The sequence below is a fragment of the Phascolarctos cinereus genome, unplaced genomic scaffold (genome assembly GCF_003287225.1).
Source record: "Phascolarctos cinereus isolate Bilbo 61053 unplaced genomic scaffold, phaCin_HiC Scaffold_726;HRSCAF=1367, whole genome shotgun sequence".
NCBI classification, from domain to species: Eukaryota; Metazoa; Chordata; class Mammalia; order Diprotodontia; family Phascolarctidae; genus Phascolarctos; species Phascolarctos cinereus.
Genome location: NW_027556098.1, coordinates 414,547,918 through 414,688,286, shown reverse-complemented (window position 1 = coordinate 414,688,286; position 140,369 = coordinate 414,547,918). Strand labels below are relative to the sequence as shown.

Genomic DNA, 140,369 nt, shown 5'->3' with positions numbered 1-140,369 from the left:
TTTTTGCTTTTCCTTCCCTAGTAACTGTTTAATCCCTCCTTCCACTTCTTATCTGATGGGGGACAAACAGCCATGTCAAATGTTGTAGCTATACCTGCAAAATATCTTTGTTCATCTCATATAGTTTTGCTCAGATTGAGTGTAAATAGCAATTGTTTCTGTTCTGGACAGAAATTCTGAGGATCTTCCCCTCTCAGACTGATTCTTTTGTGAAGGAAAACTAAGCCATCGTTTGCCTCCATTCTTGCCTGACCTTTAAATGCTGAACTGATGTTACCTCTGACAAACTGAGACCTGGGACACACTTAGCTGAAAAAAGCCAAGGTCTCCCACCGCATGCAGGGTCATCGCCAGTTGTCCTGACCTGTGTCTTGACACTGGACTCCAATGACTTTGAAGGAGAGAGTGAGGCTGATGACTTTGCACAGCTCTGACCCACTCAAATCCAATTCATTTGCAATTCAAGACATTATCACTCTTCTGATGTCATCGGTCCTCTTCAAGAATGAAAGACAAATGACAACAATATGGAAGGGACTGAAAAATCTTTCCCATTTCTGGACCTTTGACTGATTCAATGTGCAGGGATGAGTTAGAAGGACAGAGAACAAAATCCACCTATTTGAAGTCTAGAAAAACCATCTATGGTATCTACAACCCAACCCAACTGAACTTCCAGATAGAATGACAAGAAAGGCTATAAAACTTGTAGTTCTTCCAGAAATACATGATGAGAGAAATATCCTGAAGATGTTGAAGGAATCAGACCCAAAAACTCCACAGACATAGTAGAAATGAAATAGTGAGTCGTTAAGATTGACTGAATACAGAGGACACTGACGTGGGGAAGTCCAAAATTTAACTTACTAAGTAGTGTCATAATTCATATCAGACCTTCAGGTCCCTCAAGCAGATGTAGTATGTGTCCATAAAGAGGAGGAAACAGGTTTTGTTGGGTTTTTTTCATATGCTAAGGATAAAGAATGAAAATAGGCAAGGTTACTCTCAACAGAAATCAATTGAGATGATGTAAAATGGTTAGTTCACACTCCAAAATGACATAAACTACATTATTGAGTTTTCTCATGCCAAAACATAAGTTGATATTCAGCTTAAGCAAGAAAAGAAGAGAGGAAGAGGAACTAGATGTTCCTGAACTGTGTTCTAGCCATTCTTCAGCTCATGCAGAAGACTTGGTCTCAGGAAGTCTCCCTCTCCAATCACAGGCTTTTCTTTTAAGGGCCCCCTCTCACCTGAGGGGAGGGAGTCTCAGAGTCTCAAAAGTGCTTGGTCCCTTGGAGGAGTGCAGAAGATCACGTGGTGAGTGGAAGAGCTCATGTTGACTTTAGATACCCATCCCCTTTATCACAACAAACTAAGTCCTTTAGAGATCAAACTTCTGAGATTGAGGTTCCCCAAAAAAGATCTTTTCTCACAAAAGTACGCAAAAGAAGAAAAGCGAAACTTGCTCTCTCATTTCACTAAATGCTGAGGACCCCTCCCTTGTTTTCCAGAAGGCCCATTTTATAGGAGGAACATAGACCTAAGTCATGTGGGTGACTGGTTGGCTTTGTTCTCTGAGGTCCCAGAAGGTGGCACCAAGATCAATGGATAGCTGTGGCAAAGGAACATTTTGATGTGAGGAAAAGCTTCCGAAGAGTTACTGGTGCCCAAAGGGGAAGAGGTCACCTGCAGAGCCTGTGGGTTCCTCTTCTTGGAGCCTGGACAACCACCTGTTACACAAGGAAAAGTGGAACTTCCTTTGCAGGGGACTGCTGAGGCCCCTTCCACCTCTGCACTTCACATGATTCTCAGAAATTCTTCTTAGCCATGCCTTTCTTCTATCACACTCAGGAAATTAATTTTTGTCCCCAAGGCTGAGACTTTGCATTTCTCCCTCTTGGGGAACAGGTAAGAAAACAAGCATTTCTATAGTGCCCAGTAGGTGCCAGGCATTGTGCTAACCACTTTTAGAACTATGATGGCATTTGATCCTCAGAATGACCCTGAGAGGTCAGTGCTATTATTATTTCCTTTTTAAGAGACTGAGGTGGACAGAGGTGAAGTGACTTGCCCAGGATGATGCAGCCGGTGAGTGCCTGAGGATGGATTGGTACTCAACTCTCCCTGTCTTCAGGCTCAGGGCTCTATCCGCTGGGCCACGCAGTGGCCTCTGTGAAACGATCGCTTGTTAGATAAAGCCCAGAGCTGCAGGCTTTTAACATCATTTTTCACGGCACCTCGCCACTGTGGTGGCTGTTTCTGAGTCATCTCAAAATCTGAGCAGACCACCTATGCCTTCATCCAAGTCACTGGAGAAATGCTGAGCAGCACAGAGCCCAGGGCAGGCACCCACCTGGGCTAGTCTCCTGGAGACGTCCTGACTTGATGACATTGGACCATCAACATCTGCTCTTTAAGGACAGGCATCCAATTGGTTCTAATGGAACTGACCATATTGTTGTCTAAGCTGTTACCGTCCATCTGCTGCATAGAACACAATAACTCTTTGAACACTGTGTTCAAATTCAGGCCAACTAAGTCTGCAGCATCATTCTCTTCATCTACTAAGTGGTTGTGTCCAGAAAAGGAAGTGAAGGGACTCTGGCATGATCTTTGGTTGGGGAAGTCAAGCTGGTTTGTGACCATCACTACCTCCCTATCTAGCCATTACCCATGTATCTCTTTAATCCTTTATTCTACCATGTCTATGGGAATTGAAGTCAAGCTCATTGCTCTGCAGGGAGCAGACTGGGCTCTTCCCTCTTGTAAATGGAGACCACATTTGCCCTTCTCCATTCTTGTGGTGCCTTTCTCCTTTTTCACGGCCTTTTATAAACCATTTTTATTTATTTTGCTAAATATTTACCAATCATGTATAAAAAAAGCTTTAATAGTCATTTGTTAAACTTTTGAGTTCTAAATTCTCTCTCTCCCTCTTGCCTCTCCCCTCTTCTGGAGAAGGCAAGCACTTTGTGTTGAAGAGAGATGAGTGAAAGGAGAGAGAAGGAGACAGAGAGAGAGACAGAGACAGAGAAGTTAGAGACAGAGAGAGAGAGAAATCCAACAGCGGGCATCAAATCTCCGTATTTACATGTATATATTTTGTGTAGGAGCAGGGTTCCAGCCTCTTACCCATTAGTCAGAGGAGGCCCAGACCCTAGGAGGGAATCAATCAATCAGTCAATCAATACCCTAGCACAGCAGGGATTAATGGATTTCCTTCTAAATTCCCTATAATTCATGGACAAACCTTTAGTCAATTCGAAGGCATTCTAGGACATTTAGCCATTGGATGAAGGCATATGTTGGCCACAAGGGAGGCACCATGGGACAGAGGCACCACTGAGCTGGTGCACCAAGAGGACAGCCCAGGGCTGGAAGACACCAACCTTGGAGGGCCTTGAGGAGACCTACTTTGATATCAATAGCACAGGGTAGTAGGGGCAACAGAGGAAGAGGCCAGGTGCAGTGTTCCGTTTCTCTCAACCCACACACTAAATAGTCAGTATGATGAGTGAGAGCTGGAAGAGTGAACCCAGAAGAGCTTTTTACTAGGCTATGCATGAACTTATCCTCCCCCCGTCCTGAGTTGACAGTAAGCTCCCTGAGGGCAGGAATATCTCCGCACTGTCTCTGAATCAGCAGTGCCCTGCACAGTGTCTGCCACAGAGGAGTCCCTTCCTAAGTAATTGCATGGCTTGTAGCTGAAAGCTTAGAGAACAGTCAATAACCTGCATCAATGAGCCACCAAAGGTTTTTATTGAGACTGAATCCCAAGGAGACCAAAGACAAGACAGAAAGGTCCATAACCACCAGAACATCCATAGCAAAAATGATGGTGGCTCAGATACTGCCATGACCACAATAAAGGGACAGTGGGGATCCAAAGGAGAGGGGAGTCTCACTGAATTATGTGGGATGAAAATACTGGAAAATGGTGCTCGTGAAGATGTGGGCACACAGAGAAGATGAGTGAACTGATGAAGCGTGGGAAAGGTGAACGAGGGAAACACTGTGGGCAAACACCAAGGAATCCAAATAAGGAACCGGCAGCCAGTCAAGAGTCACCAAGCATTTATTAAGTGCTTGCAGTGTACTAGGCATTGTGCTAAGCACTGAGGATACCAAGAAAGGCAAACCAGCCCCCATCCAGCAGGAATATTCCTTCTAGTAGGATGACACCCTGTAAGTAACCAGGTACTTAGGAGAGTAGAAGATAAACGGGAAGTGGAAGCAAGAGATGGAATGGCAGGTGAGCCTTTATTCAAGCCACGAAAAAGGAAAGGAGGGGTGAAAGCCTTCCAGGCATGGGGCACAGCCAGGGCAAAAGCCTGGAGATGGAGATGGATGCCGTGCCTGAGGAGCAGGCAGTTGGCCAATGTTGCTGGCTTAGAGAAATCGTAGAGGAGAGTAAAGTAATAATAACTATCATCAGCATTTTGCTGTAGTGATTCAAGGTCTGCAAAACACTGGGCAAATATCATATTTGATCCTCACAACAAGGCTGAGAAGGAGATACTGTTATTATCCCCATCTTACAGATGGGAAAACTGAGGCTCACACAGGGGAAATGACTTGCAGAAATGTCTGAGGCAGGATTTCAGCTCAGGTGTTCCTGATGTCAGGTCACCTGGTACAGGACAGGGGCAGCAGTGTTTGATGGTCAGCCCCTGCTCTGGGCAGGCTCTGGTCACTGCACCCCTGTCACCCACAGAAACATGCTATTCCACACAACATCCACGGCCACAGCCTGAGCAGAAAATCGGTTATACCCCCTCCCGACACCAGCACCTGAGTCCTGACTGTCCCTGGAGCTGGCCCAAGGCAGGAGGCCCCGCCCCACTGACCTCAGCTAAGGAGGATGGGAGCCCACTGGGGGAGGAGGACAGGGGTTCCTCTTCTGAGGATGGTCCCCCCTCTCTCTTCACACACAGGCTTCCTGTTTCATCTTCCTCTTTGCCCTCAGCCTCACACATCTGGCCAGAGGGAGCCATGGTGTTCAGGGAGTGACACAGCGTCCCAGCAGAACCTGGCTCTCTCCTGTCTCATAAATGCTGCAGCTGCTACTGCTGCTGCTGCCCCTGCTGTGGGAGGGTGAGTGGGGCTGGGGCAGAGGGACACTGGTCTGAGGAGGGTGGGAAGAGTTGGAGATGCTGACCAGGCCTCTGTCTGCCCTCAGGGTCCCTGTCCCAGATACTGGAGCTGCAGCCCTCGGTGACGGTGCAGGCAGGGATGTGTGCCCATGTCCCTGCACCTTCCATCGCTCAGGAGGATTATTCTCTTACCACTACGGAGTTCATGGCTACTGGTTCAGAGAAGGGACTATGTTTTATATGGCAGACCCGTGGCTACCAATGACCCATCTCGGGAGGTGGAGGATGAAGCTGAGGGGAGATTCCATCTCCTTGGGGATCCCAGGATGAACAATTGTTCTCTAAGCATCACAGATGCCCGTTCTCAGACACAGGGAAATACTTCTTCCGATTTCACTCTGGATATGATAAATACAGTTACCTCAAGAATCTACTCTATGTGAATGTGACAGGTAGGATGCTCCTCTCTTGGGAGGTTCTCAGTGTATGAGGCAGGGAGGTCTGGGGAAAGGACTGGCCTTGGAGACCCTGAAGCTCCCTGTGGGAGGGGTGAGAGAACATGAGGGACATGTGGGGAACCCCCCAGGGAGAGGGGCAGCCTTAGGGAAGGGGGTGAAGACTCTGCCTAAAGCTCCAGAGCTGCAAAGTGGAGGGAATGTGGAGGGCTTCTCTGTGTGAGGAACCAGGACTCCAGGTAAGGCTGAGAGGGGCCATGGTTTGTGCTGGAAAAAACTCTGGGTCTGTTGTCAAAGGAAGTAGATTCAAATCCCAGATTTCTGACCAATTCTCTTTGGGGCATTTCTTCCTATCATTTCCCCCTCCCTCTCTGGGACTCAGTTTCTCCTTATGTAAAATGAAGAGCTTGTTCTCTATTGCCTTTAATGCAACTTCCACTTGACCTATAATCTATGAGTGATTAGGCTCCTGAGGATGACAGGGGAGGCCCTGAAAGCTGGTAAGGAACAGGGGCCTGAATGGGGTCACACTATGAGGGGAACACAGTAAAGCCCTGAGGGATGGGGGAGGTGCCAGCATCTGGAAAGAGACTTGAGGCTAATTCCCCTCCCCTGCCCATGGCTCACTGTCTCTCTCCTCTCCAGACTTGATCCAGAAACCAGACATCTCTATGCCAGAGATGCTAGAGTCGGGGAACCTAGTGACTGTGAACTGCACATTTCCTTGGGCCTGTGGGGAAAACAGGCCCTTCAAATTCTCCTGGAGTGGTGCCGCCCTCTCCTCCAAGACACAAAGCTCTTGGGCATCCCACTCCTCAGAGGCCTCCTTCATCCCTGAACCCCAGCATCATGGCACCAACCTCACCTGTCAGGTGACCCTTCCTGGAGGCCGTCTGAGCACAGAGAGAACCGTCCAACTCAACGTGTCCTGTGAGTGCTAGGTGCACTCACCTAGTGAGGGAGAGAGGGAGGGGTGCATTAAGAGTCCATGGCCCTGGCGAATTCCTGGGAAATCAGATGCCTTTTTCCTGGATCAGGGCAGGGAGAGCAGACAGTCTGGCATTTCCTATTTTTTCTCTCTCTCAGTCTCCATGGTTTCATGTGCCAGTGTCAGTCAGGTAGGGATTATCCTGGATGGTCTCTGAGCTCCCTTCACAGAACATCAGTTCTGTGATAATTGAACTTAATGTCTTCCCTGCCTGAGGCTGGGCTGGGCAGAGAGCCCATCCCCAGCCAGCCTAGTCCTTCTGTTGTAGATGCTGTGCAGAATGTGACCATCACCGTGGCCCAGGACAACAGGACAACAGGTATTAGCAGAGCCCCAGGGGGAGGGCAGGGAGGGGACCTGGTCTTTCAGCTCCTACTCTGAGGGTAGGCATGAATGTCAGGAAGGTGAGGGAGACAGGAGAGACTGGAAATCTCGCTCTGCAGACCCAGGTTCTCTTTGTCTTGGGCTTCCCCTCTTCTTGCAATTACATCAGCGCATGTTAACTCAGACTTTAGGGCAAGAAACCATTTTCCTCCTAACATTCTCATGAGATAAAGTCATGGAGAGTTCTTATCCCCATTTTGCAGATGAGAAAGCTGAGGCTCAGAGCTGTGAGGAGTCTAATAGAGTTCACAGAGTACCCAGCACCAGAGACATGCGAACTCTAAACGTAGAGTCTAAATGTAGTGACTTCTCCACTACACCAGGCTTAGGCTGAGAGGCACAAGTCCCACTTTGGGTCCCGTTCCCAGGCCAGTGCTTTGTCCACTGTACCTCTCAATGTTTCCCTGTTAGGAAAGCTGACCTGGCACTCTACAATCCAGGCCAAATGGGGAGGCTTTGCTACCTTGGTGCATTCATTTTGGTTTCAGGGCTGATCTGGAGAGTTGGAGGGGCTTATGTAGGAAGATGCTATGGAGGATGGGTCTAGGGGCTGCTGTCAATGGAGGACAGGATTCTGGCCATGCAGGCTGAGCCTTTAGCACTCAGTCATGGAAGGTGTAGCATTTGCCTTGAGGCCACAGGGCTGCTGGGTGTGGGAAACTGGAACCTAGTGGTGATCACATTGGACTCACATGATGTAAGATTTCTGCCATCACTCTGCAGACCTTTCCATCTCCTGAGAGCATATTTTGTTGTTTTTGTGTTTCACATTATTTTCCCTTTAACTGAGAGAGAGAAAGAGAGAGACAGAGAAAGCGAGACCAAGAAAAATATACACGCAGAAAGAGTGAAAGACAGAGAAGAGGGAGACAGAGAGACAGAGGGTGAACAGAGAGAGAAAATAAAACAAAGAGAGAGAGAAATAAAGAAGGAAGGGAAGAAGGAGATAGAAAGAGGCAAGCGATGAAGGAAAAGAAAGAAAAAGGAAGGAAGGAAGGAAGGAAGGAAGGAAGGAAGGAAGGAAGGAAGGAAGGAAGGAAGGAAGGAAGGGAGGGAGGGAGGGAGGAAGGAAGGAGTGAAGGAATGACAGAAGGAAACAGGAAAAGAAGGAAGGAAAAAGGCAGAAGGAAATAAGGATGGAAAAGGAAGGAAGGGAAAAAGAAAGGAAGAGTGAAAAGCAAGAATAATGAAAAAGGAAGGAAGGAAAGACATAAGAGAGAGAAAGAAAAATAAAAGGAAGGAAGGAAGAAAGAATATGGAGGGAAGGTACAAAAGAATAAAGGAAAGAAGGAAGAAGAAAAAGGGAAAAAGAAGATATGGAGGAAAGAAAAATGATAGAAAAAGATGGAAGGAAGGAAGGAAGGAAGAAAGAAGAAGGAGGAAGGAAGGAAGGAAGGAAGGAAGGAAGGAAGGAAGGAAGGAAGGAAGGAAGGAAGGAAGGAAGGAAGGAAGGAAGGAAGGAAAGGAAGATGAACAAAAACCCAATCTGAGGGAAAGGCAGGGAACATGAGCTACGCTGAGTGGGGGCTGGTAGCCGGAAGACAGACAGGTGGGGCCTCCATTGTCTGGTGCTGGGGAGCAGCCAGGTAATATGGAGTGGAGTTAGAAGGGGGCAGGAATCCAGGCTGGGCTGGGCCTGGGGGATTTCCTTACTGCATGGCCTCCTGGCCTCTTCCAGCTGGGTACAGTGAAGGTGGGGACTAGGGGATCTCTTAAGTCCCTCCAGGTTCTCACTCCTGGGACATCCTGATCTTTTTCAGTTTTCATCCCAGGAAACAGCTCAGATCTTGTGGTGCAGGAGGGACAGTCCCTTCGCCTGCTCTGTGCTGCCAACAGCAATCCCCCAGCCACACTGAGCTGGCTCCTGGGGGACCAAACCCTGGCCTCTTCCCAGCCTTCACAGAATGGAGTCCTGCACCTGGATCTGCCCCACCTAGGGCCAGCAGATGGAGGGAATTACACCTGCCTTGCTCAGCATCCTCTGGGCTCCAAGCAGGCCTCCCTAAATGTCTCTGTGCAGTGTGAGTGTAAGGGGGCTGGGCACCATGGGGTGCGTGGCTGCTGGTGGGATAAGGACAGTGTCACCCACTAAGAGGGGATCTCCTGTATCTTCCCACAGACCCCCCAAGGATACTCAGCCCTTCTTGCTCCTGGGTCAGGAAGGCTTGTTCTGTACCTGTTCTGTCCAAGCAGAGCCAGCCCCCTCTTTGAGCTGGTGGGTAGGGGGGAAGCCTGTGGAGGGCAGTGGTAGCAGTGATACCTTCCAGGTGATATCAAACAGATCTGGGCCCTGGGACAACAGCAGCCTGAGTGTGAAGGTGGACAGGGTCCCCAGCATCAATATCAGCTGTGAGGGGAAGAACCCACAGGGGACCCACACCTTCCTGTTCCAGCTGATGCCAGGTGAGGGATGGGGGAGGGAGGCAAGCTGGGGCCAAAAGTCCTGAGGACAGTGGGCCCAATATGGTGACCCCCCTGTGTTCATCCAGACTTCCTTTTTTCCAGATGGGTCCTCTCCTTCTCATGTATTCCAAAATGGTGTGATCCTGGGTGCCCTCTGCGGAGCTGGTACAGCAAGTCTGCTAGCCCTCTGCTTCCTCCTTCTGTGAGTGTGGGGGCTGGGATGGGGAGGAGATCTGGGGCTGGGGGTGATTATAGCCTGCTTTGATGTCTCAGAAATCCTCAGATATTGATGTCTCCCTGGGTTCGGGCACAGATCTAACAGAAATATAAGATGGACATTAGGAAGGGAAGTTTCAGTTCTCTTCCTTTTGCAGATTGAAAAACCAATCAGAGATTCATAGAGGAGATGTGACTTGCTCAGGGTTACACATATGGCCTGGTATGTAGTCAAGTCATGATTTAAAACAATCCAAGCCCCTGATTCCAGATCCAGTGGAGCTTCCAGAACCAAATGCGGAAAGTGGGGGCCCAGTGGATAGAGCAGTGGGCCAGGAGTCATGAAGATCTGAGTTCAAATCCTGCCTCAGACACTTAGAAGTCTGTGTGAGCCTGGGCAAGTCACTTAAATTGTTTGCCTCAGTTTCCTCACATGTATAATGGGTGTAATAAGAGTACCTAACTTGTAGGGCACTATTTAAATGTGAGCTATTATGATAATTAAATGGGATCTTCTCTGTAAAGTGCTTGGTACAGTGCCTAGCATGTAGTAAGTAATGTAGAAATGTTATTTATTATTATTATTGATTGAGGTCGTATCTTTAAGACCTTGGCACAGTGCCTGGCACATAGCAAGTGATATATGAATGTTAGCTGTTGTTATTATTATTAAATATCTGTAAGACCTTGGCACAGGGCCTGGCACATAGCAAGTGATATATGAATGTTAGCTGTTGTTATTATTATTAAATATCTGTTAAGTCCTTGGCACAGGGCCTGGCACACAGTAGGTAGTTAGTGCCTTCTTGTTTCCTTCCCTGGTCCACCCCCTTTCAATTCCCTGAGCTGAATGATGGGCTCAGTGGCACAGACAGGGAGTGGCACAGAGGGATTTGGCCCCTGCATCATCCAGTGCCCTTTCCCCAGAGCAATAAGATGAGGAGGAGATGGTTGGCCGATGGGCCTGATCATTCCTCAGAACAGGCATTTATATTATCCTGGACAGGAAGGGGAAGATTCAAGGGTAAGAGGCTAAAATTTCTACTCTTTGAAAAAGATTAGGACATTGCCCTCCTCCGTTTTGTGGAGCCTCTGCTCTCTTTAAAAATGTTGTTGGGTTTTTTTTAATTTTAGCATTTATTTTTTCTCCCTCCCAATGAGAAATCCTTGTACGAAATATACCCAGTCCAGCAAAACCCCAATTAAGCGGCCAAACTGAAATTCCCACATGGTTTCTCAGTCTCCATCGCTTTTGTTACATCCTTTTCTGTCTGATGGTTTTTCCCCTTGGTGGAGAAAACAGATCCGAGATGAGATTCTGCCTTCTCTTTGCAGGGCCTTGTCCTTTTCCCATCTACTCCAAGCAGTGGCCCTGTGCCTTTTCCTGCCTCTCCTCTCTGACCTTTCCATCATCCTTGGCTTCTCTCCCCAGCTTGGCTCCTTCCCAGCTTGAACGTCCCCATCACACCTTCCCTCAGCAGTGCTACATGTGCATTCAGCATCCTCTTGTTGTCTCTTTTTGTTAGAAGCCCAGCTGCATTGGTGAGCTCCTTCTGCATCCACATCAGTCTTTTTATTTTATTTTTTACTTTTCTTTTTTCTTTTGTAATTGAAATTCTTATTTGCAGTTCTGAATTCTTTCCCTCCCCCCATTTATTGACAAGAAAAGGGAATATAATACCCAGTATACATATGAAGTCACGCAAAATGTAATCCCCCCAAAAGCTAAGAAAGGAAAGAAAAAGAAAAGAAGTGAAAAAATGCTTCAATCCACATCAGAGTTCCTCAGTTTTCTCTTCGAAGTGCACAGCTTTTGCATCATGAGACCTTTGGAGTTTTTTTGGATCATTGTCTTGATTAGAGTAGCTAAATCTTTCATGGTTAATCATCCTCCCAATAATTGGGGGCTGTTACTGTGCACACGGTTCTCCTCCTTCTGCTCACTTCACTTTGCATCAGTTCACATAAGTCTTCCCAGGCTTTTCCAAACTCATTCACTTTTCATTTCTTACAGCACAATATTATTGCATCATAATCATGCACCACAGCTTGTTCAGCCATTCCCTGATTGATCCGTGTTCCCTCAATTTCCATTTTTGGCCCCTTCTAAAAGAGCTGCGATAAATAGTTTTTTGCACATCTAGGTCTTTTTCCTTTGTCTTTTATCTCTTTGGAGTACAGTCCTCCTAGCAGTATTGGGGGGGTCAAAGGTATACAGTTTTATAGCCCTTTGGGGGCGTTGCTCCAGATTGCTCTCCAGAGTGGTTGGACCAGTCCGTAGCTCCACCAAAAGTGCATCACTCTCCCTATTTTTCCACATCACCTCCAGTGTTTGACACTTTTCTTTTCTGTTACATATACTCAGTATAATGTGTATCAGATAGTACTTCAGAGTTGTTTTAATGTGCATTTCTCTAATGATCAATGACAGAGCATTTTTTCACAAGATTATTAAGGGCTTTGATTTCTTCTGAAAACTGCCTGTTCATGTGCTTTTATCATTTATTAATTGAAAAATGTCTCTTTTTTATATATATTTGCCTCAGTCCCCTATATATTTGAAAAATGAGACTTTTATCCAAGCAATGTGATTTTTTTTTGTTTACTGCTTTCCTTCTAATATTGGCTTCATTGGTTTTGTTTGTGGAAAACTTTTTCATTTCATGTGATCAAAAATATACATTTTGCCTCCTATGATCCTGTCTATCTCTTCCATAGACTCTTCCTTTATCAATAGATCTGATAAGTAATTTTTCCATGTTCCTCTAATATGCTTATGATATCATTCTTTGCATCTAAATCATGTATCCATTTTGAGCTGATCTTGCTATGTGGGGTGACATTTGGTCTATACCTCGTTTCTGCCCGACTGCTTTCCTTTTTCCCCAGTGGTGTTTGTAGAATAGTGAGTTCTTACCCTAATAGCTTGGATCTTTGAGTTTGTCTTTGAGTAACTCTAGGCACTGGGATCATTTCCTTCGGAATATTGTGTGCCTAATCCGTTAATCAAACCCCTCTGCTCCTATACAGGAGAACATTGTTTTGATGACGACTGCTTTGTAGAGATCTGGTATTGCTAGGCCTCCTCTGCCTCCTCCTTCCCTGTTGCTTAATATGAATTTCTAAACCTGACTCTGTGTGTGTGTGAGTGTGTGTGTGTGTGTGTGTGTGTCTGTATGCATGTGTGTGTAACTATGTGAGTGTGTGTATGCATATGTGTGTATTTGAATATGTGTGTATGCGTGTGTGTGTGTGTGTGTACATGTGTGAGTGTGTATACTGTTCGCTCTTTGAGCCAGTTCAGATGAGAGTAAGGTTCAAGTGATACCACTCCTTCCCTCCATTTCCCTCCTCCCCTTGTAAAAGCTCTTCCTTGCATGCATATTTTATGTGTGATAATTTTCCTTATTGTTTTCTCTCTTTCCCCTTCTCCCAGTGAATCCCCCTTTCTTACACTTCCATTCTTTCTTTTTAACATCATCCCAACATAACATATTTATACCTGGGCCCTCTGTCTATGTATAAGGCTTCTAACTGCCCCAATAATGATAAAGTTCTCAGAAGTTACATGTATCATCTTTGAATATAGGAATATAGAAGTTTAATCTTATGGAGTCTTCTTACGATTTCTCTTTCAGGTTTACCTTGTTATACTTCTCTTGAGTCCTGTGTGTGAACGTCAAATTTTCTATTCCACTCTTGTCTTTTCATCAGGAATGCTTGAAACTCTTCTCTCTCGTTGTGTACATTTTCCCCAGAAAGATTATAGTCTGTTTTGCCAGCTGGGTTATTATCCTTGGTTGTAATCCTAGCTACTTTGCCTTCTGAAGCATCATATTTCAAGCTGTCCACTTCCTTAAAGTTTTTGTTCAGTCATTTCATTTGGGTCTGACTCTTTGTGACCCCGTTTCAGGTTTTCTTGGCAAGGATAGTAGAATGGTTTGCCATTTCCTTCTCCAGCTCACTTTATAGATGAAGAAAAAGAGGTAAACAAGGTTAAGTGACTGGCCCAGGTTCACATAGCTAGAAAATGTCTGAGGCTGAATTTGAACTCAGGAAGATGAGTCTTTGTGACTTCAGGCCTGGCGCCCTGCCCACCCTGTCACCCAGCAGCCCTTTACAGTTACTAATTCTAAATCTCGTGTGATCCTGAATGCAGTTCCACAGTTTTTGAATTGTTTCTTTCTGGCTGTTTGCAATATTTTCTCATTGACCCCAGAGCTCTGGAATTTGGCTATCATATTCCTCAGTTTTCATTTTGGAATCTCTTTCAGGAGGTGATTGGTGATGTGCATTTCTCAAGGATGGAGGCAACATAGAAATGTTCATTGGTAGTGGGACAGGAGTCAGTAGATAGGCAAAGGGGACAGGAAGAGTTCTCAGCCAAAGGCCTCAATCTTTTGGGTGAAGTCTGAGGCACAGTACACAGCTAAGAGGGTAAGGGGTGAGGTGCCATGAGAGCCTGAGGACAGATGAGAAGGTTTGGAGTCCATGCTGTGGTTAGTGGGATAGGGAATTTATTACAAAGGAGTAGACGGCTTGACTTGCTCCAGTGAGGACCCATTTGGGAAGCATAGTGGATAACACCTTCAGGTCCTGATGATTGGAAGCAGTATCATCCCATGGGATCACAGGATGTAGAACTGAAAGAGCCCTTAGCAACAATTTTATCTAAACCTCTCATTTTACAGATGAGGAAACTGAGGCCTAGAGTGAGGAGGGGATTCACCCAAGATCTCAGAGCGAAAGTGTGCCAAGTGCAAGTCTCTTGATCCTTAGCCCAATGGTCTTTCTTAGACACTCCTGTGGCTCACATGTTTGTGGGATTTGGTGATTGAAGATCACAGAACAGGAGAATGTCACAGGGGAAGGGACCTCAGGGACCCACAATTACATTTTACAATTGAAGAAAGAGGAGGCCATTGAAGGAAAACGACATGCCCAAGGTCAGGCAGAGAGTGACAGGGCCCTCATTCTCTGGATCCAAGCCTCAGTTTCTCTCCCCTGCACCAACTCTGCCTTTCTACCTCCTCAGGTAAAGATGCTCAGGAAGAAGTCAGTGGCAGCAGCAGCAGCAGCAGCATCCAGGGGGGCAGCACAGGTAGAGCATGCCAGCCCCCAGCCCCCAATTGTCCACCCAACTCTCTCAGTCCCCAGCTCCCTCTGTGTCCCAAGGCCATCTCTCCCCACTTTCTTCTCCGTCTCTCGTGACATGGGGGACCTGCCCTGCCTCAACGTCCCCTTGCCCTGTCTCCAGGATCCCAAGACGCCGTCCTGGGTGGACCAGTCCCTGCATCCCATTTCACCAGGTCCAGACACAGCTCCAGCTCCAGTAGCCCCAGAGGATAGACCAGATGACTTACATTATGCCTGCCTCAACTTCCAAGGAGTGAAACCAAGAGAAGACTGTGGACCCACTGACGCCCTCACCGAGTACTCAGAGATTAAGTTCCAATGAGCAACTGTTGAGGCCTCAGCCTGGGTTCTACACTGGACGGTCTGCAAGGCAGTTCCACCCCTCCATAACATGAATTAAAAACCTGCTGCTGAGAGATGTGGATAAGATACATTCCTCATATTCATGGAACTTTCAGTCTAGTAAAGAGAGAAAGCATATTTTCACATTAGTCTGACTCTATATTTTTGTCTCAGTCTAGTAAAGCCCAGTGTAGCAGCCCCTCCTCAAACATACTCTTCTTCAATGATGGTGATCCTCAGAGGGTTATAGGGGTCACTTTCATGGGCCACCATATTTCTAACACTGTAGCTCCTGAGCTCCCCCCCCCAGTGTGCTTCCCTATAACATTCAAAAGTCGTAACAAGAATTGCAAAGCATCCCTTCCCAAAACCTGGGACCCGCTTTCCTGCCAATACGCACAGTGTATATCCGTAAGAGAGGAGAGAGTAAGCAGCAACTCTTAATGAATGATAAAGAAGCCACAGGTACAGGGAACACATGTGACCAAGGTAACTTACAACTCTGGAACTTCAGAGACTCAATGACTTTTGTCTTTCCTGAAATGTCTTTACAAAGTTTTCTACTGAGCATGTGTCTGCTCGATGGATGGCCTTACTGCTATGCAAGTCCAGTCCACTGCTAGGGCTGGCGCACTCTACTACTGAACAGTGTTAGCTCTTCACAGGGCATAGCATCTCAGGTATATGGGTCAGTGCCTTGGACTCACTTGGATAAGCTCCTTTAGTGTTCGTTTGCTAAAGTCTCCATGATTAGAGCCATAGTCTCCAGAATTTCCCATTTCAGACTATGCAGTGGGGGAGACACAGGATTTGGATAAGTCAAATTCCCTGCCCCCATGCAGCTTCCATTCTAGCAAGGAAATATGATGCAAAGACAAGGAATGCTAATATGTCATCACACATAAGAGCATTAGAGAGAAACAGATCAGAGTATTAGGTGAATCTCAGTAGTAAGTTTATTTATCAAACATTTCAGCTCAGTAGTTACTAAGTGCCAACTATCTACACCCTTGGCTTGGTGCTTGAGTATGTCCAACCTCATTTCACTCATGAGGAAACTAAGGCTCAGAAAGAAACATAGCATCATAGATTTAGACACATAATGGACCTTTGAGGTTACTGAGCCCAGAACCCTCATTCTATAAATAAGGAAATGGAAGCCAAGAGAGACTCAGTGATTTGCTCAAGGTATACACACACGTAGTAAATGTCTGGGGAGATATCAAACCATGGTGTTCCTGATTCTGAGTTGAGAACTTTATTCTCTATACAGCACTGCACAAAATGCACAACCAGGAAGGAATAAGGCTAGAACTCAAACTCCTGCTTACTAGTGTCTGTCTTTCTTTCTTTCTTTCTTTCTTTCTTTCTTTCTTTCTTTCTTTCTTTCTTTCTTTCTTTCTTTTCTGTTTTTTCTTTCTTTCTTTTCTTTGTTTTTTCTTTCTCCTTTTCCTTGCTTTTTTTCTCCTCATTTCTCCTCTTACTTTCTTCTTTTTTCTTTCCTTCTTTTCTCTTACTTTATCTCACTCTATATTTTTTGAAAATTATTTATTTTTAGTTTTCAACATTCACTACCATAAGATTTTGAGTTTCAATTTTTCTCCTCCTCCCTCTCCACCCCCTCCCCAAGACAGCATGTAATCTGATATAGGCTCTAGTTATACATTCATATTAAACATATTTTCACATTAGTCTGACTACATTTTTGTCTTTGTACATCTATCTGTTTCTCCTGTGATTTCACTGGCATAGGGAACTCCATGTAGCAATGCATCCTTAAAGAGTTAGTTACCTGAATTGCCTAAGGCGCTAACAGGTTAATGACATGCCCAGAATCACAAAGCTAGTTGACACAAGAGACAGGACAGCACTGGCTCTGGACTTATACGATCTGGGTTCAAATCTCACTTTTGTCACTTCTTACCCTTGTGATCTTGCACAAATCTCTTATCCAGCCTGGCATGAAATTTACTCACCTCTAAAATAAGGGAGTTGCCCTAGATCATCTTGAAGGTAGCTCATGGCTCCACATCTATGATCCCATGACTTGAACCTAAGTTTTCCCGGTGGGGAGGCCAATTCTACACCAGATTTACTTTGCAATGACTTAGCTGTGTACATATTGTATCTCCTCTCCCCCAGACCCTAGGGGAATGTAAGCTCCTTGGGGACAGGCCCTGCTCTCCTCCTTTAGTCTCCGCAATGCCTTTGCCACACTTCGTATTTAATAAATGTTTGATTGATTGAATTCTGCCTCCATGTTCAGCCTTCCTTCCACTCTTCCACATTGCCTCAGAGGTACCTAGGGAATGGCATGGGGGAATGGTGACCTGGGCTGAGGAGACGCATAGAAACTGTAAAGGTATACTCCGTGTTCTGTAGGGCACGCCCAGGTGGTGCCAGGGCACCAGACACACTGGTTGTGGAGGTGGGAGATGTGGTTTCCAAACCACATGTGTCTACACCTCGCTGGCTAAGTGTATAGACCTGAGTTTGAATCCCACCACCTAATCTCTGTCTGCCTCAGCTGTCTCTTCAGCTGTAACGTGAGGACGTTGGTTCCCAATGTTCCTTTTCAGGTCTAAATCTATAATCCGATGATCCAAGGGGAGCTATCTCCTGACAGTAGTCACTAGCATTTACATGGCCCTTTAAGGTTTCCCAAATGCTTTACAAATATTCTCTCATTTCATCCTTACAACAACCCTGGGAGGTAGGTGTTGATATTATCCTCATTTTACTGATGAGCAAACTGAGTCAAAGAGAGGTTAAGTGATTTGCCTAGGGTGACACATTGTGAAAGTGTCTAAGGCAGAATTTGAACTCAGGTCTTCCTGACTCCAGGTCCAGTGCTCTGTGCACTATGGCACCATTTGGCCTACACAAACCTAGAAATATTAGCTATTATTACCTGCAAAGCCTTGCTCATGTCCCTTCCTCAATTTCTCCATATTCATCTGTAAAGATCTAGATGGCATTGTGGTGGTGAAAAAGGCTCGAAACATAATTTCTGGTTAATTTAATGATTTTAATACTAATGCTAGCATTTTAGTAAAAGGTCAGTCATTTGCCTGGCTTTCTCTTCAACCAAAGTCCCCTCATAGAGGTGCGCTCACAGCTTATTTGCCCTTGGAAGAGCAGCTGTTGCTCAGGGTGGCAATCAACTCTGATTGCTTAACAATTACTGAGAAAATAAACATTACTATGAGAGGGTGGGCTACATTAAACTGAGTGTCTTGGGGTGCATGACTTGGGTCAATCAAATATTGGTCAAAGAGACTTATCCATTTCCATATCACCCATCTGACAAAAGACAGAATCAACGCTTTCTCAGACCTGTCTGAGCACACACAATAAGCAGGAATACACACATTAAGCCAAACTTGGAATTTCTCTTCCTCTCTGATTATGTCTTAGCCATTTTCTCTGGACAAATGCTTTAGAAAGATTTCTCACACTGGTTGGTTCCTGGGTGAGGAAGTAGGGAAGGGGGAAAAACCTTGTTCCCAATACAATAATTGGTTATTAAATACAAGAGAGAAATAATCACTTCTTCCAGCATGTAAGGTGATTTCCAATTCCAAATCCTTGGATTCCCTCATATCATCCCACCGTAGTCATTCCCTGAAGAAACAACAGATCAACCAAAGGCCAGGCCAGCTCTGGTTGTCCAACTGATGCCCTCTTTGGAAATCCTGCAGACAGCGCTTACAATGCATAGGATGCCTGCGTGTTCACATCAGCTTCTTCCTAGGTGCCTGCAGAATCTTTCAGAAGGCAGGCTGTGGACAGACAAACAGACAGAATGGGGTAATGGAGAGTGTGGGAGGGCCCTGGGACAGAGAACACCAAACTTGAATCTTTGCTCAGAAACTGACTTGCTGGGTGAGCTCACATGTGTTCCTATCTTTCTGTGGGATAATAACACTTTGACCACTTCTCTTACAGGGCTGTGGTGACAAGTCAATTATCTGGTACAAACAAATGGGGAAACAGAATAGCACAGGGGAAATGCAATTCCCTGAAATCATAGGGCTGGGAAGAGACAGAGACTAGTTTCAAACCCAGTTCCCCCATCTGCAAAGCCACATCTCTTTCTACTGCCTGATGCTGTGGCCATTCAAACCTGTAGAAGACTGTACCAGTGTGAGAATGCATTGAATTGAGATACAGATAGATGGGTAGAAAGATAAGTAGAAAAATAGACAGACAAACAGAACAGATAAAAGATAGTTATAGATAGATACAGAGAGGTAGATACAGATAGACAGACAGACAGTGACAGACTGTGATGGGTGAAACCTGAAACACCCAAGGAAACAAAGGTTTGAGCTTCTGAGAATATCAATTTGTTTATTTTTTACAATTAATTTTAATTTTTTCTCAATTACATATAAACAAAAGGTTTTAGCATTGATTTTTAAAAATATTTTGAGCTCCATATTCCTTTCCTTTCTCCTCCCTTCTCCCCTCCTTGAGAAGGCAAGCAATTTGATATCGGTTATGTATATGCAGTCATGCAAAACATTTTCATGTTAGCCATGTTGCAGAAGAAAATGCGGACCAAAAAGCAAGCAAACAAGAATAATAAAAATGTTTGAAAAGCATGTTTTGATCTGCATTCAAACTACAGTTCTTCCTCTGGAGGTGGATAGCATTTTTCATCATTAAGTCTTTTTCTTAGATCATTGCATTGTTGAGAATAGCTAAGTGATTCACAGCTTATCACCATACAAAACTGCTGTTTCTATATCCAGAGTTCTCCTGGCTCTACTTTCTTCATTCTGCATCAGTTCATGTAAGTCTCCGCAGGTTTTTCTAAAATCACTGAGCTCATCATTTCTTATAGCAAAGTAGTATTCCATCACATTCATATACCACAACTTGTTCAGCCATTGCCCAGTTGATGGGCATCCCCTCAAATTCCATTGCTTTTCCACCACAAAAAGAGATGCTATAAAAATTTTTGTAAATACAGAGCCTTTTCCTTTTCCTTTGATCTCTTTGGGGTACAGACCCAGTAGTGCCATTTCTAGGTCAGACGGTAGCCTATCTACACATGCCAAATGCACAACAAATTGGGAACAGGTCTCCTCAGATCCTCAATAGAGGAAGAGACAGATTTTTGGTCATTAAAAGATAACAATAACCTGGGAACAAAACAAGATGTATAATAAATAAGCTGATTTCTAATTGGAGGGAAGCTTAGAGGCTTTTCAAGTTGGGAGAGAGAGAGCAACCAGATGCAATTCTCTGAAATTGGAAAATATAAGTATCTGTATTCAATCACAGGAACAAGGATACAGTAACTGATGGACAAGTATGGGGCCAGTTTTCAGATAAGGCATATGTATGGGTTGATTGAGATGTATACTTGTGAGAAAACTACTTGCATCCGTCTTTGAACCTGATCAGATTTCCAGTCAGCATAAACTAGGGGCCTTAGTTAAAGTTCTCTAAGCAGTGGGTAGAGGTGGTCCAGCTTCCGAGCAACACAGGGATAGGTTCTAACAATTCAATATAATTTCCTCACAATTCACATAATTGAATAAAGTTTTCTCACAAGGAAGAAATTGGACTACATCTGTAATTGAAAAGAAAGGAAACTGAGCTAGATCCAAAATTGATCACAAGATGGAGTCAGTGTGTTTCCTTCAATTCCCACAATTCTCACATATGGAGTCAGAGAAAGAGAGAGGGATGGAGGGAGGGAGGGAGGGAGAGAGAGAGAGAGAAATGGATAGACAGACAATGTAGATAAATAGGTAGATAGATAGATAGATAGATAGAGATGGACATGTAGACAATAGAGATAGATAGATAGATACAGATATAGATTCACAGACAGATACATAGAGTTACCTAGAGAGAGACAGACAGATCCAGATAGCCAGATAGATATAATGAGTATCTACGCACATGCATATATACACATATATGATATATACATATATGTATGTGAACATACATATTTTTTCCTCAAAGGGTGGTTTGTATCTCCTCTTCTGGGCCTGCTATGATCACAATTGAATATCAAATTATTTCACAGAAACTTAATTAAATTATAAATATGGAGGCTGTGTCAGTGGAATAATCCATTCCTCTTGGAGTGGGGAGAGGAAGATTTTTCTCCTGAGCCTGCCACTGATTCTGAGTGGCTTTACGCAAGGATTCTCCCCTCTGTCCCCAGTCTCCTCCTTTATTGGAACAGAGAGCCAAGAGTGGGAGCAGCAGACAGGTAAGTAAGGGGGGGATATTACAACAGGAATGCAGTCTGGACACACGAGTCTCACCGGGGAAAGGGAAAACTCATCCTTCAAGGCATCTGTCAGCTTTTGATTCAATTTAATAAACACACTTTAAGGCAGAGTTTTTAAACTAAGGATCCCTGGAAAGATTTCAAGGGTTCATGAATTCAGATGAGGAAAATATTACATCTCCATGATCACTAATCTCTAGCCTAAATTTACATGTCCATCAATTATCTAAAAACGTAAGCCTAAGGAGCCAAAGGTATCTGAGACACAGCATAGGGTAGGAATCCATGCTCCTTGACTAAAGTCCTCCTCCAATGTCTCATCATGGTATGGAGGTCAGTCTAGACTTTCAAAGGTTCCACCGGCAGACCCCAAACTCTAGGAGGTCCTACCAAACAAAAAAGGTTTTTCCCCCATGCCTAGAAGTTCCCCCATTTCTCCATCCTTGGATTCACTGGCTTCCTTACAGACTCAATTCAAATCCTACCTTCTGCAGGAGACTTTCAGTGATGTTTCTTCCCCTCTGAGATTTCCTTCCACTTTCTCCTAGAAGTGCCATATTGTCTCCCCGATTTGATTCTGAACTCTTTGAGGGCAGGGACTGTGCTTTTGCCTCTCTTTGAGTCCCCAGTGCTTAGCCTAGTGCCTGGCACACAGTAGGCACTTAATAAATGCTTGTTGATTGACTGATCAGCTTACTGAAGCACAGACCTGGGAATGACTTGTCTGTCTATGTCTGAGGACATTTCCAGCTGAATGTCCTCTAGGCATCTCAAACTCAACGTGTCCAAAATTGAATTCTTTATCTCTCCCCCTCCCCCTCCTGCCCCAAGCAGTCCCCCACTTCCAAACTTTCCTGTTTCTGTCAAGGACACCAGTGTCTTCCCAGTGCCCCGAGCTTACCTTGGTATCATCCTCAACAACTCTCCTCTCCCTCACCTCACATATCCAATCCCTGCCAGGTCTTGTCATTTGGACCTTCACAAGATGTGTCACATCTCTCCCCCCAACCCCCAGTCCCCACGCGCTGAGCCGCCCCTCTCTGGACACTCTTGCCTATCCTCTGGAAAGCACAAGAGCCAGCAACATGATCTCCCTGCCATGTTTTCTCTCTTCTGAGCCATCCCTGACACTGCTGCCAAGGTGATTTTTCCTGAACTCCAAATCTGACTGCATCACTCCCTTACTTAGTAAATTCCAGTGCTTCCTATTACCTCGAAGATCAAATATGATCTCCTTTATTTCATATTAAAGCCTTTTACAGTTGACCTCCAACCTACCTTTCCAGCCATATTGAAAACTATTCTTTATGTAAAGTGCCATCTGGCCTTAAATGGCTTTCTTACTGTTCCACATACACAACACTTCATTTCCCACCTCTGTGTCTGTGTGGTGGTTGCCCCCCTCACTTGGAATGCACTCTCTCTTCACCTGTTTCTCAGAATCTCTAATTCACTTGTATAAAGGTGCTTGTAAGGGGTGGGAGGTGTAAGCTTCCCTTGCAGAGGGGCAGCTACTGAAGATGTGAATTCTTTGCCTGTGCAGGGGGCAGTGTGAGGTTCCCAGTGTCTACCAGGGCCATTTGAATCAGGACAGAACCTTGAAAAGAACTGGGGGAAAAACGTTTAACAGTTAACCAGTAGTAGGTAAATGGCTAAGTAGCTATCAACATAATGAACTGTTCCAATGACCTTGGTTAATGAACATGAGGAACATAAAGAAACTTGGAAGTACTCAAATGAAGTAATGGGAAAGGGGAAAAGGGGAACCCAAACAGTAAAAACCCTAATTGAACCACATGAGAAAAAAGTCTATTTGCAAATACAGAGACAAATGAAAACACAGTGAAAAGAAGTACAGAGGAAATAACTAGTCAGATTTACAGGCATGTTGTACATAGAAATTGACCTTTAAGTGCAAAAAGTTTGTTTCTTTAGTTTTGATTTTCTTAAGTGCATAATAAATTGCTAATTTCAAAAATTAATTCATGGAACAACTTAGGTGGACAACATACAGATGCATTATTGTTGTTGTTAAGTCATTTTTCAGTCATGTCTGACTCTCCATGACCCTATTTTGAGGTTTTTTTGGCAGAGATACTGGAGTTGTTTGCCATTTCCTGCTCCCGCTCATTTTAAAGATGAGGAAACGGAGACAAACAGGGTTAAGGGACTTGACCAGGGTCAAACAGCTAGGAAGTGTCTGAGGCAGATTTGAACTCAGCAACATGAATCTTCCTGACTCCAAGAACACGCGCTCTATTCACTATGGCGCCACAAGCTGCATAGCATTTGATAAACACAAAGACCTCAGTTGCTGGGGGAATAACTCACTACGTGACAAAAACCATCTGGGAAAATTGGACATCAGTGTGATAGAAATTAGGTTTAAGCCAACACCTTCCTTGATACATCTAGAGAAGCTCCTTAAGATTCTTAGTATCCTTGAGAAAAGAATACAGGACCTGCATACAAAAGGTCAGATCATACACAAAGCAGAGAAACAAGGAAGAAATTGCCTTTCACACCCATAGAGAGGGCAAGAGTTCAGGACCAAATAAGTGACAGGGAGAATCACACAAGGTAAAAGAGCTCATTGTGATTTTAGACAATTAAAAAGGTTTTACACAGACAAATATAGTAAAAATTAGAAGAGAAATAGGTAGATTTGGAAATACTCTCATGAATTTTCCCTGATAAAGATTTCATGTCCAACACATATATGGAACTGACTGAAATGTATGAACCTAAAAGCCAATCCCAAATAGATTGATGGTCAAGGCTGTGAACAGAGAGCTTTCAATGGAAGCACTCAAAACTATCAATAACCATAAGAAAAAGTGTTCCAAGTCCTTAATCCTTAGAGAAATGCAAGTTAAAGAAACTCTGAGGTTCCTCTTCCCGCTTATCAGATTGGCAAAGACAGCAAAACTTTGGAGGGGATATAGGTACATTAGTCAACAAGGCAAATCAAGAAGCATTTATTAATCACATCCTACATCCCAGAAAAAGTGGAAAGCAATGAGGATACAAATACAGGAAGAAAGGAACGCAATCCCTGCCTTCAATGAGCTTACATTCTAATGAGGGAAAACATCAGGTTAAAAAAAAATGGAAAAGGTATGGGGGAGGTAGAGAACAAGGGATATGATGGAGAACCTTTAAAGAGGGAGAAATGGGTCCAAGAGAGGAATGAAGACAAGGCTGGTGCATTGTTGGTGGATCTGTGATTTGGTCCAAGCATTCTGAAAAGCAATTGGAACCATTACCAAAGTCTGCATGCCCTTTGACCGGGCTGTGTCTCTAGTAGACATATATCCAAAGAAATGAAAAAAGGGAGGAAAAGCATCCATGGGTACAAAAATATTTATAGCAACTCTTTTCATGGTAGTCAAGAATTGGAAACCAAGGGGGTGTCATTTTATTGATGAATGGCTAAACAAATTGTGGCAAGTGAATACAATAGGATATTATTGTGCCATTAGAAAGAGTGAACTGGACAATTTCAGAGGAAACAGGGCACTGCTCCATGAGCTGATGCAGGGCAGCACTGAAAGAGTTTATGCAATGATAACCACATCACAAAGGACAACGATTTTGAAAGTCTTCAGAACACTGGTCAACACAATAACAAACCCCAAGTCCGAAAGAATGGAGGTGAATGCCTCCTGAGAGAGACAAGATGAACTTAAAATGCAGGAAGGACACACATTCTCAGGCATTACCAATATGGGAATTGGCTTTGCCACACTATCACTTTTGTTTTGAAGGCTTTATTTTTCAGAGAGAGAGACAGAAACAGAGAGAATGTGCATGTGTGTGTCTAAATTGCTCACTGGTTCAGGAAGGGAAGTGAGAGAGACAGAGAAATTAATTTTTAAAAACCTTAAAAAATAAATTGTACCTTTGTAGCATAGGGCAAGCATGTCTATATAATAGTTGTTCAAAAAATATCTACTACAAGGGGCAGCTAGGTAGCTCAGTGGATAGAGCACCAGCCCTGAAGTCAGGAGGAGCTGAGTTCAAATCTGGCCTCAGTCAAACACCTGACACTTACTAGCTGTGTGACTCTGGGCAAGCCACTTAACCCCAATTGCCTAAAAAAATCTACTACACTAAAAGGGCTATAAAACTGTGCATACCCTTTGACACAGCAGTACAGTTTCTAGCTCTGTATCCCAAAGAGAACAAAAAAAGTGGGGAAAAAAACCCATATGTGCAAAAATCTTTATAGCACCTCTTTTTGTGGTAGCCAAGAATTGGAAATTGTGGGGATGCCCATCAATTGGGGAATGGCTGAACAAGTTGTGGTACATGAATGTGATGGAATACTATTGTTCTACAAGAAATGATGAGCAGGTAGACTTCAGAAAAACCTGGAAAGATATACATGAACTGATACTGAGTGAAGTGAGAAGAACCAGGAGAACATTATACACAGTAACAGCAACATTGCATGACGACTAACTTTGATAGACTTGGTTCTTCTCAGCGAGGCAAAGATCTAAGACAAGACCAAAAAACTCACAATGGAAAATGCTATCCACATCCAGAAAATGAACTCTGCAGTCTGAATGTAGATAGAAGTATAATATTTAATCTCTTTTTTTGTTTGTTTGTTTCTTCTTTCTCGTATCTCCCATTGGTTCCAATTCTTCTTTAAAAAATGACAAATGTGAAAATATATTTAATATGTATATGTAGAGCCTATATCAGATTGCATGCCATCTTGGGGAGTGGGGAGTGGAAAACTGAAGGAGGTGAAGAAAATTTGGAACTCAAAATCTTATGGAAGTGAATGTCGAAAACTAAAAATTAGCTAATTAGTTTAAAAAAAAATCTAGAGGTTTGAGAGGTCAGCAAGTTCAGTATAAGACAGAAGTGTGATGCTGCAGTAGACAAACTCACACAACATGTTTTTCAGTTCCTGTTCTCCAGATGACTCTGGGTGCCCTTACTGCTTCCTGGACTTGGGGTGCTACTTTCAGTCAGGTTCAAGCATATTTGATTAGCATGGCTCAAAACCCTATCCAGTGAATTCCTTGAAAAATCAAGCAAGTCTGACATTTAATGATCAAGACAAAACATTTAAAGAAATTAGAGTAGGAGAGCAAATCAAGAATGCTACATGAAAGAGACATCTGTACCTACAGCTGTCTTTTGGGAAAGTGCTCCTCTCAACTCTCCAATAACCTGATTCTCTCCCTGACACAGGAGAAGAAGCATTCATCCTGTCACTCAGAACAGAGTGTTAACAATAAGTAGGGAGTGTTATGGTCTCTTACTGACAGGTAAACCCAAGATCCTTGAGAGTGGCAGTGCACCCTAGATCTTCCAACCCAGATCCTGCAGCCATCATTGCAGGAGAAATCACTATGGGAAAGGGTCTCACCTTCCTCACCACTACCAATGTCTGTCCAGTTGCTAAATTGGGTAGGCAAAACCAAGAACTTGGGGGGGTGACAGCACATCCCCCAGACCACCATCCATGATTCCAGCCTGATCTTCAGAGCCATAATCCCAGGCATTACTCTCTATAAAGATGTGACCTGAGAACTGTTTCTACAGAGACTGAAGTCATAGTTACAAGACCCAGAAAAGAAAATTCTCAACATCAAAATCCTTGGTACTGTCAAAGGAGTCAATATTTGAAATAAATATGGCTTTATTAAGGGAAGTGACAATGAAGAAGAGGCACTGCCATGAGCCTGGTTTCCCTATGCCAAGAACCATGGGACCTTTCCCTCTGGCTTATAGCCAGCTATGTTGCTTCTTCCAATAGAATGTGAGTTACCTGAGAGCAGGGAATGTCTCAATTTTTGTGTTTATACTCCCAGGGCTCAGCACAGTTTGATGAACACTGTAAGCACCTAATAAATGTTTTCATTCATTTCTTAAGATGGACCTCAGAATTGGGCCACAATGAAGGGAGCCTGGGTTCAGGGAGGTGTGAGGGAGGTTTTAACTTTTCCTCCCCTTTCCTTCTGCTTCCAATTCAGAGCTTGGAACTGGGGCATTTTAGGTCCTGGGTGGTTTTTATTTTCATTATTTATTTATTTATTTATTCATTCATTCATTAATTTATTTATATTTAGGTAATTGGGGTTAAGTGACTTGCCCAGGGTCACACAGCTAGTCAGTGTCAAGTGCTTGGTCTGAGGCCAGATTTGAACTCAGGTGCTCCTAACTTCAGGGCGGGTGCTGTATCCACTGCACCACCTAGCTGTCCCCTGCTTGAGTGGTTTTTAAAGAATTATTTAACAGGGTAATTACCAGATCGGCCTGACACCCCCTACAAAGTGTCCAATAAAGAAAAATTTTTAAAAAAAGATGGAAACCAAACCAGAGTTCAAAATACAGCTGCCATTTTTCTTCTTCTTGGCTCTGACTAGCCCCTCACTCCTCTAACCCCATTTCTTGCTTTTTGCAATATTTTCTTTAATACCTCACAAGCCACAAAGCCTTCTGGGAAATACAATGGAGAAAAAGAAAGTGAGATCCATGAAATGAATTTCATCTTCAACTACATTAAAGGACATGAAAGTGATAATAATCTCTAAAAACTGAGTCACAAAGATGGAAGGGGCTTCAGAGGCAAATCAACTCCAGTCAAATCCACAGCTGAAGAAACTTACTCTATTACATACCTAAGAAATGACCATCCTCACTTTACTTAAAGACCTCAGGGGAAGAAGGAAACGCTAATTTGTCCTGAGGTAATCTGTTTTGCTTTGGGAGAGTTCTAATTGTTGAGAAGTTTTTCCTTAGATTAATTCTAAATTTACATTTTTCAATTTCTGCCCATGACTTTTAGTTCTGCTTTCTGAAACCAGAAAGAATGAGGTTAGCCCCTCCTCCACATGGCAAGTTCAAATACTCAAAACATCCATCGGGGCTTCTCCCTATCCCCTACGCTGCCATGAGTCTGCTCTTTTCCAGGTTAAGCATCTTCTCTTCTTTCAACTAATCCTCATAAAATATAATTTTCTTGTTGACATCTTGATTCAACTTTCAACTAATCCTGATAGGAAATGCTTTGCTTGTTGATTTGATATTCAACTAATCCCCAAAGACATGATTTGTCTGTTGACTTGTCTTCTTGAAGACTTTCAATTAATCCTCATAGGGCATGATCTTAAGGTCATCCCTCAAGTTACCTGCCTTTTGGAGCTGTCCATGATATCACTCTCCTTACTAAACCAGGAGACCCAGAAAGGAACATGATATTTCATGTGCGGCTGGACCAAGGCAGAATACAGTAACATTGTCACCTCCCTTGTACTGGGTACCAAACTGTTCTAAAGTATTGAAACTTGGAGTAGTAAACACACTTAGGCCAGGCTTTTGATTCAAAGTATAGAGAGTATATTCAAAGAATTCTTCTAGGACTTGGTACACAAAAAAACAGGGTTACTTTAAATGATATTTAATAAGTCAAGAAATACAGACAAAGGTGGCAAATGGTACTTGTGGTCTTGGATAACTTGCTCTATTTGGATGGATGTGACACATGTTATTGTTATTTATTGCTCATTTATTTAGCTATCTTAATAAAGAAGTATGCTTCTGATTGGGGGGAGAAAAGACTTGTGACATTGGACAAATCATTTCCTTTCTCTGCATCTCAGTTTCCCCATCTACAAAATGAGGAGATTATGCTAGTAACCTCTAAGCTCTGTTCCATCTCTAACTTTCTGTGTCTTAGGTTCTAAAGGTACTTTGAGCTCCAGTGCTCTGAGCATTGGCACTGCAGTCAGGAAACCTGTATTTAAATCTGTTGGCAAGTCACAACTTCCCTAAGCCCCAGTTTTCTCATCTGTAGAATGATGGAACTTGGGCTTTATGGCTTCTGAGGTCTCTCCCACTTCTAGAACTATGATCCTGAGAATCTCTGGTCTCCTGATTCTGTCTGGATAAAGCCCACAGTAATTGGCTCCTAACTTCTTGGGGATGAGGGTTTAGGGCTAGGAATGTGCCACCTCTTACTGAGGGAGGAGGGAAAGGCAATTTTTGGTCTTCCACTGTCTCATGGGGTGTGCCTGTTGCTACATCTCTCTGACAGGCAAGAAGCGGGGTGTGGGAGTTGATGGGAAGGAAGGATGAGGATGGATGTTGAAACAGGATGCTGTTGGGGACTCACTGGTTTCATTTGCTAAAATAAGGAACTTTCTCCTTTCACCTAAAAAAGAACATACTTTGAGGAGAGTGCAACTGGACTTGGAGTCAGAAAGTCATGAGTTCAAGTCTCCAATGCTTACTAGCTGTTTATCTTGGGAGAATCACATAGCCTCTGAACATCAATTTGTTTAGCAGTACTAAGAGGCTAATAACACCTTCATGCACACTTCACTGATGAGATAATAGCTATAAAGTTCTTTGCAAACTGAAAGCTTCTTAGTTCAGTATCCCTTGTTATAATTCTCCCTTGTAGGAGCAAATGAACCATCACCCAGTCTTATGCTTACAGATCAAATCTGCAAGTCCCAATGTTTTATTATGTTTGCTATACCTAATACAAATATTATTTTGAATACATTGAACACAATAAAATGCTGAGTGACTTGGTTTATTTGCTTTGACAGTATAGTGCTTTGGACTTGGGTAAATTTCCATGAAAAGCTGGCATTGAAACAGACTTTTCTTCATTGAACCTCATGGGCCCAATTAACTGGAGTTAAGAGAACCTCATTTAAATTTGTACTTGAGTCCAAGTACAGCTTCAGATGCTTACTGGCTGTGTGACCCTGGGCAAGTCACTTCACCCTGTTTGCTTCAGTTTCTTCATCTGTAAAATGAACTGGAGAAGGAAATAGCAAACCACTCCAGCATTTTTGCCAAGAAAACCCCAAAATGACATCACAAAGAGTCAGGTATAACTGAAACAGCTCAACAACAAATTTAAGTCTTCATGGATTTTTTCAGGATGAATTGTCCATATCAGGAAGAATTTGATCAGATCTGTAACAGACCAGTTTTGTTTCCACTGGAAGAGTTGGAATCAGCATATGTATGAGGAGTTTAGGAAATTTCTTGTTTCCTCAAGTTATTTACTTTAGTGTCAAAAGTCAGACAAAATATTTTGCTAGGGTGGGGTATGGAAATTAGCTTAATTTCCTTCAGGAAGACTCAGTGAATGTTCTCCCAATTGAATTGAATTCTCCTCACCAGGGAAGTTGGAGCACAGGTTCCAGGCTTACTGCTCCAACTGCACTTGGAATTGGAAAGCTGGGTCCCCAGAGCACAGCTGTTCATCTCTTCCTCAGGTTCTATGGGTATCTCTGAGGTATGGCTGGGTATCTTTCTAATGCTTTGCTTACTGATACACTTCTTTCTCTGTCAACTAATCAGCTAGATTTAATAAGCTTTTTAAAAGAATATTTGCCATGATTGCATAGTTGATCCCATTTTCCCAAAAAAATGTGTGAGACACACTCTCCCACTAGCACAAAAAAAAAGTCCAGGAGAAAGTAGGTTCCAGCTTAGAGAACACATATGGTCAATGTCATAACACTAAACTCCTGGACTTTGTTTAGCTAGAATCCTTGCTGAAGTAGAGCTTTTCTCCTGGACTCCAGGGTCACATCCTGAATTCTGCTGCCAGCTGCTAATGCCCCAGTCACTGCTAGGCTACCAATGGAAAAGGGCAGATTCCCTGCTCATCTCATGGCCACAAGGTTCTCCTCACAACCAGGTGCTGTCTTCTTCCTCTCACCAAAGGATTTTTTCTCAGAGCTGCAGCTAGAGGCTTTCACCACTAAACAGCTCGGTACCGAACTCTTCACTCTAAATTATCTCCCTTGGTTTTATACAAGCCCCCAAAACTATGACCAATCTAATCAGACTCCTTACCACATTTAGTTGAAATGCACTGATTGAACAGATATGTCTATCCACACCTGGGTAGACTGATCCAAATGACATATGTCCTCATCAAGGTATCTGGAATAGGAGCTTATTTTAAATGGGTGGGGAGGTTTGATTGATTGAATCAACCACCCTCCTCCCTTACTTTTTCAGCTGCTCCTAGCCTAGGTGGTAGAAAACAGGTTTAGAGAAGTTGGCTCCTGAAGATAATACCCATGGAGAAGGTAAGGGTCCTAGATCAAGGGCTGGAAGGGACTTTGGAGGCCACTGGGTCCCATGTTCTTATGTTACAGAGGAGTAAACTGAGTCCCAAACAGGGGGAAAAGACTTGTCCAATGGCGTAAATGACAAAGCTAAGATTCAGACCCAGAACCTTTGGTTCTAGAGCCACTGCTCTTTCCACTGGCCTACTGCAGAAACCACAGACTGGACCACCTGTAGCCTGCAGAACCACAGCTATCAATTGACAAATGTGCTCTTTGTTAAGCCTCTTTCTGATCCTTGGACCACCTACTGTCTTGGCAGTATAGGCAGATTAAACCTAAGGAGAGAGGCATGCTCATTAACCTGACCACCTCCAAATAATTACCAGGACCTAAAGACATTGCTGTGGTTTGGAAGCATTTCTGAAGAGCTGTGCCCACATTGCAAAGCCCCCCTCCATGATCTCATCTATGGAGACGTGACTGGGAGGTACCACAGACAGAATAGGAACAGCCTCCCAGGCAGAAGGAACAAGTGGGATTTGATGCTCCTTCCAGGTCTTAGGACTGCGACATGTGCCTGGGCACTCCAGGACCTCACCAGCTGCCTCTCATGGGCCACTGCCAATGGCTATTTGCCAATCTCAGTTTCTTTCTCCTGGTGGCTCTGCCACCAGCCTGCTCCCATTGTGATCACACCCATGACTTCTCCACTAGCTGCTGCTACTTCTCAGCCTTCAGTGCCCAATAGCAGCAGCGTTTAGACAACACTTCAAGGTTATTTGCTATTGCTGTTCTTTAGTCATTTCAGTTTTGGCAACTCCTTGTGACCCTATTTGGAGTTTTCTTGGCAAAGATACTGGGGTGGTTTGCCATTTCCTTCTCTGGCTCATTTTACAAATGAAGAAACTGAGGCAAACAGGATTAAGTAATTTGTTCAGAGTCACACAGCTAGTAAATTTCAGAGGCTGGATTTGAACTCATGAAGATGAATCTTCCTTATGGAAATCCCAATGGTGCCACCTAGCTGCCAAAAGGTTAGAAAGATGATAGATAGACAGACAGACAGACAGACAGACAGACAGACAGACAGATAGATAGATAGATAGATAGAATTTGATCTTCACCACAACCCCATGAGATAGATATTACTATTTTTCCTATTGAGGATACTGAGGCAGTAAAGGTTAGATGACTTCCCCAGGGTCACATGGCTAACAAATCTCTAATGCCAAATTCAAACTCAAAACTTTCTGCCTCCCAGTCCAACACAACCAGACCAGTTCTTGTTGAAGGAAGGAGATATGAGAGGCAATCAGGAGCTGTGGTTCTAGTGAGGTAAGCTCAGTCCCCACTCTACCTGACCAGCCCTTGGAAGTCTCTTGTGTTTTTCTGAGGGTTCATCCTCTGCCATTAACTTTTCCAGACTTAGTAACCAAATAGGATAAGCCAACCTCCTATGATGCTGGAAGCAGGCAGAGGACATCTGCATAGGTTCACATTTCTGTGCATTCTCTCCCCTAACTCCGGGAAGATTTTACAGGGGCAGGGGAAACTATTCATTGGCCCATCCGTGCCTCCAATGGACACCAACCTTAATGGCCTGGAGACTGTTCCACAATAGGACAACAGAAAGGAACAGAAGCTTCATCCATTTGCCAACCCAGGGATCTGCTGACATAGGCAGGAGCCATCTCTTTCATGAGTTAGAGTTCTTGACCTTGAAACGGGTGGTCACCCAAAGTTCCTGAGGCCATATGTGAGGAAGCCATCTCTCTAGAGGACATAGTGGGGCTTAAGGAACAGATAGGGTGTTGGACTTGGAGTTAGGAAGACTTGGTTTGACTCCTGCCTCAGGGGCTCCATAGCTGTGTGCCTCAGGGCAATACACTTTACTTCTGGGACCCTCAGTTTCCTTATCTGTAAAATTGGGATAATAACAACAGCCACCTCACTGGACAAAACTGTGAGAATCTAATGAGATTATGTATAGGAATCTCTTTGTAAACCTAGTCTCAGAGCCTTCCCTATGAGTCCATCCCCCATTTTTCCTGTGTATATCTTATTTGGACATGGGCATTTGTATGTTGTCTCACTTATTAGATTGTGAGCTCCTTGAGAGACGGGACTAAGTTTTTTTTGTTTGTTTTTGTTTTTGGTTTTGTTCTGTTTTTGTTTTTGTTTTGTTTTGTTTTGTTTTTCCCTTTCCTTGTATTTCTACTCTGTCTTTAGCATAGTACCTGGCACACTGTAGGTGCTTAATAAGGGCTAGTTGATTGACTGACTAATATACTATATAAATGTTAATTCTTTTATTTCCAGGATAATTTGACCCTGGGAGTCAAGGTTGGGTCAGGAGTTTGAAGTTGAAGGACGTGGTCCCTAAATATTCCCCCCCATGCCCCTATCCCTCATGCCCCCCCACACCCCCTCACCCCCACAGTCACTCATTGCCTGGATTTGCCTTTAGGCAAAACACTCCACCCTCAAAACCTCAGTTTCCTCCTCTGTAAAATGAGGTGGCCTGAACTAGGTGATCTACTAAGTCCCTTCCATCTCAAAATCAATAATCCTGAGAACTTAGATATCTTGGCCTTGGAGTGAGTGGGCTGTCCCCTGAAAAGTTCTAAAGCTAAGTATGAGGAAGTATAGACCTGGGGAGCATATGGTGGAAAGGAGTTCCCATTTGGAGTTAGAAAACCCGGCTTCCTATTTTACTTCACCCACTTGTTAGCTGTATGACCTTGGAAAAATCCCCCTTTCTAAGGCTTTAGTTTCCTCATCTGTCTAATGCAGGGGGTTGGGCTAGATGACCTCCAAGCTTCCTTCCATGTCACCCTTTCTTCTTCTAGATCTAAAATCCAATGATGCCACAATGATGCCATCCTTGTGCATCAGGAACCCAGAGATATTTCTCACAGAGGAGGTGATGTGATATGTGGCTCCGAGGGACCAAGCCCAGGATGGGAGAGGAGAGTTGGAGTGTTGGAGAGCTGAGCCAATCTTCTACACCCAGGATGGACAGGCACGGATGGTGCCTAAAAGCATCCCAGAAAGGATGCTTTGTGCCCAGGCTAGATAGGCACCATTAGCAGCAAGCTTGGATGAGAGCCCTAGCTGAAGCAACCACACACAGAAGCCATTGTGTCCATGAAAGGCTATCTCTGACCTTAGTCCTGTCTTTTTGTCTGTGATGCCTCTGGTTGAATAGATGGATGGATAGAGGGATGGATGTGTGGGTGGAGGGAGGGAAGGAAAACCATCTACTAAGCATTTCCCACATGCCAAGACTGATGCTACTCTCGAGGCGATCACATTCTAACTGGGGGAGACAGCTCCCATGGTCTTTAGGGTGTGTCAGCTCTGGAGTACATAACAGTAGAGTAGCATTTATGGCAGGGAGGTTGCATCTAGGTGCGGAAGGAGTGAAAAGATCACTCGCGCAAGAAAGTCATTGGGCAGCCAGAAGAAGGGTTTCCCCTGCCAGCCTAGCAGAGAACGAAGCTGAACACAGGGCAGCTGGGCTCCATCTGCTGGACAAAATCTGAACTGCAGAAAGCCTGAAGTAAAGCTGAGCAACTCATTTTTTTTTTTCTAAAAATTTAATTGTCCCCTGCCCCAAGTCAGTTCCAGTATGCGTTCAATACCATTTAGGGAAAAACTAGCCTAGGCTACATGGGAGATAGTAGTCTTCCAACCGAGGGAGCTAGAGAGGAATGTTGAGAATAAAGGTGGGGAGACAGATAGGAATGGGGATGGAGATGGGTGCGTGTGTTAAAAGTGTATCTCGTTTGGGTCCCCCGACCAGGCACCTCCACATTCTAGTTAGTATAGTGAGTTTATTAGTCACCAGCAGAAAGGCGCGATAGCAAGAAGTCAGACTGCAAAGGGCAGCCTTTCTCACGTCTATACCGTCCCCAAGACCAAAGGGGCATAATCGGCAAACTGTACCTTATGTTAACTAAAATTCACATCATGAAACTCTGTGCTAAATCAGAGAAGCCGCCTGGGCACTGCTGCCAGGACCTTTTGGCCCTAAGGTAGACAAACCCAGACAAGTTTCTGATATCCGCAGTAAGATCAGCAGAACACCCAGTATTACTGATAACTCTGCAATGACATGGACAGGTTAACTTCAAAGTTTTACTGATCACTCCAAGATAATTTGGAGATGCTTTGTATCTAAGCCACCCTAAGGTGGCACAAATAAGAGTTCGTTTGTTCCCCTCTTTAAAAAATCTATAAAACCAAGACCTCAAACTCTGGCCCCCACCCCTAGTCCTCTTCCATCTCCACTGGGTCTATGCTGCTTAGCGCTCCGAACTCTAATCCATGGTTATATGAGTGATATTCTCTGCCTTTCCCCCTCCTGGCTGCCTTCCCTCACCATTCCATCCCCATCCTCATTCCCCTTGTCTGCTTTTGTAGCTTTTTTGCTGCTCATCTCTGTTCACCCCTGCCATTTCAGACTCATTTTGGGTTGATTTCCCAGTGGGCAAATTTCTTGTAGCTATCGTGGTCTTTCTGGGGCAGCTGAGTGGCTTAGTGGATAGAGCTCTGGGCTGGTAGTCAGGAAAAACTGAATTCAAATCTAGACCTCAGATCAGCTGTGTGACCCTGGGCAAGTCATTCCACCCGTTTATCTCAGTTTCTCATCTGTAAAATGAAGTGGAGAAGGAAATGGCAAATCACTCCAGTGTCTTTGCCATGGAGATCCTAAAATCACCATCTCTGCACTTTCTTTAACCAAAACACATCTTTCTGGCTTCCTAGCCTCTGTAAGTGTTAGGTTCCTCTGAGACCAAAGAGTCAGACGTAGCTAAAACGACTAAACAACAACACCCAAAACCTGGACATGTCTTCCCTATTTCATAATTCCATAAATTAATTAATGATTCAGAACGGAAAGAGTGGGAGGGTAGAGATTCATACGGGCAGAAGGGAGAGGATGCAGTCGGGGACCTTTGTCATAGGGATCAAACTGAGTTCAGGAGGAGTCTGAGGGGAACTGTCTTTGAGACTGTGGGGAGGTTATTGACTCCAAAGAAGGAAAATGCTCAGCTAACCAGACTTTACTTCCTTTCCAGAATTTTGTCACTACCCCTCCCCCTACCACACATAAGCAGAACCTTTACCTACCCTTACTCCCTTTTTGGCTTCCTTTTATGTTTGTCTTTCTTCATTAGAATATCAGAATGTAAGCTTCTTGAGGACAAGGATTTTTTTTCTTTCTTTCTTTTTCTTTCTTTCTTTTTCTTTCTTTCTTTTCTTCTTCCCTTCTTTCCTTTCTTTCTTTCTTTCCTTTCTTCCTTCTTTCTTTCTTCCTTTCCTTTTTTCCTTCTTTTGTTCCTTCTTTCTTTCTTTCTTTCTTTCTTTTTTTCTATGATCCTTCTTTCCTTTTCTTCTTCCTTGTTTCCTTCTTTTTTGTTTCCTTCTTTCCTTCCTTCTTTTTATCTTTCTTTCTTTTTACCTTTCTTTCTTTCTTTCTTTCTTTCTTTCTTTCTTTCTTTCTTTCTTTCTTTCTTTTTTCTTCTTTCTGTACTGCCAACACTTAACACAGTGCCTGGTACATACTAAGTGCTTAATCAATACTTCTTGACTTGACTTGGAGGGGGTGAGACTACATTCCCATTCCTGCATAGGTCATGTCACTCAAAGGCCCTATAGTTAAGCACACTCACCATCCCTGTGATTTCTCTAACTGAAACACATCTTTCTGGCTTCCCAACCTCTGTAAGTGTCAGGTTCCTCTATGAGACCATAAGCCCCTAGAAGGCAAGGATTACTGGGGTCCAGAAACAGGATCATGGGAATTACTGGTCCCAGATGGAGAAGGGGGATCTGAGATAACAATTCTTTGTATAAAATGCTGTCTATCCATGTGGAAGGTGAGGTGAGTGTCCCAGGAAGTGTCTGGGAGTGAAAGAAAGCCCAGGGTTGAGGACCAGTATGGGAGCCAGGGAAAGGCATGCTAATGATGTATGAAGAATAGTTCCAAGGCTCCTGGCTGGGAGGACACACAGGTTCTTTCCCCCATGGTCCCAGGCAGGGGTGAGCAGGGGGTGGGGACAGAGGGACAGGGTTAGGGGTATGCATGAACAGGTACCCCATTGTTTATATGTCTCTCCCTTTGGAATATAAACTCCTTGAAGGCAGGGAATCTTTACTTGGGTTTTGCTTTCCTTTTGGTTAGACTTTCCTTTCATCCCTAATATTTAGCAAAGGGCTGGCACTGAGAAAACACTTCATAAATGCTAGTTGACTGAATGAATGAATCACATAGCATTTATTAAGCACTTACCACAACCTGCAGCTAAAAAGCTAGAGACAAAGAACGCAAAAGCCAGACAGTCTGTAACCTCAGGAAGCTTACATTCTAATAGATGGAGAAAGCCCAGAGATATCAGTGGTGGCCAACTATAGGGTGCTTTGTTGTGGGAACTCCAAGGGATGATGAATGGAGCCCTAGATTGGAAACTGGAGATTGACACGGCCTTTCCTGTAGCAATGGTGGTAGGAATCAGGTTATTTCCAGAGCTCTTAAAGTAAAACAGGGTCTGGGTCAGGTCAAAAGGAATGTCAGGAAAATGGCCAGGGTGGCATCAGAAGTGTGGCTGGGGCCTGCTAGATTTGGTGAGCCATGGGACACATTCACCATCAGGCCAGCTTCACCTCAAGGCAGGAGTTTCAACCATAAATGGCTGCTGGGTCTGGAGATCTCATTCATCCCTAAAGACAAAGTCAGACAAAGGAGACAAGGCAAAACCACTGTACAAAGTTCTCATAGGTTAGCATTTACAGTCTTGGACCCCCAACCCACAGTGGACATCCTTTTAGTGGACACCAGAGTTACATAGAACACTATGGCAACAGAACTGATGAGATCACCAGTTAAGCTAATGTGGAGAGAGAAGACAAGGGCAAGAACATGGGGGGGGAGGGGGAGGGGGGGAGTGTTTCCAGATGCCCATGGTAAGAGAGCATAAGCTCGATGAAAATCCGACAAATGCAGCTGAGAAAGAGCAGGCAGACAGGTAGGAGGAAGGAGATGGGTAGACAGGCAAGAGGAGAACCAGGAAAAAACAGCATCTCAGGGAGAATCTGAAGGGGAAACTGTCCAGGACAAGGGTGTGATTAATAGTGTTCGAGACTGCAGAGAGGTCAAGAAGGATGAAGATTAGCAAAAGGCCATTTGGTTTGGCAAATCTGAGATCAGTGATAACTTTGGAGTTTCTGTCAAATCATGAAATTCAAATCCAAACTGCCCGGACTAGACTAGAGAGAGAGGAGGCAATGGGGGCCATTGTAGAGGGTCTTCTAAAGGAATTTAGGCATGAAAAGGAGATGAGATATAGGATGGCAGCTGTCAGGTGTGGTTGTTGAGGTGTGTTAAGGCTTCTTAAGGTAGTAGATGCAAACACATTTTTAGGAAACAGGGAAGCAGCCAGTAGATGGAGAGGGATTGAAAATAAGTAACAAAGTGGATGTGATAATAAGGAAAATCCACTGGAGAAGATGGGATGAGCTCAAAAGTGAATGTAAAGATTTGACCTTGATTATGAGAAGAGCCACTTCTTCATCCATGATCAAAGTGAAGGAGGATAGAGTGGGAGAAAACATCTGAGTGATGGGAGACAAGGAAGAATAAAGAAGAGGAGCTTTTGGCAAATGGCCTCAATTTTCCAGTAAGGTATGAAGCCAGGTTATCCGCTAAGAGGGCAATGGAATGGGTACCATGAGAGTCTTCGAAAAAGATGAAATCTTTTGAAACTGCCACTGTGGAGAGTGAAAGAGTGAATCGATTCCATGAGAAAGATGTAAAAGAATTCCTTCCCACAGGAGGGACTGGATGAGATTATATTTTAAAATAAATTTTCTGCTGACCAAGTCAGAAGTTTTCTTTCCTTCTGTTCAGAACTTGCATTGGAGCAAAGGTGACAGGTGGTGGTGTATTCCAATACTGTGACTTGCCAAGGAATGATCAGTGGCAGGAAACAGAGGTGCCAAGGATACAGGTTTAGAGGAGAACATAGAGCTGAATTGGTTAATTCATCATTATGAAGAAAAAAAGAGAGTTCACTCAGTGCAAGGGTAATTTAGGCCAAGGAAGAACTAAGGAGTAGAAGGATTAAAAGTCATGGTGCGAACAGGATGAGGGGCCATAAGGCAGAGGGAAATAAGGAATGATAAAAGGCTATGATCTGATAAAAAGGATTTTGCAGTTGATGAGCATGGAAGTGGAACAGTTATGGTTAGGGTAAGGTCAAAGGATAACCATCTCTGTGGGTAGCTGAAGTGGAGTGGAACAATCAATCACAGGCATTGACAAGATCGAGTAACCAGGAAGTTTGGGGACTTTGGGGAGTGTCAGTATGTATGTCGATGTCCCCAAGTATGATGGCAGAAGTTGGGGAGGAGAGACTCTGAGCCAGCCCCTAAAGTCATTGAGGAAGGAGGGAGAATGTCTTAGGCTGGTGGATAATGACAATCAATGGGATGATAAGTTTGAATGGCCCAAACCTCAGAGGAGGAGAGATTGATGAGTGATGATGGTAGAACCAGAGTCCAGCAGCAGCAAAGCAGAACAAGGAGAATTCCAGCTAACTACATCCCCCACACCCAGTGCGTATGAGGGAACATGAAACCAGTAGTAAAAAGAATGGCCAAGGACATAGTCACCAGGAGAGAGCCACATCTCAGTGAGTATGAAAAGATGGAAGGAGTGAGAAAAGAAAAACTTTAAGATGAAGGCACATTCATTCATTATGGAGCAGACATTCCAGAGAGCAGAGTAGAACCAGCAGACAGATAGGGAGCTGGATGTTGTGGAAGGGAAAGAGGAGAGTTGAGGACGATGGGAGTGAATGGGCATCTGGGGACTGGCAACACAGTTGGCATTTCAGCAGTTGAGATTCAGCATCATTGACATGGGAAGATAATGAAGTGGGAGAATAAAAGAATCCCTGAAGAATGAGTCAAGGTAGAGCGTCAGTGGTTACAGAGAGGTCTGTAGAAGAAGGCAGGTGGTTAGACTGGTCAAGGTCCTCCTTGGAGGTCCAGACTCATGACATTTGATAGTATGGTGTCCTGTGAGGTCCAGGATGCCCATGTCACAACATGGAGAAGCAAGTGAAGGTATGTATGGCCCAGGAGAGTCCAGTGAGGAGGCAGCAGGAGGGAGGGATAGGTGGTCCTGATCCCAAGGTCTGACCCTTACTCCACCATCCCCAGGGCCTGAGCTTCTCCCACATTGGAGGCCAACAGGGAGCTGGTACAGGGTAATGTTAGGGCACAGGCAAAGTGCAGTTAGATATTGGGTGGGGGTATAGAGCAGGAATGGAGAGAACATGAAGTCAGAAAGGGGTCTTCTTTTTAGTTTTTGGCTCCTCAGACCTCAGCTCCTCTTAGGGAAAGAAGGCTGAGGTCAATAGGACACTGAGAAGAAGGAGCTAGGGAAGGAGGAAGTGCTGTGGACGCTCCTCCCCCAGTCCCATCCCACTCCCACCTCCATCACCCAGGTCATGTTCCTTTCCCTCACATACCTGACTTCCCTTTCATCAGGCCAGGCTTTCACAGTAGGGTTCAGGAGAGGGGAAGAGTTGAGGGGATCAGGCCCAATCATCTGAGAATTCTCCTGTCCTTTCCTTCCCATCTTTTCTGTTCCCCTTTTATATACTTCATAGGCTCCTTCCTCCCAGGGGGCTGTGTTATCAAGTCTGAGCTGAACTTGGAAAGAGTTGTGGTCTCTCATCAGCCCTGGATCTCTCCATGGACCTACTGTTTCTGCTCCTGCCCTTGTTCTAGGGTGGTAAGTGGGGTCAGAGATAGTGCTGATGGTGCTTGGAGGAAGTGGGAAGAGCTTGGGCAGAGGGTTGGGAATTAGCCGTAGAAGTGGTAGAGGGGAAGATGGAAAATATATACGTATATATATCTGTCTCTGTCTCTATCTTTCACTCTTCCTCCCTACAGAGTCCCTTTCTCAACAACATCCAGGATTTGAGATGTGTGTCCAAGACACAGTAACTGTGCAGGAGGGCCTATGTGTTTCCATCCCCTGCTCCTTCCATTACCCCCGAAGAATTCACTAATAATTGCACAGCCTATGGATACTGGTTCCAGAGGATCAACCAGAATACACTGGTGGCTACCAACGACCTCTTTATCATGGTAACTGCTAGATCTTGAGTAATCTTGCCTGTGGCTTCACAGCATTAGAATGGTTTCTTTCTGGTTAATTTCAGCATTTTCTCCTTGACCTGGGAACTCTGAAATTTGGTTATGATATTCCTGGAGATTTTCATTTTGGGAATCTCTTTCAGAAAAGGTTAGGTGGATTCTTTTAATATCTATTTTACCTTCTGATTCTAAGATCTCTGGGCAGTTTTCCTCTATAATTTCTTGAAATATCTCTCCTCAATCTATTTTCCAGGTTAGATGTTTTTCTGATGAGATATTTCACATATTCTTCTATTTTTTTCATCCTTTTATTTTACTGTATTTTTTTAATGCTGATAGTTTTCCTAATATTGAACCAGCCCTGTACTCCTGGCATAAATCCTACCTGGTCATACTGTATTATTCTTGTGATAAGTTTCTGTAATCTATTTGCTAATATTTTATTTAAAATATTTGCATCTATATTCCTTAAGGAAATTGGTCTACAATTTTCTTTCTCTGTTCTGACTCTTCCTGGTTTAGATATCAGCACCATATTTGCATCATAAAAAGAATTTGGTAACACTCTTTCTTTGCCTATTTTCCCAAATAGTCTAAATAGTATTGGAATTAATTGTTCTTTAAATGTTTGATAGAATTCACTTGTAAATCCATCTGGCCCTGGAGATTTTTTCCTAGGGAGTTCATCAATGTCTTGTTCAATTTCTTTTTCTGAGATGGGGTTATTTAAGTATTTTACTTCCTCTTCTGTTAATCTGGGCAATTTATATTTTTGTAAATATTCATTTATTTCACTAAGGTTGTCAAAATTATTGGAATAAAGTTGGGCAAAATAGTTCCTAATTTTTTTTAATTTCCTCTTCCTTGGTGGTGGATTCACTCTTTTCATTTTTGATACTGGTAATTTGGTTTTCTTCTTTCTTTTTTTTAATTAAATTAACCAAAGGTTTATCTATTTTATTGTTGTTTTTTTTATAAAACCAGCTCTTAGTTTTATTTATTAGTTCAACAGTTCTCTTAATTTCAATTTTATTAATCTCTTTTTTGGTTTTCAGTATTTGTAATTCTAATTTCTAATTTCTAATTGTTTAATGGAGGATTTTGAATTTGTTCTTTTTCTAGTTTTTTTTTTAGTTGCATGCCCAATTCATTGATCTCCTCTTTTTCTATTTTATTCATGTAAGCATTTAGAGATATAAAACTTCCCCTAAGAACTGCTTTCGCTGCATCCCATAAGTTTTGGTATGTTGTCTCATTATTGTCATTCTCTTGAATGAAGTTATTGATTGTTTCTATAACTTGTTTAACCCATTCATATTTTAAGATTAGATTATTTAGTTTCTAATTTCTTTTAGTCTATCTTTCCATGGCCCTTTATTACATGTAATTTTTATTGCATCATAATCTGAAAAGGATGCATTTAATATTTCTGCCTTTCTGCATTGGATTGTGAGGTTTTTATGCCCTAGTACACAGTCAGTTTTTGTGTATGTGCCATGTACTGCCAAGAAAAAAGTATATTCCTTTCTATCCCCATTCAATTTTCTCCAGAGGTCTATCATATCTAACTTTTCTAATATTCTATTCACCTCCTTAACTTCTTTCTTGTTTATTTTGTGGTTAGATTTATCTAGTTCAGAGAGGGGAGGTTGAGGTCCCCACTAGTATAGTTTGCTGTCTATTTCTTCCTGTAACTGCCTGAACTTCTCCTCTAAGAATATGGATGCTATACCATTCGGTGCATATACATTTAGTAATAATATTACTTCATTGTCTATGGTGCCTTTTAGCAGGATCTAGTTTCTTCCTTAGCTCTTTTGATAAGATCTATTTTTGCTTTTGGTTAGTCTGAGATCAGGATTGCTACCCCTGCTTTTTTTTTTTTACTTCAGCTGAAGCATAATATATTCTGCTCCAGCCTTTTCCCTTTTTCCTGTGTGTGTCCCTCTGTTTCAAATGTGTTTCCTGTAAACAACATATTGTAGGATTATGGTTTTTAATCCATTCTGCTATCTGCTTCCATTTTATGGGAGAGTTCATCCCATTCACATTCACAGTTATGATTACTATCTGTGTCTTTCTCTCCATCCTTTTCCCTCATTTATGCTTTTCTTTCTCTTTTCTCCCTTTCCCTCCTCACTAGTGTTTTGCTTTTGACCACTCCCTCCCTCAGTCCCATCTCTCTTCTATTAGCCCCCTCCCTTTTCCCCCCCTTACCCTTACTACTTCTTCTCTCCTTTCTAACCTTCCTCCCTTTTCTTTCCCCTTTTCCCTCCTACTGCCTATAGGGCAAGTTAGATTTCTATACCTGATTATGTTATTCCCTTCTTGAGCCAAATCTGATGAGAGTAAGGTTCAAACAATGCTCATCTCCCTCCCTTCTTTCCCTCTGCTGTAATAGGTTTTTGTGCCTTTTCCTATAATTTACCCTTGTCTGCCTCCTCCTTTCCTTTTCTCCCAGTACCTTCTCTTAGTTAGATATTAATCCACTTACTTAGATCCATTTAACCCACTTGATTAGATTTTTTTTATCATTACATCAAAGTCAACTTATACCCACCCACTCTATGTATACCCCTTCAAAATGGTGCAATAACAATACAGTTCTCAAGAGTTACAAGTGTCATCTTCCCTTGTAGGGATGTAAATAGTGTGCCCTTATTAATAACATATTGTTGGGGGTGGGGTTTCTGTTCCGTTTACCTTTCTATATCTCTCTTGAGTCTTGTATTTGAAGATCAAATTTTTTCTTGAGCTCTGGTCTTTTTATCAGGAAGGTTTGGAAGTCCCCTATTTCATTATATGCCCATCTCCTCCCCTGAAAGATTTTGCTTGTTTTTGCTGGGTAGTTGATCCTGATTGTAATCCAAGCTCCTTTGCCTTATGGAATATCGTATCCCACACCCTACAATCTTTTAATGTAGAAGCTGCAAGGTCCTGCATAATCTTGACTGTGGTTCCCTGATATTTAAACTATTTCTTTCTGTTGCTTGCAGTATTTTCTCTTTGACCTGTTAATTTTGGAATTTGGCTACTATATTCCTTGCTGTTTTCAATTTGGGATCTCTGTCAGGAGGTCAGCAGTGGATTCTTTCTATGGCTATTTTACCCTCTGATTCTAGGACCTCAGAGCAGTTTTCCTTGATGATTTCCTGAAAGATGCTGTCCAGGCTCTTCTTTTCATCATGATTTTCAGGTAGACCAATAATTTTTAAATTGTCTCTCCTGTATTGATTTTCCAGGCCAGTTGTTTTACCAATGAGGTATTTTATGTTTTCATCTATTTTTTTCATTCTTTTGTTTCTGTTTGACTGATTCTTGCTCTCATAGAGTCATTAGCTTCTACTTGCCCAATTCTAGTTTTTAACAGACTTACATAGGCTACCCCTACAAGGCATGAACATATTTTGCAAATATCAAAATGCTATGCAAATGTGAATTACTGCCATTATCATAAAAGGATGAGGATGAAGTTTTGAGAGGAGAATTGAGAACCTTATGGATGGACAGGAAATGACTAAGAGGATCTATTGGTGAAGAGGGAGTGGGCAATAAGGATGTGTCAGGAAGCAGGGATGGTAGGTCAGATCAAGTGGGAGGAAGGCTGGGCCAGTGAACAAATCATGACACCAGTGAAGGAGGAAATGCTCATCACTTTTGCATGTCGTCCCTCAGCCCAGCTTGCTTCAACCAGATGCCTGACTTCACCTTGGATTAGTTTTTTCTCTGAAGTGCAGGGGAAGGGAAGGGCTAGTGGACCAAGGTTGCTGGAAAACCCTCTCTCATCTCCTTCCACATCTCTTGTTCCTGTCAGTCTCTCATCTGCACAAGTTCCTTCCTTCAGACAGCTGTATGAACAGGTCTGAGGCAACCCAGAAGAGAGCTCTCTCATGACACATGGATTTGACCATGAACCTATGATTGCTACTGTTGTCCCTGCTCTGGAAGAGGAAGGGGGCCAGAGCCAACACTGAGGGTGCCTGGAAGGAGAGAGGGAGGAGGGGCTGGGGGAAAACTGATTCAGGAAAGGCTGGAGGGAGAACACAGGCTCTCTCTCACACACACACATCTCTTTCTCTGCCTCTATTTTGTCTCTATCTTTCTCTGTGTCTCTGTTTTTGTGTGCATGTGTGTGTGTGTGTGCATCTCTTTCTCTTTGTCTGTCTCCATCTCTCGCCCCCACCTTTTTCCATAGGGTCTCTTCCTCAAAATCCACAGTGTGGGATTCACGTCCAGGGGACAGTGACCTTGCAGGGGAGGGCCATCTGTCTCCATTTCCTGTTTTTTCTACTATCCCCAACAAAACAGATGTAACAACACACATCCTGGGACAAACTGGTGGCTACCAATGACCCCCCAAAGGAATATCCAATCCTGGGCCCAGAGCTGTAGGTCCACCTTGCTGGGGACCTACAGATGGACACCGCTCCCTGAGTAATGGTTGATGGCCAGAAACAAGTGATGGGAATTAACGGGTTTAGTGTGGAAAAAGGAAATCTGAAATACAGTTGTTCCTGTAAAATGTTGTCTGTCCATGCAAAGGGAGGGAATTCTGTCCCAGGGAATTGTTTGGAAGTGATGGGAAGCCTTTGGAAAGGGCCAGGATGAGAGCCAGAGAAGGGGATGCTGGGGACATACGAATGACAGTCTCAGAGTTCTTGGCTGGGAAGACCCATTTTAGTCCATTCTATAAAGAAACATCTCTTTAAGCAAGTATGAGAACCTCAGGGCCCTTAGACAGCAGTGGATGCCAGAGCTGGGAGTGTTCGTGGGAGACATCAAGGGACAGTGAGGTAAGAGGGATGGTGCTGAGGCTTTCAGCTGAGTAAACACATTGTGGGATTCTCTGGTTAAGGAAAAAGAACCTCTAGGTGGGATGACAGACACAGGCCTGCAAAGATAAAGACTCAAGGCATGGAAGGGGACACCAAGGAAAATACTTGTTGTGACTTCCACGGCAAAACTCCAAGGCCATCACCTGAGGGGGGGACCCTTCCCCTTGCCTCTGGTTCATTCAATTTTCTCCCCAGATCTGACACAAAAGCCAGAGATCCCCATTTCAGACCTTCTGAAGTCTGGGTGCTAAGTGACCCTGACCTGTATAGCTCCTGGAGACCATAGAGAGGGGATGCCCCCCAACTTCCTCTGGACTGGCTCTGCTCTCTCTTCCCAGGGATTTGTCTCCCAAGATCTTAACTCATCCAAACTCCTCTTCACCCCCAAAGCATAGAACCATGGCGCAAAGCATAGAACCATGGCGCTAACCTCACCTGTCAGGTGACATTCCCAGAGGCTAGAGTGACCCCAGAGACAACTGTCCAGCTCAGGTGTCCTAGGGGAAAGAGGACTGAAGAGAAAGAGCCAGGATCAGGCACACCAAGTGCCTGACTCTTGAGAAGGGAGGGAGAAATGGGGTCCTATAGGGAGATGATACTTGGAGCTCCCCGACTGCTTAGAGTCAGATAGGTAGCACAGTGGACAGAGTGGTGGGCCTGGAGTCAGATCTGAATTCAAATATGACCGCTGACACATGCTAGCTGTGTTCACCCTGAGCAAAGTCACTTCAACTCCATCTGCCACAATTTTCTCAAATGCAATATAGGGGTAATAACAGCACCTACTTCTGAGGGTTTTTGTGAGGTTAATTAAATAAGATATTTATAAAGCACTTAGCACAGTGCCTGGCACATAGCAGGCACTTAATAAATGCTTATACTCTTCCATTCCCTATCTTGGCTTCTGAAACTGACAATCCCAATCTCATTTTATCCTTGAGGATTGCACCAAAGACCCAGGCCAAAGTCAGCCACATTCTTCCATTGCAGGTCCTCTTTAGAGGATGGGCACCCATTTTACCCAGAGAAATGGGACAAGTAATTTGGCAGAAGTTAGGTGTCAGGAGAGGGGGAGAAATTATGGGGTTCTGTAGTGAAAAAAACACAAGGTCATCCCCACTATCTTCTCTCTGTGTGTCTCTGTTTGTCTGTCTTTTTCTCTCTGAGTCTCTCTCTCTCTGAATCTGTCTCTGTCTCTCTTTCTCTGACTCCATCTGTCTCTCTGCCTCTCTCTCTCTCTCTCTCTCTCTCTCTCTCTCTCTCTCTCTCTCTCTCTCTCTCTCTCTCTCTCGCATATCCAATCTGTTTCCAAGACCTATCAATTTTGCTTCCTAACATCTCTCACACATATCCCCTTTTCTCCTCTGATTTTGCCACCACCCTGGAACACCCCCTTATCACCTCACATCTGGACTATTGCAACAGCCTACTGGCGGGTCTCCTTGCCAATAATTTCTCCCCATTGCAACCCATCCTCCACTCTGCTGTCATAGTGATTTTACTAAAGCACAGGTCTGACCATAGCACGTCTTCTGACTCAGTAAAATCCAGTCCCTCCCTGTCAGCTCCAGGATCAAATATAAAATCCTCTGGTATTCACAGCCCTTCATCACCTTCTCTCACCTCTTCCCCTATTCTACCCCACACCGTTCCCACCTTCTTATACCTCACAGGCCCTCAGAATCTACCCCCCGACACACACATCCATACTACGTGATACAATGGAGCCAGACCCTTTGTAGCTCCTCCCAAAAGGCACTCCATCTCCCAACCCGGGCACAGGCATTGTGGGTGCCCAGAAAGCTCTCTCCTCCCCTTCACCTCTGGGCTTCTCTGCCTTCCTTCTAGTTCCGCCTGAAAGATTTCTAAGGGAAACCGTTCCCAAGCCCTCTAAAATCCAGCGCCTTCCCTCTGCTGCTCAGTACCCACTTACCTTGCCTGTACCTTGTCCACGGATGTTAGCATGCTGTCTGCCCTCAGACTGGAGCTCCTTGAGGACAGGCATTGTCATTTGCCTTTCTTTGTACTCCCAGTGCTTAGTCCAGTACCTGGCACAGAGTAGGAGCTTAATAAATGCTCTTTGACTGATTAACTAAAACTGCACTACGACTCTTGGGACATACTGTGTAGGATGACTAAAACGATGTCATGGAAATATCAACCTGCACCCAAATGACATTTGCCTAATTTCCAAGAAAAAGCAGGGCTTCAGACACATCATGGGAGAAAAGCATCTTTCCCTACTTTTCTGCAGAGGTAAGTGACCCACAGCTGTGGAACAGTGAATACATTGGCAGGTTTTTTCTATGAATTGATTGATATTTAAAGGGTTTTTTTTTGTTCTAACACTTTTTCTCCATGCCCACCCCACCAAAAAAAAATCTGATGTTCTAAGGAATAATTCTGGGAGGGGAAGGACAAGTGATATAGTGGAGATTGAATTAAGATAAAAACAAAAGATATCAATAAAATGTATTTTTCAGAGAAATGTGACTTACTGTCACCATCATCATAAAGGTACAAGACTTGCAGCTTTGGGAACACCAAGCAGAGCCAGGAAGGACGATTGAGGTCCTCACCAAAGGACAGGGATGGATTAGGGGGACATATGAGTGAGAGGGAGTGTGTAACAAGCACATATCAGGGAAGAGAGATGGTGCAGTTGGCTATTAAGAGAAACACGGCTCCTGGAGGACTGGAGCATTCATGGGAGTCAGAGAAGGACTCTCTTGTCCAGTGTTGGGACCCTCAGGGCCCGATTTCCCCCAGGGAAGGAGTCCCCAGCTCAATGGTCATTGAGCACAAGGAACTAGACAAGGAGGAAGTGCTGGTCACTTCCTTCTCCCACCTCTATCTTCTAGGCCATCTTCTATTTCTTTATATATGACTTCCTTCCTGTTAGGCTGGGAAGTTCTCCTGGGGGCCCCTATTCTGAGGCCCATCAGAAGGGAAGAGTAGGTGCAATCAGGTTGGCTGATTTTCTGAGAATCCTCACTTCTTTCATTTCCCCTCCCTCCTGTTCCTGCATCTCTCCTCTGTTCTCACTAGGCTCCTTTCTCACCAAGGGCCACGTGGATTGCCCTGAGGTACCCCAAGGACAGCTCTGCTCTCCCCTGATCCCCTTTATCTCACCATGTACCTACAGCTATGGTTACTGCTGCTGTTTCTGCTTTGGGGTGGGGCGGGGAGGGTAAGTAGGGCCAGACCCAGAGCTGAGGATGACTAAAGAGAAGTAGGATGGCCAGGGTCATAAGTTGGCCATGGAAGGTCTAAAAGCAAAGAACAGGTAGGCATGGAGTGTCTAGGAGACTCTGCAAGTAGGAGCAAAGTTGGATAACACTTCTTTTACACTGACCCAACCAAGTCCCAAAGGCATGAAGCCTTTTCGAGAGGTGGATGGACAACTTCCATTTTTTTTATCTTTCATAATCAGTGACAATCATGTCACTCAGAATACAAGCAACTCAAATTTTCATTCCTTTCACAAATGATGAATGCAACCACTCAGAGCCTGAAAGGAACCAAACTTGAACACCTTATTATCTTTTTTTCCTGTCCTTTCCATTCTGTAATCTCAACCAGGGATTGGGAGGACTCCACTGAACATTCTTTATTGAAACCCTAACTCCTGCTTCCCTTCTGGCTATCTCACAGTTCAATTGGATGACTATTTCTGGATCCTCAAAGATGGATCTTCAGTCGCCACTGTGGGGATCGTAATATAGAGTGAAATAATCCAAGGTTTTAAAATATTGGCATGTGGCAATATCCAGCTGGAGTTAGGGGAAATGAATTCACAGTAGACACAAAAGGAGGGTCTGTGCTGAGCCTTGAAAGAAATTCAGGATTGTTAAAGATGGGGGTAAGAAAAACATGCATTCTAAGCTACTCCAAAGACATAGGGTGGAGATAGAGCACTCGTTATGAGGAGGAGCCAGAAGGCCAATTGAGCTTAATGGCAGAGTGAGTAGAGGGCAGTAAGGTGCAATAGACCTAGAAAGGTAGGTTGGGGCTAGCTTGTGTTGTTCATTCATTTCAGTCAAATCTGACTGTTCATGACCCCATTTGGGATTTTCTTGGCAAAGATGCTGGAGTGGTTTGCCATTTCCTTCTCCGGCTCATCTTACAGATGAGGAAATTGAGGCAAACAGGGTTAAGTGACTTAGCCAGCATGCCATGGCTAGTAAGTGTCTGAGGCTAGATCTGAACTCAAGAAGATGAGTCTTCCTGCCTCCAGACCCAGCACTCTGTGCACTATGGAGCCCCCTAGCTGTCCCAGATTGATTAAGGTTTTAAATGTCAAGCAAAAAAAAATTGTATTTGATGCTTGAGGTAATAGGCACCCTCTGGAGTCTACTTAGTGGGGAAGGGACACTCTCCTACTAAGTCAGACCAGCACTTAAAGGAAAATCATTTAAGGAGCTTTGTGGAGGATAGATTGGGAAGATGAGAGAATCCCCAAAGTTATCGATGATCTCACGGATTTTTTTCTCAGTCCTCATCCTCTCTGACTATGCTACAGCATCTGTTACTGTCAAGCACCTTCTCCTCCTGGATACTCTCCTCTCTGGATGTTGGGGAGCCTGGTCTTGCCTGGTTCTCTTCCTAACTTTCTGGCCAACCTTTCTCAATCTCCATTACTGGACGTTTTTCTTTATCCCTTCCACTAACTGGAGGTATTGCTTAAGGCTCTGTCCTTTTCGTGCTGTACTTTCTCATTGTTGATCTCAAAAGCTCCCATGCCTTCAATTGTCATCTTCATGAAGGTGACTCCCAGCTCCAGTCTCTCTCCTGAGCTCCAGTCTCAAATCACTAACAGTCTGTTGGATATGTCAGACGGGATATCCCATAGATCTCTGAAACTCAATATGTCCAAAACAGAACTTTTGATCTTCCCCCACAAATCCTCCACATTTGGAACCTTCCAGTTACTGCCAAAGGCACCACCATCCTCCAATTTATTATCATTCTCTACTCAATTTCACTCACCCCACATAACCAATCAGTTGCCAAATTTATACTTTCTTTGCAATAATCTCTCTCAAACAAATTTTCACTCAACTCCACTCACAGATACTGATTTAATTCAAACCTTTATCTCTTTCACCTGGATGATTGCAAAGCCTTATCCTTGGTCTTCCTGACTCAAGTCCCTTTCCCCTCCAATCTATCTTTCCCATAATTGCCAGCATGATTTTCCTAAAGGGCAGTTTTGACCATGTCACCTCCTCTACTCAATAAACTCCAGTGATTCACTATTATCTCCAAGATCAACTATAAAGTCCTTTGTTTGACAGTTAAAAGACTTGCCAATTTGGCCCCATTCTCTTTCTCCAGTCTTTGACATTCTACTCCCTTCCATGCACCCATGATTTAGACACACTGGCCTCCTTGCTGACCTTCAGAGCAGGATAATGCATTTCCTATTTCTGTGCTCTTCACTAGCTTCCCCCTTGCCTGCCAACTCTCCCTCCTCAATTCTGACTCTTGGAATCCCTGGCTTCCTCCAGATTCCTCTCAAATTCCACCTTCTATAGAGTGGGTGCCTTGCCAATCTTCACAGCTGCCAGAGCCTTACCCATTAAGGTTACTTTATATCTACTCTGTATGTAACTCATACAAAACTAGTTACATATTGTTTCCCCTAGTAGAATGTAAGTTCCCTGAAGGCAGGGGCTGTTTTTCTTTCTTTGTATCCCAGATGCTTAGCAGGAAGTAAGCCCTGAATAAATGCTTGTTGCCTGATTGGTTAGGTATAAGAAGACCAGTTAGTAGGTTATTACAAAAGTCTAGGTTGAAGCGATGAGGCCTTGGACTGGGATGGTGGTTGTGTAACAGATCTTACCTTTTCCTGAAATAAAAAGGCAATAAATCTATAGAGACAGGTAGCCAGGTTGGAGAAGAGCCTCCAGTCTATGCCACATGAGGACTGCTGAGACTAGAAAGAAGGTTTGGTGTATGGAACAGGATTAGGGGAAGAAATTTGACCATTGTCTTCAAAGACTTGCAAGACTATTGTGTAGGAAAGGGGTTACATTTTTAAGATTAAGCTAATTCTGTTTGGCCCCGTAAGATAAAACCTAGAGCAAGAGGTAGAAGGTGGTGGGTGGAGGAAGAGAATTGCAAAGAAGGAAATTTTGGTTTAATGAAAGGAAATTTTTTTTGAGGCAATCAGGGTTAAATGACAGATAGCTAGTAAGTGTAAACTCAGGTCCTCCTGACCCCAGGGCTAGTGTTGTATCCACTGAGCCACCTAGCTGCCCCTGAAAAAACTTCTAATGAATAGATTTGTCCCAAAGTGGAATGGGATGCCTTTGGACGTCACAGGTTCTCCCTCAATGAAGGTCTTTTAAAAGATCCCTGCTATGTTGTTGAGGGGGGGATCCTTTATCAAGAATGGATTGGCTTACTAGCTGTGTGACCCTGGGCAAATCACTTAACCCCAACTGCCTTAAAAAAAAAAAAAAGAATGGCTTGGCCAACTCATTTCTCAAATATATAGGGAAGCGAGAAAAATTTTTTTAAAATGTGAGCCATTTCCCAATTGATAAAAGATCAAAAGATATGAACAGGCAGTTTTCAGAAGAAGAAATCAAAGCTATCAACAGTGACAAGAAAAATTGATTCAAATCACTATCAAGTAGAGAAATAGAAATTAAAACAACTCTGAGGTACCACCTCACACCTATCAGATTGGCTAATGTGACTGAAAGGGACAATGAATGTTGGAAGGGATGCGGAAAAATTTGGACATGAATGCACTATTGGTGAAATTGTGAACTGTTCTAACCATTCTGAAGAACAATTTGGAGCTATGCCCAAAGGGATATAAAAGTTCATACCCTCTGACCAAGCAATACCACAACTAAGTCTGTATCCCAAAGTGATCAGAGAAAAGGAAAAAGGACTTATTTGTACAAAAATATTTATAGCTACTCTTTTTGTGGTGGCTAAAAAATTGGGGGCATGCTCATAGACTGGGAAATGGCTGAACAAGTTTCAGTATATGATTGTGATGGAATACTATTGTGCCAAACAAAATAAAGAGTGGGATGGTTTCAGAAAAAAACAAGGAGACTTATATGAACTGATGCAAAATGAAGTGAGCAGAACCAGGAGAACATTGTACACAGTAACAATAATATTGTAAGGATGATCAATTGTGAAAGACTTACCTTCTCTGATTAAGACAATGATCCAAGATAATTCCAAAGGACCATGATGAAAAATACTATCCACCTCTAGAGAGAGAATCAATGAACTCTGAGTACAGAGTGAAGATTTTTTTTCGACTTTATTTTTCTTGGTTTTGTGTATATGTGTTTTCTTTTCCAAAATGCTAATATGGAAATGTTCTGCATTACTTCACAAGTATAATCAAAATCATATTGCTTACCTTCTCAAAGGGTAAGAGATGGGAGGGAGGGAAAAATTTTTGAACTCAATTTTTTTTATTAATTTTTTTTTAGGCAATTGGGGTTAAGTGACTTGCCAAGGGCCACACACCTAGTAAGTGTCAATTGTTTGGTCTGAGGCTGGCTTTGAACTCAGGTCCTCCTGACTTCAGGGCCAGTGCTCTATCCATTGTGCCACCTAGCTGCCCCGAACTCAATTTTTTTTAAAAGAATGTTGGAATTTTCTTTTTTAATTTTATATGTAATTGGGAATAGTTAATGAAATAATTTTTTTAAACCAACAGTGGGTTGACCAAAATGGCTGCTGATATTTCTTCCAACTTGGGCATTCTATGATTCTGTAACACAATCTACTCTTGTGGTTGCCAAACTGTTTGGCCCAAGACTTCCCATGGTTGAGTTCTCAAATTGCAACTTACTCAACTCATCTTGGGGCAGCTAGATGCCAAGGCTGGGGTCAGGAAGATTCATCTTTGTGAGTTCAGACCCGGCCTCTGACACAGTAACAGCTGTGTGATCTTGGGCAAGTCATTTAACCCTATTTGCCTCAATTTCCTAATCTGTAAAATGAGCCAAAAAAGGAAACTGCAAACCACTCTGGTATCTTTGCCAAGAAAAACCCAAATGGTCACAAAGAGTCTGACATGGCTGAAAAACAACTTAACAACAACTTCTTGTTAAATTTCTGCCTATGATAAATAAACAAAACAATGTTCTGTTAAACTGAATAGACGACAGCTCACATACATGTCTTCCTGTGTTTCCACATATATGCACACTTTCTTCACTAATCAAATCAAACTCATTTAAAGACATTTCTGGATCAAAGTCTTTATTGCCATCTTATCTTTTCTCAATGGGCAACAATTATGTGAGTTTCTGTGGGGAAACTATTGAAAATTTCAATGAGATAGAAACTCGAATCTGTTCCTGATGTCTCATTTTCCAAAAAGGGAAACAAAAGCCCATAGAGGAAAAGTCAAGAAGCATTTATTAAGCACCTATTATTTGCCAGGCAGTGTGCTTAGGGCTGAGGATACAAAAAAGGGGGAGAGGAAGGAAAAAATCCCTGTTTTCAAGTAGCTCAAAATCTAATGGGGAAGACAATATCTGGTCAACAAGGTACATACAGGTTAAACTGGAGATAATGTTGGACAGAAGACTCTAGCTTTAAGGAGGCCTTTTTTCCAGTGGTGAGACTGAGGCGTGTCTACACTGAGCTCCCACTCCCAGAACATTCTATCTCTGCTAGGGTCTGGGCTACGTGGTGCCTACACTGGGCACAAATGGAGGGGCAAGAGGAATCTCATTCGAGAGCCAACTGGCAAAGTGGAAGTAGTGGAAGCAGTCAGGAGACCTGGGTTCAAGTCTGGTCTCTGATACTTACACATTCAGTCACTTTTGTTCTGTCAGAGGCTCACTTCTCTAAAGGGTTTTGTGGGCATAATTATGTCTGCTACAACAGCCTCAAAGCCATGCCCACGTTTGGTAGAACTCAAAGTGCTGTAGAAATGAGAGTTGCTGTCATGCTCAGTGCATTGGCAATGAAGATTCCCTCACAGAATGGGAATTGTCCTTGGGGAGGACTGTGGAACATTGTTAATGGAGCTATTAACTAATACAACCTATTGTAGAACAACAAATTACTTCCGGAAAGCAATTTGGAATTATGCACACATTAAGTGGCTAAAATACCCATATCCTTTGACCTAGAGATTCTACTGGTAGACACAAGACCGGAGAATGTCATTGATAAAAAGAATGGCCCCACATACATCAAAATATTGATTGCAACACGTTCTGTGTTAACAAAAGACTGGGGAGGGGGAAGAGAGAGAGAGAAAGAAAGAGACAGAGAAAGAGACAGAAAGACAGAGAGGGAGAGATACAGAGAGAGAGGAGAGAGAGAGAAATGGAGAGAGACAGAGACAGAGACAGAGACAGGTAAAGGGAGAGAGATAAAAGACAGAGAAGAGAGAGAGAGAAACAGAGAGAGAGAAACGGAGAGAGAGAGAAAAAGACAGAGAGAGCATTGAATGGCTAAAGAAATGTTGGTACATGGATATAAGGAAATACTGTTGGGCTGTAAGAAATGAAGAACATGATGAATACCAAAAAAAAAAAAAACATTAAAAGACTTACATGCACTGATGCAAAATGATGTAAAGCTAAGAAAAGCCAGGAAAATGATGTGCAGGGTGCCTCAAAAGTCTTAGTGAAGTTTTGGGTGTCTTAAAAATTTTGAGAAACTCTATGCACAATTGCAAAGATGACATGGAAAAATCACCCAACCACCACCAAACAATTGAAAGTTACACATTTTGTGCAATTCCTAAGAACAAGCAAAACCCCTGGAGAAATCACAGCAGAAAGACAATTGTCCCCACTTTTTTGCAGAGGTAGGTTCACCACAGCTGTGGAACAGTACACAAAATGTCAGATTTTTTTCAATGAATTAATTTAAATTTTATTTTTAATTTATGGAATAAAAAAGCATTTCCATAACATAGCACAATTAAAAAAAAAAGATGATTGCACATGAAACTGCAAATCTATTATGCACAACTTGCTGTTTCTTTCAAATATACAACAAAATTATCATGCAAATTTTTTTCTTCCCTCCCCCCCACCTTAGAGATGGCTACCATTAGAAACAAATAGGCATACATATGCAAAATCATTCTATATATACTTCAAGCTATCAGTTCTTTCTCTGGATGCATATAGCATCTTTCTTCATATGTCCCTTATAGCTAATTTGGGTATTTAGAATAGTCAAAATAGCTTATTTGTTCAAAGTCATTCTTAAAACAATATTGCTGTTACTGTATATAATGTTCTCTTGGCTCTGCTCATTCTGCTCTTTATTATTTCATGCAAGTCTTTCCATGTTTTTCTAAAATCATTGAGCTCCTCATTTCCTATAGCACAGTAGAACATCACATTCATATACCACAACTTGCTCAGCCATCTCTGCAATTTCCAGTTCTTTGCTGCCACAAAGAGAGCTGCTATAAACATTTTAGAACATATAGGTTATGGGGAGCTAGGTGGTGCAGTGGTAGAGCACTGGCCCTGGAGTCAGGACTGAGTTCAAATCTGGCCTCAGACAGGATACTCGCTAGCTGTGTGACCCTGGGCAAGTCACTTAACTTCCATTGGGAAAAAAAAGAACATATAGGTTATTTTCCTTTTTCCCCCAATTATATTTGGAAATGGACCAAATAGTTGTATTGCTGAGTCAAAAGGTATAGGTAGTTTAATAAGTCTTTGGCCATAATTCCAGATTGCTCTCCAAAATGGTTGGATCAGTTCACAACTCCACCAACAGTGAATTAATGTCCTAATTTTTCCAAATCCCCTCCAACATTTGTCACTTTCCCCTTCTATCATTGTAGCCAATCTGGGAGAGGTAAAATGATATCTCAAGTTTGCCCTAATTTGTCCTAAATCATAATGATTTAGAGCATTTTTTCATATGATTATAAATTGTTTTGATTTCTTCATTGGAAAGCTGCCTGTTCATATCCTTTGACCATTTACCATGTGGAGAATGATTCATATTCTTATAGATCTGACAGTTCTTCATATATTTTAAATGGGAGAGCTTTATCTGATAAACTGTCCATAAAGGTTTTTTTTCCCTGTCTTCCTTCTGATCTTGGCTACATTTGTTTTATTTGGACAAAAACCTTTTAATTTAATGTAATCATAATTATCCATTTTACACTTAACTTTGCTCTCTATCTCTTGTTAATTTATAAATTGTTCACATCTCTTCATAAGTCTGATAAGTAATATGTTTTGTGTTTTTCTAATTTTCTGGTGGGGGGCCATCTCCAGTGTCCTGCTCTATAACCGGCCACTAAACCCAGATGGCTCTGGAGGAGAAAGTGAAGCTGATGACCTTGCATAGCTTTCCTTCACTCACATCAAAGTCAATTACAAGTCATGTCATCACCTCCCTAATGTCACAGTCCTCTTCAAGAACGAAGGACAAACACAGTTTTCTTGTAAAATCTCTCCTTGTATTTTGTATCTCATAACATGATGTAGAGGGCATGTATCCATTTTGACCTTATCTTGGTAAATAGTGTTATGGTTTGGTAAATTAGTTTGGGTAAAATTGTCATTTTTATTATAATTGCCTTGCCTACCCAGGAAAAATTAGTATTTCTCCAATTACTTAAATCTGACTTTATTTGTATAAAAATTTTTTTTTATTATTTTGTTTATATAGTTCCCAGGTTTGTTTTGCAGGAGTACTCTCAGGTATTTTATAATGTCTAGAGTTATTTTAAATGGTTTTTTTTTTACTATTTTTTCTTGTGGAGTTTTGTTTGTGACATTTAGGAATCCTGATGATTTATGTGGATTTACTTTATATCCTGCTACTTTGTTAATATTATTGTTTCAACTAACTTTTTAGTTGAGTCTTTGGGATTTTCCAAATATGTTATCATATCATGATTTTTTTTATTGATTGTGCTAATTTGGTTTTTGCTCTTCTTTCTCTTCTTTGCTTTTTTCAAGAAAACAATACCTTGTTCTAAGGGATGGCTCCGGGAGGGGGAGGAGGAGGATACAGAAGGAAACTGAGCCAATATAAAAGCAAAAGCTACCCAATATATTTTTTTCAAGAGATGGGAATTACCATCATCATCATAAAAAGACAATAATGAGGCTTTGGGGACATCAAGGAGGGCCAAGGACTGAGGCCCTCATTGCAGGACAGAGATTGAGCAGCGGGAATATGGCAGGGGAAAGGGAGTCAGCAAAAGGACACATGGGGGGATTAGGAGGGTACAGTTAGGTATCAAGGGACAGCTAGGTGGTGCAGGGGACGGAATGCTGGGTATGGAGTTCAGATCCAGCCTCATATACTTACTAGCTGTGTGATCCTGGGCAAGTCACCTAACCCTGTTTGCCTCAGTTTCCTGATTTGTAAAATGAGCTGCAGAAGGAAATGACAAACCACTCCAGTATCTTTACCAAGAAAACCCCAAATGAGGTCATGAAGGGTGAGACGTGACTAAAAAAATGACTGAACAATAACAATTCAGGTAGCAGGGCTAGAGCAATGGAGAGCTCATTTAGGAAGTGAGGGCCCTCTTATCTAGTGCTGGGCCCTCAAGGCCCAGTTTCTGATGAGCCCTATAGTCCACTGACCACCAGGAAGCAGAGAAGGAGGAAGTGCTGGTCAGTGTCTTCCCCCACTTCCATCCCTCGGGTCACCTTCCATTTCCACAGATCCGACTTCCCTGCTATCAGGCCAGTAGTTTCCTTTGGGGCCTCTGCTCCAAGGACAAGCCAGAGGGAAAAGCTGGCAGGACCACGCTCCCTGATGTTCTCAGAAAGCCCCTCTCCTTTCCTCTGGGGCTGATGTGCCTCATCGCCTCTGCTTGGGATTCTTCTACCCAGAAGGCCGTGTGAATTGGTCCGAGGCTGCCCCCTAGTTAGCTCTGGTCTCCCCGGTCTCTTCATCTCGCCATGGTCCTTTTCCTCTGCTGCTGCTGCTGCTGCTGCTGCTCCAGTTCTGGGCAGGTAAGTGGGAGCAGAGCCAAAATGGGAGGTCCTGGAGAGAGGTGGGAGGGCCTGGGGGTGAGACTGGGTGGAAAAACAAAGGAGGCCCTGGACTGAGTCTCTCTCTTTTCCCATAGGATCTTTTTCTCAACAGAAGCAAAAGTTTGGGATTCATGTCCAGAAGACAGTGACTGTGCAGGAGTGGCTGTGTGTCTCCATCCGCTGTTCTTTCTACTATCCCCCAGAATTCAAGAACAGTGACACAGGCCATGGTTATTGGTACCACAAGGAATCCTCAGACAAACCGGTGCCCATCAATAACCCCCAAACAGAGGTTCATCCCTGGGCCAAGGGCCGGTTCTACTTTATTGGGAACCGCCAAACGGACAACTGCTCCCTGAGAATTACTGGGGCCAGGAAACGTGATCAGGGAAATATGAGTGCCGTATAGAAAAGGGAAATCTGACGTACAGTTACAGTGACGATGAAGTGCTCATCCAGGTGGAGGGTGAGTTCTGTGTTCTAGGGAGCTGTTCGGGGTGATGAAAGACCAGGGCAGGAGTCAGCTTGGAAGCCAGGGAAGGACATGCTGGTGATACATGAGGAACAGTCTCAATGAAATTGGCTGGAAGGATACACTATGATTCTTTCTGTAAAGAAACATGACCCTAGACAGGGGTGAGAGCTTCAGAATCTGGGCATCAAAGACAGAGGTGGGAGGGGGTCTTCATAGATGTATCAAAGGGACAGATACACTAGTGAGGGGGCCTCTCCTTGAGGTACTGAAACACTATGGGCTGGGTATCATACATAGCTACTGGGGACGGAGAGATAAAAGTCAAGGAATAAAAGGGAAAAGCCAGGGAAAGGACAAAATTGTGTCAAAATAGACCACCCCAAGTCTGTACACTTTTGGGGGACCCCTCCTTCTTCCACCTAGCTCACTCCCTTTCTCCTCCAGATCTGACCCAGAAGCCAGAGGTCCACATCTCAGAGATCTTGAAACCCAAGCAACAGGTGACCCTGACCTGTATGGCTCCTGGGGCCTTCAGCAATGAGACACCCGTCACCTTCCTCTGGAATGGGACTGCCCTCTCTTCCCAGAGACTGGCCTCACCAAATACCAATTCCTCCGAAGTCCTGTTCACCCCCAGCCAGAGGATGATGGCACAAATCTCACCTGTTGGGGGATATTCCCAGAAGCCACAGTGAGCACAGAGAGGACTATCTGCCTCAGGCTTGCTGGTGAGTTTGGGGAGAGGGGGTGACTAGATACTTGGATTGCTCAGGGAGAGGAAAGTGACACTACGTTCTTGGGTCCCGAGACTAGAGAGAGCTAAGCCCCTGAGAAGGTCGTTCCTTGGGGATCCCCCATGTCCTGTTCTGGGTTCTGGTATCGAAGGTCCCAGTCTCATTCAACCCCTGGACCACAGCACTGATCTCACCTGTCAGGCCAAGTCAATTTGCAGCTGTTTAAGCACCTGCTTTGTGCCAAATGCTATGCTAAGCTCTTGAGATGCAAAAACAAGCAGAAAGCAGTCCCTACCTTCAAGGAGCTGTCAGTCTAAGGGGAGAGATAACACACTAACCGCTATGTGCAAATAAACTGTATCTTGGATAAATGGCAGATAATCAATAAGTAAAAACATTGAGAAGGCCTGAGAAAGGCTTCCTGTAGGAGATGGGATTTTCACTGGGCCTTGCAGGAAGCCAGGGAAGTCGGTGAATGGAAATGAAGAGGAAGAGAGTTTCAGATATGGAGGACAGCCATTGAAAATGCCCAGGGTGGAGAGATGCAGTGTCTTGTTCAGCAGTCACTAGATTGCGTGCACGGTGGAGGGTTAGGTGCAAAGAGATGCTCCAGGTGAAATGTCATTATTCCTGGGGGCCTTGGTGGAGTTGGGGGGTGGGGCAGGACAAGAAAATCTAGCACCTTCCAGATTGTATACATCCTCAGACAGAGGCCCCCCGAGTTCCAGTCCCTCTTGGGAAACAGTGAATCAAGGAGCCCTGGTTGTATTCATCTTGGCTGCCGTGCTCCTCATGTGCCTGGCGGTTTGCCTGTGAGTTTGCAGCTTAGAAACCTGAGTGGGAGACCAGAGAAAGTGGAACATAGAGTGTCAGAGCTGAGGGACGGTGGGGCTTAGAACAGGGAAGGTCAGAGCTGGGAGGGACCTTGCAACAGGGAATATCACAGCTGGGAGAGCCCTTTGAACAGGGAATGTAGGGCTAAGAGAGTCTTTAGAACTGGGAATATCAGGGCTGGGAAGGATCTTAGAACAGGGAATGTTAGGGATGGGAGGGATCCTAGAACAGGGAATGTCAAGGGACAGCTAGGTGGCATAGTAGATAGAGCTCTGGCCTTGGAGTTAGCAGGACCTGAGTTCAAATCCAGCCTCAGATACTTGACACTTACTGTGTGACCCTGGGCAAGTCACTTAACTCCGATTACCTCACTGAAAAAAGAAAGAAAAGAAAAGGAACAGAGAATGTCAGAGCTGGGAGGCATCTAAGAACAGGCAATATCATAGCTAATAGTGATCTTAGAACACAGAATATAAGAGCTAGAAAAGTCCTTTGCATGGAAAAATATCAAAGCTGGAAGGGACTTAAGGATATGGACTGTTTGAGCTCAGTGGAAGAAAGGAAGAAAAAAGAATTTATTAAGTACCTACTATGTAGGTACTGTGGTAAGTGCTTTACAAATATTATTTCATCTGAGCCTCCTAACAGATGGGGACAGGGGAGTAGCTGCTATTATTATCATCCTATTTTACAGTTGAGGGAACTGAGGCAGGCAGAAGTTAAGTGACTCGTACAGGGTAACACAGCGAGGAGGTATATGAAGTCAGATTTGGACTCAGGTCTTTCCGACTCCAGGCCTTGCGCTCTATCCACTGTAGCACTGAGTTACCTCATATTGAACATAGACTATAGAATGTCAAACGTGAAAAGAAACTTAGAAGGTCACAGCTGGAAAGGACTTTAAATGTCACGTAAAATGTTCATAACCAAACATGGCTGTCCTTGCTCAGAGTGAAAGTGCTGAACAGAAAGCAGTCGGAGGGAGACGTGAGGGCTGCAAGGTCTGGGATCAGCACCGACCAATTCTCCAACGGAATCCCACTGGTGAGTTACTCCAGCCTCTTAACCACCATCCCTCAATCAACATCACCTTCTAGGACCCTGGACAAACAGAAAAGATTGGGAAGAAGGAATTCTCATCCCTATCCACACCAATGCGGGAGGCTTCGAGGATGATGGGGATTCTCAACTTCCCAACCTTGAATGGTTTAGTCAAGTTGACAAGATAGCACACTCCAACTATTGTCCAGCAACGTATGAGTATGATGTAGACATATTGATAATTAGCCCCACTAAGCTGGCCCTCACTCATCCCTGGAGTTTTTATATACAGGGGCAGTTCCTCATATGTACAGCCAGGTTGTGAAAGACAGAGAGTTTCTGGCTTGGTAGAGAAGTTTTGTTTGTGAAAGATGGGGAAATGGATCCTGAGTGGATGACTTTGTCTGGGGCAAAGATTCATTTTCATTCATCAAATAGTTGTTAACACATGTGCAGAGCTCTTTGGCCCAGTGCTAGAAGCAATGCAAAGTTTAGATGAACCTTGCTACCTGCTTTCATGACACTTATAGTCTAGCCAGGGCAGGGAGGTGTGGGAGAGAGAGAAGTAATATAACAATATATCAAATACTACTTTGAAACATGTGGACATGGGGCTATGTGCGATGCGAGGGTAAAGACTGTTGCCAACCAGTGTGCCTAGGAAAGATTCCTACAGGAGTGGCATTAGTGTGAGTTTAAAAATGGAGAAGTTAGGGCAGCTAGATGGTGCAGGGATAGTGCACCAGCCCTGAAGTCAAGAGGACCTGAGTTCAAACTCAGCCTCTGACCAAACACTTGACACTTACTAGCTGTGTGATCCTGGGCAAGTCACTTAACCCCAATTGCCTAAAAAAAAAAAAACATAAAAATGGAGAAGTTCATCAGATGGAGACCAGGGTGAGGAGAATGGGGGAGAGGAAGAGAAAAGAGATGAAGAATGATCTGAGAACAAGCTGACAGGGCAAAGAGGACTGCTAGGGAAAGCAAGTCATGAAGTCTGGCTAAAGTTTAGAGTGCTTGGAAGAGAATAATGGGATTTGGAACTGGAAAGGAACTCTGGACTAACAAATCTGAACTTTACTGGAAAGGCAATAGGGAGCCACTGAATATTTTTTTTTTCAGCAAGGGAGTGACGTGCTTCCAAGTCTATGTATAAGGGAAGATTATCATGGTAGCCTGTAGAGGATGGGGTGGAGGGAGGAGAGAAAACCAAGGACAAAAGATTTGTTGGACAATAGCAACAGCTATAAACCTTGAGGTATAACAGAGACTTCAGCGGCCATCTGGTTCAACTGGAGACTTGCATGCAAGGCGGGCTAAAATTCTTAGTGCTGTTCCAAGCTGTTGAAACTAGCCCTGTAGAACAGACCCAACAAGTGGTCCTACATCCTCCACTGGAACACGCCAGCAAAGGGAAGCCACCTCCCGAAAGAGCCCGTTGAACTTTGAGACAGCTCCAATTGTCGGGATGGATTTCCCAACATTGGGTTTCAGTTGGCCTCTTTGCAACTTCCATTTATTCCTCCTGATGCTGCCCTCTAGGGCTACTCCATCCTCCATGTGACAGCTTTTCCAAAACCTCTCATGCCCAGGTCACCCACTGCTTCCAGTCCTTTTCTACAAGCTAAGCACCCCCACCTCCTTCAACCCAACTTCACCTGACAGGAGCCCAAGGACCATCACCAAAGTGGTCGCCCTTCATCCAGTGATGATCCATTCCTTGTCAATGCATTTCCTAAACCGTGATGCCCAGAAGTAAGCACAAGGTGTGGTCAAACCTGATCACTGTAACAAGGAACTATTGCACACTTACTCCTGGAAACTGTCTCTCTTAGGGCAGCCTAAAATACGATAGCTTTCTTGCCTACTATAGCATGTTGCTGCCTCAAAGTGAGCTTGCAATCCATTCAGACACCCAGATCTTCTACAGAAAAAGTCATTGTCATAGGATATGGAGCTCATTTCATCTGAACCCTTTATTTGACAGAGAAAGAAATTGAGGTCCCAAGAGGCAAAATGACTTTGCCACCACTGTCAAAACTAGAATTAAAACAAGGATTTCTGACTTGAAATCAAATGTTCTTCATATTATAACAAAGTAGCTCAGAGAAGAAGGAAAAGGAATAGTGTAAGATTCATCCAGAAAGGTAGTTTGCGGATTGATTATGGAGGGCCTCAAAAGCCAAGACAGAGAGTCCACCCTAAAAAAAATAGGATCACAGGATTTAGAGCTAGAAGATGCCTTGGATATATTCTATTCAACCACCTCATTTGACAGCTGAAGAAACTGAGGTGTGGAGAATTAAATTAATTTACCCAAAGTCACACAGCTATCAAGTGGCTGAGCCAGAATTTGAACACAGATCCTCTTGATTCTAAATTGTCCTTTTCACTACACCATGATGAATAGAAATTGAATCAAGTGAGAGTTTTGTAAGATTGAGGAAGATATAGGAATGTTTTAGGCAGTACAGAAGCAGGCAAGCAAGCAAGGAGAGACTGAAGATTAGTAAGGGGAGGGGATTATAGAGGGGGCAGTCTATTGGAGAAGACAAGATTGGAGGCAGCTAGGTGGTACAGTGGATAGAGCACTGAGGAGGACCTTGGTTCAAATCTGGCCTCAGACCAAACACTTGACTAGCTGTGTGACCCTGGGCAAGTCACTTAACCCCAATTGCCTAAAAAGAGAGAGAGAGAGAGAGAGAGAGAGAGAGAGAGAGAGAGAGAGAGAGAGAAGACAAGATTGAAGAAGATCTCTTGCGCATATAGAAGGAGTTTGCCCTGGTAAGGAGAAGGACCACAGGACAAAGGTGAAGGAGGGGAGAGTAGGAAGAAGGCATCTGAATGATGTGAGATGAGGAGGAAAAACAAGGGGGATCTTAGCAAGTGTCCTCAGTTTCTTCAGTGAAAGATGAGACAAGGTCATCAGCTAATACATTGGAGGCAGGTGCCATAGGAGACTTGAGGAGGGAGTGAAAATGTTGGGGACTTTTTGCTGCACCTATGAGAGAATGGTGACTTGATTAGGGAGGCATAATAGGATTACGTTGCTATAGTGAGGGCCCAGTTGAAATTACTGAACACAAATTTGCAGTGGACCCAGTCGCCTTGGTTCTTTGACTTCCTCCAACTCTCTTCAACAGCTCATGAATAGAACTGAAAGAGGCAGGTGATGAGAGCAGTCCAAGGATGGGGCTTGGCAAGGCATGATTGGTGATAAGATAAATGGCTGAAAGACTTTAGGTTACAGGATAGTATTAAACTAGTTCACTCATAGGTTAAGACTAGGGAAGGGAAGAAAAACTAACCACTGGAAGGCCCAGTAGAATACATGGCATGGAAGATTAGTGCTGGAAAGAATATTAGAACATGGCATCTAGAACAGAGACAGGAAGAGCTGAGATCTTAGATACCTCCTAGGGATGCCATCCCATCTCCAACTCCCTTGACCTTTCTCTGTTTCACAGGATGAATATGAGAATTCTAGGCAGCACACCACCTCAGAGATCCCTCCCCATGTGCTGATCCCCCTTGCTTATGGAAGAGGGAGGACCAGGTACACTATGCCTCCATCTCCTTCCAAGCCCAGAAGCCCCAAAAGATCTGCAAATCAGAAGACACCAACACTGAGTACCCAGAGCTCAAGTTCCAATGAGGAAGCTAGAAGAAGGGGTGAGGGGGATAAGAAAAGTATTTGGGATCTGAGATCATCTGTAGCTGTTACTCTTAGAAAGGTGACTAACAATGCCACCAGGTGATATCTATTGAATCCATCAACAGATATTTATCCATATCAGACCATATCCAAAATATCCACATTGGAGGGATGCAAGACAAAGACAAGGCATGGTCTTCCATGATCTTATAAGATGAATAGGCAGAGAAAAACTAATGAGAGAACACAGAATATTAGAATGTCAAAGTCGGAAGGCTGTAGGCACTGGGCCACATATACTTCTAATCCTGATCTTCCTTTCATTTCAGTCCCACATGATCAGTTTCCTATTAGACATCTCCACCTTGGTATTGCTTAGACATCTCAAACTCAGAATGAATAAAACAAACGTTATTATATAATAGAAGTAAGTAGACCAGTGTTTTATCAGCGCAGATTATGCATTGATATGTTGGAAACTGCAACACATCATTTTCAGGTTGCAAAAGAAAGACGAGAGCAAGTGGCTAGAATTATATACCATAGGTTAGCTATCCTTTAGAAACTGTTGGGGTTGCTGTTCAGTCATTTCAGTCATGCCTGACTCTTCATGACCCCATTTGGGGTTTTCTTGGCAAAGATACTGGAGTGGTTTGCCATTGCCTTCTCCAGTTCATTTCACAGATGAGGAAGGTGAGGCAAACAGGGTGAAGTGACTTGCCCAGGGTCACACCTGAGGACAGATACTCACACTACAAGTACAAGTCTCAAAACATTCTTGAAAATTCAGCAACTAAAATATATGGCAACTGGAGCAGCACTATTGACTGAATTGTGGACCATAACTAGTCAAATATGACATGGATCCATGCAAATCTAAGGATAATGGGGGGGTTTTTAAGGCAATTGGGGTTAAGTGACTTGCCCAGGGTAACACAGCTAGTAAGTGTCAAGTGTTTGGTCTGAGACCGGGTTTGAACTCAGGTCCTCCTGACTTCAGGGCCGGTGCTCTACCCACTGTGCCACCTAGCTGCCCCCAGGATAATGTTTTAATTAGATGTTGCCGTACTCATTTTCTCCAAAATGCATAAAATGAAGAGCTTTCAGAATAGAATGTACTAGAAGGACAGGATAAGATAGATATAATCCCAACCTTCCTGATCAGTGTTGGAACTGTTCTGAAAGATGCCAACAATATGTCTACAGAAAATGAGCTTACATTTCAATACTCACTAGATTACAAAAAAGCAGGCCTTTTATTCACTTGTGAAAGAGTCTTCAGAACATATAAAAAACAATAACGGCAAGCCAGAGGCATTCTCAGAGTGATTCCTATCTGAATTCCATCAAAAAGCTGAAAAGAATGAGATGTGACAATAATAATAACAACATAATTTCAATAATAATAAATGTAATTATAAGCAAAACATTTCTAATTCATGCTGAGGAAAGACAGACCCTGAAGGCTTCAAGATTGAAACTAGAGGCCCTATTAAACTAATGAATAATAACAATATCTACTCATATTTTGGTCTCTTTCCGTCAAGACATGTTGAGCATAAAGATGTCAAGAAGAAAGTTGTGGGTCAATGTGTTAAGAGACTTACTGGCATCCTGAAATCAAAGTTGAGTGGGAATATGGGTGTGGAATGTTACATGTACCATTAAATATAATTGATGTGAAAGGTTTGGGTTTTTTTCTGGAAGAAAAGACCAAATACGAAGAAATTAACACCTATAAAATATCAGTCATCATATATACTTTGGGAACTGGTAAGTGGAGATTTTGAAAGTATCCTAATAAAAACCTTGATGAAACATAGAGCCTAAAAAAAGAAAGAAAGAAAGAAAGAAAGAAAGAAAGAAAGAAAGAAAGAAAGAAAGAAAGAAAGAAAGAAAGAAAGAAACATAGAGCCTATCATCCCTAGGCAATGATAGAAAAAGTAATACTTCGTGTCCTCAAAAGGGAAAGAGGATTGATAGGTATTCCTAATGCACAGGAAAAAAACAGGATAGAAAACTACAGAAATACTTTTGGAACAAACAGACATCACTTTCCCAAACAAAAGAAAGGAATAAAAGATGCATACCACTAGATTTGTTAAATGTAGCCCAAGTGCTTTACTTGTGAATAGAGATTATGATGGCTAGGATCCAAGAATGGGGTCAAAATGCTCTCCATTGGTGATAATCTCATGAATGCAGTCAACAACATGGAGACCAAAAAGTGTCAGAAAAAAAAAAGGTGAGTTATGTGGGCCAGAGTGTGTGTGTGTGTGTGTGTGTGTGTGTGTGTGTGTGTGTGTGTGTGTGAGGGAGAGAGAGAGAGAGAGAGAGAGAGAGAGAGAGGGAGAGGGAGAGAGAGAGATGTAAAGGTTTATGGTAACAATTCAGGAATAGGTCATTGCCACAACAAATTCTAAAAGTGTTACCCTTAAGCAACCTTGTCTTAGTGATCACTCTAAATTATATAAAGTGGTAGAAACTGTACAACATGACACCACAGGTTGCACAATCTTAGTGCCTACTGAACCCCTAGCAATATATGACCTGCTGACAAGAATTATGCATCAAAAGCTTACTATTTTTCACAAACTGATAGATGTCAAATTCCCATACTATAAATGCATGCCTCAGAATATCAGTAAGAACTCTAGCATTGAACCAGGCTATTATCCCAAATATAACATTGATCCATAACACTTAAGAACCACATTTTAAATAGGTAGTGCCATACCAAATACCCATGACCACAAAGCTTTCTAGAACTAAAAAGCCTTCAAAATATAGAGACTTAACAAAAGAAATCAAAACCATGTGGGAACAAGATGAGGTCCATATTATACTTGCCATCATATCTGCAACTGGGGTTGTCCAGAGAATGCTTTTAGTGAGCCTACAGAAAATGAGTTTATTTCTTCATCCATTTATTCTACTACAAAAACAAAACAAAACAAAAACCAGGTTGTTGCTATTTTTATGCGCTAGGCATAAAAGTACAATCCAGGATGGTGACTTGTCCTAGGATTCTTCCTATGTAAAATCAATTTTAAATAATAATAATGTTATTAACAAAGGAGATAAAAACATTCAGTACCACGCTCTCAAAGCTCATTGTCCATGTCATGAGGAGGGTGGCAATGGCCACGTGGGTGGATGCTAGCCTGAGTGATATCTTATCAAGGGTTTTGTGTGCCTAGCAGGGATGCTTTAAAAAAAAAAAAAGGCAAATTACCCTCTGGCAACCCCACTGATACATTATCATGTGGTTCAGAGGGATGCAAGTGCTCCTAAAGAGACACAGAAATAGGCTGGTTTTACTCAGACCTGTCATACCAATCATCTTAATGTAGAGAATAGAGAAGTGAGTGGCGTCCCTTCATTTTCCGGCACCACAAGAAGATAAGAAACACTGGGAAAAGGTGGTGTAGTAAATAGAATACTGGTTCTGTAGTCAGGAAGAGCTGAGTTCAAATCCATTCTCAGACACTTACTAGCTGTGTGACCTTGGGCAAGTTATTTTGCCTGCATCTGCCTCAGTTTCCTTAACTGTCAAATGGAGATAATAATAACACCTCTCTCCTAAGACTGTTGTGAGGGTCAAATGAGATATTGCAAAGCACTTAGCACAGTGCCTAGCACATGTCAGGTACTGCGTAGGCTGTTGTTCTTATTCTTCTCATTATTAATGGTGAGTGTTATTATATGCCTGCTGAATCGCTAGAGCAGGCAAATCGTGAGTGACTCCATGCACTCTCTTAATCAGCTGATACATGAATGTTTTAGTATGTTCCAATACAAATTCATGACGTAATTGGAAGCTGATCTTACTAGCCGTAGGCAAGGGCTTCCTATTGCTTTTTCTCAATAGTACCTTGAGCCCTGAGTTACACAACAACCAGTGAAGGGCAGTCATATAAAAAATTAGGGAAAAAAGCTACTTCATTTCCAGATAAAATCAGAGATTAAAGTCAAGCAACTACAAAAACTGGGAGGGAGAAGCTAAAGAACTCCATGTCCCTAAAAATGATGACTCAAGACAAACTCCAGAAATTCTACCTAATTATGAAACACAGGACAAAGACATCTTTCCAACGGTTTTGAAAGGGGGATAGGCATACTTAGACTCAAATTCCAAAGAAGTCTTTCTTGAGTTTGATGAAGCACTAGCAGGTCAATTATATGAAAGAGCTATTAATTTTTAGAAAGTTGACATCTGCTATAACCCTCATGAATTTTTCATCACAGTCTCCTACATAGCATTTGACCGTTTAACAGAAACATACAAGACTGTTCCAAGAGGTGCTCACAGCTGAAAATATCAGCTGTTGCTGAAGTAAGAACCACAGGAGTGAGGGGCAGCTAGGTGGTGCAGTGGATAGAGCTCTGACTGTCAAGTCAGGCGGACCTGAGTTCAAATGTGGCCTCTGACACTCACTAGCTGTGTGACCCTGGGTGAGTCACTTAACCTTGATTGCTTAAAAAATAGAAGAACCATAGGAGGAAAGTTTTAGCTACTCAAAAATTCAGCAAGGAAGGGAGAGTGGTACTAGCAATAATATTTTTCCATAACACTCCAAGATTTACAAAGCATTCCTTTACAGTGTCTCTGTTGAGGTAACTAGCAGGTATGTTATCGCCCCCACTTTAGAGATAAGAAAACTGAGCATTAGAAAGATGATGTGGTTTGCCCAGGATCACAGAGCTGGCAAGGCAGCAGTTGGAACTGTCTGAATCCAAGTTAGGGGTAGGAGGGGGAAAGGACATAGACACAGAATCAGAGAGAGAAAGACAGAGACAGCAGGGATGAGGGAGTGAGAAGGAAGGGAGAAAAAAGGAGGGAGGGAAGAAGGGAGAGAGGAGAGGAAGAAGGAGAGAAGAGAAGGGAAGGGAAGAAAAGGGGAGAGAAGAGGGGAGAGGAGAGGAGAGGAGAGGAGAGGAGAGGAGAGGAGAGGAGAGGAGAGGAGAGGAGAGGAGAGGAGAGATGCAGACATGTATATACATATATATAGGTTTAGATACAGATAAAGATGTAGATTTAGCTATCGAGAGAGACAGAGCTAGAACTAGAAATAGAGATAGAGATGATAGAGATAACTTATTGGGTCCAGATCCTATGATTTCATCTGTGTAATAACCTTAGTTAAGAAAAATCCTCTGTCAATGCAGATGAGCAACTGTGTTAAATTTCAAATCTTAAAAAGTTACTGGGGGCACTGAAAGGGTCAGCTAGGTGGCTTAGTGGCTAGAGCCCTGGGCCTGGAGTTAGGAAGACCTGAATTCAACTCCAGCCTCAAGAGATGTGCTAGCTGCGTAAGCTTGGGTAAGTCACTTAACCTCGGTCTGTCTCAGTTTCCTCAACTGTAAAATGGGGATAATAATAGCACCTATCTCTCAGGGTTATTATGAGGATCAAATGATATTATATTTGTTTAAAAAAAGGCAATTACAATACCTGGTATGCAGTAACTGCTATATGCATGCTAGCTATTATTATTATTACTTGTCTATGGACTCACAGCCAATAGGTTTCAGAGATGTCACCTTCCTGACTGCAATACAGATAAAGAGACAGAGATGAAAATGGAGATAGATCACATAACATAATAAATCATTTTGATTTTCATTGGTAGAAAGGGGTTCTGTATCAGGAACTCTTTAGAATTAGAGGTCTTTTCTGCACGCATGTGTCTTTATACAAAAAAAAAAAAACATTTCTCAAGCCCCTACTATGTGTTAGGGACTGTGTAAGGCAGAAAGGTGGCTCAGTGGATAAAGTTCTGGGCCTCAGAATCAGAAAGACCTGAGTTCCATTCTGCCCTGAGACACTTCCCAGATGTGTAATCCTTGACTGTATGCCTCGGTTTGCTTATCTGTAAAATGGAAATATCAACGTTAGAGCTATTATACATGTATATATGTATGTAGCTATTTATAGAGAGGCCTAAGGCGGAGAAAGACAGTCTAGCTGCTAGTATCAGTTTCTAGTTCTAAGAGCATCATGTCCAATTGTAGCCCGGAGAAGCTGCTAAATGAACCTTTTATTGCCCGAAGACTTCAGGGTAGGGTATCAGTTCACCATTCACAGAATCTTAGAATGTTAGAGTTCTAGATCTGAATCTTTGCTGAAACAACGTAGTAATAAGTAAAATGACCTCAAGGCTTGGCTGAGACTATGCTGAGGGCATAGACGGCCATACTGACAGATAGCCCTACCAATGGTTGGCTGGGCAATAGGTCCATGGGTCCTGAAGTCCCTTGTCTTATAGTCTCATTGAAAGTCAGCTGCCCTTGGCTGCAAAGACCAGAGCCCCTTAAATAAGAATTTCTGTCATCCACTTTATGGCCAGTAATTCCTGAAGGGGCTAGGGGATCTGGTGGCCAAGATACTCAAGGAAGTGAGGGGTGGGATGTTCAGGTTGTCTGTGTCCCTAGTTAGGCTGATGGGTTCAGGATGCTTGGATCCCTTCCAAGTAGGTTGGGGGAGTATTAGGACTCTTGTGGGTGAAGGCAGTGTCGTTGAGGGATCAGGACCCCTGGGTCACTGAGTGAAGAGTCACACCTGAGTGCTTTAGGAGAAGGATTCCTGCCTGTGTTCTTGCATGGTGAATTCTAGGGGGCAAGAGGGAGGGGCAAAACTCCAGGGTTTCTGTGGGGAGTGGGGCGAGGCATGGGTTCTTGTAGGGTGGGGATGGCCGGGACGGGGACTAGAGGTCGAGTATGGATCTTTGCCAGTGTGGGGCCTGGGACACCTGACCTCTTGCCAGTGCGGTGTCTGCAGGTCAGGACTCCTGGGTCCTTGTTGGAAGAGGAGAGGGGCGGGATGCTTGGGTCTCTGCGTTGTAGGCTCTAGGGGACCGGATGTTTGCCTTCTGGTGCGGGCGGGGGCGGCTGGTGGGCAAGATGCCTGGGTCCCGAAGGGGGCGGGGGTGAGGGAACTGGGGATTCGGAAGGGGGGTGGGCAGAACCGCAGTAACAAAGGCCTCTCCATCCGTCAGGCAGCGCCCCCCCCTCTGCCCCGCCCCGCGGCCCCCCGCATCCCCTGATTGGCCGGTCCCCCTGCCCGTCAGCGCCGCCCCCTCCCCGGGTCTGCAGCAGGGCTCTCGCCGGCTCCTCGCGCCCCCCCCGCCCGGTGCCGCAGGCGGGGAGCCCCCCTCCCCCTCCCCCTTCCCCCCCCGGGCCCCGCGCGCCCCGGACCGGCCCCCCCTTTCCCCCTCCCGCCCCCTGCGCGCCGCCATGCCCCCCCCCGGCCCCCGGGCCCGGCTCCGGCTCCTCGCCGCCGCCGCCCTGGCCGGGCTGGCCGTCATCAGCCGAGGTACTGCAGCGCTGGGGCCGGGGGGGCGGGGAGGCTGGAAGCTTGGGTCCCTGCGGGGAGCGAGGAATCAGGACGCCTGGGTTCTTGGCAGCTAAGAGGTTATCATTGGGTTCTAGAGTTGGAAGTGACCTTAGTGATGTGTCTAGGAGGAGGGGGGAGTGGATGCTTGGGTCTATGGTGGGGGGCGGGGAGGGGCGCTGGGGGATCAAGACGCTAGGGTCCCCCTGGGGGTGGAGGCTGGACGCTGGGATAGCAGAAGGGAGGGCTCGGGGAGGACTGCTGAGTCTCTAGGGGGTTCCAGAGATTGGTAGGGGGGTGACAGTCCCCAGGGGTCCTGGGGGCCTCGGCCGCCTGCCTGGATCCCAGCCGGATGATAGCAGAGGAGGGGACAGGCGGGAGTGGGGTGGGGTGGTGGGTGGAGGGGGGCAGAAACCTGAGTCCTGAAGCTGGCTGAACGGGAGAGAAAGGGATGGGAGCAAGAGATTGAAGAAAACGGTTTCATCGACCTGGGGGCAGGGGGTTCAAATAAGTGGAAGAGTGTAGAGGATTGGGGTGGAATAGGGAAAAAGGTGAAATAGGTCATTTAGGGCTATTTCAGGGGGGCAGTGGGACTTGGAGGCCAGACCTTGGCACGGGGTGGGAGGGGTGGGAGTGTATGGGGGGGGAGAGAAGAACTGTGCTGGAGGCTCAGGCGCCTATGTCACTGAGGAGGGTGGCTGCTGAAGGTTGAGGTCGTCTGGCTCACTGAGGGGGCAAACAGAGGCTAAGGTGCCTGTGGGATTAGGGAACAAGGGCAGGGCAGTGGATCATCCAGGTGTCTGAATGATTGGGGTAGCTATGGGGAAGAGCAGGGATGGGAAGGAGGGCCAGCGCTGGCAGCGATTTCTAGGGCTCCTGCCGGAAAGGTTAATGGACTGAAGAGATGCTGGACTAATTAAGTTTCCCTGGCCCAGGCCTACCTCAAGCAGAGGCTTCTCCCAGCAAGAAAGGGGTTAAGGGGGCCTAGGCCCAGTCCCACCTCTGGCTCCCAGAGGAGATTCGCCCATAGTCAGGGACCCGGCCATCTCTTCCAGCCAGGCTAGAGGGCAGGGGAAAGGGGGAGGCAGGGTGGAAAGGGCCAAAGCTTTGCCCTGCCCTGCCTTGCCTGCCTGTCTGCACCTGGTTCTCTAACTTCCCCCTCTGTAGCGTTTTGGCTTTGTCTCTGGCTCTTTCTGTGTCTGTTTCTCAGTTTCATCCAACTGTCTCTGTATCTCTTTGAATCTTCCCCATTTCATATAACTCACCATCTCTTCACTTCTTTTCTTACTTTCCATCCATCCTCTTTTGCTCATTTCTTCTCTGCTTACTGTGTCTATATCTCATTCTCTCTAATCTCTTGGTGGTCTCTATGTGTCTCTTCATGTCATCCTGTTCTTCGTGTATGTTTCTGAATAATGTCTTCTCTTCACCTGTCTCTACATCTCTCTCTGTCTCTGTCTCTCTTTCTTTCTCTCTCTCTCTCTCTCCTGTCTATTTCTGTCTGCCTCTGTCTCTGTCTTTCTCTCATCTCTCTCTTTATCTCTCTCTGTCTCTGTTTCTTTCTCTAGCTCTCTTCTCTCTCTGTCTCTGTCTCTCTCTCCCGCTCCTATTTCCATCTGTCTCTGTCTCTCTGTCTCTGTCTCTCTGTCTCCATCTCTCTGTCTCTGTCTGTCTGTCTGTCTCTCTCTCTCTCTCTTCTGTCTATTCATGTCTGCCTCTGTCTCTCTGTCTTTCATCTCTCTCTTTATCTCTTTCTGTCTCTTTCTCTGTCTCTCTTCTCTCTCTGTCTCTGTCTCTCTGTCTCTCTCTGTCTCTGTCTCTGTCTCTCTCCTGTCTATTTCTGTCTGTCTCTGTCTCTCTGTCTCTGTCTCTCTGTCTGCCTCTGTCTCTGCCTCTCTTCTGTCTCTGTCTCTCTGTCTGCCTCTGTCTCTGTCTCTCTCTCCTGTCTTTTTCCGTCTATTTCTGTCTCTCTGTCTCTGTCTGTCTGTCTGTCTCTCTCTCTCTCTCTTCTGTCTATTCATGTCTGCCTCTGTGTCTCTGTCTTTCATCTCTCTCTTTATCTCTTTCTGTCTCTTTTCTGTCTCTCTTCTCTCTCTGTCTCTGTCTCTCTGTCTCTCTCTGTCTCTGTCTCTGTCTCTCTCCCTCTCCTGTCTATTTCTGTCTGTCTCTGTCTCTCTGTCTCTGTCTCTCTGTCTGCCTCTGTCTCTGCCTCTCTTCTGTCTCTGTCTCTCTGTCTGCCTCTGTCTCTGTCTCTCTGTCTCTGTCTCTCTGTCTGCCTCTGTCTCTGCCTCTCTTCTGTCTCTGTCTCTCTGTCTCTGTCTCTCTGTCTCTGTCTCTCTGTCTGCCTCTGTCTCTGCCTCTCTTCTGTCTCTGTCTCTCTGTCTGCCTCTGTCTCTGTCTCTCTCTCCTGTCTTTTTCCGTCTATTTCTGTCTCTCTGTCTCTATCTGTCTGTCTGCCTCTGTCTCTGTCTCTCATCTCTCTCTCTCTCTATCTATCTCTTTCTCTGTATGTATGCATTTCTTTCATGGCTTCTTTCTCCCCATTTTTGTCATTTGCTTCTGTTTTTAAAATATCTCCAGGTCTCTATCCCTCTTACTAAGTTTCCTTCATGCTTTCTCTATCTGGTTTTCAGTTTCTCTCTGAGTGTCTGTATGTCTGCACCTGTTTCCCTCAGCATCTTTCCCTCCTCTGCCCATCACTTCCAATTCCAAGACCCTCCCTATGTGTGTTCCTCCTCAATATCCATCTCTTTCTCTTTTTTAACTCTGTTTCTACCTCATCTCTGAGTCTCTGAATCTTTCTCTTTTTGTTATTCTGTCTGTATCTGCATCTCTTATTTATTTCTGTTTCAGTATTTTTCCATGTCTGTCTCCTGATCTGCTTCCCCTATTTCTCTTGGTCTCTACTCTGGCTTCCCTACAGTTTAGTCCATTAACCAGGATAGTGAAAATCTCTTAGCAAATGGACTGGGAATCATTGACCTAGGTTTCAGTCCCAGCTCTCTCACTAATTCCATATGACCTTGGGAAAGCCATTTCCGCCTTTAAGTCTGTTTTCCAACTGTCTAATGAGAGGGCTAGACTAGGTGGTTTCTAATATCCCTCTCAGTACTGATATTCTTTGTTCTAGGTTTTCAAGTTCAAAGTTCTGGCATTCTACATTCTTTGTCTAAGATCCCATTCACCCTTAACATTCTCTGTTTTAGGCTTTAAAGTTACTTCTGAGTCTGATGTTCTATACTCTTTCCCTTCCAGGAGAAAGAATATATCACTTTCTGTTCTGTGTTCTCAGGGTGCTTTCACCTTCAATATTCTATAGCTAAGAAATTTCCTAGTTCTGATACTTTGTTTTAAGGTTCCTCCCAGCTCTGACAATCTCCATCCTGTTTTCTTACTTCAGTTCTAATCTAACGTCTGTATTCTAGGTTTAAAAGTTCCTTCCAGATCTGGCAATCTTCATTCTGTTTCCTTAGATCAGTTATACTCTGACATTGTCTGTTTTAGGTTCAAAAATTCCTTCTGACTCTGACATTCTTCATCCTGTTTCCTTAGATCAGTTCTGTCATAACATTCTTTGTTCTAGTTTCAAAAGTTCCTTCTGACTCTGACATTCTCCATTCATAAAGTCTGTTTCAACTTTGACATTCTCAGGTTCCTTCCAACTCTAATCTTTCAATGTTATAAAGAACTTTTAATGTTTTAATCCCTCTTCCAGCTCTGACATTCCACATTTTAAGGCCACTCTAAGTTCTGACATTCTATGTGTGGTGATCACTTCCTCCTTTCATACTTTCTATTCTAGATTCTAAAGTGTCTTCCAACTCTGACTTTCTCCATTCAGAAAGTCCTTTTCCACTCGAGCAGTCTCTGTCCTAAGTTCAGAGGACCCTCCCAGCTCTGATGTTCTATCCTAAGATCCCTCTCAGCTCTGACATTCTCTGTTCTAAGTTCTGGGGACCCTCCCAGCTCTGATGTTTTACCCTACACTCCTTCTCAGCTCTCACATTCTCTGTTCTAAGTTCTGGGGACCCTCCCAGCTCTGATGTTCTACCCTAAGGTCCCTCTCAGCTCTGACACTCTCTGTTTTAGGCTGATTCCTCCTTTCACACTGTTCTTGAAGAAGGCGTGGAGGCGTAGAGTTGCCACTGGGGTGAGGGCCAACTCAGACACTTTATGTTCTATATTTTAAGAACCTTTCCAGCTCTGATTGAGATGTTCTCAGTTGCAATGGCTTTTGTGGCTCTGCCTCTGTGATTCTCAGACCCTTCCTGCTCCTTCCCCACATCCTGAGCTCCTATCCAGGCAATGCCTGCCCCAGCAGCAAGAAGCCCCTTCTGCTCCCACCCCTCCCACCTCCTCTAGCGGAACTCACCTTTCGCTGGGGAGAGCAGAGCCAGGGCTGAGGTCTGAAAACAGACGACCTTAGAATAGCAAATGACCTGCCTCGTGTCTCTTGGCAGACACCACAGAGGTGAGAAGGTTTTGTGCTTGTTTCTTTGCTTGCCTGTTTGGGGGCCTCAGGAAGCAGTGAAAGGACTGAGCTTCCTTCTGAAGATGCTTGGCCAGAGGAGACATCTGGGCTGATGGGGCCATAGGAGTCAGTCCTATAGCATCTACTTCAAGTAAGGGATGCTTGTACTTGACGAAGAGAGAGAAATGGGCTCCACCTAAACAAGTCCCAGTTTCACATTGAGATGGTTGATAACTTCCGAAACTGGCACCCTGAATAATCATCTTCCCCACTCAGGATAAAAGCTCCAGTACGTCATTCCCTTTCTCTCATGGAATAAACTGCATCTCCTCTCTCCTGTAAAACAATGTCCATCCTCAAGTCATAATTCCAGCCAATAATTTAATCCATGAGTCTGGCTCTGAGAAGTCTGCACAGCTGGGTCCCTGAAGGTACCTCCATTCATTGAAAGGGGTGTTCTGGGGGCCCTAGAGAGCTAGGAGTGTGTGTGTGTGTTTCCATACCCCACACTCTTCTCCCATTCCCATGCCCTAACTCCTGCCAAATCCTTGTAAAATGGTTTTTATGTTGTTGTTCAATCATGTCCAACTCTACGTGACCTTGTAGGCTTTTGTCTGTGGAGTTTTCTTGGCAAAAGCACTGGAATGGAATGCTATTTCCTTCTTCAATATGCCCAATTTACAGATGAGGAACTGAAACAAAAATAGGGGTTAAGTGACTTGTCCAAGGTCACACAGCTAGTAAGTGTCTGAAGCCAGATTTGAACTCAGTTCATAGTTAATAAAACTGAGAGCTGAAGCTCAGAATAGCAGAGCCAGGAGAAATATTAGACCTTATTAGTCCAAGCTCCCTCCCCGCCCCTCCCCTCCCCCTCACAGCTTTCCTTATGTGGTTCTCTCCAATCATCTTCTTGCCTGAAGGATTGCAGATAGGAAGGGAAACTCCTTCATCTCTTCAACTAAGTTACTTCACTTTGTGGTAGTCCCACCTGTTGGTTTGCTTCCGTCCCTCCCACTGTATTGTATTGTAGTAGCCTTCCCCAACAGAGGACTTTTCATGATTATACCTGGTGGTGGAAGTGGGGCTTTGAATCAAGGGTGTGTGTGTGTGTGTGTGTGTGTGTGTGTGTGTGTGTGAGAGAGAGAGAGAGAGAGAGAGAGAGAGAGAGAGAGAGAGAGAGAGAAGAAGAAGAAGAAGAAGAAGAAGAAGAAGAAGAAGAAGAAGGAGGAGGAGGAGGAAGAGGAGGAAGGGGGGGGAGAGACCCTGGAAGAAAACTTTATTTCAAATAGTTTGTCATTACAAGTTCATATGTATATGTATCTAAAGATCTGTGTGTCTCTACATAGGAGAGAGTGTCTTTGTGACTTTGTGTGTTGTTTGTCTATACATGTCTGCTCTTGTTTCTGTGTGTTTTTGTAGGAGACTGTACATCTTTATGACTGTCTGTTTCTTTACATATTTGTCTGTGGAGCTCTATCTGTGTTATTTGTGTGTCTTTATTGGTATGTCTGTGTGCACGTCTATGTCTATCTCCATGTCTTTCTGATTCTGGGTTTTTTTCCTTCCTAGAAGTATGTGACTTTGTATCTATATTTGTGTGTGTGTTTGTGTGTGCCCTTGGGACTATGTGTCCGCCTATCTGTATATCAGTGTGTTTGAGACTTTTGTCCTTGTAAATATGTCTAGATGCCTGTGTGTGACTGTGTGTCCTTGGGAGTGCCCCTGCCTGCATGTCTCCATCTGTGTTTCCCTTTCTGTATGTGAGAGTGAGTGAGTGTCAGTATATTGAAATCAAAGCTCTGTAGGGTCTAAAGTGGGAGAGCAAGGGGGCTCATTGCTCCAGCATCTGGGGCGGGGGAGTTGGAGCTTATAGTGGAGACATGTCGGAGACTAGTGTGTGACTGTGACATTGTGCCTTACTATGTCACTGACTTATGACTATGTGTCTCAAAGTTACCCTCACTCTCAGTGCGTCTTGCTCTCCCTGACTCTGTGTCTATTTTGATTGGATAGAATGCTCTGAACACTGGAGAAAGTCATAAGGAGGGCAGGTACGGGGCTGGTAAAAGCTGCCTCTCCTGGTGGGTGGGTGTGTTCTGTGATTTTGCGGTGGTTTGCTTTTGTGTGTCTTAGTATCTCATGGGGACAGTAACTTCACTAAATTTCTTTCCCTGGTGTCCCTTAAATACAGGAAGGACTCCGGGGGGAGCAGGGTGACCAGAGGCAGGGGAGTAGATGTGATCTCAGATAAACTCTAGGTGGGGTACCTGTTCCCCATCCATCCACTGCACACACCTACACATATACCCAGAGTTTAGGGATGGAAGACTCTAAGGGGGGGGCTTAGAGTTGCCTGGTAGCAATTGTCCCAGGATAAAAAGGGATGTGGATTAGTTACCTTCTCCCCTCCCTCTCCTCACATTGCCTGCTGGGAGATTTGGCCAGGATCTTTTCTCACTTCCTCCTATCAGTGGTTCCAGGGTATTTTGTAATCCCATTCAGGCAGTTGCATCCCTCCCTTGTCTCAACATTTTTGTCTGTTGACATCACTGTATCTACCTCTCTGTTACTGTCTCTCTGTCTCTCTTTTTGTCTCTCTGCCCCATTCTCTCTGAATCTCCCTGTGCCGGGGGAGTTTGCCAGCCATAACCCACTAGAAAAAGGGATGACAAGAGCTGGCTTGTTCCTGTGTTTACATGTCATGGGGCACCACAGATTGTGTGGGTGACATGCCAGCCCTGGCCCGGGTTTTGTGCTTGTAGGGGATGGGATGGAGATCATGTGCGCCACCCCTCTGCCTCTCTGCAGGGTTGCTGTCCCAGAGCCTGGAGTTCAGCTCTCTGGCAGACAACTACACCGTTTGTGAGGGAGACAACGCCACACTCAGGTACAGCCAAGACCCGCCCTATGCGCCCCCATCCCTCTCTCCCTGATAGCCCTGGCAACCCAAGGTACCCTTTCCCTCTCACTCAAGGTAGGTGCCCCATTCCCTCCCCCAGGGAGCTCCCTCCCCCAGGGTCCCCAGCCCCCTCCCCCTAGGGCCCGGTGCCCAGGCCGGTGCCAGCCAGAGCCTCCCCCGTGGCCGCAGCTGCTCCATCGACGAGCACGTGACCCGCGTGGCCTGGCTGAACCGCTCCAACATCCTGTATGCCGGCAATGACCGCTGGACCAGCGACCCGCGGGTGCGGCTGCTCACCAACTCTCCCGCCGAGTTCTCCATCCTCATCACCCGCGTGGGCCTGGGCGACGAGGGTCTCTACACCTGCTCCTTCCAGACCCGGCAGCAGCCGCACACGGCCCAGGTCTACCTCATCGTGCACGGTAAGAAGCACAGGTCGGCTGCCCCAGAGAGAGGCACCGGGCACGGATCAGGGATCCGGGGAGGGGCCGAGGCTGAGACCCGGGAGAGACGGGGGTAAACAGGCATGAAGGGGTGGGGACAGAAACAGAGACCCAGGCAGAGACACCAAAAGGAGCATGGACCTGGAGAGGGGCAGAAACTGCAGCACAGGGAGAGAGGAGGGGAGAGGAAAGATGAAGAAGAAGAGAGATAGAAGAGAGGGAGGAGGAAAAGGGAAAGGGGAGGAAGAGGGGCGGGGAGAGGGAAGAAGGAGAGTGGAAATGAAAGAGATAGAAGAGGAGGGAGGGGAGAGACAGAGAAGAAGGAGGAGAGTCTCTCAAGGGAGAGACAGAAAAAGGGCATAAGAGCCAGAACCGTACAAAGGGAAAAGTAGAGGAGGACAGATGGGGACGGAGAGCAGAGCGGCAGAGACAGAGTCAAAGAAACGTATACAACGACCCAAAAAAATGCTGAGGCAGGCTTTTCTGCTCCAGCCCCACCTCCTCAGGGCCCAATAGCAGCTAATATCGTGGACTATTGCACCTTCATCATCTACCCCCATCCTAAGAGGCAGGAATTAGAACTCTGGGTCCCTGAAGGATAAGGCTGGGGGGAGGATGCCTGGGTCTTTCAGGGGCACGGATTGGAAACTGGAATATTGGGGTTCTTGAGGGGAACGAGGCAGGCAGATCAGGGTGCTTAGCCTATCTTAGTAGGCAAGGCTAGGGTATTATGCGCTTGGATTACTGAAAGGAAAAGAAACTGGAAGATCAAAATGCCTGGGTCCCTGGTGGGGGTTGGAGGGGGAAAGGGGTTAGGAGTCCAAGATTCCCAGAATCCTCTGGGGGGCGAGGGTACTAGCAGATCAGGATGTCTAAAGAGGGTCAGAGATGTGGGATCAGGAAACCTGGGGCCCTCAGAGAGGAAGAGCTGAAGGATCCTGACCTCTGGGTCATCTTCTGCCCCCCCTCCCCCCCATCTCTCTTCAGTCCCTGCCCGAATCGTGAACATCTCCTCTGCTGTGACAGTGAATGAGGGGGGGAACGTGAACCTGCTATGCCTGGCCGTGGGGAGGCCAGAGCCCACAGTCACTTGGAGACAGCTCCGAGGTGAGGGGCCCCACTCCTACCTGCCTGATGCCACACCCTAGGTCCTGTGTTCCCATCTCAACCCCCAACCTTTCTTCCCAAGCCCTGCACTGCTGCACTGGCTATACTCCAGACCCTCCCCAAGTTCCTTAAATCCTAACTCCTAGACCACTACCATGCTCCAAATCATGCATGTGTGGGAAACTCATCTTTTCCCCAAGGCCATAGTCATAGAGTTTAAACTCCCAGAGTTAGAATGTGTTGAGCCTCGGAGACATCCAGTCCAATCATTTCCCGTGCGAGAATCCTGCATCTCTTGAACACCTCCAGTGATGGGGAGCTCACTGCCTTTCTACCCTTAACAGCAGAATCTCAGAGATAAAAGAGATCTCAGAGTCCACTGTAGGGGTAGCTGGTGGCCCTAGATAGAGCACTGGGCCTGGGCCAGGAAGACCCAAATTCAAATTTGGCCTCAGATACTTCCTAGCTGTATCACTCTGGGCAAGTCACATAACCTCTGTTGGCCTGTTTCATCAACTATAGAAGAGGAATAATAAAAGCACCAGCCTCAAACAGTGCTTTTGAGATAATGTGAGCAAATGAGATAATATCTATAAGAGTGCTTAGCCCAGTACCTGGCACATGGTAACTACTATATAAATATTCATTCTGTTCTCTTCCCCTCTAATCCAACACACTCCTGAATGGGAATCCCTTCTCCAACATCCTCAGCAGGTGGTCACCCTGCCATTGCTTGGAGACTTCAAATGATGGGGAACTCATTACAGTACTGTCCCAAATATCTGTTCATCATTTTAACTGCCTTGGAAGTCAGAAATGGGAGAGACCATGAAATATTTAATGTCAGAACTAGGAGAGACCTTACGATGTAAAATGTCAAAGACAGAAGAGTTCAAATCCCATCTCTGACACTACCTTATGACCTTGGTCAATTACAACTTCCCGTGGCCTTAAAATGAAGGGACTGGACTCAGTGGCTTCTGAGGCCCCTTTGGCCTCTAGATCCGTGAGCTTTTGAGCACTCAGGAGGTTCAAAGCCCTCCATTAGATACCGGTAATATGTGTAATAATAGATAAGAACATGGGCCCTGTCCTCCAAAAACTGGCAATCCAATAGGTGAGAGAGGTATGCACACCAAGAAGCTATACAAAGGAGAATGAGATGAGGGCAAAGGGACAGATCCAAAGAATGTTCAAAGAAATTTGAGGGGAGAGAGATATATTTCACTGTGGGAGAGGGGTATTAGGAAAGGTTTCATAGAGGAGATGCTATCTGATCTGGAACTTTAAGGAAGGAAGAAACTTCAACCAATATCTGGACAGGGAACTGGGAGAGGACCTTCCAGATATGGAGGAAGTACCTGGAGGAATGGGATGAGATAAAGTGGGCAAGGTATAGTTGCAACCCATATTGTGGAGGGCCATTGAATGTCAATATTGAGACTGTACTCAACAGGCAACCTCTGAGCACTTTTGAGTAGGGGAACACCAGGATTACAACAGGAACCAGTCTAGAGGAAAGAGGGGGGGATGGGTGCAAGAAGATGGCTTTCTATGCTATTACAGAAATCCAAACAAGAGGCAAAGAGCCTTCACCCCCTAGCACCAGGTAAGTGGAGACAAGGGGACAAATGCAAGTGACGCAATTGTAGTAGGGTGGCTAATACTTGACAGGTGATTGGATTTGGGAAGTCAAGAAAGAGGAAGGTACCCAGGATGACCCTAAGGTTTCCACCTTGGAGAGTAGGAGGATGGGGTGCCCTGAAGGAAAAAGTATCACAGTTACCCAGAGTTGGAAAGGAGCTCAAAAGGGCATTTAATTCAACACATACTTAAAAAGGGATTGCCTCTGCAATGTCCCTGATATGTGGTCCATTGGGCAGTTTCTACCCCTCCCTGTGGATCTCAAGTTCATTACCTAAGGGCCTGCCCAGATCCAACAGTCTGATTCTAGGATGATCTAGCTATAGTCTTCTCCAGCCCATCAGTCAAGCATTAAGTATTTACTGGCTAGGATCATGGAATAAGAGACTGGAAATCTCAGAAGGCATCCAATCCCACCTATACCTGAGCACAGATCCCTCTGTTGACACCCAGCCAGTGCTTAGCAAAAAGCCCAGTGCCTGGCAAGGTGCTCTGCACCTAGATAGGTACTTAAGACATTTTTGTTGAGTTGAAGATCCCAGGATGATGGCGGCCATCCATTCTTCATTTGAAGCCTTCCACTGATGGGGAACTCACTGCACCAGGCATCCCATTCCCTTTGGGAGAGCTCTGATTGTTAGGAAATGTACCCTTATGTCAAGCCAAAATTTGATCTCTGATCCTTAGACCTTCTACCTATGGTAAGAGAGACCCCAGGGACCCAACCCATTGGATTCAACTCAGCAAAATTTGATCAAGCAGAATCTGTCCTATGTGATCCACACTAGAAGAGAATGTAAACTATTCTCTCAAATCTAATAGCTGCAAGGTAATTGTTGGACCTCACATCTTTGGACCTTAAAGCAGAATACTAGAGCCTTAGAATATGTTTCCATATTCCTGAGGTGGAAAGAACCACAGAACATAAAATGGCAGGGCTGGGAGCAATCATAGAAAATAAAAAAATTTAAAAAAAAAAACTGGAAGGCTCCTTAGAACTTAGGAGGAATCATAGGGGGAAAAGGAGAATAAAATCCCACCAATAACTGTAATAACAGCTGAACACTCCAAGGATCTATGATTTCACTTAGCTGGCTAGGACTATCAGTCATAATGATGGCTAACATTTGCACGACCCTTTTAGGGATTTTTAAAGCACTTTATAAATATGATCTGGATGGCAACTCTGGTGGGCTGTAGGTGCTATTATTACCCCCATTTTACAGATGAGGAAACTGAGGCAGGCAGTAGTGCAGTGACTTGCCCAGGGTCACACAGCTAAGAACTGTCTGGGGCTATATTTGACTTCAGCTCTTCCTGAGTCCGAGGAGTCTATCCCTGTACCACCCATGTGCTTCAAAGGTTGAGTGACTTGTGTCACTAATCTGGGTGGGAGGCAAGACTTAAACCCAAGTCTCCCTGACTCTAAGGAGCTGGCTCTCTATTCACTATTATATGCTGCATCTCACACGAAACCATAAGGTTTGTAAGATACTGTACAAGCTTTTTCCTATTTGATTTTTAGAACAGAGAATGTCAGAGCTGGGAGGGAGCTTAGAGCAAAGAATGTCAGAACTAGAAAGCTTCTCGGAACACCTAATGTCAGAAGTAGGAGGGACCCCAGAATATGAAATGTCAGATCTGGAAGAGTTCTTAGAACAGACTGTGAGATCTGGCAGAGAGCTTAGAACAGAGACTGTCAGATCCTCAGATGCAGGTGGGTGCTTTCAACTTGAAATGTCAGAACTGGATGGGTTCTTAGAACACAGCCCACAGAATGCTTGAGCTGGGAAGACCTTTGCGATCAATATTCGAAGAGCACATAAGCTCCAATAAGTCTGAGTCATTTACGGGAGACTTCTGGCTCTGATACCTGGTCACTAGGCCCAGAACCTCTTGAAATCTCTCAGAGACTAGCAGTCCTCGGAGCCCACTTCCCCATCACCATATTCTCTAAGTCCCCAGACGTACCCTCCCTGGCTTTTCCGACCCCGGGTCTTCACCTAGGTCATTACCGTAGTCTCTGACCCAGTACCTCAATTCATAGACGACGCCCTCTCCCACTCAATGATTCCAGGACCCCCGGGTCCCCAGCCCCTGTTTGCCCCCTCCCTCCGCTGTGCCCCTGCTGATGTGTCCGTGTTGTACCCGTGTCGTCCCGTGTTTAAGTGTGTTTGTGTCCGCCCTGCCCCTCCTCCCTCAGACGGCTTCACATCGGAGGGTGAGATCCTGGAAATCTCGGACATCAGGCGAAGTCAGGCCGGGGACTACGAGTGCGTGACCCACAATGGCGTGGCGTCGGCCCCCGACAGCCGCCGAGTGCCCGTCACTGTTAACTGTGAGCCCTTTGTCCCCAAAGAGGAAGGGCTAGGGGGAAGGCAAGAAGCCTGAGTCCCCAAGGGGAGGGGGCTGACGTCTGGACTCCGCGGTCCCCGAGGGCGCGGGCTTAGGGGAGGCCCGCCTGGGTCCCTGAACTGGCAGGTCTGGGACTGCAGTGGAAAACAGCTAGGCTGGGAGTCGGGAGAGTTCGAAGTCAGAACGGGTTATCCAGCCCCGTCCCCTACTCTGCCTCAGACCCTCCGACCATCACCGATGTGACGAGCGCCCGGACAGCAGTGGGGCGCACTGCGCTGCTCCGCTGTGAGGCTATGGCCGTGCCCCCCGCAGACTTCCAGTGGTTCAAAGATGACAAACAGTAAGGAAAGACGGAATGGGACTAGGCCTTCTAAGGGGTGGGTCCCCAAGTGAGGAAGGGAGAGGTGGGCAGGTGAGGGGAGCAGAGTGAGGATCACTGAGGGCTGGGCTTGGGTCTTGGGTCGGGATGTGAAGGATTTGGGCTTCTTCTGGGGCTCAGAGAGAGGAATGGGGGGCGGGGACGGGGCAGGAGGGAGTGCTCCTGGTGGTCAGAGTGGGGAGAGGTGGGCTGTGAACGGCCAGATACTGAGAGAGTCCTTCTCTAGGCTGGAGGAAATTAAAGATATGGGTGCCAGTCCCTCCACCCCAACATAGGGAGTGTAGAGGTGGTGGGGTATCCAGTCCTGGGTTTGTAAAGGGGTGTGGAGGTTCAACCAAATACACACACACACTAGCTGCAAGGGTGCGGGGGAGGCACAGAAGGAAGGAGGGAGGGACTGACGACCTTGCCCGCAGGCTGGGGGGCGGCGCGGCTGAGGGACTGAAGGTGCAGACCGAGAGGACCCGCTCCATGCTGCTGTTCGCCAACGTGAGCGGCCGCCACTATGGGAACTACACGTGCCGAGCGGCTAACAGGCTTGGGGCTGCCAGTGCCTCCATGCGCCTTCTGCGTGAGTGTGCCCAGGCTAGAGCTGGGGACAGGGGCCGGAGTCCGGGACAGAGAGCCCCCAGACCTAGAAGCGGGGGGGGGGGAGAGACACGGGATCTGTAGAGAGAGGAAGAGGGGCACGAACAATGGGGGACAGAGGCTAGGAGCAGATTAAGAAACAGAGTGAGATGCAGAGACAGAGACGAGGAGCCACACCTAAAAAAAAGGAAAGAAAAGAACAAGAAATGAGTGGAAAGAGAGAGAAACAGGGAGAGAGTCTGACAAAGACAGGGAAAGACAAAAGAAATGGCAGGACTTGGGGAGCCAGAAATGAAGAGCGGACACAAGTAGAGAAAAAAGTCAACAATCAGGGGCCAGAGAAGACCCAGCTCATGAAAAAGACAAGCAGAGGGCAGAGGGCAAGAGGAGGAACAGTCTGAGAAAAGCAAGAAACGGCGACAAGAAAAAGCAAACATATGGGGTGGGGGGTGGGGAGAGAGGACCAAGGAGGACAGAGACATGGAGAATCACACATCTGGAGACTGGGAGGATGGAAGGAAGGTCTTCGGTTGCAGACTAAGAGAGTGAGAATGGTCCTGGCGGGAGGACAGTATCCAATGCAGAGGGAGTCAGGAAAATGGGGGGTAAGGCACTGAAGTGCCTCCACTCCTCCTGACCTTGTTTCTCCTCCCCCTTCCCTTCGGCCTTCAGGCCCAGGCTCCCTGGAGAATGCAGCTTCGCGGCCCCCTGGACCCCTAGCCCTGCTCTCTGCCCTGGGCTGGCTGTGGTGGGGAGGCATGTAGGAGCCGAGGCTGACGGAGATCGAGCCCTAGCAAGGGAGTGAGCCAGCAGCCTGGAGAGAGAGCCAGTGAGGAAGGCCCAGAGTCCCGGGCAGAGGAGGAGGAAGAGGAGAGATCCTTAGAGAACCCATCACTGTGAGGGATAAACGCAAAATTATGCATCGTTTCTACAGCCATTGTTGTCACCCGTTCACGTGTCTGACTGTACCCCAGTTGCCCTTGACCCCCTCAGCCCTGGCCTTGACCCACTCTGGGTACCCCGTCACCCCTGCCAGCCACAGGCTGCCTCTCACCTCTGCATGCCAGCTTTAGGTGATTGCACTGGCTGCAGGGGTCCCTGGCCCCCACCACCAGGCTTAGCTTTAGCTTTCTCACCTGTTGGGAATGGCCCCATCCCCTTCTGTGTTGGATTTTGGCCCCAGGGAAGGGAAAGTTGGGGGAGGCACTGTCATCTCTGGGCTTCTCCCAACAACCAAGGCTGCCTGTCACGTTTCTGGGTGTCCCCCTGCCCTCCCCCACGCCCATTTTCTGGCCTTCCCCCCAGGCCGACTGGTGCTTCCATCCTACTGTCAGGCTGGTAGCTGTGGCCTCCTCCGCTTCAGCTGTCTGCCTCAGTGCTATGTCCCCACCCCTTTGCCCCCCTTAGCTGCTTGCCTGCGTCCCTGGCCCTGTCTACTGGCTGCTGGCGCCAGCTCTCGCCCCTCCAGTCTCGGCTTGAAGCCCAGTCGGCCGACTGTACCTCACCCACGTGTACCTGCACCCACCAGCGACTGTGATCAGCAATAGTTCCCCCCCCGTCCCCTCCCCCCAGCTCTAATTACCTTCTGCTCTGGGTTTGGCCCCCTGGGCCCAACCCATCGTTTCTACCCCCGAGGTGGTGGTTTTGCAAAGGGACAGAGAGGATCTAACAGAAGGCCTGCTGCTATCTAGTCCCACTAGAGACCCCCAAACCCACCACTCAGGCAGAGGGAGGGGGAGTCCACTATATCAACACTTCCTCAATGTCCATACCACTCAGAGCTGGCCAGGGCTAAGGAGGGTCTGGGGGGGTGGGCTGGATCAGGGAGGGACAGGGACTGTACCTCAGAGGGGGGCATGGGCCCCATCCACATCGTCTTCCATTCCCAGGGTCCTGAAGGGGGGGAGGGGAGGAGCGATAGGGTGGGGGTGGGGGAAGGACCCTGGGATCCAGTGTGTCGCAAACCATGGGGAGTGTTGAAACCGCCACACCAATAAACACCTTTTTCCAAAACCCTGTCTGTGACATCCCTATACCAGATAACTGGGCTCCAATCACTCGCTTTGAGAGACCTTGGCATCTGGTCTCCAACCCCTTGTCTTGGTTGGGGATCCCCATCTTCTCATCCCCAACTTCTCCCAAAGTACCCAGAGGTCCACAAAGCTGTTTTATTCCTCACTGCTGTCCACCAAAGGTACACTCACACACACCCAGCCCAGTTCAACCTCCAGAAAACTCCCGCCAACTTACAAGCAGCCACATGGCAAGTTCTGCCCCTCCACCATGCCAAATCAGGAAGTCCCACCCCACCATGGCAATCAGTCCTTCGTTTCCAGTAGAAAGGCCACTTCCTGCTCTGGAATGAACAACAGAGGAGGTCTGGCCCTGTCAGACCTCTAAGCTTGGTTCTTCAAGGAGGAAAGGGCAGGAAGCCCCACCCCCTCAGCTGTGCCAAGACAGGAAGTCTCCTTTACTGGAGGACTGGATGGAATCATGAGACTTGAGATCCCTGACTTTTCCACTGTGCAAATCAGAGTCCCAAGCTTAGTTGTGCAAAGTTGAGACCCTTCATCCTCTGCTGGGCTCAAACAGGAATTCCTTAGCACCCAGAGCTCTGGGCAGTTCAGTGTCCTCGGAGCTCACACTGGCTGCCGCTCTTCACACCTGTGTGGCTGACCGCACTGTTCGGTGGACTCCCTTGGGGCTGGCAGCAGTGACCTGGCTGGGAACCAGCACCTGGAAGGAAAGAAGCAAGAAAGGTGGGAAGCCGAACTCCAGGGCCTAGGGCAGGAAGGAAGAAGAGGCGATCTTATGGTCCATCAAGCGCCTATCTACGTCTCCTTACTTCACTTCTCCCCAACTGCATCTTGGCAGAGAAAGAGGAGAGCCCCACACGGGTGAGCACAAATAGGAATTCTCACTGATGTCTTGTAAAGAAGGGGGAAACGGGAAGTCCCACCCCACCTAGTGGGACAAAGGAAGTCCTTCCCTACCATAGAAAGAAACAGGAAGTGCCACCTCATGATGCCGTTCTTTTTAAGGGAGCCTTAGAACCATATGGGTTCATTAATTCAACCCTAGAAGCCAGGGTAAGCGACTGGTTCAAGGTCACACAGGTAGCAGAGTGGCAGAGCTGGCGTCTGAATCCAGGTCCCATAACTGCGAAAACCACCCGCCTTTCTTTATGTCAGACATCTCCCACCTTAACATACTTTTATGGTGGGGAGTCTTACCCTTCCACCTGGTGGAGAGAAAAATAATCCCTCTCACTGCCCCCTTCTGAACAGTCAAGCACATCTCACTCTACATCTACTCACAGGACAAGCCCAGGTGGGACTGGGTTCCATGGCAAAACCACTGGGGGAAGATTGTGGGGCCCCCACAGAGGTTACACTCCGTGTCTTCTTCTCTGGGGTGAAGGTTGCAGGGAGGAAGATCAGGGGCTTCTTCATGTTGTTTCCTACACAGTCAAAGGGAAAGGAGAAAGTATGTGACTGGCTAGCTGGACCTCCCACACCTCCCGCTCACTGCCCACAGCTAAGTCTGGCCTCACACTGGCCAAGGGAAGTAAGTAAAGGGGGGGGAGGGTCCAGAATGAGCTTTCTTCAATGTGCCCCTTTTAGGTCCAACTGGCTTCTGTTTCCCAGGCCATAAGACATCCATTTCCTCTGTTCCTATTGACTGGAAATCCCATTCCCTTTTATCTTCCAAATTCTTCTGTGTTCCCACTGCCCAAAAATATGATCTGACCCAGGGGTGGGGAACCTGTTGCTTGGAGGCCACAAGTGACTTTCCAGGCCCTTGGGTGTGGCCTTTTGACTGGGTCCAAGTTTTCCAGAACAAAACCTTTTATGAAAGGGATTTCTTCTGTGAAGTTTGGATTCAGTCAAAGGGCCGCACTTGAGGACCTAGGGCGCCACATGTGGCCTCGAGGCAGCAGGTTCCCCACTCCTGATCTAATCCAATGTGGGCCTGGTTCTCCTCTGCTCCTTCTCTAGTGGTCACCTTTATCGTTGACCAAAGCTGCATCTTCTCCTCTCCTCTGCCCCGGTCAAGGTTTTTGTCTGTTCGGTTCCCACTGGCCATAGTTCTGCTCCCTCTTCATTGACCAAGTTTCTTATCTGCTTTCTCATTCTGGGCAGAGCTCTCATCTGCTCCCGCCCCACTGGCCATGACCTCACTGGTCACCGTGACTTGTTCATCAGTCATCAATTCAAAAGCTATTGAACCATGCCTTGCTCACCCCATAACCGACAGGCACAGCACCCAAGCAGGACCAGCAGTGCTGCAAGGAGGGACAGAGCCAGCAGGGAGCCGAGCACGATGCCCGCAATGGCCCCGGGGCCCAGGATAGGACCTGGTGTAGAGAGGGAGACAGGACTGAGGATGCTACCCAGGAGTCAGATATTCCAGCCTGCCTCAGGTACCCAACTGTGCACACACAGGCACGCAGACCCCCAATCTCACCAGCCCAGTAGCTCCGGCTGGAGGAAGGAAGCCCAGGCTGACTGCCCAGAGTGGGCAGCACCCGAAGCTTCCAAGGCCCTGGGGGCTGGGAGGGCAGGAGCACTACAGCCGAGCGTTCCCTGGGCCCCAGGAGCAGCAAGGACGTCCAGGCCCCTCCACTCAGGCCTGTGGCCCCTGCTTCCGGTTTCTCTGTCCGTGCCTGCACCTCAAAGCCACTGACTACACAGCCACGTTCCACATCCCACGTCAAGACAGCCGCCCCATCAGCAGGCTGTAGCCGCCAAGAGGAGATGGAAGGCCCTATACAAGAAGGGGAGGAGAAAGAATGGATTCAGGTCCTTAGACTCCTAAGCAGGCAGAACTGGGGATCCGTGGTGGATCCGGACACCTGCATGCTTAAAAGGGCAGGGACGGGAACAAGGACCCACGGGCCAATGATTGGGCAGGAGCCTTGAAAATAGGACTGGGGTCACTGAATGGAGAGAGCTGTGATTCAGGACTCTGGGATCCCTGTGGAGCTGACCAGTGAGGGTGATCCGGTTCCCACCAGCCCCAAGGGCCCCACTGCACAGCACGGAGTAGTTTCCCACGTCATGCTCCAAGCTGAAGTTGCCAAGGAGAAGCCTATGGCCATCGGGGCTCAACTTCAGGCGGCCCCCACCCCCGGGAGCCAGTGGCCGTCCCTCTCGAGCCCAGGCCACCCTGGCTGGTGGAGGGCAGCCTGTGGCCTCCAGGGTCACCAGGGCCTCCCCAGAAGTGGACTTCTCAGTTTTCAGCTTCAGCAGCACTTCCTCAGGGGCCTCTGGGGAGAAAAAGCAGAGTCAAGAAAACCACTCCCATAAAGCTAATAGCTAGCATTTCAGGTTCACAAAGCACTTGACAAACACAATTTCAATTGATCAGCCCTGGGAGATGAGTGCTTTTATTATCCCCATTTTACACTTGGGGAAACTGAGCAAACAGGGTTGAGTTGCCCAGGGTCACACAGCTGGGAGGTATCTGAGGCTGGATTTGAATTCCAGGTTTCCTGACTCCAGGCCCACAGCTGTATACTGGGGCCACCCCAAGCCACCGAGGAAGAGGAAGTCCCGCCCTCCCTGGTGGGCAAATGAAAAAAGGAAGTCCCATCCTTTCCCCTATGGTAAAAAGAAAAGTACACTTAACTCTAAAGTTAAATGGAAAAAGGGGCAAATTTAACTCCTTGTCGCCTGGGGAAAGGAAGGTTCTTCTACCCAAGAGCCTAGGACCTTTCTTAGCCATAAGAGGAAGTTCCACCTCTTTTCTGGGGGAAAGAAGAGGAAGTCCCACCCCCACCACGGGGTAAATGGGGAGGTCTCTAAGAATTAAGAGGAAAACCTTCTGAGACAAAAGATTTTTTTCCTTGCACTTGGGAAAAGGCCCGTTTAGCTCTGACCCAAAAGCCGGGTACCGGTCTGTAGAGGCGAAGTCCCGCCCCTGGTTCCCAAAGGCGGAAGTCCCGCCCCCACTCACTGGGGGTGACGCTACAGCTCCTCGTGGCCGCGAGGTGGCGCCCGAGGCACGTGAAGGTGAGTCCGCTGAGCTGCGGGCGCGCAGGGACCGAGACGAACAGCGAGGAGGGAGAGGGGCTCGCGGGGACGTCCGGGGGCAGCCCCGTCCACTGCACCGAGGCTCCAGGGACGCCCCCGGGCCACGTGCAGCCCAGGAGCAGGCTCCGGTCTCCCGGAGAGGCTTGAATGGAACAGCGTGGGGAACCAGGAGGCGGGGCTGCGGGAGAGGCGGAGTCACAGAGGTAGCCCCGCCCCCAGCCCGCTCCTCCAAGCCTGTCACTTCCCCGCTCCCGCCTGCGCTCTCAGTAGGCCCCGCCTCCTTCATCTTAGACCCGCCTTTTGTGCCCGCCCCCCAGCCCTCTCCTCCAAGCCCCGTCTTTCCCCCTGCTCCGCCCCTTCCTCTTAGCCCCGCCCCCCGTCTTCTCCCCCTCAGCTCAGAACCTCCCCGCTTTCACCCTTCCCTGTCTCCTCTAGCTGAGAACCCCGTTCCCTGTCCCGGCCTGCCCTCGGACCCGGGCCGCACCGGCCACGGTGAGGTTGAGCAGCCCGCGGCGCCGGAGTCCTGTGCGTGGATTGGCCGCGAGGCAGGCGTAGGCTCCTGCGTGGGCTGGCCCCACGCCGGGCAGGAGGAGTCGAGGCCCCGCTGGCACGGCAGCCTCCCGTGGGTCTGCCAGGCTCCAGGAGAGCTCGGCCGGCGGCCTGGAAGCGGCATCGCAGCGCAGGGTCACATTGCTGCCCATCGAGACGTAGCGGGCGGGGCTTGCGTCGCGGTCCGAGGAGACGGTGATGACCGGGGGATCCGGGCCGTCTGCGGGCGGGCGAGACATCAGCGTCCTCTCCGAACCCGCAACCCCCGGACCTAGGCGTCAGGACCGCCGACCCGGGCGTCACAGCCCCGGAACTGCACCCCACCTTCAGGGCCCCTGGGCACCTGCCCTTCCTACTCCAGATGTCCTCCGCCCCGCCCCCTGCCGGGGATCCAGGCATTCTCTTCGCCTCGGCTCCTCCCTCCCCCTTCGCCTTCCATTCCTCGGGGACCCAGATGTCTGATTCCCAGCTGTGCCCCTCGCTTACACAGGACGGTGACGGCCGCCGTGGCTTCACTGGCCCCGAAGGGGCTCTGCACGCGGCACGTGTAGTTGGCCTGGTCTGTCCTCTTCGGACGCGTGATGACCAGGTCGATTCCATCGGTCCTCAGCCGGGCCGGACCCTCACCGTCTCCGGGCCCCGCTTCCAGGGGCCGCTCCCCCTGGCTCCAGCTGAGTTGGCCCTGACTGGGCCGGGCTCCCACGCAGCGCAGCCGCAGCTCTGGAGTCCCCTCCTCCGTCACTGGGTCCGCGGGTGCCACCGTTAATCGTGGCAGGGGCTCTGCGCAAGAGATTTGGCAGACAGCGACCGGACTTAGGCGCCTCCGTCATCCTCCCCCTTTCCCCCCCACTCCCGGGGAGTCCTGGCGTCACCTCAGCCTGTTTTCTCATCTGTAAGATCCTGATAAGCGCGCCTACTGTCACAGGCTTGTTTGAGGATCAAATGAAATAATGTGCATAAAGACCTTTGTGAACCAGAAAGCTCTTCCCCAATGCCTGTTCTCACTAACTGGTGGAGCCGGGTAGGGCTGGTGCTCTCCTTTTACAAATCAGTAACCTGAAACCCGGAGCGGGGAAGGGACCGGGGTCAGCTCCCCTCGTCCCAGGCTGTATCCACACAGCCCGCCAGTCTGTCGGATTTCAGCACTCCTCTGCCCCCTCACCGTACACGTAGACTGTGACGTTCCGGAGCTCCCGTTCGCGCCCCGCGTGGATCAGCTCCGCAGTATAGTGGCCGCTGTCAGCCAGTTCTGCCTGCTCCAGATCGAGACCACCCGTCGCCTGGTCAAAGCGGAGCCGGGTCCGGTAGTCTGGGGCTAGGCTGGGTGGGGCGGCTTTGCTCCCCAGGGTCCCAGCCGCCAGCACTGTGGTTCCCCGACGCCAAACCACGACCGGACTGGGTGGGCCCAGGGCTGGAGCCGGAGCTAAGCGTAGGGAGATGGGAGAGCCCACGAGCACGGACAAGGGACCCCCAGCAATCCGCGGGCTGGACCACCCAGAAGGGACTTGGAGAGGCGGCTCTTTCAAATCCTGAACTGTAGGAGACGGCGTTTTCTCTCTGGGGGCTCCAGGAGAGGAGGCGTTCCCACCCAGGGCCGTAGCTGGGGAGGCTTTTCCACTCAGAACTGTTGAGTTACTCCCACGAAAGCCGCTGGGAGAGGAGAGTCTCACTCCAAGAGAGGGAACTGAAGGTGAAATTCTGCCACCAAGGGCTGCAGGGGATGACGTTCCCACGCCCGAGACTGGATGTTTTATTTGGGAGAAAAAGGACAGTGGGAGAGACGGGTGGTGGAAGGAGGCAGAGGCCCTGCTGCTGCAGGTCTCACACCACCGGGATAAGGTGTTTTGAGGAAGAGGCCTAGGGAGTGGGGAGAAGGCTCTCCCATAACTGGGGAGTCTGTGGAGAAGAGACCTCAGAAAAGGGGATAAAGGTCTTTCAAAGGCAAAAGAGAAAAAAGGACCAGGGTAGGATCTCAAGGCTTCCCCCACACCCCTTTCCCCCCGAAAAAATCCTAAGGTTATGGAACGCTTACAGAGAAAGCCCAACTCTCAGGAGGGCCCTCAGGATGAAAGGTCTACCCAACTCTCCCAGAGAGGTGCAGTGAGTAGGCACAAGGTAGAGCTGTCCCTTACAGACAAGGGTCCTGGAAAACAAGGACCTTGAGACAAACAATTCCCCCAGCAGTGAGGCCTCCTGTAAGTCTCCCACTGTGAAGGGCCAGAAAGGGCCACCACCCACGAGGGTCTAGGTAAAGCTTTCCCGTTTGCCACGGGTTTTAGGAGGTAGGGATGGAGGGGTGCTCACCCAGAAACAGGAGTAGCAGCTGCTGGAGAGGCTGAGGCCCCTGGGTGGCCATGTTGTCAAAGGCAAAAAGCCAGGGGTAGGTCCGGCCTCCCAACCCTCCTGGAGCCAAGACGGGTCTGACAGGCCAAGCGGCTTCTTGGGTGGGGAGCCCGCACCAACCCAGGGGACACAGCCCATGGATTTATGAATAGAACTGTTGACGATTCTCCTCGATGCCCTCCCCTCTCCACACTTCCTTCAACCTGTGTGAAAACCCTAGTGAGCACAGTGTTGGGCAATAACCTTGGCCAGAAGGGTCCAGGGTTTGAAGGGGAAACAGCCCTGGTTTCCAGGATTTCCCAGCTACTGAACAAAGCCCTAGTCCCTGGGAAGCCCTAAAAGCCTCCAGGAGTTTGTGGTCCAAGAGACCGAGGGAGAAGGGAGCGGCCCCTCTGGAAGCCGGTGAATGAGTGCCATGATGTGTAGAGAGGATGGGGTCAGGAAGAATTCTGGAAGACTTCCTGAACCAAGTGTTTCCAAAGGGCAAGTCCACAACAAGGCTGCAGAGAGGAGGCAAAGGGGGGAGGGTGCCACAAATTTATTGGGGGGAGGGGTAGTTCAGACATGCCCTGCCTCTTTCAGTCTGGCCACAAGGTCCTCAGTGGTGTCCACTTTCATCCCTGCTGTGCGCTGGGGTGGATCCTCCACACTGAGCACAGAAATGCGGGAGGACATGTCCACCCCCAGGTCCCCAGGCTTCACCACTTCAATCTTCTTCTTTTTGGCTTTCTGAAGGAAGATTAAGAGGGAAAGTCTGGGCTCTGTCATTCTGGGAGGGGCAGAACTGGTGTTCCCACTCCCACCAAGGCAGCAGAAAGGCAGAAGCCCCTCCTCCAGGGGGCTCCCATCACCGCCACCCCCAAACCCAGCCCGCTGGACCCACCCCACATTTGGAGGTGGTAGGAAAGGGAAGGGGAGGAGAGCAGGGAATGAGACCTGAGATCAGAGCCTGGAGTCCCAGAGTGAAGTTGTACCTGGGACGTTTATCAGCTGTGGGCCCCAATGGGACTCAATTTGTTCCCTGTAAAATGGGAAAACAAATAGCCCCTACTGCAAATAATGGGTCTACATGCTCTGTAACCTTTGGAGCTCTCTCGTCAGATGTCTGAAGAGCAGAGAGGGAGAGAATTGTTCTGTTTGGGGCAGAGCATCAGAGAGGGAAGAGCTTCAAAGTGGAGGATTCACCATGATTGCTGGAGCTCAGGAAACATGTTCTAGTGCCGATGGGCACTAACTGTAAGTACAATGGTAGACTTGAACAGGCAAAGGCTGGAGGACCACAGACGGGGGACGATGGAGGCTGGGATTCGTGGCCTCCCAACGCCCTGGCTGCCTCGTAGTCCTGCGCTGTCAAGAGGATCAGGAAGTCTGAAAGGTCTGGGGGGGAGGGGTGTGTGTGTGTGTGTGTGTGTGTGTGTGTGTGTGTGTGTGTGTGTGTGTGTGTGTCTGTACAGACTGAGAAGGGTGAGTGTGTGTAGGATGGCTCAGACCGGGCCAGCCTGAGCGTCTGGGAGTCGCCTGCCCCCGCTTACCATGATATTGGGCAGAGTGGCATATCGGGGCTCATTCAGCCGGAGGTCAGCAGTCACCACAGCAGGCAGCTTGAGGCGAATTGTCTCAAGCCCACCATCAATCTCTCGCTCCACTGTCACCTTGTCCCCCTCTAGTGTGAGTTTTGAGGCAAATGTGCCCTGGAGAGCAGGAGGGAACTTGTTACCTGGGAGGGCTGAGGTGTGTGTTGGGGGTGTGGGATGTCTCCTGGAGGGAACTTGGAAGTGGGGGCATTACAAGGAGTCTGAAGAGAGCTGGGGACAGGGTAGGGACACAGGGAGTCTGAGGGGAGCTGGGGGGAAGGAAGTCACAGGGAGCTGTGTGATCCAGGAACTGCCTAGAGTCCAGAAGGGGACCAGGGTAGCAGAATGTACCCAAAGTGTCCCAGAGGGCTCAGATGGGCCTTTAGGGCATCTCAAGTGGAGGGCACCACACAGAGGGATAAGGGATGTTCAAGGGAATTTCAGGGTATGGACTCACTCTCCCACATTTGGCATTGCATTCCCAGAGGCTCACCTGAGGCCAGTCAAGCATGGCAGCTGTCATCTGTCCAGTCTGATTACAGTCATCATCGATGGCCTTTGAGGAGGGGAGACGCAGGAAATTGCTAGGGGGCAAGGTAATGCTAGAACGTGGAACCTAAGAGCTGGAAGGGTCCTGAGAAGTCATCTTCTCTGACTTCCATTTACAAACTGGGAAACTGAGGCCCCAAGAGGGGAAAGAACTTTCGAAGCCTATGCTGCTGCTGTTCACCCAGGGGGAGCTCCCTGGAGTGCAAAGGCTCCTCCTCCCACTACTCTTATGAGGGCAGTGCAGCACAGGACAGGCCATCCCTCAGACACTCAGACCTGGGACTTCTGGATGATTCCTAACCCTGGAGAACTTGGCCTTGAAAGGGAGAGGGAAGAAAAATATAGAGGAGAGAAAGAATGGCAAAGTGGGGCAAAAGTGACCAACACAAGAAAGCAGGTGCAGAAAGGGGAGAAGGAAAAGGCTGGCTCGGGCTCTCACCTGCTTCCCCAGCAGTACCAGCCCAGCTTTCTCTTTCTGGGCCAAAGCAGTGAGCACTCGGGAAACCTGGAGGGGCCCCAGCCGCTCTGCCTCGCTTTCGGGCACCTCCACGTGAATGCCACGGTCAGCCCCCATGGCCAGAGCCGTGCGAAGGGTCTCCTGGGGGTGAAGAGATCGATGTGATCACTGCCACGGCCCTCTCTGCTCCACCTCCCCCCACCGGCCTGAGGTCAAAGGTTCACCTGGCACTGCTTGGGGCCACAGCTGACAGCAATCACCTCCTTCACCAGCTTCTTCTCCTTCAGCCTCACAGCCTCCTCCACCGCGATCTCACAGAAGGGGTTCATGGAGTGCTTCACCCCATCTGTCACCACACCGGTCTTGTCTGGCTTCACTCGGATCTGAGGGGAGCAGGGAAAGGGCAGTCTGAAGGACAGTCAGAAAGGCAGCTGCGGCCCCCTCCCTCTGACCCCTGCTGAAATGGGGTGGGGGGAGAAGGAGGCCAGCTCCCAAGCCTACTTGTCCTAGAAGCCTCCCAGACTACCCCTTGTCTGTGTCTCCTCCCTGGTTCATGACATCGTCCTGCGCAGGGCAGTCCTTCCCTGGGTGACCCCTCTGATGCACCCCAACCAGGGGAGTCCCTCCCCGGGTGACCCCCTCTCCTGCACCCCACCCCCATCAGACTAGGTGATCTCTAAACACGCCCCCTTAGAGTCCCGCCCCTCCCGGAGCCACAGCGTGGGGGGAGGAGGAGGGGCGCGGAATCTCTGGCTCGTGGCTCACCCACGCTGAGCCTCAGGGTTCCAACTAGTGAAAGGGGGTACAGGGGTCAACCCTGGAGAATGGGTGAGGGGAGACATCGAGGTGAAAGGTCAGCCCCTCGACCTTTGCCCTCGCTTGGCCTTAATGCCACCCTGCGCGTTCGCTCCCCTGTGTCAGGCTGGTACCGTCAAGGAGAGGGGAGGGGACGAGGTCTGAGGTCGCGCTCACCTTCACAGCATAGTCTATGACCCGCTTGACTCCAACCAGCGCGCGCAGCTCCGCCATCTTGAGGCCGCCGCCGCTGCCGGGTCTAACGCTTTGGGCCAACGCCTGTGCCGGCTCGAGGGCTCCGCCCTCTCAGCTCTTCACCAACCAGAGATCGGCGCTGTCTGTAGACTCCGCCCCTTGACTCCGGCCTTCACCAATCAGCCACTAATTCCTACGCCTTTCTTCTCTCCCCGCCTCCAAAACTGCTGCGCTACCTTTTACCCCACACTCCTCCTCCCCACACAGCCCCGCCGCCCTCCACCAATCAGAAAATACGTTATGAGATCATCCCGCCCCTCGCAGCCTGTCCCCCAATCAGCCACCAAATGCCTTGGAAGCTTAGGGAGGGGCGCTCGACCACGGGCCAATGAAGGCAGTAGGTGTGTGCTGGATTGGAGGCTTGGACGCCAATGGAGGGCAAAGGGTACACAGCGGGTAGAGTGGACCGAAACGAGGGTCCAAGGTCTGAAGCCCCTCCCGTCTTCCCCCCCCTCCGCAACGGTGCCTTTTGCGCATGTGCGGAAGCGCGTCCGGAAGGATGCGGGCCGGGCTGGGACCCCGGGAAGAGGGGGTGGGGTCACACGGAGAGGGCGGGGCTCAGTCTTTTCCTCCCCCTTTCCCCCGGTTCCATACTGTAAGTCACTCCATCCCTTCTGGACCTCTCCCACCAGGGTTTTTCCCGGAAGGCTTTCAGGAGGAGGGAAATCCAGCGAGACTGGGGGAGGGAAGCGCCTTTATTAGCCTAGATCCTGGGCCCAGCCGCGCTGGGCTCACAAGCACACGGGGAAGCCGCTGATGGCGTCTGTGCTCTGCAGGATCATGTCCGCGAAGAGGAAGCAGAAGCCTAGGGGAGGGGGCTAGGTGACTCGGGGGAAGATGTCTAAGGGTCTCGAGGAGGAGAGGGGACTGAGTGACTCAGAGGGAGGGGGACTGGGGGTCCCGAGGAGGGGGACGGGGCTAGGTGACTCGGGGGGAGGGGGACTCGAGGAGGGGACGGGGCCGGATGACTCAGGAGGAGATGTCTAAGGGTCTCAGAGGGAGGAGGACTGGTGGTACCGAGGAAGGGAGGGGGCTAGATGACTCAGGAGGAGATGTCCAAGGGTCCCAAGGAGAGGGGACTGAGTGACTCAGAGGGAGGAGGACTGGGGGTCCCGAGGAGGAGAGGGGGCTAGGTGACTCAGAAGTAGGGGGACTGGGGGTTCCATGTCCCGCAGGACTGAGTGACTTTGGAGTCCCTAGGATGGGAAGAGAGGGGAGGGGACTGCGGGTCTTTGAAGTAGGGACTGGAGGATAGGCCTGGGGGTCCCTGGGGTGGGTGGTAGGACTTTAAGATCTCCACCTGGGCCTAACTACCTGCGAGGATGGAGAAGGGCAGGGCTAGCCAGGCGGTGAAGTAGAACCAGGAGAAGAAGCTATCCACCTTCCACGCTTCCCGTGCAGTGTAGCCCACCATACCTGCCAGCAGCAGCAGCGCTGGCCCCAGCAGACCCCCCCCCGGGTTAGCAGAGGTGGGGGACCTAGGTACACCCCGACTTCCCCTCGAAAGCTGCTCTCTTGCCTGGCTCTCTAGGTCCCCGCCGGCATCCAGAGCGTCCCCTTCCAGACACACACACACACACACACACACACACACACACACACACACACACACACACACACACACACGCACTCTCTCTCTCTCTCTCTCTCTCTCTCTCTCTCTCTCTCTCTCTCTCACCCTCTCTCACCCCACCGCCCCTTTCCTTGGCCTGGCTCCGTTCCTGTCCTGACTTCTTCCAGAAAAGCCCCCTGGCCACCCGGATCTGGTCCTGGCCTTGCCCCATGCCCGTTTCTTTCGACTCGATCCCCCTCACCGCTCAGAAAGAAGCCTAGGCAGGCGTTCCGGCCGCGGGGTGGAATAAGGTTCCCGTTGAGGGATGCCTGCAGGACTCGGATGCCCAGCACTGAGGCCACGAGGCCCGAGCCAGCGGCCAAGACCACACAGGCCGCTGTCACCGCCAGCATGGCTGGGGAAAGGGGGGAGAGAGCAAGGTGTCAGCACAAACACCTCCCGGCCCCTCACCACCACCATGAGACCTCAGCGTCCCCGCTTGGTGATTAAGAGGCAAGGAAGAGGAGGGGATGATGACTGGATGGAGGCTATTCGATAGGCAGGGCCCTCCCCAGTGAAGGACCTCTGCCCTAATAGGCCAGTGCCAGGCCATTGTGGTGACGGAGTGAGTTGGGAGAGGGGTCAGAGATTTCTTTGGTGCTGGAAGGGAGCTCAGAGACCAGCCAGCGTTAATGGTTAAAGAAGCTGAGGCCCCGGGCGTGGGATGTCCAGGACAAGGGGACCCCCAGTGCTCTGGGGCTGCAGTGGTCCTCACTCTCGCAAGAGGAGTTAGTGCAGTTGTGCTTCCGACACACCCGCCACAGTCCACTGTGGCCCTCAGAGAAGCGACTCCAAAAGTCAGTGGAGGCGGCCAGCACAACGAGGATGTTGGCCAAGAGGCCCAGCGACAGGCCAGCGCTCTGCAGGCTCCTCTTCACCCCCATTCAGGGGCCGCTACAGGCCAAGGGGTGTGGCAGGGCTGGGATTCCAGACATGGAGAGGGTCCTCCCCACCCACTCCCTTCTTCCTGGGTCCCTTTGGGGGAACCCTCCCCACATTTTGTCCCCCCACCTGCGTGGCTCAGGCCCAGCTCAGCTAGCCTGCTCCTCAGGACAAGTCCCCTCCATTTAGGGGGAACCCCCCACCTGTGTGGCTCACACCCAGCTCAGCTAGCCTGCTCTTCAGGGTGAGTCCCTCCATTTGAGGGGAACCCCCCACCTGCGTGGTTCCCACCCAGCTCGGCCATCCTACTCCAGCACCTCCCGCCTGGGGTGGGGAGATGGAGGGTTAGTGGGGGAGGAGGGGGCCAGGGTCTCTATGAGGAAGGAGTTCCAGAACCCCCCTACACCTCATTAAAGGCACACACACCCCATTAATTGAGGAGATGGAGGAGTCTGTTTGTGCTGGATCAGCAACAGGATAGATGAAGGTTGAACACAAGGACTCCTGAAATAGTCTTTATGTGAGGGAAATTGATGAGGGAGTTAAGGAGATATCTGGGGTTTGGGACGAGAGAAGGAGGAGCACAACAGGATATTCTAGGAGCAGAGGCAAAAGAAGGAGAAGACTGGAGAAATGGAGTAGGGGGAAATTTGGAGACAGGTAGCTTGAGAAATTGGGAAGAGAGGGGGAGAATAGGAGGATGAAGAGGAGAGACAGAAGGGAAAGCCTGAGAAGAACAAAGAAAGGAGGTAGTGTGGGGGGGGCACTGTGAGACAGGATGGGGTATGGGGGAGAAAAGGGATTCAGGAAAGACTGGAAGAGAAGGCATGTTGGCATAGACCAACGCTAGTGAAGGACTAGGACATAGGAAGTTCTGGGAGACAGGGAGAATGGAAGATTGAGAAACTGACCGAAAGCAGAGGTTAGGAGATGGAGAAAGAGGCAGAGTGGTAATGGAAGGTGGGATCCTAGGTGTTCTAGGGGGACACTGGCAAGCAGTCAAGGGAGAATGGGAAACGATGTGTGGGTGGGAGGAGGGTTACTGGGATAGGATGAAAGATCGAAGGGGAAAGAGACACAGATGAAGGGTTCAGAGAGTCAAGCTGACTGGGGACGCAGGGTTAGGCTTGGCAGGAATGAGACACAAATAAACCCAATGGGCAACTTTTGGTTTATTCAGTGAATCAAGGGCTGATTTCTCAAGCTGAGAAGGTCTCATAGCTGGGATGGGGAGCACCCCAATGCACCACAAGGCTCAGGACTCCTGTTACGGTAGAGAGAGGGAGGCTTCAGAGGAGCTTCATTCTGATCCCCTCCCCCACCCCATTCGTGTCAGGTTCTCCATCCTCCTAATTTGGGGCTTTGCTCTGGAGGCCCAAGAGGGAAGGGCCACTGTTCCCAGTCTTTCTCTCTTCCTGGGATGGGAGGCCTATAGTCCCAGAGGCGTCTAGTCCCTCACACAGTCCCCACACTGTACTTCCTCCACTTACCAGTGATAAGGAAGAGGAAAACAGAAATCCATCCCATGTAGAAGGACCAGGCAAAGGAGGTCTGAATCTGAGGATGATCAGGTTCTTTCCATCGCTCTCCAGTGTAGACAGCCATTGCCACCATGCAGAAGAGGGCTGTGAATGGGAGGCTGTGAGACCCTTCTCTCCTCCCCAGCCTGCCAATTCTGCCTCCTAGGCTTCTCTCCCTCCCCTGCCATGGGACTCACCTGCAACGAAGGCTGTGATGCAAAAAACCAAAGAGGCCAGGGAGCTGAAGCTGGAGTTACGGAGAAACGGAGTGATGAAGAGGATCAGACAGGAGATGGACAGCAGACCTGCCAGTGCAGCCAGGATGGCGAAGACTCGGGTGGCCTGGATGAAATCTGCAACATGGGTGCTAGCAGATAAGCCCAAACTGGATGTTCCAAGGTCACCAAATCCCAGGGACGGCCCTCTTACCTTTCACAGAATCCTCATCTGGGTGCCAGAGGCCAGAGTGAGCCTGGTGCTTAGGGCTTACAGAGGTGATCCAGTAATCAGTACTCAGTGTGACCAGCAGGAGGGCCAGAGCAAGACTCCCAGAAAGCAGGGCGAGCACGGAGCAGGGACGCATCCTTGGCTTGGGTCCTCAGGAACTGGGGGTGCCTTATTCTCAGAGATGGGCAGTAACTGGAAGGCCAGACTCCTGGGGCCTTAGACAGTGGAAGCCAGAGAACAGGGAGCTTGGATCTTGTAGGTAGGGTAGGGAGAATTTGGGGGGCAACCTGAATTCCTGAGCGATACAGGTGCCAGTAGCTGGGGCCTGAAAAGTTACAGAGGACTGGAAGCCAAATGTTTGGGTCTCAAGGACCTGGAAGGGGACTGAGACTTGGCCAAGCCAGCAAGAGGTTGGGGCTTCAAGTGTGGGTCCCGGAAAGGGAAGAGGTGAAGGGTTTCACACCAGATTCATGACGCAGATCATCTTTATACTCCTTTCCTCAAACCCTAATGTCACTGTCCTTTGCCTGGGGCTGGTGGGGGCTAGGTATGGGGAAAGGCAAGTAAGGCTGACATCCCACCGGGTAGTGAGGAGTGTATAGGGTGTTAAGGGGAGAGGCCTCTTCCTCCTATTCCCTGAAAGAGAAGAGGTATCCTGGAGGTGGTATGAGAAGGTTTAAAAAAAAGAAAAAAAACAGTGGCATTCACCAGGACGTGGGTAGGAGAGGATGTGGCTAGTAACAGCACAGGCTTGGTAAAGCTGACTCACTAAGCCCTTTTTGGTTCTGTCCTGGGGAGGGAGTGGTGTGACTAGATACCTAGATCCCTGAAGTGAATAGAGGTTGGAGGCAGACACTTGGGTCCCCCCAAAAGAGGTTGGCACTGGGAAGCCTAAGGCAATGTGGGACAGATACACAGTGGGGAACTGGGAACTAGAACTCCTGGGGCCAAAGGTACTGGAACATAGACACCTAGGCCCCAGGAGGCTTGGGAGGCCAGGATCCCCAAGATTATATGGGCTTTGGGACCTGAAATGTCTAGGATGCCAGCCAAAGGTTCCATTTATTTCCCAAAGATGCCACTGCTCAGACTGTTTGTTTGTCTGTTTACTTGGTTATTCACTGTTTTTGTTTATACAAATGATTTCTTAGCTGGAAAACCAGGGTGGCTTGGAAACTACTTCAGGTCACTTCTCCCTCCTCCCTCCCCCACCATACACAGAGAGTAGAGCCCAGGGGATTCATGGGAAGAATGGGAACAAAGAGGAAGGGGTCCTGGAGGCAAAAGATGTTAAAATGGAGGAAGGGTTCCCCAGAGGCAAAGTCAGAGCCAGTACCTGAGAGGCTTTAAACACACACACACACACACACAGAGAAAGAGAGAGAGAGAGAGAGAGAGAGAGAGAGAGAGAAGAGCTGCAGAAGGTCCGGTCCAGGAAAGAAGGGCAGGAGCTGACTTCAGCTGGAGGTTGACTTGGGTTCTTGGATTGACTTGGTCATAGGGCTGGTTCTTGACTTCACTGTTTTCATGTACCTCCTCACCAGTATCAGAGAGCCTTTGAGAGGGGAGGCCTCTTAGTTCCCATTCCCATCCCCATCTTCATTCCCATGCTCATCACCATCCTCACCCTTATCTTGTTCTCCATTTCTGATCATATGCCCATCTCCTGCCCATTCCCACTTCCGTCCTCATTCCCATACCCACGACCAGCCTCACCCTTATTTTGTTCTCCCTTTCCAATCCTAGCCCTGTTCCCAGCCCTTTTTAGCCCCTATCACCACCTCACCACTCAGGAGGTACAATGTGGAAGTGCCCCAGCCTAGGTAGAAGCCCCATTCGAAGATAAGGTGATTGGTGCTATGGATAGAAATCACTTGTATGCTGATCATGAAGATGATCTGGGCAACAAGGCCCAGTAAGGCTGCAGGAAGAATTAGATGGTGTCAGAGCCCCAGAACAGCAAGTGTCCAGCCTCCCACCACCTCTTAACCAAGCCCCATAGGGACAATGGAGTCGAGGTGTCTTACCAGTGACAAAGCTGCACAGGGCAGAGGAAAGGTAATAGAATGTCGTATCATTCACTACATTGATCAGTATCAGGAAGATGTCCATGAAAGCCAGGAAGCCTGTTACAATGGCTATGCCCATCAGCACTTGAACTACCTTAATTAAGACTGGAGAAAGGCAGTGATAGCGATGGCTAACACACACACACACACACACATCCCCAGGGTCAGTCTCCTGTGCCCATATGCCCACTCATAGGAAGAAACCTTCTTAGACTAATGGATGACATCAAGTTGCTTAAATCAGGTTCAGTAGACTTGGGGATCCTCTTTTCCTCTATCCTCTACCTTTATTTCCAGCTCCACCTTCATTCTCTACCCTCCATCTCTATTCTCCATGTTTATCCCTGTCCCTATCCATATTCACTACCTCCTTCAAAATCCTCATCCTCACTTTCTGCCCTCCATTCTCCTCTCTATTTTTATGTACCTGAATTCAGAATGTCCTCACACATTTTGTCCCCACAAGCCTTCCATAAGCCCATGTAGAGATTGGTATGAGACACTTGAATCTTCAGCCAATAGGGCAAGAACACAGTGAGAAGGAGAAGCATAAAGCAAAGGCTGTTTAGGACCATTTTGAAGGTCACCAAGCCCTCTGTGTTGCTGAATGAATTCCAGTCCTGTTTCTTCATTTTCTCCAAAGGCTGAGAGGCTTTGGGATACAAGGAAGGCAAAGGCTTGTTCCAGGAGCCTGAACTATCCTTCAGTCTGGCCTTGTCCCTATATCCAGTCCCTAATGCTTGGCTCCAATTTCTCTTAATTTCTGCATGCCCCTCTGCTTTTCCTCAGATGTCTCCCTGTCCTCCATAGTTATTTCCCATCTCTTCAGCTTCTGCCCAGGTCTTGATCTCTTCTTGTTCCACCAGGTCTTTCCTAATCTCTTCAGTTCATTCCTGGTCCCCTCAGGTCCCTCCTAGTCCCCTTAGATTTCCCCCTGGACATAACAGCTGTGCTTCTCCAATCTTCCCCACTCGCTTAAGGGTCCCAACTGCCATAGAACCTTCCAAGACCCCCAAGACTGACATCATCACCCCCCTCCAGTTCATGGCAGAGGAAGGGGGACAGAATGAAGCTTGGAGTTAGGAGCAGAGATAAAGATAGAGAATGGATATGGATTTGAGGGTGGGGTGAGTTGGAGGTGGCTTGGGGAAGGTAGTGGAATTGAAGTTAGGCATAAGGGAAAGGATAGAGGATGGGTTTAGGTTTGGGGCTAAAGGGAATGGGTTTAGAGGTGGAGTTGGGAAGGACATTAGTGATCAGAGTGGGATGGTAGAGGAGGGGGTACAGATGGAGAGCAGGGTTACAGCTGGGGATAACCATAATGGAATCAAGTTGGCCATTAAGATGATGGTGGAACACTGGGTTGGGGAAGAAACCCCAGGCTTTCTTTAATGACAGCAATTTCATCTAGGAAATTGACAACCATCTCTTTCCATCCTTCTGTCTCAGTAGATCTTCCTTATTCTCTGGCTTTCTGTTTCTGGTCCACTTGGCTTCACCACACTCAATATCCAGGTTCCTGTCTACACCCTCATTTTCTCCAAGGACCTCAAGAGGGTGGAGACAAATCTCATAGAGGGAAAATCTTACTTTGCTGGGGGAAGGGGAGTTATGATATGGGAAAGGAGGAAGTTTAGACACCTCCACCAGCAGGGAAGTGCTCGCTTCTAAAAGTCAATATTTTTACCATTCAGAAGAGAGTTATGGCCATGGGGAAGGGGTGATGGAGATAGGTACCTTTGAGATCTTGGGAGCAAAACTTTAGAGGTCTGTGGGTCTTGAAGTAGAACTCTGAGAACTGGAGTGGTTGAGACATGGGGGCTTCCTAGAGATTGATTGAACCCTAAAGCCCAAGGGGTATGAGGAGGTTTTAGGGTTTTGGGAGACCCAAGGCTGCTCAGAGCTCCAGGATCTGTTAAACATTTGGGAAAAGGAAGTTCTGAATCTCTGGGACTTTGAGCCACTGTCGGAAATCCTCAGAGAGAATGAAGGTTTTATGGGCCTTGGGGCCCAGATGATTCAGAAGCTCTAGAAGACATGGGTGTTTTGGTCTGTGAGGTTTCAGGTTGCTCACTATCTTTGGGGACCAGAGAACGGTCAGAACTCTGTGAGACTTCTGGGCTTTGGGGAGCTGACTGCATCCCTGACGACTGTGTCATAGAGGTAGAGTGATGAAGATGATGATGGAAGAGGAAGGACCCTGCTGGAAGAAGAGGTGCCAGCTGTAATCCTTAGGAGTAGGAGGCGAGCTCATTTCCTTTATTTTCTTGCCTTGGCCTCCATACTCTGCCCCAACATCTCTCCCACTCATGATGACCACTCCATATCCCTTCTCAAGCTCTCCTCCTCCCCCACCATTGCCATTATCTGTCTGGTTCCTCCACCCAATACCCTGGCCTCAATACGCTGCTTCCCTATTTTCTGTCTCCCATACTCCCTACATAAAATAATAATAGCATTTATATAGTGCTTTTAGGTTTGCAAAGCAGTTTGCAAATATCTCATTTGATCCTCACAACAACCCTGGGAGGGAGGTGCTATTATTATCCCCATTTTACAGATGAGGAAATAGAGAGGTAGTGACTTGCCCAGGGTCACACAGCTAGTAAGTGTCTGAAGTGAAATTTGAACTCAGGTCTCTCTAACTTCCAGTCAGTCAACTGCACCACCTAGCTGGCCCTGCATTGTCCACACCTACCTCTTCTCCCCTCCTCTCTACTTCCACCCGCTCTACTAATGCTTTCTCTGCCAACCCCCCCCCACAGCTCCCCTCCTCCATCTTTTATATTGCATCTATGTACCCTTCCCTACTCCCAGCGACAGCTTCAGCCACATTCTTCACACTTCTCATCCCTCCTTCTTTCCCTCTCCTCTAATTCCTTCTCAATCACCTCCTTTCCCTTCTCCACATCATCCCTTCCTCCCCACTTGCCATACAGCCCTTTCCTCGATGTCCCTTCCTTTCCCCCTACATCTCTGTCCCCCACAGCTGTCTCCCAGGAGTACCTTCAGCCTGCCTGCTGTAATCTTCTCCATCCCTTCTCTCGCCGTCAACATCCTCGCCTCCCCTCTGTCCCTTCCCTCTTGTCTCGCCCTCTGCTCCTCTCTCCTTCTCCATCCCCCCTTCCTCTCTTCTCCTGCCCCTCCCCCATTGCCCCTTCTTCCTCCTCCTGATTCCCGCTCCCGATTCCCGCCTCCAGCCTCCAGCTCCAGGACCGCACCAACAACGAAGTAGATCACTGAAGAGAAGAGGAGCAAGTAGGCCGGCCAGTTGAGCCACACATCGAATTCCCTTAATAAAAACTGGAGCCGGTTCAACATGAGGCGGAAGAATACGAAGGCGAGGAATTCAACGCTACCTGCCGTGGGGCGGGCAGGCGAGTCAAGGCCTGGGAAGGCACTGGGCAATTAGAGCACGACGTGGATTTGGGGAGGAGAGCTGAGGACCTGGGCCAGAGGTGGGGACACACCTCCTGGGGAGAGGATGGCACCGAGGATCGACTGAGGGAGAATGGGCAGGCACCGCCCACATCTCTAAGGGGCACGCAGAGCTTGGCCCTCGGTCCACTCCCTCCCCTCACCCCCCGCCCTGCGACCCGGGCGAGCCGCGCACCGACTGTCAGGCAGATGAGACTTGTGAAGAAGGGCATGAGCTCTGGCAGGGAGCTAGACAAGATTCCAGTGCACTGTGCCGGCACACTCAGCCCCAGCGGCAATGACAGCAGCAGTGACATCAGCAACGAGGCACGACAGCCTTCTGCATGTCCTAGACAGGAAGGGAAGGCTGAAGGGTGAGAGCCTCATGAGGGTGGGGCTGGAGAGGAGGGGATGCAGACTGGGGTCACAGAGGAGAGAGAAGAGGGGATGGGGCAAGAGAGGAAAAGATGCAGGCAGGGAGAAATGGTGGGGAGAGAGGGATGGGAGGACCCACATTAGAAGGGGCAACGGGACTTCTGGGGGTGAAAACAGGAGGGAGTGGAGGAAAATAAATTTCAGTTGGTGAGGCAGAAGACGGAGAGAGATCATAGAGGAGCTGATTTTTTAAAATGTGAAATGAGTCACAGGAGGAAAGAGTAAAACTATGCGAGTGAGGGACCTCAGCTTTCTGCCCTTAGAACTAGATAAATCTAAACAAACAACAACAACAAAAAGAGGTGAACGAAATTTTAAAAAAGAAAATTGAATGGGAATACAGGGAATACACCTTTTTCTCAGCAGCACATGGCACCTACACAAAAACGGACTATATATCAGGGCAGAAAACCAGGAATATTAAATGCATCCCTTTCAGATCATAATGCAATAAAAAAAAATACATTCAATAAGGGGTAATAAACCATTGGTTAATTTGATTTTAAATAAGATGATCAAATTACCAGTATGAAAAATGAAAAGGGTAAATTTGTCACCAATGGAGAGGAAACTAGAGCAATTACTAGGACCTATTTTGTCCAATTATGTGCCAATAAATGTGACAATCTAAGTGAAATGGATAGATATTTACAAAATCCAAATTGCAGATTAATGGGAGAGGAAATAGAATACCTAAATGACCCCATCCTAGACAAAGAAATTAAAGAAGCCATCAATGAACTCCCTAAGAAAAAATCCCCAGGGCAAAATGGATTCAGAAATAAATCCTACTAAAAATAAACTGTTTACAAAAACAGGCAAAAAACAAAAAAGAAAGGAAAGTTAAGGAGATGAATCCACTCCTCATCTAGATATAATATCTGGAGAGAATTGAATGGAAATAGAAAGGAATATGCAGGGGCAACTAGGTGGTGCAGTGGATAAAGCATTGGCCCTGGACTCAGGAGGGCCTGAGTTCAAATCTGACCTCAGACTAGCTGTGTGATTCTGGGCAAGTCACTTAACCCAATTGCCTCCCCCAGCCAAAAAAAAAAAAAGGAATATGTCTTTCTTGCAGTAGTAATATGGTACCTTTACAAAAACTGACCATATATTAGGGCATAAAAACCTTATCATTAAATGCACAAAAGCAGAAATATTAAATGCATGCTTTTCAGATCATAATGCAATAAATTATTCTTAATAAGGGACCATGGAAACACAAATTAAAAATTAATCGTAGACTAAATAAACCAATCTGAAAGAACAAGTCATAGCAACTAACTTTATTAAAGAAAATTATAATAATGAGACAACATACCAAAACCTATGGGATGCAGATGATATACTTTGAAAATCCTAGAGATTTAACTAAAAAGCTAGTTGAAACAATAATTTTAGCAAAGTAGCAGGACATAAAATAAACCCTCATAAATCATCAACATTTCTATATATCACCAACAAAACCCTGCAAGAGATAGTAAGAGATACCCCATTTAAAATAATCATAGACATCATAAAATACTTGGGAGTATGTCTGCCAAGATAAACCCAGGAACTACATGAATATAATTATAAAATACCTTTCATACAAATAAGGTCAGATTTAAATAATTTGAGAAATATTATTTGTGGGTGGACAGAGCCAATATAATAAAAATGACCTACCTAAACTAATCTACTTATTCAATGCTATCCCAATTAAATTACCCCCCAAAAGGATTATTTTATTGAGCTAGAAAAAAATAATTCATTTGGAAGAACAAAGGGTAAAAAACAGTAAAGTAATTAATGAAAAGATATGTAAAGAAAAGAAGTTTAGCAATACCAGATCCTAAACTATATCATAAGGCAGTAATTATCGAAACCATCTGCTACTTACTAAGAAATAGAAAGGTGGATCAGTAGAACAGATTAGACATACAATACACAATAGTAAATTATTATAGTAACCTTGTGTTTGACAAAATGTAAAGATTTGAACTTTTGTGATAAGAATTCACTATTTGCTAAAAACTTGCTGGGAAAACTGAAAAGCACTCTGGCAGAAATTGGGCATAGATGAATATCTAACACCATATACCAAGATAGGGTGAAAACAGATACATGACCTACTTAGAAATGGGAATATCATAAGAAAATAGTACCTATCAGACTTCTGGATAGGAGAAGAATTTATGAATAAATAAGTGATAGCATTGTGAAATATAAAATGAATTATTTTTATTACATCAAATTTAAAAAAAAAAGGTTTTGTAGAAATAAAACCAGCGTAACCAAGATTAGAAGGAAAGCAAAAAATTGGGGGGGGGGGGTGGATTTATAGACGGTTTCTTGAATGAAGGTCTCATATTTCAAATATATAGAGAACTTTGTCAAATTTATAAGAATATAAGTCATTCCCCAATGATAAATGGTCCAAGGATATGAATAAGCACTTTTTCAATGAAGAAATCAAATACATATATATATATGATATGATATATATATATATGATATGATATATATATATGCATATCATATGAAGAAATGCTTTAAATCATTATTTATTAGAGAAATACAAGTTGAAACAACTTTGAGATATCTCACAACCATTAGATTGGCTAAAATGGTAGAAGGGGAAAATGAAAATGTTGGAGGAGATGTGAAAAAATTAGGACACTAATTCACTCTTGGTGGAACTGTGAACTCACCCAACCATTTTGGAAAGCAATCTGGAATTATGCCCAAAGAGTTATAGAACTGTGTATACTCTGATCCAACAATACCATTTTAGCTCTGTTTCCCAAGGTGATCAGGGAAAAAGGAAAGGAACCTATATATTCTAAAATATTCATTGTTCTCTTTGTGGTGGCAAAGAACTGGAAATTGAGGGATGCCCAATCAGTTGGGCAATGGCTAAACAAGTTGTCATATATGATTGTAATGAATACTACTGTGCTATAAGAAACAATGGGCAGGTTGGTTTTAGAAAAACATGTAAAGTCTTGCAAGAAATAAAGAAGAGTGCTTTGATAAATCCAAAGACTCCAGTTTCTGAGATAAGAAATCACTAACAAAAACTGCTGGGAAAACTGGAGAATAGTATGACAGAATCTGGACATAGACCAACATCTTACACCTTATACCAAGATAAAGTCAAAATGGGTACATGAGTTACATATAAAGACTGATACTATAAGCAAACTAGGAGAGCATGAAATAGTTTACCTAGAGGCCTTGGAATGGAAAATGCTGTCCACATCCAAAGAAAGAACTATGGAAGTCGAATCACTATCACTTATTTTTACCTTCTGTTGAGTTTTGTTTCATCTTTCTGATGGTTCCTCCTATTGCTTTTTAATTTTTACTTACAACTTCACTAATGTGAAAATATGATACAAACAGGCAGTTTTCAGATGAAGAAATTAAAGCTATGTATAGTCATATGAAAAAAATGCTCTGAATCACTATTGATTAGAGACATGCAAATCAAAATGACTCTTACATACCACATCATACCTATCAGATTGGCTAACATGACAAAATGGGGAAATGACAAGTGCTGGAGAAGATGTGGGAAAATTGGAACACTGATGCATTGTTGGTGGAGTTGTGAAATGATCCAACCATTCTGGACAGCAATTTGTAACTATGCCCAAAGGGCTATAAAATTTTGCATACCCTTTGACCCAGCAATAGCACTTCTAGATCTGTATCCCAAAAAGAACATAAAAATGGGAAAAGGACCCAAATGTACAAAATGTACATGTGTACAAAATATATTGTGCACATGTACAAAATGTACAAAAATATTTAGAGCAGCTCTTTTTGTGGTGGCAAAGAATGGGAAATTGAGGGGATGCCCATCAATTGGGGAATGGCTGAACAAGTTGTGGTATATGAATGTAATGGAATACTATTGTGCTATAAGAAAGGATGAGCAGGAGGACTTCAGAAAAAACTGGAAAGACTTGTATGGTCTGATGCCGAGTGAAGTGAGCAGAACCAGGAGAACGCTGTACACAGTAGCAGCCACATTGGGTGATGACTGACCTTGATAGACTTAGCTCTTCTTAATAATGCAAGGATCTCAGACATCTTCATAGAGCTTATATCAGATTGAACACCATCTTGGGGAGGGGAAAGGAGAGAGAGGGGGGAGAAAATTTAAAATGCAAAATCTTATGGAAATAGATGCTGAAAACTAAAAGTTAATTAATTATTTTTAAAAAAGGATGATCAGTGAAATGAGCAGAACCAAGAGAATATTGTATACAGTAGCAGCAATATTGTTTGAAGAACATCTATAGATGACTAAGTTATTCTGAGTATTATTGTATTCAAATCAACTACAAAGGACCTATGAAGGAAGATGCTCTCCACCTCCAAAGAAAGAAATGATAAATAGAAGTATGCATAGTATGATTTTTAATGGGTCCTCTGAACAGGTTTTACACACACACACACATGTGTGTGAAATAGTGGCCTTCTCTAGTGTGAGGTGGAGAAGGAGGAAGATAGTTCAGAACTTAAAATGTAACAAAAAAATTTTAAAAAGAAAAATAAGCAAAGAAGGAGCCTACCAAATTCCTTTTTTAAGACAAATATGGAGCTAATGCACAAACTAGGAAGAGAAAAATAAAGGAAGAAAATTTTCCCTAATGAATATTGATGCAAAAATTTTAAATAAAACGCTAGCCAGGAGATTACAGCGATGCATCATAAGAATCATACACTATGACCAAATAAGATTTCTACTAGGAATGCAAACTTGGTTCAATATTAGAACCATCAGCATATTTGACTATATCAATAACAAAACCAAAAGAAATCATATGATTATCTTAATAAGTGCACGAAAAGCTTTTTGACAAAGTACAATACCCATTCCTATTAAAATCACTAGAGAATATAGGAGTAAGTGGAGCTTCCTTAAAATGTTAAGTAGCATCTATCTAAAACCATCAGCAAGCTTATATGTAGTAGAGATAGGCTAGATGCCTTCTCAATAAGATCAAGGCTGAAGCAATGATGCCTATTATCACCACTATTGTTCAATATTGTACTAGAAATGTTAGCTATATGCAATAAGAAAAGAAAAAGAAACTGAAGGAATTAGAATAGGTAATGAGGAAACAAAGCTATCACTCTTTGCAGATGGTATAATGGTATATTTAGAGAATCCAAGTTTCAGGATATAAAATAAACTCACATAAATTATCAGCATTTCTCTATACTACCAACAAAGTCTGTCAGCAAGAAATGGGAAGAGAAATTCCATTTAAAATGAAATTGACAATATAAAATACTTGGGAGTCTACCTGCCAAGATAAACCCAGGGAGTATGTAAACACAATTACAAAACATTTTTCACACAAATAAAGTCAGATCTAAACAATTGGGAAAATATTAATGGCTTATGGGAGGGTTGAGCCAATATAATAAAAATTAAAATTCTATACAAATTAATCTACTTATTCAGTGCCATACCAATCAAACTACCAAAAATTATTCCATAGAGCTAGAAAAAATAATAACAAAATTCATCTAGAAGAACAAAAGGTAAAGAATATCAAGGGAATTAACTGACAAAATGTGAAGGAAGGTGGCCTACCCATACCAGATCTCAAATTGTGTTATAAAGCAGTAATCATCAAAACAATCTGGCACTCGCTAAGAAATAGTGTAGTGCATCAGTGGAATGGATTAGGTAGAGAATACACAGTAGTCAATGACCACAGTTAATCATATAATAATTTGATAAGCAAAAAAATGCAAGCTTTGGGGACAAAAATTCACTATTTGACAAAAAATAGTGTAAAGCAGTTAAAAAAAATGGTAATTTGGCAAAAAAAAAAACCAGGCATAGACCAACATGCCACACCCTGTACCAAGATAAAGTCAAAATGGGTGTATGACTTAGACATAACAGATGATATCGTGAGCAAATAAGAGAAGCACAGAATAGTTTCCTTGTCAGATCTATGGATAAGGGAAGAATTTGTGACTATACAAGAGATAGGGAGCATTACGAGATACAAAATGGATAATTTTCATCATGTTAAAGTTTCAAAGTTTTGCATAAACAAAACCAATGCAGCCAAGATTAGAAGGAAAGCAGAAAGCTGGGAGGAAATTTTTTATAGCAAGTATCTCTGTTAATGGCCTCACTTCTCAAATACATAGAGAACGGAGTCAAATGCATGAAAATTTAGGACGTTTCCCAATTGAAAAATGGTTAAAGGATATAAACAGGCAGTTTTCAGAAGAAAAATCAAACCTGTCTATGGTCATTGAAAAAATTCTCCAAATTACTATTGATTAGAGAAATATAAACTAAAACAGCTCTGAGTACCATCTAACATCTATCAGATTGGCTAACAAGACAGAAAACGAAATGTATAAATGTTGGAGGGAGCATGGGAAACTGGGACACTAATGCACTGTTAGCAGAGTTATGAACTTATATAACCATTGTGGAGAGTTGAAACTAGGCCCAAAAGGGTATAAAACTGTGCATACCCTTTGACTCAGCAATACCACTACTAGGTCTATATCCCAAAGATATTTTTTAAAAAGGGAAAAGGATCAATTTCTTTTTTTAAAAAATTTTATTAATTTATATTGATTTATCAACAATCACTTCCATATGCTTTTGAGTTGAAAATTTTTCTCCCCCTTCCTCCCCACCACCCTCCCCAAGACTGCGCACAATCTGATATAGGCTTTACATTTACATACCCATTAAACATATTTTCACATTAGTGAAGTTGTAAGTAAAAATTAAAACCAATAGGAGGAACCATCAGAAAGATGAAACAAAACTCAACAGAAGGTAAAAATAAGTGATAGCGATTCGACTTCCATAGTTCTTTCTTTGGATGTGGACAGCATTTTCCATCTCGAGGCCACTGGAGATGTCTTAGATCCTCGTAATGCTGAGAAGGGTTCAGTTTAACAATCTTAGTCATTGCATAATGTGGCTATTATTGTGTACAAAGTCCTCTTGGTTTTGCTCACTTCACTCAGCATCAGACCATATAAGTCTTTCCAGGTTTTGAAGTCAGCCTGTTCATCATTTCTTATAGCACAATAGTATTCCATTACATTCATATACCACAACTTGCTCAGCCATTCCCAATTGATGGGCATCCTCTCAATTTCCAATTCTTTGCCACCACAAAAAGAGCTGCTATGAATATTTTTGTACATGTGGGTCCTTTTCCCATTTGTTTGATCTCTTTGGGATATAGCCCTAGAAGTGCTATTGCTGGATCAAAGGGTATGCACATTTTTGTAGCCCTTTGGGCATAATTCCAAATTGTTCTCCAAAATGGTTGGATCATTTCACAACTCCACCAACAATGTGTTAGTGTTCCAATTTTCCCACATCTTCTCCAACATTTATTGTTTTCATGTTGGCCAATCTGATAGGTGTCATATGGTACCTCAGAGTTGTTTTGATTTGCATTTCTCTAATCAATAATTTAGAGCATTTTTTCATATGACTATAGATGGCTTTAATTTCTTCATCTGAGAACTCTCTGTTCATATACTTCGACCATTTATCAATTGGGGAATGGCTTGTGTTCTTATAAATTTGTCTTAATTCTCTATATATTTTAGAAATGAGGCCTTTATCAGAGAGACTGGTTGTAAAAATTCTTTCCCAATTTTCTACCTTCCTTCTAATCTTAGTTGCATTGGCTTTGTTTGTGCAAAAACTTTTCAATTTAATGTAATCAAAATTATCCATTTTGCTTTTCATAATGTTCGCTATCTCCTGTTTGGTCATGAATTCTTCTGTTCTCCATAGATCTGATAGGTAAACTATTCCTTGTTCTCCCAGTTTACTTATGGTATCAGCCTTTATATCTAAGTCCTGAACCCATTTTGACTTTATTTTGGTATATGGTGTGAGATTTGGGTCTATGCCTAGTTTCTGCCATACTCTTTTCCAGTTTTCCCAGAAGTTTTTTTCAAAGAGATGGTTCTTATCCCAGAAGCTGGGGTCTTTGGGTTTATCAAATAATAGATTACTATAGTCATTGACTACTGTGTCTTGCATATTTAACCTATTCCACTGATCCACCTCCCTATTTCTTAGCCAGTACCAAGCAGTTTTGATGATTGCTGCTTTATAATACAATTTAAGATCTGGAATTGCTAGGCCACCTTCCCCTGCATTTCTTTTCATTAGTTCCTTTGATATTCTGGACCTTTTGTTTTTCCAAATGAATCTTGTTATTATTTTTCTAACTCTATAAAATAATTCTTGGTAGTTTGATTGGTATGGCACTGAATAAGTAAATTAGCTTAGGTAGGATTGTCATTTTTATTATATTAGCTCGGCCTACCCATGAGCAACTGATGTTTTTCCAATTATTTAGATCTGATTTTATTTGTGTGAAAAGTGTTTTGTAATTGTGTTCATAGAGTTCCTGGGTTTGTTTCAGGAGGTAGACTCCTAAATATTTTATAATGTCTACAGTAAGTTTAAATGGGATTTCTCTTTCTATCTCTTGCTGTTGGGCTTTGTTGGTAATATATAGAAATGCTGATGATTTATGTGGGTTTATTTTATAGCCTGCAACTTTGCTAAAGTTGTTTATTATTTCAAGTAGTTTTTTACTTGATTCTCTAGGATTCTCTAAGTATATCATCATGTCATCTGCAAAGAGTGATAGCTTTGTTTCTTCTTTGCCTATTCTAATGCCTTCAATTTCTTTTTCTTCTCTTATTGCTAAAGCTAAGGTTTCCAGTACAATATTGAATAACAGTGGTGATAATGGACATCCTTGTTTCACCCCCGATCTTATTGGAAATGCTTCTAGCCTGTCCCATTACATATAATGCTTGCTGAAGGTTTTAGATAATATGCTATTTATTATTTTAAGGAAGACTCCATTTATACCTATGCTTTCTAGTGTTTTTAATAGGAATGGGTGTTGTATTTTATCAAAAGCTTTTTCTGCATCTATTGAGATGATGTGGTTTCTGTTGGTTTTGTGTTGATATGCTCAATGATGCTGATAGTTTTCCTAATATTGAACCAACCCTGCATTCCTGGTATAAATCCTACCTGGTCATAGTGTATTATTCTTGTGATAAGTTGCTGCAATCTATTGCTAGTATTTTGTTTAAAATTTTTGCATCTATATTCATTAGAGAAATTGGTCTATAATTTTCTTTCTCTATTTTGACTCTTCCTGGTTTAGGTATCAACACCATATTTGTATCATAAAAAGAATTTGGTAAGACTCCTTCTTCACCTATTTTCCCAAATAGTCTATATAGTATTGGAATTAATTGTTCTTTAAATGTTTGATAGAATTCCCATGTAAATCCATCTGGCCCTGGAGATTTTTTCCTAGGGAGTTCATCAATGGCTTGTTCAATTTCTTTTTCTGAGATGGGGTTATTTAAGTATTTTACTTCCTCTTTGGTTAATCTGGGCAATTTATATTTTTGTAAATATGTATCCATTTCACTAAGATTGTCAAATTTGTTGGCATATAGTTGGGCAAAATAATTCCTAATTATTGTTTTAATTTCCTCTTCCTTGGTGGTAGCTTTGCCCTTTTCATTCTTGATACTAGTAATTTGGTTTTCTTCTTTTTTTTAAGTTAACCAAAGGCTTATCTATTTTATTGGTTTTTTTTCATAAAACCAGCTCTTAGTTTTATTAGTTCAATAGTTTTCTTAATTTCAATTTTATTAATTTTTCCTTTGGTTTTCAATATTTCTAATTTGAGTGTTTAGTTGAGGATTTTTAATTTGTTCTTTTTCTAGTTTTTTTAGTTGTATGCCCAATTCATTAATCTCCTCTTTTTCTATTTTATTTATGTAAGCATTTAGAGATATAAAACTTCCCCTAAGAACTGCTTTCACTGCATCCCATAGGTTTTGGTATGTTGTCTCATTATTGTCATTCTCTTGAATGAAATTATTGATTGTTTCTATGATTTGTTGTTTGACCCAATCATTTTTTAGGATTAGATTATTTAGTTTCCAATTATTTTTTAGTCTATCTTTCCATGGCCCTTTATTACATATAATTTTTATTGCATCATGATCTGAAAAGGATGCATTTAATATTTCTGCTTTCTGCATTGGATTGTGAGGTTTTTATGCTCTAGTACATGGTCACTTTTTGTTTATGTGCCATATACTGCTGAGAAAAAAATATATTCCTTTCTATTCCCATTCAGTTTTCTCCAGAGGTCTATCATACCTAACTTTTCTAATTTTATATTCACCTCCTTGACTTCTATCTTGTTTATTTTGTGGTTAGACTTATCTAGTGCTGAGAGGGGGAGGTTCAGGTCCCCCACTAGTATAGTTTTGCTGTCTGTTTCTTCCTGTAACTCCCTGAACTTCTCCTCTAAGAATTTGGATGCTATACCATTTGGTGCACATATGTTTAGTAATGATATTACTTCACTCTCTATGGTGCCTTTTAGCAGGATGTAGTTTCCTTCCTTATCTCTTTTGATTAGATCTATTTTTGCTTTTGCTTTATCTGAGATCAGGATTGCTACCCCTGCTTTTTTCACTTCGGCTGACACATAATATATTCTGCTCCAGCCTTTTACCTTTACCCTGTATGTGTCACTCTTTTTCAAATGTGTTTCCTGTAAACAACATATTGTAGGATTATGGTTTTTAATCCATTCTGCAATCCATTTCCGTTTTATAGGAGAGTTCATCCCATTCACATTCACAGTTATGATTACTATCTGTGTCTTTTTCTCCATCCTTCCCCCCCCATTTATGCTTTTCTTTCTGCTTTTTCCTTTCCCCTCTTCACTCGTGTTTTGCTTTTGACCACCGCCTCCGAAAAGGATCAATTTCTACAAAAATATTTATAACAGCTTTTTTTATGGTAGCAAAGAATTGGAAACTGAGGGGATGCCTATTAATTAGGGAATGGATGAATAAGTTTTGCTATATTATTGTAATGGAATACTATTGTGCTATAAGGTAAGCATATGTTGATATGTGTATATGCATACACACATACAGACATATGTATGTATACACACATACATATATACATACATATACATACACACACATACACACACACACACACACACATGTAGGATGCTTTCAGATAAACCTGGAAAGACTTACACAAACTGATGCAAAGTGAAGTGAGCAGAACCAGGAGAACATTGTATACAGTAACAGCAACGTTGTATGATGATCAACTATGACTGACTTAGCTCTTCTCAGCAAAACAATGTTCCAAGACAATCTTAACATATCCATGATGAAAAATGCTATACACATCCAGAGAAAGTACTGATGGAGTCTGAATGCAGATCAAAGCATACTATTTTTCACTTTACTTTTTTCATGTTTGTTTGTGTTTTCTTTCACAAATGTGGACAATATGAATGTATGTTTTGCATGATTGCACATGTATAACCTATATTCCATTACTTGTCATCTCATGGAGGGGGCAGGGGAGAGGAGGAAGAGAGGGAGAGAATTTGGAACTCAAAATTTTTAAAAATGTTAACAATATTTTACATGCAATTGGGAAAAATAAAATATTATCTAAAAAATAAAATAAAAAAGAAGCCCTGCTTCTTGTTCCTAGCCCTGCTGCTTATTACCTGTGTGACCTAAGGCAGGTTACCTGATGGTGCTTGATAATCTCTTAATTCACTTGTAGCTCTAAAACCTGTGTTCCTCTGCTCAGATGCCTTCAGTTTCTCCCACTCACTTCTAGGATAAAATATAAACTGTTCAGCCTCGTTCTTTAAGACCCTTTACAATCAAGCTCCCACCTGCCTTATTTCATACTCTTCTTCACAAACTCCAAGTTCATCTTAACTGGACTCATCATTGGTCCTTGATCTTTTCCTGTGCTTGTTGCACGCATGTAGTCCATCTCCTACAACAAAAATATGTTCCCCCCTCATCTTTAAGGTCCAAGTCTGTAGTCACTCTGTAATCCTTCCCCACTGTCTCCCCATCTCCCCTCAACTAGAAGTGTCCTTTCCTTCCTCAAATTTCCCCCAAAGTATTTAGTTTTAATATCTCTTTTGATCTTATTACTTTTGCCACTAGGATTAAGCACTGGATGGAGAACTGGACCTAGAGTGAGGAAGAGATGAATTCAGATTTGACCCAACACTCATTGGATGTATGACTTTGGGCTGACAAGTTACTTAACCTCTTTCAGCCTTAGTTTTTCTAACCATAAAATGTGGGATCATAGCAGCACTCCCCTTCAAGGTTGTTGAGAGGATCCAACAAAATTATATTTGAAAGCAATAAGCACAGAGCCTGACATATAGTAGGTGCTTAATAAATGTTGCTTCCCTCTTTTGTCTTCCCTTATATGGACTTAAAGCTAGTCATGACATGGAGATAACCCTGGGCTCCTCAAAAGGTTCTGATATAATGAAAGCTCTCAGTTAGTGACTTGAGTGGGGAGTCTTGGAGTCAGGAAGATCTGAATTGGAAACTTGCCTCAGACACTCCTTGTCAAGGATCAACCCACCTCACCAATCACCTTTAGTTTTTCCCAGTACAATGAACCTTCATCTCATCCTCTAACACCTAGCTGATCCTCATCAACCCACCTGGCTATGTCTCTGGGCAAGGAACTGGTCATGAGGTGGATTCGATGACTAAGAGACAGAGGTCCCAGAGGGGTTAGATCCTGAGGAGGTGGGTGCTAGGGGGGATCAGAGGTTATGAATCAGGGGGCATTTGGGTCAATTATTGGCAAGAAATTGTTGGACATGGGGGGGCAGCTAGGTGGCGCAGTGGATAGAGCACCGGCCCTGGATTCAGGAGGACTTGAGTTTAATTCTGGCCTCAGATACAGAACACTTACTAGCTGTGTGACCCTGGGCAAGTCATTTAACCCCCATTGTCCCCCCCCAAAAAAAAAGAAAAGAGAAAAGAAATTATTGGACAGGCATTAAGCAATAAGTAGTCAGATATTAAAGGCAAAGGGTCAGTTTGTGAGGGCAGAGATTAGCACCTATCCCATGCCACTTGTTGCAGGTTAGAAGTCACCCATCATAGGTGAGATGTTGAAAGTTGGAAGACATATGTCACCAATTACAGTCCAAGACTAGATAACTCTCACACATGAGGGGAAGGGGAGGAGAGGGAGTCCTAGATTGAAGGTGACAGGTTCAGAGGCAGCAGGAGCAGGAGGCTGAGAATGCAGAGGTGAAGATGGGGGTCTGGGAGGCCTTACCAATGTTCTTGATGATCTTACACTGTTTTCTCACACATATGATCCATGGGCTGGCAAACACCATGAACTCATGTTCGTGGTGGTAGAAGAGAGCCCAGTACGGGACGAAGAATGACATGGCCAGGAGGGCCACACTCTTGAGGAAAAGGATACCAGGGGTACTGGGGAGCAAGTTGAGATGCATCTTGGATGGCCTGGCTCAGCACCGCCTTAATGATGGTTATGACCCCATACCTCCCCAGACACCTCCCTCAACTGCCACGGAACTCTGTTACCCAGCCCCCACCCTTTCAGTGACTTGGGCGTCTTAGTTCCTCAATCCTCCCCAGCCCCATTCGTAGGCACAGATATCTTGATCCTCAGCCTCTCTCTCAAAGAACCAGGCATCCCAAACCCCACGCCTGCCCTGTCAGACATCCGGGTTTCCTGACTCCCAGATGCTAGCTCCTTAGGGACTGAGGCATCTTCATCTTCTCAGCCTCACTTCCTCAGGGACCCCAATAAACACTAGGATAAATATTGATCTCAGAGACCACAAGTGGGCTTCACAGTAGTTTTATTAGAGGTCAGAACAATCCTTTCCATTCTTCCCTCCCCCCTGCCTCAATCTAGCTCCCAGACATTCAGACTCCTGTCCCAAAATTCTTTGGTAGCCCAGATATCCAGCTCCTATGGCTGGCCCACAAGGGGCTCAGGTGTCTGAGCCCCAGCTCTCACCCCTCCCCCAGATCCAGGTATCCTGACTCTGCTAGACCCAGCTCTACTCCCCTCAGAGACTCAAGCATCCGGACCACCCTACTCCCACCCCTTCAGGGACCCAGACTTCCTGTTCCTTCAGCCTTCATTGATGTCAGATCCCAGTGTGAATGGGAGGGTGGGGGGCAGTTTGTTGTTGGGGTCAGGGACAGGGAGTATCCAGGGCTCCATAGAGGATGCTAGGACTCAGCGAGGCCCAGACAGGCGGCGACATTCGTGCATTCGATAGGCACACATGTAAAATATTCCTACAAAGATAGAGGTTATGAGGAAAGCCAGGCCAAGGATCCAGGCCCTCCTCACCCCCACCAATTCACCATAGTCCCTCCCACAAATCCTGACTGATAGCTCCTCTCTCAGCCTGGTCCACCATTACCTGCAAAGAAGGTCATAAGCAGAGACACCCAACCCAGAATGTAGGACCAGGAGAAACGCCAGTCACCAAAGCGCCGGCCTAGGAAGCTGACGGTGACTCCAGTGTAGATGGCCATGGCGAGAAGGACGAAGAGAGCTGAGACACAGACAGAGGCCCAGGGGAAAGATGGAAGTGGGGATGGGGTGCAAATGGGAAATGTTAGGGTAGAAATTGGGGTGGGGAAGGAGGATGAGAGTAAATATGACAATAGGTACTAGGGTGGGTACTGGGATGCAGTTGGGAGCAAGGATGGAGTAGGGTAGGGGTTGAAGACGGGGGATGGAGAGGTGGTTAGGAATGCAGTTAGGGATGGGGAAAGAGGATGAGGGCATGGACCCGGGGTCACCAGCTCTATATCCATGGAGCTGGAGTTGGTGTCAGAGAATATGCTTAAGAATGGGGATGGCAATGGGATTGGTGATGGGTTTGTGGATAGTGATAAAGGATGAAGAGATGGGGCTAGATTCAGGGCTAAAACTAGGATCTCTGATTCTAGGTTCACAGATGGACTGAGGTGAGAGTTGGGGAGGGGGATGGCATGCGAATAAGGACTGATAAAGGGTCATTGTTGTTCCTAGGTTCCCACTGATTTAAGTGGGTCCAGGCCCAGTTGGGGGAGGGCCTAAGGCCAGGCAAATGCTGGATAGGAGAGGGGAGGAGGGAGGAGGGTGGTCACTTACTGGAAATAAAGAACATGATGCCTGCTGAGAAGGGGCGCGTGAGGCGGTGGAAGGTGGGCAGCTGGGCAAAGGCCAAGATCCCAATGACGATTCCCGCAAAGCAGCAGAGGGCAGCCAGGATCATGAAGGCTCGGGTCGCATTCCAATATGCTGTTGAAGGGTTAACAACTGCTCACATCTTCCATTCTTAGGCTCCAGCCATGGCGTGTTGGGGACTTACTGGGGTGGAGTATCCAGACACCCTACTCCCCACTCCCACAACTCTTATCTTCCACCTTTTATCCTGCTATATTCCCCACTCCCCAACATGCCCTTTTGGGCTGTTAAGTCATTGACTCCTTGCTACAAGTGCCCATTCGTGACCTCTCTTAGTCCTCATACTCTTTCTCCTTCCCCTAGCATGATCTCCCCAACCTCCATTCCCCTCCTAACATAGAGATCTCAACTCACTCTGTCATCAACAATCTGCTTCTATTCCCACCAGTCTCCTGAAACTGCCTTTTTTCATGGGTACCAATGGCCTTCTCATTACCAAATACAATGGCTTTTTCTCAGCTCTCAGCCTCTGGAGCACTTGATAGGGCCTCTGCCCTCTATCTTCTTCTTTCTCCACATATTTGTCAAAGTAATTCTCCTGATCTTCCCTCTCCTATCTGGTGGCTCCCTATTACCTAGAGGGTAAAACACTGACTACCCAGCCAGCTAAAAGACCCTATAGAGTCTGAAGGCTCACAAAGTACTCTCCATACACAACGACATTTGAATTTTCCTGTGGCAGCAAGCAAAGGAATGGACCTCAGAGTCTTCAGGCCCAACCCCCTCATTTTACAGATGAAGAAACTGAGGCCTAGAGAGGTTATGTGAATTGCTTGAGGTCTCATGTCATTAAATGGCAGATCTGGGGTTCAAACCCAAGTCCTTTTGACTCTAGATTCTGTGTTCTTTCCACAAAACCCCAATTTTTGCAGAGAGACTATGTGATTTGTCTAGGGTCACACAGCTGATCTGTGGCTGCGTGTTGGCCATCCCTTCACTGAAAATTGAGCGAGCATGACATCTTTGTCTTTAATCTGAATTATTGAGAAAAATATGACTTCACGAGGGCCACAATCCAGTTTGTGTCAGAGCCAGGAATAAGAATAGGGATTAAAAGTCGTTTGAGACTTTTATAGAGGCAGCTTGGAGGGCTGCCCTTTTCTGCCTGTTTTTCCAATGCCCCTTCCACATTTCCAGCTTGATTGGGTGAGGAGAGCTTCCTCAGCTTCCTCCAGATCATTGCAAACCCAGGGGTCATCCCCCACATCCTTATCTGTGCCCTGAAGAATACTTTTCTTCCTTCCAGGCTCAGTATAGGCACAGCCTATGGAGAAACCCTCTACAGATATATTCTCCAAGAGCTGCCCAGCTCTAATGATCCTCCAGGATCAAAGTGTTCTCTTCCAGTTTTCCCGGAGAACTCAGCCCCTTCTGGCCACCCTCTGACTTTGACAAGCCTCTCCACACTCAGAGGGGTTACTGGTGGGCTTGGGCTCAAGGCTTTCCCAGCTTGGCAGGATTGGTCAGGCTTTTTTTGATGTCCTGCCATAGTCTCTGAGAAGCCAAGGTCTCAAATGACTTTTAATCCCTATTCTCATTCCTGGCTCTGACACAAACTGGATGTGTGACCCTTGTGAAGTCATATTTTTCTTGACAATTCAGATTAAAGGCAAAGATGGTATGCTTGCTCAGTTTTCAGGGAAGGGATGGCCAACACACAGCAGAACAGAGTCAACATCCAAAAAGATATTGACCAGCTAGACCAATGGGGTTGAATCTCATCAGCTGAAATGAACAAGGGATAAATGTAAAAGTTTACACTTGGGCTGAAGAAGTCAACTTCACCAGTGGAAGACAGAAGAGGTTTGACTGAGCAGTTTGTTTGAGAAGGATACAGGTTGGTTTTTGTTTGTTTGTTTGTTTGTTTTTGTCTTTGTTTTTACTGGTCAGGGGAAACTTGCTGACAATGAAAGCTGTCCCAAAGTGAAATGGGCTACCTTGAGAAGTAGTGAGTCCTCTGACCACCCCTCCCCACCAAGTATTCAAGAAGAAGCTAGAGGACTCCTTATTGGGTATGTTCTAAGGGAAGATTCTTTTTCATTCATTGGTTAAAAGAGATAGCCCCAGAAGTTTCTTCCAGTTCTGAGACTCTGTGATCCAGAGAGGTCCCATCCCCTCCCCAAGCCTTTGTTTCTTCTGAAAAGTGGCAATAATAATAGCTACATTTATATAGCACTTAAGGGTTGCAAAGCACTTTATATCTCATTGGATGCTCACAAAAGACCTGGGAGGTTGGTGCCATTATTATCTCCATCTTACAGATGAACAAACTGAGACTGAGACCAGTAAAAGCCATTGTTACACAAGAGTCTGAATCAGAATTTGAACTCAGGTCTTCCTGACCCTGAGCCCAACCCTCTACTGTTCCTTCCAGCTACCTCATACTTGTTCTAACTCCCTCACAGAGCTGTTAGGAAATGTGTAGAAATGTGATGTCATTAATAAAACAACAAATGTTTCCAATATCACATTAACAGGATCTATGATAAGAACTCTCTTGGTGATAATAAGAATGAAAGCAGGTAACACTTATGTAGCCCTTTTCCACATACATTAATTAGCTCCTTTGATTCTCCTAACACACATAGTCTTGTGCAAATATTACCTCCTTGCATCCCCACAAAAACCCGGTGAAGTTGGCCTGAAACTTGTAACTTGTCTTCCCCATATAGAGAAGCTGCAGTGTGTCAGGGTCACACGATGATTAAGCCTCAGGTCTTATATTAGAGATCAAGGTATAGAATCCTGGAACCTGAGAGTGGGGAGGGACCTTTGAGATCAAAATTTTAGAACACATCTCTCATTTTGCAGATAGGGAAACTGAGGCACAGAAAGGCAAATGGAGCTAGAAGTAGAATGGAGCCTAGTTCTTCTCCCTTTGGGTTGTTCTGCAGTCCAAGGTTTCTTTGAGCAGTAAAGATCAGTGTTCTGGGGCAGCTAGGTGGCTCAGTGGATAGAGCACTGGCCTTGGACTCAGGAGGACCTGAGTTCAAATCTGGCATCAGACACATGGCACTCACTAGCTGTGTGACTCTGGCAAGTCACTTAGCCCCAGTTGCCTCACAAAAAAAAAAAAAAGGATCGTTGTCCTAAGGTTGTTTGCAAGCTGCACCACCATGTCCTTCTCCCTCCTTATCACCACTTCCTGGGTCTCCTGCTTCCCTTCAAGTCCCAGCTGACGTTCCAACTTCTGTAAGAAGCCTTCCCCATCTCCCTTCACTAGTGCTAGTGCCTTGCCTCTGATATCACCTCCAATTTCCCTGTTGGTGGCTTGTCGTTGGTGTGTGGCTCCCCTCGTGAGATTTCGGGAGCTCAAAAGCAGGGACTCTTTCCTGCCTTTCATTGCTTTTAGTGCAGCACCTGGCACCGGGTAGGAGCTTAATGTCCCAGACCCTGACCTGGTCCCTCCAACTGTATCCTGAGTGTCCTCTGCGTTTGTTGCCTTTCTGTCTTGTGAGCTGTTTCCCCTGGATTGATCTGATTTCTGTTTCTAGCTCTTTCTGTTTCTCTCTGTTCATTTTTCTGTCTTTGTGTCTGTGTCCATCTCAGTTACTCTAGGATTTTTTTCTTCTGCCCTCCCCATCTCTGTCTCTGTCTCTTCCTTTCTCTTCCCTCCTTCCTTTCCTTTCTCATTCTCCCACCTCCCATTCCTTTCTCTCCCTCCTTTCCTCCTCCTCCTCCTCTTCCTTCTTCTTTTCTTCTTCCTCTTTTCTTCTTCTTTTCTTCTTCTTCTTCCTCTTCTTCTTTTATTCTCCTCCTCCTCTTCCTTTCCTTCTCTTTCTCCCTCTTTCTTCTCTCTCCTTTTCTCTCTCTCTGTCTGTGTCTGTGTCTGTCTCATTGTCCCTTTCTGTGTCTCTGTGTCTGTCTCTCTCTGCCTGCCTTCCCCCACCCAGCTCCATTGCTTGATTTATCTGTTTGTGTCTGCAACCTGTCTTGGTTTATTTCTGCCTCTCTCCTCATCTCTCTGTCTCTGTCTCTTCCTCTGTCTTCCCTCCTTTTTTTTCCTGACCTCCCACCTCCCATTTCTTTCTCTACTTCTTTTCCTCCTCCTCCTTTTTCTTCTTTCTCTCTCTCCCCTCTTTTTTTCTCTCTCTCTGTCTCTGTCTCTCTTTTCTGTTTCCCCATTGCTTGATTTCTCTATTTATGTCTACAACTGTCTTCATTATTTCTGCATCCCTCCCTCCTTATCTCTCAGTCTCTGTCTCTCTGTTTCCACATCCTGCCTCCCTCCTGTCTGTTTCTATATCTCTTTGTTCCCCTATCTCTACCTCGATGTTCTGGTTTCTGTTGCTATATCTATCTCTTCCTTTTTATTACCATTCTATCCCTGTTTCTATTTCTTCTTGGCTGTCAGTCTTCCTAGATCTGTTTATCATTCTTTATTTCTTCATCCTGGTTTTTATCTGCATCTCCATCTCTCCATCAATTCTGTAATCATTAATTTAATGTACATGAATAACCAGGCTACAAAGGAGATTGTGATGGTGGTATATACATACGCAGAGATATATGCCAAATATTTCAGGAAAATTTGAGGGTGGATTTAATGTGTTGGGAAGAAAAAAGAAAAATGAAGAGAAAGAAAGAAAGAAAGAAAGAAAGAAAGAAAGAAAAAAGAAAGAAAGAAAGAAAAAAGGAAAGAAAGAAAAAAGGAAAAGAAAAGAAGGAAAGAAGGAAGAGAAAGGAAGGAAGGAAAAAGGAAGGAAGGAAAAGAAAGAAAGAGAGAAAGGAAGGAAGGGATGAAAACAAGAATTTATTAAGCATCTACTGTGTGCCTGGTACTATGTTAAACACTATGCAAATATTACATCACTGCAACACTGTAGGTCATTATTATTATCTCCATTTTATAGATGAGGAAACTCAGGTAGACAGAAGTTAAGTGACTTGCCCAGGGTCACACAGCTAGTAAGTGCTTGAGTTCACATTTGAACTCAGGTCTTCCTGACTCCAGGCCTATTGCTCTTTCCACTGCACCACTATATCCGAAGGTTCTGGGAGAGGGGAGGGAGGCAGGGGGAGGGGGACAATCAGGATAAGGAGCCTGCAGATAAGGCCGGTGTGTTCTCAAGGCACTCGGGGCAGCTTGGGCCAGTTTGATGAGAGAGGTCATGTCCTGGATGGAGACATGCAGCTTGGCAGGAATGGCGAGGGTTGGAGTGGAACTATGTGAAATTACCCGGGAAAGCTGGGTTGGCCGCAGGGCGCGGAAGGTTTGAAGTGGCAAATGGAGGAATTTGCTCTACCTTCTAGACGCAATAGGCATCTAGCGCAGTCCGCAGCCCTGTGAGCAGGAGCAGCGCGCAGTGACACCTGTGTCTGAGGAAAGCGGTCTGGCAGCTGGGGACGGATCTACCCAGTGCAAGGGCGTGAGCAGGAACAAGCGAAGTTTTCAGAGCTTTTGACTCCCAAAGCGGTGGGGGATGGGAGCAGCTTTACAGAGGTCCAGAGGACAGAAGTACTTTTCTGAGCCCGCACAACCAGCGACTGTCTGAGCCAGAGCTAGGCTTTCTTGGCTCCAGCCTCCCTTTTAGCTAAACTGTTGCTTCATGTGAAAAGACTGGACCCAATAGTCTCTGAGGTTCCTCTCAGTTCTAGGTTTCGTTGTCTGTTCTAAGGGCCCTCCCAGCTCTGACATTCCCTGTCCTAAGGTTCCCCTCATTCCTGACATTCCCTGTTCTAAGGACCCTCCCATCCCTGACATTCCCTGTCCTAAGGTTCCCCTCATTCCTGACATTCCCTGTTCTAAGGTTCCCCTCATTCCTGACATTCCCTGTTCTAAGTTCCCCTCATTCCTGACATTCCTGTTCTAAGTTCCCTCACCTGACATTCTGTTCTAAGGACCCTCCCATCCCTGACATTCCCTGTTCTAAGGTTCCCCTCATTCCTGACATTCCCTGTTCTAAGGTTCCCCTCATTCCTGACATTCCCTGTTCTAAAGACCCTCCCATCCCTGACATTCCCTGTTCTAAGGTTCCCCTCATTCCTGACATTCCCTGTTCTAAAGACCCTCCCATCCCTGACACTCCCTGTTCTAAGGACCCTCCTGTCCCTGACACTCCCTGTTCTAAGGTTCCCCTCATTCCTGACATTCCCTGTTCTAAGGTTCCCCTCATTCCTGACATTCCCTGTTCTAAAGACCCTCCCATCCCTGACACTCCCTGTTCTAAGGTTGCCCTCATTCCTGACGTTTTCTGTTTTAAGGATACTCCCAGCTTTGACATTATGTTCCGGGATTCCTCCTAGATCTGAGATGCTCCAAGAGCACCCAGTTCTAATGATCTGCATATCTGTGAATCCCCCCAGACTCTGTACTTGTCCACCCACTCTGGTGTTCTCTGGTGCCTGCCCGGCCTGCTCTATTCAGTTGGGGCCAAGCCCGCTGTCCCAGCAGCCTTTTGCCTGGGTCCCAGAGGTGGACGCCCTCACCTTACCAACCCCAGCCCTCTTACCGATGCTCTCAGTCTGCAGATAGCATTTGTTGCTGAGGCAGTAGCGCCACAGACCCTGGTGGGCGAAAGCCCCAGACAGCCGGTACTGCATCCAATGGTCTGTAGCTGTGGCAACCACGAGGAGGATGTTGCCCACCCAGGCACAGAAGAGGCCCCCGCCCATGAAGCTGTACATGGTGTCCTGAGAGGGGGGAGTGGGATGGGAAGAGGAAGAGGAGAGGTGAGGTAGCTGCAGAGATCAGGTGCTTGGCCTCGGGACTAATCCCTGCCTTGGAGGCACTGGGGACCTTGAAAGCACAGGAGGCGTGCATCACCCAAAGGGCAGAAGCTGCATGCCTGGGTTTTTGGGGGTGGTTCAGAAGGTGGGAGCTGGGGATTTTATGTCCTGAGAATGCCAGGGTCCTTGTAGACCTGCTTTTGAGGGTCTGCTGGTAGACCCACTCTGCGTCTCACAGTTTAGTAGCAGAGGTTTGGATGTCTGGACCTTTAGAGAGGTAAGAACGGAAGGAATGGAGACACCAGGTTCACCAAAACCTGAATGTTCTGGGTTGGGAGGAGGCGGGGCTGGCCATCGGAGTGTCCCAGAAGGTATGGAGACAACAAATCCTGGAGAGGGTCTAATTATCTGAGTCCTTGAGGGGGTGGGAGTGGTGGAACCAGTAGGTTTGGGTCACTAGGGGGCAGGGGCAGGGGAGGGGCAGAGGCTGGGGCATCAGGATGCCTGGGTTCTAGGTCCCCTGGACACATGAGCTATTGAGCTAGATACCTTGGTGTCTCTGGGGGTCCAAAGATGTAAGACACCTGGATCTCCGGGGGAAGGAATGTGGATACCTGCATCCTTCAGGGGTTGGGGCTAGGGAGGTGCAGACCCCTAGGGTTATATTGTCAGGAGAATCAATTATCTTGGCAGCCCCCAAGGAAGCAGGACAGATGCTTGGATCCCCAAGATGGTGGCGGTGGTGGGATTGGGGATGTGAGTCCCTGAGGGAGCAGGAGCTGGGAATTCAGGGTCCTTGGGCCCTGCTGGGGATTGGGATGGGGATCTTAGCAGTCTCCTAGCATAGGAGCTGATGCCTGGCTCCCTACCTTGGTCGCAGAGATGGTGCCGAGCCCTCCGATGATCACGTCCCCCTGGCGCAGACTGAATCCCAGCCCAGCCCGGCCCCAGCCCTTCCTGAATGCCCTCCCCTGGTGCCCCCAAATCCCTTAACCCCTGAGGACAATAGGCCCAGGCACCAGTAGCTTCTAGTCTCTATAGTTGCTGAGTTGGCGAAGCACGCCCTAAATGGGAGTTGCTGACATAACTGATTTGGGGGAAAGGGTAGGCTCCCCGCACCCAGCTCCTCAGGGTCTCCCCTGCCCTCTCCTTTGATCTCCCTCAGCTGATTTGTGACCCCCATAGTTACCTGGCCCCTCCCAGCTCCGGAATATTCCCCTTTCTTGGTTAAGCCTCTGTTGTCAAGACTGGAGACCGAGGACACAGAAATGACTGATCAGAACATTTTTATTAATGGACTGGGAGACCAGGATGCTTGGGTTTCTACAGGATTAAGAGCTAAGGGATTGGGGTGAGGGGGCAGTGATGGGGATTAAAATGCTCAGGGTCTTTACTGGGGGCCAGAATAGGAATTAGAGTGCCTATTGTGATGAGAAACTTGGGGCAAAGAAGGGACCGCCAGATGCCCAGACCTGCTGGACAAATGGGGGATGGAGACCCAGTCTTCGTTGTGGGAACCTGGAGACCTCAGTCAGGGTCAGAGGCGGGGATGCAAGTGAGTGTGGGAAATGAGAATGAAGGTAGGAATAAGGTTGTGGCTGTGTGGGTGGGAGTGTGGTGGGAGATGGGATGGATTTAGGGCTGGGATATCCAGGTCTGCTTTCCAGCTGGGTTTCCAGAGGAGAGCAACTACACCCTTCAAAGGCCACACACAAAACTGGGAAGGTGGTCCAGACACTGGGAAAGCACTCCAGATGCTGGGAAGGTGCTGTCTGCTTAGGGTTGGGAGGCCTGAGCATCTGGGCTGCTCTCCTCGTTCCCAGGGTCCAGGAGCACATTCTCAGGGCAGACCAAGGTGGCATCTTGGAGACTCTGGACTCCCCGGTACTCACTCTCCCAGTCCTCAGCAGGCAGGGTGGTGGGGGGAGCTGAGGCCCGCTGATGCTGGTACCTGCCATCACAGTCCTCTGTGGGCTGTGGGGGAGGGGCAGGGGGCCTGCAGGGCTGGGATTCTCTCTCCCACCCCTCTGGCGGTGGCAGGGTGGAGGCGACAACAGCTCTTCCACGGTGGTACCTGCTCTCCCACTCCTTGGATTTTGGCGGAGGAGCAGGAGGTCTTCGGCGCTGGTACTCACCCCCCTGGTCCTTAACAAGAGGTCGCGTGGGTGAAGGGCGCACCCTGCGGTTCTGCTTGGCGGTGCCCACAGGGGCTCCCAGCTCTCTGCCCCTTGAGGGCCCCACCTCCCCCCGCCAAAGAGCTTCCCTCTGGCTCTGGCTTCTGGCCCAGTGCTGTTTGGGGGTATCCTGGGCCACTGGCTGATCCGAGGCTGGTGGCCGGGCACAACAAGGATTAGGGTGGCAAGGACAAAGGGTGGGGCTGGGCCTCAGGCTGTAGGCCCCAAGCAGGGCGCTGTGGAGAAGGTAGGAGAGGGCATCCAGTCGGATGGGAATGGTGAGAGCAGCCATGCCTTCAGGAAGCTGGGGCAGCCCAGACCCGCTGCCATCACTGTTCCAGGCCCCACCTGGCTCAGGGCCAGGGGCTGGGGGGCCGGGATGGAGGCTGGTGACTTCTGGGGCTCAGACAGGCCAGTCCTGCAAGAAGAGATGGCCAGAGGTCAGACTATCGCCATCAAGGAAGGGAGAAAGTCATGCTAGCCTTACTGCTGCCCCAGATATGCCCATTCATCCTCTCATTGTCTGAGTCTCTTTCTATCACTAGATAAGATTCCTAATACAGAACTGGGAGAAACTTAGAATGTGGGATGTCAGAGCTAGAGGGAACCTTAGAACAGCAGTTCTCAGGACCCTGAAGACCACATGCACCGCACGCGTGCGCGCTTTTGTTTATGTGGGTTACATCTATCAATATTTACCACACTGGAAATTAAGACATCTTGTCATTATTATGGGAATCACTTTCACCTTTCAGAACCTTTGAACGGATCTGCAGAACCACAATCTTAAGACATAGAGCATGGAATGTCAGAGCTGGCAGGGTCCTTAGACAGCATTGAATTTAACCTGCACCCTTCTCCCCACCCCCATTCTACAAATGGGAAAACTGAAGTCCAGAGACAAGGAACTGACCAACCTCTTTTCAGTAAGGACTGTTTCATTTACCGTATTGGGATCCCAGTACCTGGTTCAGTGCCTGGCACACAGTAGGTGCTTAATAAATACACTGATTGAATGTAGGTACCTGAGGGAGTTGAGGGCAGAACAGGACTGGAACCCAGGTCCCAGGACCTCAACCCAGGTCAGTTCTATATCCCACACCCAGAGCCCCTCCGGTCATTCTGCCTCGGAAGATCTCTGACCCTCATCTCTGATTCTGTTAAGTCTCCCGGTCTTTGTTTTTCTCGGACTTCGCTCACCCTGCGGACCCCGCCCTCTCTCGCCACTGATCCATCTTGGAAAACAGGTCTCTTCTCTAGCTGATCTCCACCTGCAGCCCGGAAGAAAGGGATAGACTGGAATCCCTCCGCGGGCACGTTGGGAGCAGGAGCCGAAGTAGGCGCAGGGGTGGGGCCTGTGGAAGATTTAGTCCCCACTCCGCCCCCGCCCCCAGATTCTCAGTCAGCCTCACTGAGGGACACCAGCTTCAATTAATCAACCAATCAACAAAGGTTCGTAAGTGCCTTTTGTTAGAGGATGGATAGGCAAAGACTTAGGTGAAACCCTCACCTCAAAGAGCTTCCATTCTGAGGGCGAGACACGTCCACGTAACAGCGCTATCTGTACAAGCAATCTGAGAGCGCGGATCGCAGAGTTGAGCACAGTGCCAGGCTCCTAGTAGGAGTTTAATAAGTGCTTAATGGCTTTCTACCAAATGTATACAAGGTAATGAGTAGGGGCAGGGGCACATCAGCAAAGGCTAAAGTGGTCCCTGATCTGAACGGTGAAGGAAGCTGGGGCTTCTGAAAGGTGAAGGTGAGGAAGGGGAGTCTACCGGGCATGCGGGACAGCCGGTACAAAGGCACGGAAGAAGGGAAATGGAATTTCGGATACAAGGCGCAGTAAGAAGTCCAGTTGGGCCACATTCTAGAATGTGAGGAGAGTAGCTCGTATTAATTAAGCGTGGAAAGGGCATGAATGCCAAACAGAAGATCAGGTCAATGGCGTTTGTCGAGGCTGTGTCTTACGTGTAAGACACCATGTTAAGGCACTAGATTTACAAAGACAAAAACGAAACATCCCTCCCTGTCCACGGGGATCTTCAAGTCTCTCAAGGGATACCAGTAACATAAATTAGTAAAAGATAATTTGACAAAGAATGGAGTGGTCAACACCCGGTGGCTCTGGGAAGCCTTCACGGATGAGGTGGTCCCTGGGCTCGCGCTTTGAAAAAAGATCACAACGTTGAGAAATGGAGATGAGTGGGGAAGGAATTCCCTCCCCACCCCCACCCCCGCCCCCACACGCAACACACTCCCTACAAAAATATCAGTGTTCTAATTCTTCATCTCCTCACTTACCCCTATGAGGAGCTTGGGTTTCTGGGTTCTTGTACCCATAATCCCTTCTACATGACCTGCTCTTCCTTCTCTTTCCCTGACCCAGACCACAGCAGATTGAGAGACTAGATCAGGGGTAGGGGTGCGGCTGGAGGCTTCAGGTTCCCCACCCCTGAACTAGATGTTGTATGAGCTTCCTAATTTTCCCTGCGTCTCAAAATACCTCAAAACCTTTCCTGTCTCAGAGAATGAAATTGATCCTCCATTATCTTTGCCCAAACAAAGTTCTCCCATTGTACCATCCATACCATTCCCTTTATCCATTTCTGAGATTTCAGTCTATTCATGGTCACTTCTGCTTTCATCCCCTATCTACTCTTTCTACTGGCCCCTTTCATGGGCCCAAAGTGCCAACATGGTCACACTTCTCCTAGCGTTAAAAAGCTAGGCAAGAATTTTCGGAGTTCTTACTAGCTACCACCCAAATAAGCAGCATAGGATAGAGACAGGGAAAATGCGGTTAATTCACTCAAGAACATGACACACACCATCAGTAGGTGATGGACATATATGTCACATCATTCCACAGATGACATATATATGTAGGTATGTTATACACATGTGTTTGTATATGTATATATTCTTTCCTCCTGAGCTACCTGACCCAGAGAGAGTAGCAAAAGAGATGTGTTTCTGACAAAGCAGTTTTGGTAAGAGCAGGCACAGCACATAAGCAAGAAAAGGTACTTATTACAACAAACAAAAAAGATGCTCAAATTGGGACTGAGAGAATATGCCCTTGTTATCATAGCCATTCATACCAGATCAAAGGAAATAGTACCTTCTTTATCAGTCAGCCACTTGGCATTTGATAAGCCTTGCTTAACATATAGAAGGTACTTTATCAGAGAGGACAGAGAAAAGCTGTGACTTCCTTGAACTATGGAAGTCTTCTGAGTTTTCTTTTGTAGTCTGCTGGAAGGAAGATATTGAAAGAGACAGTTTATGCCAAATAAATATAACAGAGAAAGAAAAAGAAACAAAACAAATACAGGATGAAATGTAATCAGTGTTCTCCTCAAAATCCACTTTCAAAACCCTTTAACCTCCTCAAGCTACTCTCCCATGTCTAACCTCCCTTTCACTATTGTGGCAACTGGGGAGGCACCCTCAACTTGTAGGTGGATTCCTCAGGCAAAGCTACACCAGGTTCAAGATAGTTTATGATTCCTAATCCACTAAAAACCATAACTTCTGAGCCCCCACCCATGCATTTACCTTGCTAGTCAGCCAGAGGACACAATTAATTCAAATCAGAAGGATTTAATTAGTAGAAATAAAACATTTCCCCTAGAAGCCCAGGTCCACAGTCCTGCAAATACATATATACACACACACACAAATGCCATCTGTGGAGAAAAGTGGACCTAGATAAGACAAATAAGAATATAAGTATATAGTTGTAGAGGTGCATATGTAGGAAGCATTTGAGACCCAGACACAAGAATGGAGGGGCAACTCATGTCTCAGTGCTTTGGGGCAGCTAATTTTTTCTGCTTCTTTTTTTTTCAACCAAAGACAAGGTTTATTAAAGATCCGCTCTCAAGGAGTCTGAATGTTAGTGAGCTATTGGCTAGATTATAAGAATCTGAGCAGTGGCTAGATTTTAAGAATCTGAGCCCAGTCAATTTCTTCTTCTGAGATTATTTTGCTGCCCTTCAACTGTCTTAGGCAGATCTGTGTCCTTGGAAGGCCTTTGATCCCTGTTGGTGCCAAGTACCATGTGATCTCTACCGAATATCCAGTCTAGGTTGGACATTGCTCCCTGCTGGTTTTCCATGGCTCCTCTTCAGCAGTTCTTAGCTGACCCCAGAGTTTCTTCTGGTCACTGCTAGACAATGCCTCACTGGTAATGAAGTTTTAGAGCTTTTCTGGGCTTCCAGATTGTGGCCCAATAAGAGTTTTGGCTGAAGTGCTAGGTCTTCCTCATGGATGGATGACCAGGCTCCACCTTCATTCTTGTACCTTAACACCCTGCTTGCCATTTTCTTTCATTCTTTTAGAAAGCTAAAGCCTTAAAGTATCCAAGTATCAGAGTGGGTGGAGAGAGGACTCCAGCTCAACACTTTTTCCCCTTAAGGAAAGGTCAGTCTAGAGGAGGACGGGTGGCACAATGGATAGAATGCTGGACTTATAGTTGAGAATTGATGAGTTCCAATCCTGCTTGACTTTTTGTTCTTACCGATGAATTTTATTATTTTTTCTAACTCTATAAAATAGTCCTTTGATGGCTTGATTGATACGGCACTGATAAAATTAATTTAGGAAGTATTATAATTTTTATTGTCTTGGTTCTGTTTTCCCATGAGCAATTAATATGTCTCTAATTGTTTAGATCTATCTTTATTTGTATAAGTTGGTGTTTTTAAATTGTGTTTATCAGGCAATTTTCAGATGAAGAAATTAAAGCTATCTATAGTCATATGAAAAAAATGCTCTAAATCACTATTGATTAGAGAAATGCAAATCAAAACAACTCTGACATACCACATCACACCTATCAGATTGGCTAACATGACAAAACAGGAAAATGATAAATGCTGGAAAAGATGTGGGAAAATTGGAACACTAATACATTGTTGGTGGAGTTGTGAACTGATCCGACCATTCTGGAAAGCAATTTGGAACTATGTCCAAAGGGCTATAAAACTGTGTATATCCTCTGACCCAACAACACCACTTCAAGGTCTGTATCTCAAAGAGATCATAAAAGTGAGAAAAGGACCCACATGTACAAAAATATTTACAGCACTTCTTTTTGTGGTGGCAAAGAATTGGAAATTGAGGGGATGCCCATCAGTTGGGGTATGACTGAACAAGGTGTGGTGTGTGAATGTAATGGAATACTATTGTGCTATAAGAAATGATGAGCAGGCAAACTTCAGAAAAACCTGGACAGACTTATATGAACTGGTGGTGAGTGAAGTAAGCAGAACCAGGAGGACAGTAACAGCCACATTGTGTGATGACTAACTTTGATAGACTTATCAAGACAGCTCCAAAAGATTCATGAGGGAAAATGCTGTGCACATCTAGAAAAAGAACTATGGAGTCTGAATGCAGATTGAAGCATGTTATTTGCTTTCTGTCTTTTTTTGTTTGTTTGTTTCATCTTTCTTGTGGTTTCTCCCACTGATGTGAATTCTTCTTTACAACATAACTAATGTGAAAATAAGTTTAATATGAATGTAAATGTTGAGCCTATATCAAAGTACACACCATCTTGGGGTGGGAGGAGGGGAGAGATGGGGAGAAAATTTGGAATTCAAAATCTTATGGAAGTGAATGTTGAAAATGAAAAATAAATAAATAATTTTATTAAAAAGTAGATAAATTGTGTTCATATAGTTTCTGTGCGTATCTTGACAGTAGAGTATTTTATGCAGCCTGGAGTTATTTTAAATGGAATTTCTCTTACTATCTCTACCTGCTGGGTTTTGCTGGTAATATACAGAAATACTGACAGATTTATGTGGGTTTATTTCCTATTCTATAGCTTTGCAAAAAATTGTTGTCTCCATTAGTTTTTTGGTTGACTCTCTGGAGCTCTCTAAATAGACCATCATATCATCTGCAAACAGTGATAGTCTTGTTTCTTCATTACCTCTGCTCATTCTTTTGATTTCTTTTTATGTTTGTTTACTTAATTGCTGTCACCAGCATTTCTAGTACAATGTTGAATAATAATGGTGATAATGGAAAATTTTCCTTAATCCTGATCTTATTGGAAATGTTTCTAGCTTATCTTCATTACAGATAATGTTGTCTTTTGATTTTAAATACTTATAATTTTAAGGA

At 46.0% G+C, this 140,369-nt stretch overlaps 6 protein-coding genes, 1 long non-coding RNA gene and 1 pseudogene across 15 annotated transcripts in view; 3 read left to right on the top strand and 5 right to left on the bottom strand.

Annotated features, from left to right (window-relative positions):
* LOC110220051 (uncharacterized) overlaps window positions 1–15,169 on the top strand; it is a 25,647-nt gene extending 10,478 nt beyond the window's left edge. Inside the window, 12 exon segments of the mRNA XM_078146251.1 lie at window positions 4,856–5,097; window positions 5,183–5,316; window positions 5,319–5,456; window positions 5,459–5,548; window positions 6,197–6,481; window positions 6,808–6,858; window positions 8,684–8,944; window positions 9,043–9,078; window positions 9,081–9,326; window positions 9,429–9,529; window positions 14,578–14,643; window positions 14,800–15,169. Of these exon segments, the coding sequence (XP_078002377.1) occupies window positions 4,856–5,097; window positions 5,183–5,316; window positions 5,319–5,456; window positions 5,459–5,548; window positions 6,197–6,481; window positions 6,808–6,858; window positions 8,684–8,944; window positions 9,043–9,078; window positions 9,081–9,326; window positions 9,429–9,529; window positions 14,578–14,643; window positions 14,800–15,000 (1,851 nt within the window). The 3' untranslated portion in view covers window positions 15,001–15,169.
* A 25,291-nt stretch (window positions 15,170–40,460) lies between these two features.
* Window positions 40,461–66,073, top strand: LOC144454406 (myeloid cell surface antigen CD33-like; annotated as a pseudogene).
* Window positions 66,074–73,302: 7,229 nt separating this feature from the next.
* On the top strand, window positions 73,303–89,174 carry IGLON5 (IgLON family member 5). Its single transcript, XM_021004122.2, has 8 exons — window positions 73,303–73,388; window positions 80,686–80,764; window positions 80,966–81,198; window positions 82,207–82,326; window positions 86,174–86,308; window positions 86,545–86,665; window positions 87,121–87,275; window positions 87,965–89,174. Exons 1-8 carry the CDS (start codon window positions 73,310–73,312, stop codon window positions 88,054–88,056), a joined length of 1,014 nt encoding a protein of 337 aa, XP_020859781.1. The 5' UTR covers window positions 73,303–73,309; the 3' UTR covers window positions 88,057–89,174.
* A 272-nt stretch (window positions 89,175–89,446) lies between these two features.
* On the bottom strand, window positions 89,447–96,645 carry VSIG10L (V-set and immunoglobulin domain containing 10 like). 2 transcript variants are annotated; one of them, XM_021003501.2, is made up of 10 exons: window positions 96,181–96,645; window positions 95,039–95,617; window positions 94,363–94,656; window positions 93,812–94,096; window positions 93,251–93,505; window positions 92,283–92,561; window positions 91,760–92,059; window positions 91,536–91,649; window positions 90,610–90,752; window positions 89,447–90,028 (listed from the first exon to the last, which is right to left on the bottom strand). In XM_021003501.2, exons 1-10 carry the CDS (start codon window positions 96,230–96,232, stop codon window positions 89,951–89,953), a joined length of 2,379 nt encoding a protein of 792 aa, XP_020859160.1. In that variant the 5' UTR covers window positions 96,233–96,645; the 3' UTR covers window positions 89,447–89,950. The 2 variants fall into 2 exon arrangements, with proteins under 2 accessions (XP_020859160.1, XP_078002034.1); XM_078145908.1 differs by lacking the exon at window positions 91,760–92,059.
* Window positions 96,646–96,742: 97 nt separating this feature from the next.
* ETFB (electron transfer flavoprotein subunit beta) lies at window positions 96,743–99,858 on the bottom strand. Of its 4 annotated transcripts, none has more exons than XM_021003507.2 (6): window positions 99,772–99,858; window positions 99,024–99,182; window positions 98,782–98,940; window positions 98,287–98,349; window positions 97,752–97,910; window positions 96,743–96,973 (listed from the first exon to the last, which is right to left on the bottom strand). In XM_021003507.2, the coding sequence occupies exons 1-6, from the start codon at window positions 99,826–99,828 to the stop codon at window positions 96,926–96,928; spliced, it is 645 nt and encodes a 214-aa protein (XP_020859166.1). In that variant the 5' UTR covers window positions 99,829–99,858; the 3' UTR covers window positions 96,743–96,925. The 4 variants fall into 4 exon arrangements, with proteins under 4 accessions (XP_020859166.1, XP_020859163.1, XP_020859165.1 ...); XM_021003504.2 differs by having other exon boundaries at window positions 96,743–96,948; XM_021003506.2 differs by lacking the exon at window positions 96,743–96,973 and adding an exon at window positions 97,167–97,566.
* Window positions 99,859–99,873: 15 nt separating this feature from the next.
* Window positions 99,874–105,703, bottom strand: LOC110219807 (protein NKG7). Of its 5 annotated transcripts, none has more exons than XM_078145909.1 (6): window positions 104,293–105,703; window positions 104,061–104,216; window positions 103,834–103,968; window positions 101,664–101,816; window positions 101,164–101,283; window positions 99,874–100,525 (listed from the first exon to the last, which is right to left on the bottom strand). In XM_078145909.1, exons 1-6 carry the CDS (start codon window positions 104,444–104,446, stop codon window positions 100,029–100,031), a joined length of 1,215 nt encoding a protein of 404 aa, XP_078002035.1. In that variant the 5' UTR covers window positions 104,447–105,703; the 3' UTR covers window positions 99,874–100,028. The 5 variants fall into 5 exon arrangements, with proteins under 5 accessions (XP_078002035.1, XP_078002036.1, XP_078002037.1 ...); XM_078145912.1 differs by having other exon boundaries at window positions 100,439–100,654; window positions 104,293–105,698; XM_078145910.1 differs by lacking the exons at window positions 103,834–103,968; window positions 104,061–104,216; window positions 104,293–105,703 and adding exons at window positions 102,177–102,355; window positions 102,547–103,540 and having other exon boundaries at window positions 99,980–100,525.
* Window positions 105,704–105,787: 84 nt separating this feature from the next.
* On the bottom strand, window positions 105,788–106,414 carry LOC110219809 (uncharacterized). The gene is made up of 3 exons (XR_013482631.1): window positions 106,338–106,414; window positions 106,097–106,231; window positions 105,788–105,865 (listed from the first exon to the last, which is right to left on the bottom strand). It is a non-coding gene; the product is annotated as an uncharacterized LOC110219809 (long non-coding RNA).
* A 17,572-nt stretch (window positions 106,415–123,986) lies between these two features.
* LIM2 (lens intrinsic membrane protein 2) lies at window positions 123,987–132,015 on the bottom strand. The gene is made up of 4 exons (XM_021004075.2): window positions 131,841–132,015; window positions 125,293–125,442; window positions 124,574–124,708; window positions 123,987–124,445 (listed from the first exon to the last, which is right to left on the bottom strand). The coding sequence occupies exons 1-4, from the start codon at window positions 132,013–132,015 to the stop codon at window positions 124,384–124,386; spliced, it is 522 nt and encodes a 173-aa protein (XP_020859734.1). The 3' UTR covers window positions 123,987–124,383.
* Between the last annotated feature and the right edge of the window lie 8,354 nt (window positions 132,016–140,369).

Bases quoted from the DNA above. Each gene is read 5' to 3' on its own strand.
- ETFB (XM_078145914.1), bottom strand. From the start codon at position 99,828: ATGGCGGAGCTGCGCGCGCTGGTTGGAGTCAAGCGGGTCATAGACTAT. The intron at 98,350-98,781 runs GTGAGAGCCCGA...CCCTCCTCAAAG, and splicing joins TGGTACTGCTGGGGAAGCAG to GCCATCGATGATGACTGTAA. The intron at 97,911-98,286 runs GTGAGCCTCTGG...CCTGCTCTCCAG, and splicing joins CCATGCTTGACTGGCCTCAG to GGCACATTTGCCTCAAAACT.
- LIM2 (XM_021004075.2), bottom strand. From the start codon at position 132,015: ATGTACAGCTTCATGGGCGGGGGCCTCTTCTGTGCCTGGGTGGGCAAC. The intron at 124,709-125,292 runs GTAAGTGACCAC...TCTGTGTCTCAG, and splicing joins CATCATGTTCTTTATTTCCA to CTCTCTTCGTCCTTCTCGCC. The intron at 124,446-124,573 runs GTAATGGTGGAC...CTATCTTTGTAG, and splicing joins GCTTATGACCTTCTTTGCAG to GAATATTTTACATGTGTGCC.
- IGLON5 (XM_021004122.2), top strand. From the start codon at position 73,310: ATGCCCCCCCCCGGCCCCCGGGCCCGGCTCCGGCTCCTCGCCGCCGCC. The intron at 81,199-82,206 runs GTAAGAAGCACA...ATCTCTCTTCAG, and splicing joins GGTCTACCTCATCGTGCACG to TCCCTGCCCGAATCGTGAAC. The intron at 82,327-86,173 runs GTGAGGGGCCCC...CTCCTCCCTCAG, and splicing joins CACTTGGAGACAGCTCCGAG to ACGGCTTCACATCGGAGGGT.
- VSIG10L (XM_021003501.2), bottom strand. From the start codon at position 96,232: ATGGCCACCCAGGGGCCTCAGCCTCTCCAGCAGCTGCTACTCCTGTTT. The intron at 94,097-94,362 runs GTAAGCGAGGGG...GCCCGCCCGCAG, and splicing joins GGCGGCCGTCACCGTCCTGT to ACGGCCCGGATCCCCCGGTC. The intron at 90,753-91,535 runs GTGAGCAAGGCA...TTGACTGTGTAG, and splicing joins CTGTGCCTGTCGGTTATGGG to GAAACAACATGAAGAAGCCC.
- LOC110219807 (XM_078145909.1), bottom strand. From the start codon at position 104,446: ATGCGTCCCTGCTCCGTGCTCGCCCTGCTTTCTGGGAGTCTTGCTCTG. The intron at 104,217-104,292 runs GTAAGAGGGCCG...CCCATGTTGCAG, and splicing joins AGATGAGGATTCTGTGAAAG to ATTTCATCCAGGCCACCCGA. The intron at 101,817-103,833 runs GTAAGTGGAGGA...CCCTTTCCCCAG, and splicing joins TTTCCTCTTCCTTATCACTG to CCATGCTGGCGGTGACAGCG.